General features: G+C 40.7%; 3 protein-coding genes and 1 long non-coding RNA gene across 5 annotated transcripts; 2 read left to right on the plus strand and 2 right to left on the minus strand.

The window, feature by feature from the left end:
* Nucleotides 1-4,932: 4,932 nt before the first annotated feature.
* On the plus strand, nucleotides 4,933-8,968 carry LOC108896462 (early growth response protein 1-B). Its single transcript, XM_018695609.2, has 2 exons — nucleotides 4,933-5,388; nucleotides 5,642-8,968. The coding sequence occupies exons 1-2, from the start codon at nucleotides 5,232-5,234 to the stop codon at nucleotides 6,976-6,978; spliced, it is 1,494 nt and encodes a 497-aa protein (XP_018551125.1). The 5' UTR covers nucleotides 4,933-5,231; the 3' UTR covers nucleotides 6,979-8,968.
* A 14,931-nt stretch (nucleotides 8,969-23,899) lies between these two features.
* fbxo41 (F-box protein 41) lies at nucleotides 23,900-69,622 on the plus strand. Of its 2 annotated transcripts, XM_018695828.1 has the most exons (15): nucleotides 23,900-23,937; nucleotides 24,106-24,206; nucleotides 35,077-35,872; nucleotides 36,843-37,072; nucleotides 49,408-49,615; nucleotides 53,800-53,873; nucleotides 58,014-58,405; nucleotides 61,439-61,677; nucleotides 61,788-61,903; nucleotides 62,367-62,519; nucleotides 62,658-62,753; nucleotides 62,865-62,983; nucleotides 63,500-63,658; nucleotides 63,840-63,955; nucleotides 65,441-69,622. In XM_018695828.1, the coding sequence occupies exons 3-15, from the start codon at nucleotides 35,324-35,326 to the stop codon at nucleotides 65,501-65,503; spliced, it is 2,514 nt and encodes an 837-aa protein (XP_018551344.1). In that variant the 5' UTR covers nucleotides 23,900-23,937; nucleotides 24,106-24,206; nucleotides 35,077-35,323; the 3' UTR covers nucleotides 65,504-69,622. The 2 variants fall into 2 exon arrangements, with proteins under 2 accessions (XP_018551344.1, XP_050926549.1); XM_051070592.1 differs by lacking the exon at nucleotides 23,900-23,937 and having other exon boundaries at nucleotides 23,968-24,206.
* Nucleotides 35,880-39,859, minus strand: LOC108896606 (uncharacterized). Its single transcript, XR_001963139.1, has 3 exons — nucleotides 39,126-39,859; nucleotides 37,638-37,852; nucleotides 35,880-36,392 (listed from the first exon to the last, which is right to left on the minus strand). It is a non-coding gene; the product is annotated as an uncharacterized LOC108896606 (long non-coding RNA).
* Nucleotides 69,623-75,690: 6,068 nt separating the features above from the next.
* smox (spermine oxidase) lies at nucleotides 75,691-90,464 on the minus strand. The gene is made up of 7 exons (XM_018695854.2): nucleotides 90,341-90,464; nucleotides 84,072-84,306; nucleotides 82,423-82,649; nucleotides 79,906-80,079; nucleotides 78,498-79,242; nucleotides 77,093-77,253; nucleotides 75,691-76,251 (listed from the first exon to the last, which is right to left on the minus strand). The coding sequence occupies exons 2-7, from the start codon at nucleotides 84,277-84,279 to the stop codon at nucleotides 76,099-76,101; spliced, it is 1,668 nt and encodes a 555-aa protein (XP_018551370.1). The 5' UTR covers nucleotides 84,280-84,306; nucleotides 90,341-90,464; the 3' UTR covers nucleotides 75,691-76,098.
* Between the last annotated feature and the right edge of the window lie 11,005 nt (nucleotides 90,465-101,469).

Here is a 101,469-nt window from a genome sequence, read left to right on the forward strand (position 1 = left end):
AGAAAATATAGAACAGACATTACTGTCCAAGCTGTGCTTCATCCTGCAGGTGGTGATCTCAGAGGGCAGTCACTCCTCACTGCCTCTTCAACTCTATCAGGCAGCCACCTGCAAGCACAACTCCCACACCCTGTCCAGGAGTGAACCTGAAAATAACATGGCCAGGGGTTTACAGATACAGTATATATATAAAAAAATATTTACCTCTCCCTTGGGCCTCAAAGCTTTCACTTCAGTTCTGAAAGTAATATAAGGTATCGCACATACAGTCAATAAAGCAGGAGTAATGTAATCAAAACATAATCAACAGAGATTGGACAGTTTGCTGTTTGACAGTTTAGGAATGGCTTTGTTGGTCTGTTGATTGGACCATTGCAGTCTAAAACATTACAACAGCTATTAGATTACAGTCAAATTTCCTACAGACATTCACGGTCTCTGGGCCATGAATCCTAATGACTTTGCTGATACATTGACTTTTACTATAGCACCACCATTAGGTTAAGATTTGTGGTGATGAGTCAAAAACTGTTGGGTTGCCATGAAATTTGCTATCAGTTCTGGTGGCTAAGTAATTCACAATAGCTAAGTTATTAACTTAGATAGATGGATATTGTTACCTTTTCTAAACACAGAGATTACACTGGCTAATTTCAACATTTATTTTAGGTCAGGGCTATATTTCACAGCTATATTAAAGCATGTTACCACTTGTGCTTTTCTGAAACTATCCATTCACTAGAAGTGCCAAGATATCCTTTCATTAAAGCAACGTTTCATCTTCTTTCCATAGCTAGCACTTTGAACCTCTTTTGAAGTCAATATCCTTGTTAACGTATGGAAGCGACTTTGTATTGCTCCACGTTCTTTCTCTACCTACCAGGCTGTTCAGGAAGAAACAGATGCATTTTGTCTCACAGTGCTCAGATGTGAGGGAATAAAACAAAGGCTTTCATTTAACTTTTTCGCCGGTATGGAGTTACCCCAGCGCTATAATGTCAGTAAGTGCTAACATTACATAAATCCATTACTTAGTCCCTGTGCTGTGGCATTTTATGGAGGAGAGAGGTTAGCCACACTGCAGTTATCATAACAGCATCCCGTGATCTGAACTCTGTGTGATCAGATTGGTTTTAATAGACTCTGGATTACTTGGAGGCAGTCCCTCAAAGCTAAACATCTCTGGGCCTAGAATTAGAGTGCACATCTGAGGTGAAAACGATTTGTTCCGGAGAATGTCACTGCTGCAATGAAAGAGCTTATACGCTATTATCATACACTACCTTAAAAGATGACAGGGAAGGGACTCAAAGATCCTTTGATACATTTTCCACCGCTCAGTATTGAAGGAGATAACATAGAATTTGAGTAGTCTAGTGTAAGCAGGCTGTTTATTATGTCTAATAGTCTCTTTGCATTTGTGCTGCAGTAGATACAATACATTTTATTCCATATAGCCCACAAGCTTTCTTATCTTCAGTTAATCTCGTCCATAACGAAACACACTTCAAATGGCTTGAGATCTGAGCTCACAGGAGCCCTTTCATTACATCTCAATATAAGAAAAAAAATCCTGTGATTTTTGGTAAAATGCTGTCTGTAGTAGAGTTAGGGTAGGGTTTCTGGTTTGCTCCACTTACCTTATAACATGTTTGCTTGTGTACAGCCACGGGCACTTGAGACCCCTTGTCACAGCTTTCATAGCTATGGTGAGAAGTCCGACTGAGGAGTGATTTCCCCTTCTCTGATTGTTTCATTTAGCCTAGGTAGCATGGTAGCAAAGTGATTAAGATGCATATGATGGCAGTGTTCAGGGTTTGGTTCTGGCTATAGACATTTGTTCAGTGTCACCTCTTCCCTCCTTCCCCATGTTCTCCATCTATCTTGGCTGTCTGCTGTTTAGTAAAGGCTAAAATGCCAATGTCCACTTAGTGCTGACTTTATTAATACAATCTAATGCAGCCTGGTACAACTATTCTACCATAAAATCTACTTTTATAATGCCTGTAATGACCCTGTCTTAGAGGTCATAGTTAATGGTAGCATTGTACTGGACTGCATTTCTTATATTCTCACCCAATTATGTATGTAAATAGGAAGAACAAAAAATTACTAAAACATCTTAATATAATGTAGTCCAGTGCAACATCTTAATAGTAAACATATAACTGAATTTACACATTTACAACAATGTCACCAAAACCTGAATGTTATGAGCTTTGTAAAGATAGATGTTACGGCAGGACCGTTTTGTATTGGATTGCACAGGTGTACCTAATAAAGTGGCCACTCAATGTGCAAGGATAATAAACATACAATTGCATTTTAATTTTGTGACTAACACCAGTGGTGGAAGAAGAATTCATATTATTTGCTTAAGTAGCAACATGACACTATAAAATAAATCCTTTACAAGTAATGGCTTTATTTTATTCATTCAGAATGTAACTTAAATAAAAGCACATTGACTTATTAGCTACAAAATAGACACAAAAGTATCAAACGTTTAAAGCTCATGTCAGTTTGTCAAAACAATATTTTCATAAAGCTAAATGAATGGCTTAATATGGTTTTCTGGGTATTTTAATCTATAAAAAAGGCTGCATATTTTGTAGGTTGATTAGTTATGTTTTTTGTGTTGATGGAGTTTTTTCACTCAGATATGTAGTGGAATAAAACTATAAAGTAGCAAAAAAAAAAAGATTTTTGGCTGTCAGTTAGTGGCATCTTGCATCATCTTGCATTCTTAAAACGATGTGGGAAAAAAAAAACCCATCTTAGTACAGCCAAAAGATTCCGATCATCCCATAATGCAGTCTAATATTATACTGCTTAAACTGCAGGGCCTCTGCTCATGTTGTATCAACAGGGTCATTGTGACTGTGTTGACCACTGCTGCTGTAGAAAGAAATACACCACAGGATTAAGGCAAAAATCATTGTGGTATTGGTGGCTAGAATTTCCCATAATTCTCTGGGGTGTGATTGGATTGATGTCATGCAAAAGAATGCCATCCACATGAATACAGAACCACAGGAGCCATTCAGTGCAAAGCAACAAATGAAGGTGGTTTTGTATGCTGCCGTCTCTCGTGTGATTACACGGCTGAATGCTGCACTGTCGCTGTCCATGGTCCTGAACCTCCAGCCGGTGCCAGAGGTCTGCTGCAGTCTGCAACGTCCCCTGAAAGAGTATCGACTTTTTGTAATAGGAAGTGTGACCACGGAGTGCACCCGGCAACAGATGCGAAACTGAAAAAAAAAAAATGCTTTGGGGGTTGAAATGTCATGTGAACAGTTGGGTTCAACCACTGAACACCTCAGGGGTGTTATCGACTCCCTTCAATGCTTTTAAAGGCCAAGGGTTCGTTTAGACTGGGCTTTGCAGTCGTTCACCCTGATGGTGTAAGTGACCACAATTTCCAGCGGCCACACGAGAGGAAGGGATTTTTTTTTAAAGTAAACCTAAGCAGTGGACTGTCTGGAAGAGGTGTTCAGTTTAGCTGCTGAAAACACTCAGGCTGTGCAGTCTGGCCCAGAAATGAGGCAAACAGAGAGGGAGGTGTCAAGAGAGACATTAGTTGAACTGGACTGCAGGTTGTTCTTGTATTTGTCTTAAAGTAATTAGTGAACCAGTGTTAACCTCTATTCAAAGACAATCTTGTCGACTCTGGAGAATAGCCCATTATCTGTTCAGGTTCCTGCCTGATATTGTTCAATTAATCGTCCTTCACTGTGTAGCCTTTTAATCTTCACTCCAAGCTCTTACACACACACAGATCAACAGTGCCGGGTGTCAGGTCTACACAGAACAGAGCAGTCCCGCTTCTCGGGCAAAACATGAAACTCTTTGAAATCTCCTCTGCTCTTATGGTTTTTTTAAATTATCTATCATGTGTTGCTTCAGTTTGTTGATTTTGAACTTGAACTGGAGTCTAGACACACCAGAAAAAGAGGACTTAATCCTTCTACAGTGACATTTTGGTATCAGTGATGTCTTTGTTGAATATCTAAAGCATGGTAAATATCCCCTCTTGGTCTATGATCTTATCTCATTATCCTATGTTTTCTGCTATTTTATCTCTGCCCTATTAGTGTTTATTCTGTTGTCACATCCGCATTGTTTTCACATCTTATAGAAAACATACATTTCCATAGTCTACACTTTATTTATAGTGTGCATAAATAGCGTCTCTGACCTCTCATGTATAGACTATAACCTGAGTAAGTCTATGCCATTCATGGAATATTGACTGTATATGGTGAATTATATTATAAATCAAGAAATCAAATTTTCTTTTAGTTGCCACCTTACTGAAAAATATTGAATTTCTTGTTTCTCAACTCAAAACTAGTGCTTAACACTCCCTGAGAGTGTAGCCTGTGTGTCACGTTACTCGTTACTTTACCTTCAGTACACCCCCTCAATAGGCGGCTAAACGCCCTCTCTATCTCTAACAGCTGGAATACCCCTCCTGTAAATGATCAGGTCAGGCAAACAGCGTTGGTGTCCACTGTTTTTCAGTGTCTTGTCTCTCATATCATGAGAGGACCGTCAAAACTAACCGGCGGTTTGAGGAGCCTACTACACCGTTTGGGATAATTTACCCTCAGAGTGATATTTTTAGAGGTGCAGCTCTGGGTGATGCCGGGAATAACGGCCTCACGTCTTCATCGTCGCCTCACTTTAATGTTGTTTTAATTGAAGATGATAAATCGTTAATGTGTAAAGAGACACCATCATTACAACGTTTCACCACCTAACGCTAATCGCCACTTGTTGCAACGTCAGACTCCATCGCTCCGGTACGGGGAGGAGGGAGGAGGCTTCGGAGGGGAGGAGGAAGGGAGGAGGGAGGAGGAGGGGGGGGTACTCCGTCACATCCTCTGTCCATATATGGGCATGAAGTTTACACGCAGCGGGGAATCCTCTCACTGGAGCTGATGAATGGGGAGGAGGGCCGAGGGAGCTGCCAAAGTGTATATAAGGAGAGAGAGGGGAAGTCGCTGATGTGAAATCCACAGCAAGCAAATACCTACCGAGGAGAAGAGACGAAAAGGAATACCTTTAATTGCTTTTTACACCTTTTGACACAGACCTCTTTGGATCATTTGTTGAAAACCATCAAAAGGGGGGTTGAAAGACAACAGTCATCTGCATAATTTGTTTTACATTTTCCCCCCCTTTTACCTTTTTCCCTGGAAGAGAGACGGACTTCTAAGAGCATCATTATGTTGAACAATATGGATTTGAATGCGAAAGATTCTTTTTACCCTCAGTTTGAGAATTGCAACAGTTCTTCCCTGGGGATGGAAAACAGCGCGCGGAAAGATAACCAGGAGGTGTATGTCGATGCAGAGCGGGGGGTACCTGCCCAGTTTGGCCACGGTGAGTTCGCATCTTTGCACAGTCGATTAAATTATGTGCATGCATAAGAATTTAGACGTGTTAGATATGAGCGCCACGGGAGATAGACGACTCTCACTCGTGTTATATGGAGGGCATCTTATCCAGGCATCCCTGTGCCAAAATACGCATGAATGTTTATGTAACGCAGATTTTCTCCATCGCTGAATTTGCACTGATTCTCCGATATAAGACACCCGCGATGACAAAGTTTTGTCTGTTTCTAATTCAACAGAAGGAACCCCTGCAACCCTCAAAACCGAAGCTTCCAACTCGGAATTTGCTTTTAATCCCTGCGAGTGCCCAAAAGACACCTACACCCCCTCCTCGCTCGCCTACTCTGGCAGTTTCTATGTTGAGGCATCTCAGGGAGCGCCGTGCAGCACCGAAACACTCCTCAATATGATCACCGAGATCGTGGGCATATCTACGCTGCCACTTTCAGAAGTGCAACAGAGCGGCAACAGTCGGGGAACTTATCCATCGCCTGCGCCGATGGACACCAGCAATGGCAATTTCGGAGACCCCGGCGTCAAGAGGCAATCCTACACCTGCTCCGGACCTACCCCTCCCGTGTACTCTCCGGACCAGTCGTGCCCGAGGTACGCTGACGATCAGGCCGGCAGCCAGGCCCAAGACCCGTCCACTTCCCAGCTCAGCTTCGGCTCCTCCCGAGCTCCAAACCAGAAGAATGCTGAACCAAAGTCAGAGGCCGCTTCTTTCCCAGTTGTGGTCAAGAACGAGTTCGAAAGCAGCTGCTACGAGTGGGGGACATTTAACAATAAGTCTGACTGTTTGGAGACGACTTTCCAGACAGAAACCTTCCCGATGTCGAGCGATTTCCCCCCCGACCAGCAAATGGATGTAAAGGAACTTTTAGACACGTTCCCCCCAATTTGTCCCAACCCAGAGATGGAGTTTAAAGTGGAGGGAGGAATCAAGCAGGAGCCGTGTTTCTCTGACACCTGTTCTCAGAGCTACTCCAGCCCTCTGTACAATAATTACCTCCCACCACCGCCGCCGATGGGGCTCTCCTCTAACCTGAAACCCTTCCCCGAACCACCACAGGCGTCTAACCAGTGCGAGTCCATATACACATCACCAGCTTTACCGAGCACCATAGACTCAATCCTGTACTCTTCCTTGTTGCCAGATTCTTTTGCCCAAAGTTACACCACCCGTGCGACGAAGCCCCCCAGGGCCAGAAAGAGCCCCGCCGCCTCTCACGGTCCAGCCAAAGAGAAACCCTTCACCTGCCCCATGGAGAGCTGCGACCGGCGCTTCTCTCGCTCGGACGAGCTCAACCGGCACATCCGCATCCACACGGGCCACAAACCTTTCCAGTGCCGCATCTGTTTGCGCAGTTTCAGTCGTAGCGATCACCTTACCACCCACACCAGGACTCACACCGGGGAGAAGCCGTTCTCCTGCGACGTGTGTGGCAAACGGTTCGCCCGGAGCGACGAGAGGAAACGGCACGGGCGCGTACACCTGAAACAGAAGGAGAAAATGGAAATAAAGCCACAGGTGACCGCCGGTGCGTGGCCATTCACTCTTCCCGAGGGAATTTGAAGACAAGGCTATGTGTCCACACATACAATATATTAGGATCTTTCCGTCTTGGAAGATAAAGCCAGCCGACTACAACTTGATGTCTGAGTTGGTCTGACTGGCGAGCCAATGCCTGACACATAAGAGGTTTCGCGAATATTGCAGTTTTTGAGGAGCAGAGAGGGGGAGAGAGGTCTGCTTCGGCCTTATTGTCTGCTGCTGATGCTGCTGACTTTATGCAACGATGCATAAGTTGTAAAAGTCGGTAAACAGATCAACAGTGACTTGTTGCTGTTACTGTCAGCAGAGCCAAACCTCTCTGCTGCGGCATTGCATGACTGCTGTTCAGCACCTCTTCATCTGGACAGCTCCAACCTCCATCCGCCTCCGAGCCTGGATGGATTGCACTTAACAGATTATTAATATCTCCATTTAAGATTCTTATTTTCTGCTTTTAGCATTCTTAGAGCAATGGTTTGGACTATGTTTCTTAAAAATGCATGTTTATGTCAGTGTTTTCTTTTCCTTTAACCGGAATATCAACCACTGTCAAGGTACTCCTTCACTCCACAGTGAGGGTTATTGACATGAATGTAGGCTAACATATTTATGGCTTTGACCATAAAGCTGTCCATCTTTGATCAAATTTAGTGTTTGTTTAACTTCTTATCATTTGGCTGTCAGTGTTTTTTGTCATTGGTCTTTGTGTTGTGTTACAATTGTTTGGATTATTACAATTGTGAAAGATATATCATAAATGGGAAATAAATATATTTGTATTACTGTACTTCTTTGTATTTTTATAGCTGACTGTATATTTTACATTTATCACATTTGAGTGTCATTTCTAAGGTGAAATGTATTCTAAATCATGAATAATGTCTTGGTTTTTTGAGGGCTATTGTTTAGTAACACAATATTTTAAATGTTACAATTTGATATCAGAAACATTTTTCGCACTTCATCCCATTGTTGGTATGATAAAGAGTTATTTCATTGAACTGGCTGATCTAGATTTAAAAAAGGGACCAGAATGTACACTAGTTGTGGTACGGCTTTTCAACAAAAATGATTTTACAGTATGTACAGAGGTATGATTAATCAAGCTAGAAATGACTAGCAAACCATATAAACATTGCTTTTGAGTAATCAGGTAGCACACATTGCTGCGAGTTTCTGTGGACTTTACCTTAATGATGAATGGGGTTTTGACACCTGGTATCTTTTACTGGAGATACTGAATGCTGAAATGTTCACTTTAGGAAAAAAAAACAAAAAAAACATTTCAAAATATAAAAAAAATAAAACAATGTTAAGAGTTTGGTGAAATTGTCACCAACAGGGTACTGCAAAAAGTAATTTAACTCGCCTTAAGTTATATTAACTGTTCCAGTAAAGATTTTGTACATACACAGTTTCTACAATACTTTAAATTAATATTGATGTTGTTATTTTTATGAAAAGTTTATGAACAAAATAAACATTTTCTGGAAGCAGCAAGTTTCTTGTGCATGGTTCAGAGTGATCAAAATCGACCATTTTTTCCCCCTCCCACTTCACCCAGTCTGTTTCATACAGCACTGAGACCCCCCATCGGAGTGTTCAGATGAGTGTATCTCTTCCCAAAATATACATTATAACAGGCCACCTGTGGCACCACACTGTAGCCCTAACATTAGACAACACAGCTCTGCCCTGTGACTCACAAGGCTTTTGACTCAAACACATTAAAGCGAATACCCTATTACTCAGTGCTGTGATTCTGCATCCCCTCGACTTCAAAGATCACTTTTCTCATGATGTAAATGTAGAGATGAACACCAAGAACGCCGATGATAATCTCTACAGGAAACCTGTTAAACAGGACATTTTCTTGCCATGTCAAAGAGATGATCTGATGCTCTCATTTCATTCATCCCTTTGTTCATTCACTCATCCATTTTTTGCAATAAAAAGATATTAATTTCTACTCAACTGCTGAATGCAATTATGGTCTATTATCATGTATTTTTTTCTCTCTCAGAGAATGGTGGTACTGAAGTCTCCTCTTGTCAAAACTGCCTGTGCATTCTTGTAAATGAAGTTAATGGTTTCCGTGCCTTGAAATCTCTTTACTAGAATTTTTTTTTTTTTTAAAAGAGAGAGAGGGAAAGAAAAAGCAGTGGTGCAAGCCATTGCTGCTTTTTTGTGATGGCAAGGGCTTTTTTTCAAAGCAACAAAATTTGCATGTCACTATAATGAAGAACAGACACATACTTTGAGCAAATGTGACTGCTTTATAGTGCAAAGTGGACACGCAAGAGATTTGGGGAAGAAGACTGTTGTTTCTATATATAAAGTGGGTTTCCAAGATGCTTTGTGCACCGTGCGTCTTTTCACGATGCCAAGATCTCAGTCTGTCACTGCAAACCATGCAGGCATGTATTACCAGGGACTCCGCGGTGGTACGTAGGACATGCATGTGGCCATGACGCAGTCGGCTGGCAGAACACTGCTCTGCTTGCCCACGGCAGTGCGTAAGTGCCTGCGTTGTCTGTAGCTGACAAACATACTGTACCAGTGTGAAAATGCAAGCTGCCACATGGAACACTGTGAATAGTATGTACCCATCCTCTCCTGTCCATCACTCATCATCACTTTACAACAGCACAGGGCCCCAACCGGCATCAACATGCTCTCCCTTATCCATGTTGTTTTAGTGGCAAACATTGTCCAGTGATGGATAGTTGAGGTTTTGAATTGCAGTGCTGTGCAGTCACAGTGACCATTATCCAGACACTTGAAGACTGAAGAGTCATTGAACTCTGGCCAGTGATGGAATTTCTGCATTTGTGCGTTTGGAAGCTCAAATTCACATTTGCATACTGTAAATGGTCCTTGATATATCTACAGCATGTGAGCATGGTTTCAGCTGTGTCGTCTTTATCAAATACGTTAACGTGTCATAAACCCTCACTAACTCAGGCTTTGATGCAGACAAAAGACATAAATCAGTTCTTTTCCACTGACATTTCTGTTTGTTGTTCACCTGTAGATGTGCGTCACTGCTGAAGCCATTAAGTAATTGTGACCCACTGAGAACCATGTCTTCTTAGAGGGAGGACCTCTGCTGTGAATGGTGGCACATTAAGTACATTAAATCACTGCCAAGGTATTACTAATGCAGACATGTTAACATTAGGACTGTTGAATTGGGGGGGGGGGGGGGGGGGGTAATCCAAGGTAGTGTTTCTGTGTGACTAACGTATTCCATATGTAACCAAGAGAGAGAACCGTGAACAGATGTGATTTCACTTCTTCATTGTCTCATCCAATTAATCGCTTGATGTAGGATTGCTTCTGGATAAGTCAATGGGGCTATTTATCTGCTTTACCAAATGAGTACTTTGGCTCATGATTAAATAAAAAAAATCCTTCCAAATGACAGTGAGGGATTGGATGAGCCCAAATTCTGAGGATAAGTGTCATTGCAGAATGATATGTACTCACATGTTCAATTACTTCTAAGCACAAGCTTTTTCTTTCTTCTGATTGGCACACAAAAGTTTGGGTTTTTTTTTGCATAATCTATTTTTTTATTTTATCTTGCATCATACACAAGCAAACAGTGACCTCCAGTAGGTCTGTAATGTATAGGCTCGTAACTGGAGCATGCCGCCCTCCTCAGTGTCAAGCCCATCCATGTCTGTGGTGCCATTAAATGTCTGAAGTCTATCTGAAGAGGGACAAGTACAGCCCCAGTTGTCTCTGAAGAGCCCAGCATCCCTTTTATCCATGCTTGAACTCCAAACAATTCTACCTCTACAACAATAATCCAATAATGACTTTCAAAATGTATGAAAATGAATTTATTTGCTTATATGAGGGATCAGAGGCAGTTTTAGTGGTTCAAGCTTCAGGTATCAGGTCACCTCAAGTACCTATTAATAATCACAGTTCTACTTGAGACGGTCTATATGGCCACACGGTCTCATTCGCTCGTGGATTGATCTATTGTGGGGTAATCACCACATAATTTTATGCGCACCTTTAAAATGTGCACAGGGGCACGTCATGGTCCTTGGGGTGGGCTCAGTAATCAAGGTGCATAATCGCATGGCGGTAATGGCAATCAGGCTTAGCAGATTAATTCCTCGGATCATACATCAACCCGTCGGTCCTGTATCTGATCATGAAGAAGGGTGTAGGTGGTCTGGAGAGTGCAGGTGATTAAAAAGAAGAGAACCATTGCGCCAAGAAGGAGCTCGTTATGCAAACATTTTAAAGTGCCTAATTCTTTCCATTGTTCTGGCTCCCAAATTCTTCATTTGTATTACTGATCAGGCGAAGCACAGGACTTAGAGAAAGAACTTTTGCCTTGCTCCTTCATAAATTACAAGTCAACTCTGGGGTCAAGGAGTCCAGTCTTCCACTTTTATCCTGTGCACAACATCTCTATGGTAACTACGTCAAAGGACTTACAGAGTATGCTGCACCTAAAGTGAATGGAAAGCGGTGTACATACCCTAGCTAGCTTAATGACTTCATAGCAATTCAATTACTCAGGAAAATTTACAGCTGCCCTTGGAACATTCCAGGTTTGAGTCCTTACAATACCACTGCAGCAGTGTGCAGCAGTATACATACCATGGCAACCTCTAGGAGTCTGGAGAGTGCATGGAAATAATCATTTCAGTCCATAGAGCCATTTGTTTCTTCTTAACCTGCTGGTCTGAAATCCCAGTGTGTTGGACGCTTGTTGCTTCAGGTTTGTGCAGGCTCCTTGGTAATTCACAACATAACATAAATTATTTAAAGCTGCTATAATCAATACTTTTATAGCAACAATAAATCAAGTGATTGTGTATTGTGGAATGGGTCACTCATAGTGACAAACCTGAGAATTATCAACTGAGCCTGTCGTTCCTCTGAGGAGTGTTTTAGCATCTTTCAGCTCATTGTTTTGGTTGCAGATCGAAGCACAGACCTGATGAGCTTGTCTTCGCCACCCTCCACAACATTTCCACTCTGACTGTGGTCCAGCCCAGTTCGGACGGCTGTGACGGCGGCTTGTAGTGACAGCAGGAAGTAGTGTTAACCATTAACCCGATCAGCTGGTGGCAGAGCACTGCAGCTTCCCCTGACAGTGAATGATCATTTAAATCAGTCATGATATATGTCCTCAGCTATGTGCACAAAAAGAAAACCCCCCACCTATGCTCTCATCTCTTTGTTGTTCAAACAAACGGCTGTTGAAAAGTCAACTGTCCAGCACAAATAATTTGACATGTGTTGAGGAAGGGAAATAAGCCTCAGGTGCATATATAGCATATCATGTATTTGAGAGCCTCCTGGATTGACAGTAATGACTCTGAAGGAAGTTTGTGCTTGTGTGAAAAAAAAATGTCTATCATGCTCTTACTTGTTGCAAATATCTAGAAAACCTGCTGTCACATTAGCATGCAGCCATCTAGCAAAGCATCTCACACAAAAGAAATGTGTAAAATCCACCCATCTGCATAACATCACCATATACACACAACTGTTAACCCCTCTTCCCATAAAATAAATTACCACATGACCATGTGTCCAGTAGAGCTGTGAGTGATTACTTTAGTGCTTTGACATTTGCAACAGCAGTAATGAGGCATGTCTGTGACAGCTGTGTCACTACCAGCAGCCTATGTCTCGACTGTTCAGTTCAACGCTGGGAAGGAGGCATACTGTGGCCAAACACTGGCACTCTCTCTAGATAATGATGGCTCACCCATAGAGAAGCGGAGAGAATGTGTCGAAGTCTGAGGAAACTGTGCGCATGTGTGTTTCAGTGGGAGAAAGAAGTGAGTGAGGGAGGCCGATTGAGCGTGTATGTGAAGTGTATTAGGATGTGTGTTTGTGTGTATGTGTCTGTGTGTGTGTGTGTGTGTGTGTGCATGTCTGTCATTGCCAAGATGGAATCAGAGACTGGGAGAGGAGGCTGGGCTAGGACATAAAGACTAGTAGTATAAAAATGAGTGGGCTGAACACGCTCCGCTCATACAGTGCACCCTCCCGTCAAGCAGGGCGACGATTTGCATGTGCACACCAGCCTCAACGCCAACTACAGTATGTATTCTGCATCTAAATTAACCATCAAAATCAAGCGTCTGCTCTTTGGAGCTCCATGAAATGTATGCAAAATGTAGCTACTTCAGCATTAGCAGTTTGCTTTCTCTGCTGCAACAGTTGCTTTAATGCCCGCTGAATTCTGGTAGTTGTGAATTGGAGCCATTAGTTTAAAAAAACAAACAAACAAACAAAAAAACAGAGAGCCTCATTATATTCTGGACATGAGTGATGTAAATCATACAGAGGGAATCATAGAGTGGTTGTTTAGAAACTTAATTCATGTATAAATTTAAAATATAAATGTCTTCTCTTCACAATCACATTCTACTCTGTTCTGTTGTATTGTGTTCTGCTCTGTTCTCTCCTGATCTGTTTTTTTTTTTTTTTTTTTTTCAGAAAAGACAGAAATCGTGTTAAATTTGTATGATAAATAAATCAGTAACTTTTCAACTACATTTTTCTGAGGAGGGATGAATCCCACTAAAATTTTTATATAGTCTTTTACATATATTTTATTCAGTAGCCTTTTAGATGTGGTAATATTTATACCACCGTGTCCAAAAGAGTGATATTTTCTGCTGTTGTAAGTTACAACAGCTGCAGACTCCGTTATTGCATTTGTAATGTTACTGCTGTGTTAATGTGCTTGAGCTTTAAAAGTCAGACTATATGACTGTAAATGCTGATGACAATAAGCAACAATCCCACTTCAAGAGAGAAAAACAGTCGCTAGTCCTGTGTGAAAATCATCATCACGGTGGACACAGTCACTTACAACGAGAAGCCAATTGATAAAACAGGTTTTCATGGCTTTTAAATGACATGACTGGATGATTATTACTGGGTTCATTAACATGCGAGCACGTTTTCAGTGTTGGAACTGGGTGGTGAGGTGGTGCTAATTGTAGGTACTTTGTATGTTGGTTGGTATTTTAATTTCATAGTCCTGCATCATAATTTATAAGCTGTGTTTTACATGTGAAATCTGCTCCATTACTTCTATATTTATACTCACTGAGCACTTTATTAGGAACACCATAATAATACTGGGTAGCTTCTCCCTTAGTTCTCAAAACAGCCTTAATTCCCTTGTGACATGGATTCTACCAGATGTTGGAAACTTTCCTCTGAGACTCTGCTTCACTGAACTCACTGTCATGTTCATGAAACCAGTTTGAGACGACTCTGTGCTTTGTGACATGGAGCATTATCCTGCTGGAAGTAGTTGTTAGAAGATGGGTGGCCATAAAGGGATGAACATAATGAACAACTATACTCAGATAGGCTGCATTCATTCAAATGACAATTTATTGGTACTAAAGGGCCCAAAGTGGGTCAAGAAAACATTCCCCACACCATTACACCACCAGCAGCAGCAGCATGGACTGTTGACACAAGGCAGATTGGGTCTGTGGATTCATGTTACTGAAGCCAAACTCTGACCCTACCATCTGTGAGTCTCAGCAGAATTCAGGTTTTATCAGACCAGGCTACATTTTTTTCCAGGCTTCACATGACCTGTTTTCATCAACAAGGTGTTTCTATTCACCCTGCTCACTGGATGTTTTCTGTTTTTCTTCCACTGTTCTGAGTAAACTCCAGAGACTACTAATACAGTAGCTCAAGTAAAGTACAAATACTGCAGATTTGCAGTTAAGTACTTGAGTAAATGTACTTAGTTGCTCTCTGCCATTGGTTTCCATGTGGGTCAGTAGATGTCCTATGATGCTGCTGAGACCAATTAAAAGTGCTCTACACAACTTTCAGTCAGCCATGCTCACGGCTGCTTCACCCTCCTCTGGTTAGCAGCATAGCAAAGCTGTAGCATCGTGCACTCCCCTCCCCTCCCATCCTCACTCCTCACTGTTCCCCCTCAGCAGTGCACAATAGCCAGCGCTGCCCCCCCCCCCACCCCCGCTTTTAGCCAGTGATGGACCGTCACTTTCATGGGGGTGGGTGCGCAGAGAGTGACGTCTCCCCCTGTCTGAGTGTATAGGAGCCATGCTGGGGTCACACAGGGGCGTATATAGTACAGTATGCTTCCCAAGCCTAAAAGCCCCGACCATAAATCAGAAGCTGTCTCTGATCTCAAACCTGTAGAGTGTTGGAAACCTAAAGAGACGTGTTTTGTCCCCCTCCTGTGATTCTTGGTGCTTTAAATGGGGGCTTTCATATGTATGAGTCAGATCAGTGGTGCACATTTAAAAACCAAAACACTTTCTCTCACTGCAGGTCCCCAAATCCCTTTGTCTTGTGTTGTAACCAATCACCATGTGAATTAACGATGTGATTTAGGTTGTAGTTTTTGTCACTGCTTTTGTAGCTTTATGGGAGTGTAATATGGACACGTAAGCCTGGAAATTAGCAGTGTTTGAATTAATTCTTCATACCAAAGCATTTAAAATACATGTTTAAAAAAACTTCTGTATATACTTTAGTCAGTATAGCATTTCCCTTTTTATCACTTGTGCAAATAATTTCTGTTCCTCTCCATTTAAGACTTTTCTTGAATCAAGTTTGCCGTAAAGCAATTTTAAATCATGTAATGCTAATTTCAGCTTTGAAGAAGTAGCAGCACAAATGCTTAGTGAGAAAAAAGAGAGGGGAAAAAAAGAGTCTGTGCTGTTGTTAGTCATCTGTGATCCTGTCACTCAATGCTGTGGCGGCATAGGGTCTGCTTCCTGTTAACAAGATATGTTTACAGCATCAGCATTGGGCTCCCACCGTCTGTGTATTTGTGCATTTATCCTCCTTGTCACTCCTCAGGATTGATGCATCCACATGTCCGTTAACTATTAACTGATCAGGAACTGCCATCTTTGGGGAGACAGATAGTGACAGAGTCCCCGTTCCTCTACAGTATACTCAGTGGCTGAGGCAGGCCTTCCTTTGTTATGGAGCCAAAATGGTGCCCAGTGGCAGGATGCTGTGTCTAAACATTAACTAGCCTCTTGGCACTGGGGTTTTACCACTGAGGTGACACATCACAATGTTCCCTGGAACTCAGCCTGGAGAAATATTAACCCCATCTCAGCTGGGGCTCTTCCTCTATCGTCCTGCAGATAAATGAATAGATGCTGATACTTCCATCACCATCAGCTTCTCCTTCCTCCTACTCATCCACTCTCTGTGTTTGTGTCTCCTCTGGCACCACTGACAGTGGCGTCTTGTGAAAGAGGAAGAGATTGATATGATGAGAGGTAGATGTGCTGCTTCCTGCCTCTGGACGATAGAAAGATAATTTATGGATTCATCACTTTGCAGGTCGTGAAAACAGAATTTTTTTCCCAACAAAGAATAACCCTCAAAGAAATTATCATTATGAACGAATAGAGAAGTATGATTGAAGTTGAACAATCACTTAAACAGTCGCAGTGCTGGTACAATCAAGGACTTTAATTTATGTAGCAGTTTCTCTTCATCTGTGATCCCCTGCAGTACCTGTGCTGTGGAAAGTCATTTTTAATGTGACCGTGTTTCTGCTCATATGGCTCATTCAGCGTGCCCTCAGATGTTGTAGGTCTCCCTGTGTTTGACACATCTGAAATATTTTCTCCCTCCTTCCACGAGAAGTTAAAAGGGTGACAGATTTAGCTGTTGCCTCCATCATTAAATCCTGTGCCCCTTCATAAAGTTAGCAGACCTCCATGGCGTCTCGGTCCCGCAACGTAATGGTCCAAATGGACTGAAGAGCTTTCATGTGTCCTGAACAGTCTACTCCTCTCATTACGGCCCATAGTGGTCGCACATCAAACAGCCTCATTATTTTCAATGAGGGAGGAAGCGCAAGTATGTGACGAGTTGGAGCTACAAAGTGACTACCAAGTTCAAATAAAATCTACACTTTGCAGTGATGCTATGCAAGCAAAATGCGGTAGAGATTAGAGTACGGTGTGTCTTCAGACAGGTGACTTACTTCAAGTCACCAGTCTCACTCATATTTACACAAAATTTGGTGAAAATGATGTGAAATCAGGACCTTTAATGTTTTAACAGGATGTCCTCTTCAGTGACAAAACTGCAGAAATCTGCTTTGTGCATGCTGCTCCATAATAGTATTAAATCCAAAATATGCTGTGATTATGTTGAATAAGATTCAACATCAGCACCTCTGAATATCCTGTATCATTAATGGCTTTTCACAAATCTGATCATTAAAGTGCAGCAAAAATGTTTTGATATCAGGCAGACCATCATATTAGCTCTCAGCTGAATTATGCCTATTTATAGGTTTAAAGCATTTTACATCATTTACATAAAAAGCCTCTATTACTAGCCTAATTTAATATTAGCTGACAACAATTTGACAAGGCAAGATCAAAGGTTAAGCTAACACACAATGGCTGTTAACTCTATTAACATGGAAATGAATGCAACAACTCAATAGCCTGTTGTCATACCTACAGTGAACAGCCTAAATAAGTTGCAGTGAAAAATCACAAGGGCTGTACTTGATAAGACATACTCGTGTTACTATGGCAACATCCATGGCTCAAGCTAAGAATGCAGAGATCTGGATAATCGTTGTCATTGTGATACATGGGGTTTTTGCTATAAGAGCCATGTATTACTATATTGGGACATTAATGCGTTCGCAGTCAGTAACTGAGTATCCATTCAGAAATCATCAACAATGGCTATACATGCACTCAACTGTCTGCAACACAAAAGCCTTTGTCCATCATTATCTCAATTTTCAAGATGAATATATCCTCCGTATGCCCTGCTGTACAAATATGTACAGATAAGTTCTAAATTGCACAAATTAAAATGACAATATTATGGCAGTTTGCAGAAATGATTCTGCTTTCCAGTGTTTCTGACAAAGGACATGTGTTTATTGGATTTCCTGCAGAAATGCTATCAGTCAGACGTACAGTGCACACTGTACAGGATTCACTTAAACAAGCAGATTTACTGTGTTCAGTGTCAAAGTGAAAACAGATCTATACAAATGAATTGCAATGATAAAATACTCATACTATTAATGCATGTATTTTTGGAATATTTGTATGTTGATGAATACAGTATGGCAGGTGTCAGTGTACATTTTTCTGTGGTGCATAATTGGTTCAACAGTGTAAAACCAGTCACAGAACTCCACCTTTTAAACTCACTGTTTGGTTGCAAAAATGCATTTTAATTTCAGAAATAAATTCAGCTAATACAATACATGAAAATGACAGCTGGCGCTATCAGCAACACTTAGGAACTATTTAATGGCCCTTGGACCAAACCACTGAGAAAAATTCAAAACATATATTTGTATCAGCGGAGAAATGAGATTCTAATTCCTCAGTAGCTGCCTTTGTTGTCATGGTATTTATGCAGAATAGCAATAAATTATTGTAAGTAATAGCAGCACTGTTTAATAATTCCTGAATAATTCTACAGGTGATTTCCAAATGTTTTGCATTTGCCCATTGTTTGGCTCCTTGCCCGAGAGTGTCTGTGCACACACTCATTTTCATAGCTGGACTGCTCGATGATAAACTGTACACTTACAGTTGAGTTGCATTGTTGTGAAGTGAATGTGATAATGATTTTCAAGCTGTTAGCCTGCAGTTTCATCACATTTTATCCTTTTAATGAGTATAATTGGCACTTGAGGTGATATATTGTTACTGGCTGAACTCCCACAGGCTTGTATGTTGTTCTATTGTGTTACCCTGAGTGTTAACAGACAGCAAAATTCCATTTGACTTTCTGATGTAAGAAGATTTCCTCGTGCTTTGAGGAAGCCGGGCTGACAGTCATTTTGCGCTGTGTGTGGTCTCTGATCAGTGAGTATGATGATTCGTGAAAGATGTCTCCTCGGCATTTAGAGTGGATTAATATGGCAGCAAATATATACACATGCAAGTATTCATTTAATCATGTTTAAGCATTATGTTGCTTTGATTTTAGAAATAAGAATAATGCAGAAAACAGGCTGACAACACAGAAACAACCAGCCATCAAAACACAATGTCTGCACAAACAGTTACAGACATTTGAAATACTTGATTTGATTTTTATCTGATAACTACAAACTAATATTTCTCTGATTAACTGCTATAAAGTTCATCACTTAATCCGTGTATATTACTGGTGCCCCCTGCTGTTCAAAGCTTCAACTGCTCTCTATCTCTTTTTAGTCAAGATAATGTTGCTGCTACACCATGCAGCCATGACCTATTGATGTGTTTAAGTGTGGCTTATTGAGTCCTACATGACCTATTGAATTAAATTGATCTTGAGGTCAGATAGACAGACTCACTTCATTTGAGAATGTAGTAATAAGCACCTCGGGATGGAAGAAAGTAGCGTCCCAAAAATAAAACTATAGGTTTTCCTTTTTGATGAATTAAACATGTGATTACCACAGCTGCCGTTACATGTTTATCTGCATTGATTTCACATTTGACATGACATCACTCAAAAATATAAGTGTTAGATAACATACTTAATGTTTAGTGTCATTCGCAGTAATAAGAATGAGAGATTTTGTCTCCATCCTCTCTGTCTTCTCCTCCTTTATCACCTTTTTGCATCCTCTCAGCCAAAATAAAATAAACTCCGGGCGAAACGTTTTCATTGTACAAAAATGTCAGACATGTGTTGTGGTTGCTAAGCAAACAGTGACTAATAATATCTACATGGAAGAGGTTTGCATTAGTGCAGCAAGCCAAAGCACAGCATGTCTCAGTCTCTACCAATCTAAAGACAATGAAGGTTCACCACACTGTAATTACCCGACAATGAGTTTGTCAGTCACTTCTCATAAATATGAATAAGGAGGGATGGATAAAGGTGTTCGGTCTAAATTTGCCACGGTTTTTGACGTGAGAACGAGAAAACGGCCCAGCATCATATTCATCCTATCAAAATCTCCTGAGGGAGAGAGTTTTTAAGCTTTTGTGTGTCAGTCTTTCCCTGTCATGACTGGATGAGTGCAGCATGTAGAGGGCGTAGAGGGGTAGAGATTGATGTAACAGGTTTAGGGTTTTTACTTTTTTTGAATTATGAAAGGGGGTTATATTTGTTAGAAACAGCCTGAAGGTGTCAGCTGTTACTGTGACATGCAGGAAAATCTCAAGGACACAGTGGACAGTTTATCTATATGAAACAGAAAGATACATGTGAGGCTGCTTTATTCATCAGCTTATTCAAATGTTAATGGGATATATGAAAACCTCTCATACTGCCGCACATGTTTCACTAAGCATCCCTGGAGAGTACTCTCAGTGTCACCAAAGTAGGCTTGATCATAACCTGTGTTGTACAATTACATTTCAAATTAGTAATATAAAAGGTTATTTTGGCATCAGAAACCATAATAATCAATTAATCTTCATGTTAGTCAAGGAGACTGTCTCTACCTCATCAGACCACCTCCTTGTTTTAAAGCAGTCCTAGATACATTGTTTTACATGCAGTGATTATAGAGCAGCTTAGAGACAGTGTCAGGCCTCAAGAACAATATTTCATTATTTTACATTTAGTATTTGTGCATTTCGAGGCTTTTCTCAACAACAGAACATCAGCTATAGTTTGTGTGTTTACTGTGATTTACTGTAACATCACTGTATCACAGGCTTTTAACTAAATACTCATTGGCCATGGAGAACACAGTGTATCTTTGGTCTCCTGCAAGTTTTACAGAGAAAATTAGTTGAGGAAAATGTTGACATTTGGCATGAATAATTTGACAGTTGCCAAAGTGTGATGAATTATGGCCCATTTGACACTTTAATGTTCTGCGTACTTGCTGAGAATAAAGTGGAGTGGACTAAATGAATTCATCAGAAACATCAGAAGACAAAAAGAGCGAGGCACCTTAATTGCAATTTAAATATTAAGTCAGGCTTTATACATTTTGTACGTCACTGTGCAGAGAGTACTTAGGAATACATCCTGAAATATATGACTTTATTTAATGCGTTTTAATCGGTCAGTTTGCCATCCTGCAGCAGGATACCACAGTAAAAACAGATGATTGTTGTTACAGGTGACAGCTTATATTTACGCTGTATTTGCATCATGGTTTGCTGCATAAATGCAAATGATGCAATGGTAATGAGCTTCTTACTTGTTCTAGTTTATGACATGATTGATGAAAGCTTGCAGTTTGTTCTGTGTGATGATTTTTGTCTCAAAAAGTAAAATTAATGACAGTTTACACACTGAATCTAAATAAATGTTGTTGTTGTTGTTGTTTTAAACAAACAGTTTAAAAGGCAGTAATCTCCCAGGAGTGGAGAGATTTGAATGTTGCACATTAAAACTGATGATGTATACAAAATTTAAATTCTTGACATGTACCAAGAACAGTAGGGAGCACTGTAACTGTTGATCAGTGGTAAATCTAGTCACATGTTGGGTGTTAACTATAATTCACATGGTATGTTATGATATGTACAAGAAGTAAATCATATACAGAAAGACAGTATTTTCAAATGGCAGTCTGTATGTAGTGCACTTCCCTTCTCTGACCAGTAAGTGGTGCTTGAGCTCCTAAATGGGATTTATGGGGATCCTGTGACACACAATCCCCCCAACACACACACTCACACACTTTCTGGCTGTGGCTCTATTTATTTTTAAGCTACACCAAAGTATATTCACTGCAGCTTCTTCTTGTTAAAGCTGAGAATTTTACCACATAAAGAGACATTTAATGTGTTTCACCTCAGTGTATGTTACCTCAGACACTGATACATCATAAGAACATGCAGCAGCTGAGGTTTAATGATTTTCTTTATTTAAACTCACCTTTTTAGTAAAAACATCACATTTTCATCCAATAATGAAGTATGTCATCAGAGTGAGCCAGTTTAGATCCTTGTGTGATGATGTGTTTAATAACAGGATCACAGTCTGATAACAGAGACTCAGATTTGTTTAAAGTTAGGATTTCACGACCTTTAAAGTCATAGCTTTTGTTGTTGTAGAATTGATTGTATGAGGGCACTCCATGTCAAAGCTTCGTAGAGCCATCCAGTCAGGATCGATCAAGACCTGAAGATGTTGGATCTGAAAAATGTTATAAAGTGGATGAGAAAATCAAATACTACTTGCTGTAAATACACAGCTGGTACAGAAAACATCCCCGGGCCGTGACGCATGGGACCAAAACATCAGCTGCAGCGTGAAGCGCTGAGAGCTGATTTCTAGTTGTGTGGTCTTGTTTCTATTTTCTTCTCCTTTCTGTCACCACATAGCAGCTTAATAATGATGATTACTTTTAAGAGTTATGACCCAGACTGTAGCGCACATGAACACTGTGATCCAGAGTGTTCTCAAACTTTGTAATGTCAAGGACCCACAAAGAAACAAACAGTTTGCTGCTGATACCATATCTGACATGTCTTCTGTAATTCAAATGACTTCAACATGTTTAAACACTTGGAGAAATAAGTGTGAAGGAAGAAATGAACACCCGTAAAATCTAAAGCCTAGCCGTGGACATTTTTACTTTTTTTCAGCTAGGCGTATTAATCTGTATGGTTCCTGTTAAACAAACACATAACTTGACTGAATCCTTTTAAATGTATGTTGATTTACTCCATCGTAATTTTTAGCACATATTGTGAACACCAATTAATCCAGTGAAACACCACTGCTAACTACAACAACACTAGAGCCGTATGCAGGATTTTAGAAATACTGAGGTCAAAGGTTTAAAGTTACCCACCCACCCTCTACCCACCCAAAATAACCTGTACAATTTTCTTTTTCCATGTTTTTTATTTTAATTCAGTTGTTGAAAATATATTTTCCTGTGCTGTCTAAATTCTCTCTCCAAATTTCTTGTAGAGGAATATGAAATCCCTTAATTTTCATTTATGTTTCTGCCTAAAACAATCAAATGTAACAGTCTCTACACTCTAAAAAGACTCTAAAACTATTCCTCCTTCTACTCTACAAATGTCAGAATCAGCCTTGTGTCTATAATTGATGGATTGATGCCCTCCATCAGTCGTTAAATACACATTTCTTGAAACAGTCTTGAGGACATGTGTTGTCTGACCAATGGTCCAAAACCCAAAGATATTTATTTTTAAAATACAGCATGTGAGCACAGTATAAACTAACACAATAAAGGTGTTAGAATTAGAGTCTGACTACAAGACAGCACAACTGGATCAGTGCAGGACCCAGGTGATACTTGTGTTTAAATGGTGCAAAGAATTTACTGATTATCAGAGTCGTCACTGATTAAATTTCTGTTGACTGATAATTTACTGAATATTTCACCACAAAAAACTAACAAACAGAACATTATGAGCTTCATTCTGAGGGACTGATCTTTACCTGGCTGTTATATTTATCCAGGTGTTCAGGCTAAAGTGAGACTATGTTACACCTGAATGGCATCTTTTTGACTTTTCTTCTTCTGTTATGAACTCTATGAAATGGGAGCAGTAGCTGGTATACTGTGCATGTAACTTACTATCTCAAAAAAGTGCATTTAGAGTCAAGTTTCTCCTTTAAGGGCCCAACTCCTGCTCAGTCTTCCTTCACACTTTACATTTAACAACATTTAATAATCCTGAGATTATGAAGAGTAAAACCAGCTGGGGTCTGTGAATTGCACGACTCCTTGTGTCCCCCTTTTGTGTTAAGACTGACTGAGGAACAAAGTGGTTGGATGATTGACAGGACGCTAAATAGTAAAAGCTGTGACACACATGGATGATGTTTTCACAACCACCCCCCTTCCCTTGATGTCTATTGATTCACGGAGCCAAATTGTCTTTAACAGCTTGCAGTGCTGAGCTGGATTGAATGGGTTGTGTTGTGCGTCTGTGTATTTGTGTGTGTGTGTGTGTGTGTGTGTGTGTGTGTGTCCCTCCTGCGTGTAACAGTCTGTCATCTTTTCACCACACCCACAGCCCTCAGCAGACACAGGTACAGTAATCTCTCCTCAATCAGAAGAAGGGAGGGATGTATTTATTTCTGATTCATGTATTTGCATCTGCTCAGGCATTCTCTCTCTCTCTCTCCCCTCTCTCTCTCTCTCCTCTGCCTCTCTCCTCCCTCCTCTCTCCCTCTCTCCTCCCTGGTCGTCCTCTGCAGGCCTGCTGCTCTCTGCTGCAGAGACGGGGCTGCGTGACGTCAGTGAAGGCTGGAGCGGTTCCTTGGTTGGAGCGGAAAAAAAATGGGGAGAAGATTGCGAGGTGAGTGAGACGCACATTTCTTTCTTTTTTTAACCCCCCTCTTCCGATCACATTCGTGTCGCTGTGTATGCGCGCGTGCGCGCCTGTGTGCCTGTGTGTGCTTATGCCTCCGCGTGTGCGCGCGCCAGCGTGTGCTGTGTATGTTTTCCCATTATCGCCTCATTGAAGCCGCTGCTCCTGTGCAACGATTTTATGCAACGTCGAGGAGTAGGTACAGTCCAGCGACGAGCCGGTGAAAACGGGAGAAAATTCGGGCACATGCCAGGCTGTCGCCCCTCTCCTCCGAGAGGGCACAGCTGCTGCTGCCAGCATCGGCGCGAATTAACCTGACTCCAGGCCGCGTTTGCGTTTAGAAGGTGGCGTTCATTGCTGTAAGATGACATTTGGTGATGCCGCTCGTCCACACCCACATGATACGCTGCTTGTGATTGATCCATGTGCAGTGCAGATATGAGGATCAGTGTGTTCAGAGTGTTTCCTAGCGCTGATTGTGCCAGTGTGTACTGTCACGTCATTAACCGCTTGTCAGTCGACAGCTTTTCAGACCGACAGGAGACTTTGATGGGCCTGTTTGGCCTGGATGTTTGGAGACTGAACCTGCTATTCCTCTATATAGGAATGTTAATTTGTGGTGCACTATCGCAAGTTAAATAAGTCTGTTTATTGTGTGCACAAAGAGCTGTAACCTGGTCGTTTTAGTGAAGGCATGGGGCATGATTTCATATCCATCAGCTACATTCATTTTGTTATCTTCTTGCAGTCAAGTTCACAAACTGAAGTCTTGATACAGAACATGTCTGTAATGTTCCTCTGAGCACACTTTAATTCAAGAGTTTAGTATCAAAGGAAATCATGACTTTGGTAATAGTCACACTCTAATAATAATATTCCCACAGGACTGCTCAAACTCTCCTGGCGTGCTCCAGCTCTGGAGGCAGCACACTGCTGAAGTGACAAACAGCCAGGGCTTACTGGAGTTTGGGAAAGTGTCATGTGACTACAGTACATGAGAAATCCGACTCAGAGTCAGTGGGCCTCAGTGGGCCTATATGCTGCTGTGTTTGTAGAATCGGATGTGGCAAAAAAAGTTGGAGCAGTAATGCTGGAAAAAAGGGAGAGAGATAAGCGAAAGATAAAAAGCTGGAAACAGATGTGTTTTTTTTTGGTTTTCTTGCAGAATGAGAATGAGATGACTGAGTTTTTAAGTCCCTGCTCTTCTTCGAGACAGAGTTGTGTTTTCTGTATCTGCACTGCAGCAGTATACAACATGCATATACATGCTATTTGCCTTTGTGCAGTGCCCCTGACAGGTTGCTTCACCTGCTCGTCCAGGGCTGATATTTTGATAGCATACCTGCAGTTGTCAGCGGTCATGTAAATGTTACTGCACACAGATGGTGATCGCATGTCAGACAGAACCATGAGTGTGTATGGTCACATTATACGTGCACGATGATGTGTGTTTTCATTTGGCGAGCATGTGTGTGTGCTTCGTAGAGCTGCAGTAGTGAATCCCATACTCATTACCTATGATCCCAGAGCAGATAGAAACCCTCTGCTGTTGGAAAACATATTCGATGTGTTTACAATATTTGTATCTGTGCCGTTTTGGGAAGATGGTGTTGTTTACATTTGTATTGATCTTGAAGAGTGCTTCTGTTGCCACGTGGTATGCAGCATCTCTCTCTTTTCTGTGTTCTGACTGACTGATTTAAAGAGTCTGTATGTGGGGTTCACAGATCAGACAGGGACACAGATACAGGGTAGGACCTGTCAGGTCACTGTCAATCAGTGTATGCATACAACCTAGAAACACACACACTGAAATTCACATATATATATTTAGGATAAGGCTGGAGATAGTCCCATGAAAAGACCAAAACCAACAATGCATCTCTCAAAACTTTCAAACCCAGCAGCCTGTTTATGACTCTTAACCTTAATCTCCTCTGCTGCTGCTGAAGACAAGTCTTCAGAAACAGGTCACCAGTGTTAAAAAGACATAGTTTCCCACACAGGGGTAAAATGTGCATTTGTTGGAGACCAAGACCGTGTATGTGGGATTAAAGCCAAATAAACTACAGGGCTCGTATTCATCACAATGAAAGAACACGTCTGCCAGTTTGGCTGGCTGATTTGTTTTTAATAGTTTCTGGACAACAGCGAAGCTCTATGGCACAGAGATTTATACTAAATCTGGCTTTCACTACACAGATACACTTGTTAGTCGGATCAGTTCATTGACTGATTAATTGCATTATAAATAAATGACTCTATAATATTCACGCTTTCAGTTTCCCAGTCCAGAATCCAAAGACATATCGACATAAAACAGAAAAATAACAAATCCTCACATCGGAGGAGGAGAAAGTTTTAGGTCAAAAAGTTACTCAACCATTTAATTGATTATACAAAATACTTGAGGATTCATTTTCTGTCAGTCGACCAGTTGTTTTAGCAAATATAGACTATCACCAGACTTATCCTTAAAAATGTAAAATCTCTGCTTTCAGTTTCGTATCCAACGTGAAACTTGTTATTTCATCGTTATCTAGTTTCATGCTGCCAGTAGCTATTCTCTTGTGGTCAGACTGTTTTTCCCTTCAGCTAATCATTAATTTACAACTTATTTTCTGTTTTAAATTCAGGTTACAATGGCGCACCCATGCACAGCTGCCTCAGACATCTCTCGGGCTTTCTGTTATTGTTGCGCCTGCCTCTCAAAATGGTGTTCATCCAACCATCACTTAGAGATCAAGGATCAGGCACATGATTCTGGCCTCAGGGCATTTAAACTTTTCTGACAGCTCGTGTCTGTCAGAGTGCATGTGGAAAAATACTGATACTAATGTGTAAATTGCTCTCATGAAATATTTACTTATTCAACTTAATTGATAATCACATGTGGCCTCTGATCGATGTTATCAAATGTTGTGAAGTGCTTTCTTATTTCAATTCTTCCATCCTTGTCAAAACAGTATGCCATGTATCTGTCCTCTTGAAATCTGAAATACTTAATCTACTGGCAACTTGAATATCATGCCACCACAAGCTCAGGATTAATGAGTATAAGAGGACCTCAGAGACAGTCGAAATGCGGCCACAAATCGTAAAGGCCATTTTCTGCATCATTTCCCGCAGACGTCCTCTATGGAAGCTTCGTCCCCAGTCTTGTTTAGGCTAGCACAGAGGGCTTAATGTACGCACAGAAGAAGCTTTCTTATGTTCTTTTAAGAGGATATGAAATCCTGTATCTTATCCAGCCCTGGATGGATGAGATACTGTAACTCTCCTGGACGACAGTGACTGATGTGTCAGTATATCTCTCTGCATAGCCAGCACTGGCTCAGATTAATGCTACATAATGCTAGGTAAACACTCAGTATGACTTATTAATGGATCTTATTGCTTGTTGAGGAAACTGCAAGATCCATTTGATTTTTAATATTCCTCCACTAGCAAGCTGGCGTTAGTCTAATTTTCCTTCCTTATCTGTGGAATTGAACAAACTGGACATAACATACAGGCTCACCCTCATACATACAGACCACAGCAGGGAACAGAGCAGTTAGTGTGTTTAACAACGTCTTCCTGGCATGCACTGATGATCCACTTATACTGGAGGACAACTGTTTGGCTCAACAGCCGTCTGGATCAATAGTAGACAGCGGTGAGCCGGGGAATGAGTCTGTCCATCAGCTCACATTTGTGAAAGTCATTCCTTCTGAGCTCCCATAATGACGCTCACTCAGATGTCACTGCAGTGAGAGCTGCACGGCTTTAGCTTTCTTGTTGTATTCAGTCTCCCTGTGGTCATTGAATGTTAATACTGTTTCAGCGGGTGCTGGCTGGGCCTGTGTCATAGAATATGAAAGAGCATTTACATGGGTGTCTTCCTTTGTCCTTGTACTAATGAAGTAATGGCTAAGTGACAGATAGAAACCATACAGTCAACAAGCGCTTTTAACAGCTACAAGATAGCTTCATTACCAGTTTCTTTTTCTTCTTCTTCTGGGGAACAAACTGAAAAAGAGCAGGGTATATCATACTGTGGGATTAGACAATTATGCAATCGCAAGTTTTACTCTTTGAATGGACTGCTGGCTGTTCAGTTACAGAGGCCTTTTAGTTTAAATGCGCATAAATAGATTTTTTTTGGCCATGTGGGAGCAGTGGAATTGTGATCATAACATTTTCATATCATCACCTTTTAAGTTGACAGGAGGAACTTGTTGTTTATGTACATATCGAACAGTTGCAGAGCAACATTATCATTCATTTGGAGTTGTGTTTGTGTCCATCTCGTGAATGTATGTCCAATATTCACTTTGTTTTACCTCTGTTGTTGCTCTCCAACAAATCTTAACAGTGTTAGGCTCTTGCCAGAGCCCAAAGCTTTTTAATTGACCACACAGCTGAGTCAACTATGCTGAGTCTTAGATGGTACCATGGTAAATATGAGGTTATTTATGGTTGTTATTTTGTTTCCATTGATTTTGATTCTGCCCCTCTTCCAGGTGTTTTTTTTTTCTTTAAACATACAAAAGCAGATGTTGTAAAAGATTGGGGGTGGTCTGGGAAATACTGTCACATGAGGTGAAATGTTTTGGTCTGATCTTCCTCAGATGGGCGGCTCTCTGTATAATGACCAAAGTGTGCTGAATCTTTTTCAACATAAGTGGTTAGGTTTGCCCTTTGCTGTCAGGTGAAGAGCCCCGGGCTATGAGATTGTCCTGTCGTGGGAGTCCTGTGGCTTACTCAGGGCTAACACACTTTGACATGCTCATGTAGGTGCCCAGGAGGCTTCAGGAGCTTTCACTAACCCTTTCGTCATTCAGTTTATAAAGGAGGCTATATGCTGGGGTATAGCCTGTCTGCCCATGTCAGAGCTATGAGGTGTTCAACGTCACAGCCTTAAACACATTATAGACTGATGCTATTATAATGCATTCAGTGCATGTGACTATTTTGTCGCAATGTTATCTCTTTCTTTAGCTGGATATCAAGTTTTATTCTGGCATTGGCTGTGAAAGTGGTAATGTGGGAGTGGGAGGAGCACTTTCTCCACATGAAGAAAATATCAGCAGTGATAACAGCGCCATTGTTGAAGTGTAGGACGATGCTCGTGTCACACCTCTCATGCAGTCCTGGCACCTCCGGTATTCTGTACAGTAGTGTACTGCTGACTGCCAGTTTGAGTTCAGTGCCGCAGCATCTCTGGGTGAAGCTTTGCAGAGGACCGGCATGATGGCTGTGATACACCTCGAGTCACTCTCCTCCTCACACCTCCGAGCAAAAAAAATCTTTATCAGAGAGCTACAGGCACACAGGAATAAATCTCACCTGACTGTGAGATAAAACCCTGGAACCGGTCTGGTGAACCAAGATTGTGTGAAGCTGAGTGGCATTTTACTTGTAACCGGTGACTTTTATTATTTATGGATGAATTCAGACCAATTTGATCATTTGGTGTTCATCCTTTAGAGCTGAACCTTTAACGGGCACATCATTAGTGTAGCCTGAGGGCCAGCTGATGTTTTATGCACATGGTGCAGAGTTTAAGAATTCTGTTGCAATGACTGCAGCACAGGCCACAGTGTTTAAGGAGTTTGAATTAAATAATTTATCACTGTAACTCCAGTTATTGTGACTCCTTATAATGTTGTTAAAGCCTTGTTTTACAAATGCGAGCACAGTTCAGTCAGACTCTTACAGCTGATCATTTACAGAAAATGGCTACATACAGTCAGGTTTGGTGGAATAGGCTCAGCTCTGTGAAGGAGCTCTCGAGGAATCAGAGCAGCAACAAGGATTGTGCTGCATGGGAGAACTAATCCTCCCATAATGAACACATAAATGGACATTTAAGTCTTAGTTAAGTCAACAATACCAAAAATATATCACATACAGAGGAGGTTGGGGTTGTGGAGGAGGGGTGCTGCAGCAACCAGTGTTTGTATGAGCAGAGTGGGAAGTGAGAAGTGTCAGGTAGTAATGGCTGTGCTGCACAGGCGCATGAATGTGACTGGATGTTTACTTGGTTCCTTGGATCTCTTACATTGGTGACAGTGATGTGCTAGTGCAAATAATGCTAAACTACTCTGGAATATTTTCAGCAATTCCTCCTCCATTTGATAATTAGCAGTCTGTGAAAACTAGTGATTAAAACTAATGATTTGAGAAACCATTAGATGCACAACACAAATCAAAGAGAAACATATAAATGAAAATCTCAATCTTTAAATTAATTTTCCATCTTGTTCATAGTGCTAACAGCTGAGCAGGACATTAGCATCCAAGTTAATTCACTTATCCTTTTAGACAAGTATGGTTTTAGGGATAACAGTGAATGAAAGACATGCTTAGAATCACAAAATCCTCAATGCTTAAATACAGTATTCAAGAACATGGAGCAAGAGGAGAAACCCTGCAGATTACCTGCAACCCCCCCCCCCCCCCTTTTTTTTTTTTTTTCCCATGGGGTGGTGTAAGAAAAAACTTTTAAGGCTGCAGAAGTAGAAAGACAGTTAAAGTGAGTGACCTTGGGAAGTGCTGAGTCAATGAGGGATCACCCACTGAGATGGTTGAGCTCACAGTGAGTGCTGGAGTTAAATATTAATATATCTAGTAGCATGGATCTGCAGAGCTTGTGGTTTGAAACAGATGTTGCCAGTGTTAGCCTCTGTCTGCTGCTCTTTAGTACATAAAATGCTGCTGTGCTTGACGCAGCAGCACAGCGGGTGCAATCAGGGTGTTTATATTCTGAGCTGCAATAGACTGTCCTATTCCTCCTAATTAAAACTGCTTAAATACTGCTGTGTACACAAACTGTTCGCCAGTGACCACATACCTGTTGTGCTTAAATTTAAAAGGTGCAGTAATCTAGGGAGAGGGTGAGAATGAGTAGGTGTGCATCTGTAATCATTTCCATCTGATTCAGCCAAAGATTTAATACCTGCCCATCAAGGAGCAACACTTCTCTGACTCTGAAGCTATTTAAACATAAATATGAAGGTGAAAACTATGATTTAGTGCTTATTCATTCTTGATTAGGACTGCACAGTGGATGCAATCAAATGGTAAATGGGCTGCATTTGTTGATGGTTGAAATTTGAGTCTGTTTGGTGACTTCCTCTCACCTGACTGAGCCTTTGCCTCTACTTTTCCCATGTGTAAAAAGCCAGAGGGTTTTCTTGTTTCCAAATGTGAGCCAGACAGATCTTGAGGCGCTCTGTCTCAGAGCAGTTTAGTTACTGGATGATTGTCTAAAGAGTCGACCTTTACATTTCTGACGTGCATGTAACTGTTTCTTTTCACCTGATTTTATCGGGACAATTCCCTCCAAGTCTGCGAATTAGAAGATGTATTTTGCATTTTCCTTATGTTTTGCAATCCAATCATCATCTAAAATTTTTTATCTTCAATACATTTAGCTGTGCTTAATATAACTTCAAGATATTCATGCTTACTTCTACAACCTACAAGCTATATCCTCTTCCCCACCAATGTGAACTACTTTAACTGTCTCCATTAGTCGCCTTCTTGTAGCTTCCTCACTCTCCCACCCCTTTTCAGTCCTGGTTATTATCACCTTTCTATATCTTTATTCTCTCTGTCTATTTGAGGCCAGTCACCTGTGACTCCCTCCTGACTTCATGCTCAGTAACCTTTTTCTTTTTGCAATAGATATTGTCTGTAGGAGTTGGCAGCCTCTGTAAACAAGCCTCAATTTTTAAAAAGCCTTCAACTTCAGGATACAGCTCTGATGTAAACAGCTATAGACATAGAGTCTTTTTGTCCTGAAGCCATTTAAACACTCATGACTCCTGACCTTGTTGTAAATAAGCATGAAAGCAGAAATTGAAGCCTTTTCTTTGTTCATGTTCTATATAGCTTTAATGCTTGTTTGACCATCTGAAAGCTTGTATGGGATTAACAAACAATGAAAACGAGATTGTTACAGTTTCCCAGCAAATAGCCTTTAAGTAGCTTTCCATTAAAAGTCTGCAGAACGGGGTTGCTCAAGAAACAAAAATAAAACAACCAATTAGAGTGATATTTTCGATGGCCTGTCATGTCAGTAAAGAATGTGTCCTTCAGCTGTAATAGGACAGAGATCTCTGTATTCTCATCAGCCCTGGACTAACATGAGTCAAGGACAAGTGAACATGGTAGATGTACAGTCCATACAGGATATACTGCACTTCTTAACGCTACATACTATGCCACTCACTGTGATATTTTGCCATAGCATCAGCTGGTTTGGTAAGGCTTGTTGCTTTTGGCTGTTATTTATTTTCATAGATAGAGAATAGACAGGTTTATAATAAGTTTCAGCTGCATACACATCAATGCCAACTTAACATCATAAAAAAATAACTTATTTTACCCATCTTTAAAAACTCCTCTATACTCAAAATAGTATTGTTTCTCATTATGAATGTTTATTTGTTGATTGACTGATTTTATTGATTGCCTGTGGCTTCAGTATTAAGTTGTTGATGGTTCAAAGCAGAGCTGAAATGATAAGCTACATATTCTCAGGTTCATGGCACATTTAACAGTAAAATGAATCTCTATTTTTTGACATTTCAGAGACAAAACAAACAAATGATTAACCATAAAAATAATCACCACATTAAGTGGTAATGAAACTAATGGTTAGTTGCAGCCCTAGTTCACAGATTAGGTGCCAATTCCAAGACTGAATCTCTGCATTTCTAATAAAATCACTGCTGACAGTGTGCAGGAATTCAACAACTTTTCTCTTTTGCATGTGTCCATGCATCAAAGAATTGTAGCCTCCTGCTGCTAGAGATTCACTGTGTCTGACAGGATCCTCTCAAGGCGAGGCCCTTCAGAATACGTTTCCTACAGTAGAAAGTAAACAGACAATACCGTACAAATCTTCTGATGTGTCCATCAATGTGAAACCACAGTAACCACTGCTTTCACTGCAAATATAATGTGATTTTCACCTGGATTCTTCTAAATATTCAAAATAAACACTGATCATTGGGAAAGGGAAAACCTAAATATTGTAGATGCTGTGCTTTTTGCTGTGTGTTTGTGCATGACTAACATGAAATCTCCTGGTACTATTTAAAGACCGAAAGCCATGCGTGTATGTGTGTGTTATGCATGACACCCACACCCACTGTTCACTAGTAAACATTAAATACAGTCCTCTGCGATGTCTCAGCTGGGCTGCACTGACAGGATGTGACATGTGGCTACCAAGCATCCTCACTTCCTTCCATTTCCTGCCCATTTAAATACCTCACTTAGTAATTTTAAGCAGATGGGAATGCCTGCTGTCTGCAGCGTAGTGACTGTGTCTGTGAAATCCTCCTTCTTTAATAAGTGGGCACTACTTGCCAGTATACTCCCCGATCCAGCCTCACCAGACTTCTAATAACAGTCTCAGTGACTTCTGGGGATTTCCAGTGTATGAGCCCTCTGTGAAGAGTGGCCTTCATCTGTGATTTGTGATTACACCGCCAATGTCTGTGCCTACTGCTTCGCTCATTAATAGTTGCTGTAGAAAGTTGTGTGAGAGAGAAAAATTCAAAAAGTCTGTTCTGGTTGAGGCTCCAGTCTTGGATTAGCATACACCATGGCTGCCCAGCTGTAAGAGTCCAAATGGTCCATGTTGATATACAGATTGTGCACACACTACTACAGGACTGCAGTTGATATTCAGACCATGTGGACTCAGACTGTTTGGCAGAAACTTAAAGGCATTGTACAGCAATCCAAGTTATGGGCTTTAGTATTCTTGGTTTTTGAACCAGTACCCACTGGGTTGCTGATTGTTTTGAAAAAGGCAAATTACAGTGATGAGGATGAGGTAATACGATCAGCATGAATCAATACTTGACAGTCAGGATCCTCCTTTTACTGGAGTAACAGCGCTAAACATGGTGTGACTCTTTAATGGCATCTAACTGGGTGTTTTATATTCTCATAGTAAAGAAAAAATGAAAATTAGAACAAAGAGCAGAGGGCCATATGAAATGGTTCTTACCTAAATAATAAACAGATATGTTGAACTTTTGCTGGCAGTAGTTTATCACAAAAAATAATCTTGCCCGTGTCAGAAGCTCATTGTCAGTATGTTAGTGTCTGACACCTACCTGAAGATGTGGCAAAAATATTTTTTTGTACAGTTTGATTAGAAAATTAACCTGATGAAGGGGAACCACTGGAGGCTGAAGTTTTATTTCATTTTATTTCATTCATCAAATAATAAATTTATAAAACATTTTTTGCCCGACTTCAGTTTTCTTGATGCAAGGTTCATTGTTACTCAGAAATTGTTTGTGTTTGTTTAATATATGTTGTACATTTCATCTTTTCTTTACCTTCTACTGGGGTATGGTTAAAAATAGAAGGTCAGCATTTAAGGCTTACAAGGAGCAACAGAGGCAAAGGGTGGATTAGGATCCAACTCAGATAAGAGATAGTGGAGGTTCTTTCCTACTGTGGGTTACCAGATCCCTTTGTAAAGGACTGTTGGACTAAGGAGATTTGTCCAGTGACCTTGTAGACTTCAGACTGGAGAGTGAAGTTGGTGCTAACAAGCACTCTTACTAATGGATCCTCCAGGATCCTCCTTCCTCTTTTATATGAGGGTACAAGTGCTTAAGAGGAAGAAAAACAACAGTTATAGGAGTCTGGAAGCAGAGTTTACTCAGCCTTGTTGCAGGAAAATTCTGGATATGTTTGTAGAAAAAGGCTGCGGAGCACTGGATCCCAGTATATTGTTTTGCAGTTGCACCAGGATGACTCATTGTTAACTTGGTTAAGTTCTGATGTTATACTGATATTCACAGTATAAACTCACTTGTGTTTTCTCCCTCTGTTTTAGGAGCTCAGGCAGCAGGAGCCATGACAGATGAGGTGAAAAGACCAGTTGAATGTTGCCACTATGTGTGGTCATGTGACTGAGCTGGGCTCTTCCATCGCACATGGGATCTCTCTTCCTACTGACTGTCTGTAGCTGTCCTGTTTTCACCATGAGAGGATCTGTCAGGTGCTTGACCTCTGTGCCCTCATACTGGCGCTGCCGTTGTGCTGCGTGAGCGCCCCCCCTCCTCCGGCAGTTACTGCACGGAATGGCCTCTCTGGACCTGCCATACCGCTGTCCTCGCTGCGGGGAGCACAAGCGCTTCCGAAGCCTGTCGTCCTTACGCGCCCACCTGGAGTACAACCACACGTACGAGACCCTCTACGTCCTCTCCAAGTCCAACAGTGTATGTGACGCCGCTGCTCTGCTGCCCCTAGTGGCCGAGGGAGCTCTCCTCACGCCTGCCAATAACAACGACCCCTTTGAGCCGCTGCGGCCTTCAGCTTTAAAGGAGCGGCGCTTCCCCTGCCGTGAACTTCCTTGCGCGGACGACCTGAGCTTGACCCCGGCTAACTCCAACACTGCAGCCCGGTACATTCCCAATGTGGAGTTTCCCCTGGGGGAGATTTTCATGAAGAAAGCAATGACATCCACAGACCCGGGTCCCCATGGAAACCCCAGCACAGCTGTAGCAGTGGCTGCTAATGTAGCGGCCAGTGCGGTGGAAGCGGCCTATGAGGAAGGCCTGGCCAGGCTGAAGGCGCGGGCGTTTGAACGGCTGGAGCTGGATGAGAGGCTGGAGAAGCTGTCTGAAGAGGTAACTATGATCATTTACCTTGTGAAAAGCTCTAGATGATGAACGTTTCTGACTTTGGCGCTCATCAGTGTTTGTGTCAAACATTGCATGGTGATATATGACCCACTCCCAACCCAGTGATCCAACCTTGGGAACCTGAAAATGAATAGAATAAAAGTGAGTGATTTGTAAGATATTATAATCACCTTAAAAATGTACACATAGGGGCTTTAACAGAAGAGTATTTAAAATATGTACTCACCAGAGGGAAGGAAGCAAGTACATGACTGACACCAATGAAGGGCAGGTGATTCATTAAGGAACTTAATCCCTGAAATAGGTGAGCTGCTCAGATAGCACCCCAAATCCATAAAACAGTGTATTTTGCTCCTGGTTTCCTGATTGATCTGCTCAGGCAGGTCACTGCAATGTCCAGAGGCACTGAAAGGAAACAGTCATCAACATTTGTTCTTACCCGAGGCTCTGAAACCACCAGCAGCAGCACTTCCTGCCGTCCTCAGTCTCCTTTGCAAACTTTGAGCTGTGCAGCAGAGGGAAAATTAATGAACTTGTCACAGGCATGCACTGAATCTGATCAGTTACACTTAAAATCAGTCTTACGACTTGTCAGTAACCAATGAGGAATAACTCAGATGGGAATAATGTGTCACCTATAGGAGTCCAGCAGCCCTTAAAATCAGGAAGTTCTTTGCTGACCAAAATTAGTTTATAGTGAATAACATTAATCATAAAAAGTGAAGACATCAGTAAGTTTTTAGCAGACAGAAAAGCTTTACTCTGCACTTTTTCCAAGTTTGGAGAAAGAAGCATGACAAAATATGGAGGCAAGTTATGGACGTGTAAGGTCACTGTTTGACTGAAACCTTTGTTAATGAATGTGTCAGTAACTGAAACATAGCACATCTAGTTGTGTTTCATATAACATGGTGATTATGGGCATTAAGAAGCTCAAGTGCCTCTTGTGTTGTAGGTGGAGCAGAAAATAGCGGCCCGTGTAGGCCGTCTTCAGGCAGAGCTGGAGAGGAAGAGCTCTGAGCTGGAGCGGGCCAAGCAAGAGAGTGAGCGGCTGAGCCAGGAGAAACAAGACCTGGAGGACAAGGCCTCCGAGCTCTCTCGGCAGGTGGACGTCTCTGTGGAAATGCTGGCAAACCTGAAACAAGATCTGGTGAACAAGGAGGCAGAACTCAACCACAAACAGCAGTAAGTGATGAAACACCTCCACGGATTTCTGGGAAAAACATTAAATTTTTTTGTGATGTGATTAATTGGCTTTAGAGTTGCAGTTTGATTGATGTCCATCAGCTCTGATGAGAATGATATAAATTAATTTCTTTTATACTAATTGCAAATATGGTATATTATGACAATTAGTGTGGTATACACTGGGACAGAACCACTGCTCCACACCTGCGAGTATGTGAGGTTCCATGAGGGTCCATGTGACGTAAATTTCATCAATGGAAGTTGTATGCAAACGTCCGCACACCCATCAATTTGTTGTGTGCACGAGGATTTATCTGTGTAGGTCTGCACACCAACTGCACATGCATCCTCCAAGCAGACTTGAAAGAGTTTAATATGAACAACTACACATCCTTGGTGTCCACAGCTGTCCATGAGCACATCCACAAAGGAATATATAAGGGAAAATATTTTAGGCTTAACTGTGGCTCTTTTATAAATCACATTATCATGCACACTCCCACTCCTCTCCTTCACCTCTACCTCTCTGTTGATAGTGTAATTCTCATTCATATCCACCCACCAGATGTGGTGTGCATCTGTCTCGCTGCTGTCTCCATGTGCCGCTGCCCTCCAGGGCTGGTTAGCTGCTCATGCTGAATGGAGGGTTGGACAGGAGCAGCTGGGTCGGCAACAGAGTTGTCTAGTTTCTCTCACGGTCTGACTCTCCGTCTCTCTCAGGCCGGTCCCTCCGTGAAACTGCCGCGCTGCTTCATGAAGTAGTTAAAAGTACGGCTGCTGTAAATAGAAGGAGGACTTGGATATAAATCACAGCGTGGTGATGCGAATTAGTGGTGGCTCTGAATCTGTCGAACATGATTTGGAGCTCTCCCACAGCATGGCACAAAGAGTGAGTAAGGCCAGGCTTTATTTCACTGATTTCCAGAGCTTTTATTGAAATTAATCCCGGGATGATTTATTGTGTGCTCCAAACATTGATACTATTTTTGGTTTGAGAAGCAATACGTAAAATATGTTATGTTATATTGAAGATAAGTCTATGTTGAAGTGAAAAATTATTTTTAAAAAATAACATCCTCTACCATTATATTTTATAAAGTGGTTTGCCCTTTTCCTCACTAATTAGGTTTTTAAAGATGTATGGCATTGAATTCCCATAAAAAATATTCCACGGATGTCAAACAGTCATCCAGTTTCTTATACATTATTAATGAGTGTTTGCAAAAGGGAATCATGAGGCGCGATAACAATCTAATGAGAAAAGAAAGGACTCTGAAGAATTCAATAGACTGGTTTTATCGTGTTAATTAGAAGAGCATAGTTAGTTGGAACATTTAGAGTATGTTTCTGTCAACTTGTATAGATTAATTTGTCGTGGCTTCTTTAAACACAAACACACACACTTTTCTTTGTGATGCCCGTTTTCTGAGTTAAGACAGGTCAGATCAGCAAGTGTTGACAAATGTCATGCGAGTCTCATATTATAGAACACCTCATATCTGCGCTGCGTCTTTATCTGTCAGGACAGCCAGCACTGTCCTTCTACCTTCTTCCTGGTTTTTATCACTTCTCCTCGGTCTCCTTATCAGGCCTGAGCGTCAACAGTCGGTCAGAGACAGAGAGGCACTTCCCAAGGCCTCTAATCTCGTCACAGGCACACCACTGCACACATCCCTGCACTATACATATGTGTGCGAGCGCTGTTCACTGATTTCTAAAGGCATTAGTGATAGCACACATGTAGTTTACGTATCCATTTAATGCGTATGTGTGCAGTAATTGTTGGTCACATAGGGCTGCGTTTTAGGTATTGATTCATCTTTTCATGATTTTTTATAAACAGAGAAAAGCAGCGACTCCTCATGTTTTGTTTGATAAGTAACTTAAACGACTAATTGATGATCACAGTATGAATTTATCAGTGCCACTTTAAATTGCAGTAGATAGGTTACATATACAGTAGTTTATCAGGTCGAAGCTACCTCACAAAAGTGTCATAAATCTCTTTGTATTTGATAGCATTATAAAAGAATCTGTATTTGTTTCTTACTCCACAGTCTTATGACAGACAGCTGAACTTGTAATCCAAGCTGACATGGTTGATCTTGTGACAGGATAACACAAAACAGCGTCTCATTGGTTTGAATGAGCAGAAGACAAATGTGCTTTTCTTCCATTCAGTCCCTCCTTTTTCTTGTAAAGGTTGCGGAGGCTGTGGTCATGTCCCCGAAACCTGGCAGCATCAAACCGGGAAGGTCATATCCTTAAAATCCTTGCCTGGGCTGTGTGACTGCCTCCGAGCCACGCCAGCAGACCCAATCTCCCCTTTTCTCTCTCTTTCTTTCTCTCTCTCTCTCTCTCTCTCTCTCTCTCTCTCACACACACACACACACACACACACACACACACACTTTTTCTGTGTCTGTCTCTCTGAGGAGAAGCTGGCAGTCAAACAGTAAGCTCATTCAAGGCTCTGAAATACAGAGCAGGTCTGAGATGGAAAAAGAGCATCACAGTCGGTGAATGTTCAGCAGGGTTGATGACTAAGCAGTAGTTAACAGACACAGAGCAGCCTATTGGCTTAAACGTGTCTGCCTAACAACCATATACACTCAGCTGATTTATTCTTTTTTAATCTTTGATTTTCGCCAGTGACTTTGGGGAGTCTGTGAAACTCGGCGCCCTTTCAAGGAGATATGCATCATTTTGTGCATCAGTGGTGTCAAATGCTAAAAATGTGAGTCACCTGCGAGTTGCTATGCGACCAGAGGAAACTCCTACAAACTGGGTTTTGTTGCTAGCAGAGCCGTGAATTAAAAGACGACAGTGACCTGATCATTTACGTGTTCTGAGCTCAGAAACTCAAGTGCAGTTGTTCATTTCAGTCCAGTCTCCATGATAATCTCAGCATCCACATAAACACACTACATTCTCATACTGTAACAGTCAGTGAGAATACATAATGATAAACATCACACCACAATGAAGCAGCTAAAACTGAATGACTAATAATGGAGTCTCTGAAGCATGGCTGTTAAGTGCTTTAATAGCAGCAGGAATAAACGAGAGCAGCTGTAATCAGCAGAAACTGGAGCCTGAGGAGAAATGAAAAATGGTGGGACGGTTATCTTCATCATTTCAGCTTGTTACAGATTCACTCAAATTAGAAAACAGACTCATTTTGCGTCTGTCACAGAAGTATGCCGACTATTGTTGTAATCTTTCCAACGATCAGCGATTGCTTGATGGCGTTCAGCGAGGTTTATTTGGATGTTGTAAAATGACTACAACTGCTAATAGGCTAATTGTCTTATTATTGTTCCAGTGGATCATCTTGAAGAGCTATTTCCAATTAACTTTGATCTCGTCTGTAGCATTTAATATGGCAGTTCAATTTGAGATCTGTTTCACACGTAGCACAAGGAGTTGATGGCTATCCTCACTGAGTGCTCCTGCAGGAGGGCATAATACTCCTAGAGGCTGCCAGATCATCAGCTGCCGCTCTTTTAATTCTTAATTATTCCTCTTCTCTGGGGAAAAGTTTGTATGAGATGTACAGCGGGTTGATACAGTATCATTTAGACCTGTGCAATATTTGCAATCCAGTGCATCAGCCTTGAAAAAAGTTGGACCTAAAATGATTGGACGGTTATATTTTGAGAATTATTAATTGTTTGAGACATTTTTCAAGCAAAAAAGCCAAACGTTGCCTCGTCCCAGCCTCTCAGTTTTCAGTACGACAGTAAAAATGAATATGTTTGGACTTTTCAACACATCTGCTTGAACTTTAGGAAATTGCGATGGGTATTTTTTCACTATCCTCTAAGACCAAACAAGCAGCAGATTCATATATAATAAACATAGCTGTCAGTTGCAGCCATACAACAAAAAACTTTCTCTGTGAAGCTCATAGTGTTGTATTTCTGCTGAGTTTGTGTCAAAATTGTGGTGATTTTTCTGGCTATACTTTATAGCAGTTTCATGTCAGACTGTATAATAATGTAATGTGTGTTGTGCCTAGTGAAGCACTAATCCAGCTGCTATTCCCCCCGGTAGCTATTCTGATACCTCAGCTCAGGGTACGGATCTGAAATCAATGCTCTCTTTCTCCAGGATTTTAAAACTGTGCACCCCACTGTGTGGAACTCATTGGGATCATTGTTATGTAAAGTAACTGATAGTGGAAACAGTGATTCCTGTAATGACTTTAAAAAATGGCCAATAGCCAGTCCACTTAACAAGATAGTTATCAATGCTGATATTGATCAAGCATATTAGGTGGGTGCACCTCTTAATTGTCCACTTCTCATAGAGGATAATGTGCAAACGGGGCAGACTCAGTGTTGCAGGATTGTGCAGGTGTTCGTGATATTGTGTCCAACCTCTGCATAGAGAAGAGGAGGGAGCAGTACAGAGAAAAATCCTGTCAGATTTTCATATCATATTCACACACACACTCACACACAGTGCTGCAGTAGGCCTCAACCCTGAGGCTTGATTTATTCCTACAGCCAGCTATGATAAAGTAAGAGTTCCCTGTGTAGCAATATGAAAGCTGGAGGCTGTAAAGGCACCACAGAACACGGAGGAGTCTTGCTATTTGCTGTCACTGTCGCTCCTTCAAGAAAAAAAAAAAACACATTCGTTCTTTAACTGAGCAGCAATCTTGAATGAAAAGTGAAGCTGTCAGGGCTGAGAGAGAACTTGCCTCATTAATGGCAGAGTCTGAGAGAGGGGAGCATGCAGCGTTAGCATGGCAAGACTTCTGAGGGCTTTCTGCTGAAATGAAATCAGAGTGCGAACGTGCTCTGCAGTATATCTACCGATGTGGACAGTGTGGGCCTGCCATAAAGATGGATGTAATCAAGGGTCTCTGTTTTTAATATAGATGTTAAAGTGTAGTGTATCTCAAATGAATGTCAAAGAATAAGACAATGGAGTGATAGTTATCCACACCCTGAGGAGCAGACGTCCTGTAAGCCAGTAAATAGTGTGGATGACGGTAAAATATTGCAGCGCTGATTCCAAACACACTGCACACTTCAAATGCATGAACAGAATGCATATACAGACCTTTTTTTAACCAAGCACAGTACCAAGTAACGAAGTTCAGCACAATTATCAATTGACAGGGATGTTATGCTTAAATGTGCATATATAGACACTGCATTCAGATTTCCAGAGGCGATATGAAGTGGCTTATAACAAGAAAGCGTTCTGCGCGTTCTTACATAACCCAGATTGTAGTGTATGTATGATACAGTGGATGTTTGCCCTCAGTTAGAGCAGGATTTATGGGCAGAGGGCTGTTCATGTTCATCATTAGATGGAAGAAACTGACATATGTGTCCTTGAGGCTGGATGAAATGATTTGAACAGGGAGGAAAAGGTAAACAGGAAGACTGATGCAGACACTCTTTCACTGGACGCATCTCTCTCCTTCTTTATTTTGTCAAGACAAGACATGAAAGGTTGAAGTAACCACTGCATGTTGCACTGTTCACTGTTGCATGGACTGGATGCTTGAAGAATCTACTGAGTGTTAGTACGTGTGTGGTGCTGTTCTTCACTTGAAACCTGATACTGAGACACTGCAGTCATGATTTTCTTCTTTTTCCTGAGCTGTCAAGCTGTCACAGAGCTGACTGAGTTCTGCTGGTGTGTTGAAATTCATGTATGGGTTAAAATAGTCCGCGCTAGAGCTGAAACGTTTAGCTGATTCAACTATTAGTCAATGATCAGAACATTAACCAGCAGCAGTTATTAGTTTTGTTTGAGCATTTAAGTTATTTTTCAAGCAAAAATGCCAAAAAAAATTCTGGGGCTCAGGTTCTCAAATGTGAAGATTTACTACTTTTCTCTGTTTTATGTCATTGTAGACTGAATATCTCTGAGTTTTGGTCTATTGTTTGGACAAAATAAGCAATTTTGGGAACTTGTGATTTTCACAATATTCTGACATGTATAGACTAAATAACTTGGAGATTAATTGATATTGCTGCAGTCCCACTGTGCACATTTCCCCCTACATTTCCTTGAATCTGTTGTCATTTTTCCCAATTTTGTTCCACTTGCATTTCCATTTTTCAGATAATGATTGCATCCACAACATCGCCGTCATTAAACATCCGAGGACAGATTCATTCTCTGTTTTTGAAATTCCGACAGCTGAATTTCAGGTGACACTCTCTCGCATAATGAGTCCATTTCTTTCTTCCATGCGTGTGGATATGCGCTCCATCATCACCTCGCAGTCCTATCCCTGGTTGACTCAGCCATTTTGTTTTAAATTTTGGGAGGACTGGCCGAGCCATAATAAAATATTTACTTTCCCCTGATTGATCTCAGCCAAGACCTGGATTAGTGGGTTCTTGGGAAACCAGTCATGCATTTCTATTCCTGAGGGGCTTTGAAAACACTACATTTCAGCCCGTGTCTCTTTCATCATCCCTCTTCTCTCACCCTTTCATCCCTGTCTGTCTCACATCTCCTCTCATGTCGCCATACTCTCTAGACAGCTCCTCATGCTGCCTCGCTTTGTGTCGTGATGCATTTTGTTGTGTGTGTGTGTGTGTGCGTGTGCGTGTGTGTGTGTGTGTAAATGCATACAAATATGTGACATTATGACATGAAAACACAATGTAGCATACTGAATCTGTCTTATCAAAAAAATCACTATATGATCCAGGTGTCAAAACAGAGCGACACATGAGCAGCTGTCCTTTGTTAAAGCAGAAAAAGCTTGTATTCACACGACATCCTCGTCTTCCTCATGAAGGCCTTTCAGTCAATCACTGCTGCTCTTAAATATTAATGAGGCATAATTTTGAATTAATGGCCAGAGATGATGACAACTGTGAAAGGAGGCTGACCAGTGATTGTAATTAACATTTAAACAGAATCTTTCAGAAGATCATGCCTTATTAATCATGCCTGTTACAGCTGGATGTCTTTGCTATACTGCACTATTTGTTATGGCTGTTAAGTAGAGGGGAAATGAAACATGGCTGGCTTAGCTATTCATTATTTCTCTGTGAACATGTAGCACTGTAGCTGCATCAGACATTCATTAAGGTTTCAAAGCCCGTTTTCATTGGTTTAATGAAAGAAATAACTGTAGCTTAGATTGTTGGTTTCAGACTCTCAGGGCCTAAATTTAGCGAGACTGGAGTGAAAGAATAAATTTTTCTTTTTTTCTTTTTTTTTCTGTTTCTTCTCCTGTTTTTTCTCCCAAGAGCTTCAAGAGGACAAGAGGACGTCAGATTTTAAATGCATACCCGACAAATATGCACCTTATTCCAGTCTATGTATACAGTAAGCTAAAATGTGCCTGGGTGATTTATCAGTCTGGCTCTGGTGAAGACTCAGACTTGAGCTATTAAGATCTAAAATAAGCATTTCATATCTGCCAGGAATTAATGGCTAAACACTGCACCTGCTGCAGTTTATCCTGCCCACCACATAACCCCATCTTAAATGTTGAATTGTCATTTTTACTTCAGTGTGAAAAAGCAAAACACAACATGTTAATAAGTGAGCTTTAGATGTTGTGGTAGGTGGATTTTGTTACCTTTGAACAGAGCCAGACTCACTGTTTCCCCTATTCTAATCTTTATGCTAAGCTAAGCTAACCAGCTGCATGTTTACCTGACAAATATGAGAGTGGTTTCAATCTGCTCATCCTCTCCCAAAATGTCACACTCTTCATTTAAGCTTGATGCTGTTACAAGATCCAGATCTTTATTTTAAGGCTGACTGTAATTTGTATGTTAAACAACAACAGCAAAGTGTGTGTGTGTATTCTAAAGTCTGTGTCTGGATGTTCAGTGTGTGTCTGTGTGTGGGTGTGTGTGAGATAGAAACAAAGATATTGAAAGCAGTCAAAACTCCAGGACACCTTCAGCGAACTGTGAACATGAGGGTCACAAATATGTGGTTCCCCCACCGCCCACCCATGACTGTGAGTAGAAGTGACGAGGGCGACGTCGCTGAGTCATTTTCTCAGGAATCACGCCCCAGACTAACAACCTGCATGTTCATCAACCAGAAAAGAAAAAAAAAAAAGATGGCGGTTTGCCTTTCCAGCTGCCCCCAGCATCCGGGTAAACACGCTGGCATGTTTGTCACCTTGAGGCTGTATTTCTGAGGTGTTGGAGTGAGTCATGCTGCAAGAGCAAAGTGTGTGTGTGTCTGTGTGTGTGTGTGTGTGTGTTGAAATTAGGATTGACAACAGGAAGCAGCCACATCCCATCTCTCTCCCCTCCTCTGTCAAACCTCCTGTGCTTTCGGCTTCCACATGACTGCAGATTTCTGTTTGCTGTCTGTTGCTTTAGCCTCTGCAGTGTGTTTTTTCTCACAGTCTTTGTGCCCATTCCCTCCTCCTCATGTGTTTTTATCAGCTTCAACTCCTGTTTCTTCTCTCCTCTTTATTTCTGGTTTTACCCCTTTCTCCTTGCGTGTCTCTCGGGATCTGGTGATTTTTTTTTTCTCTTCCTTTTCCTCCCCGCTGCCCACCCTCCACCATCTATCCGGTTCTCTCTGTCTCTTGCCTGATTCCCTTTCTTCCCCATTAGGATTTCCACGCTGAGCGAGGTTCGTTCAGTTGAGTGGTTAGACAGCCAGGCGGTCTGCTTCATCCGTGCATTTCTTCCTTACACAGGGAAAGAGAGGGAAAGGCTTTTCTGTGTTGCTTCCAACATGTTCCTCCCATAGGATGGGTGTGGCTGTCTCTGGTAACAACAAAAGCCTGATACAGTTTAATAATTGATTTCAACAAATTACATGAAAATTCAGATTGCCAGCACACAAAGGGTTTCATTTAGATTACATTCGGTACAAACCTGGCTCAACAGCTAGTCCATGTAGTCCTGAGAAAGATATATGTTACTCTACTGGAGTCTGAGCAGTCACGTTGTTCTCTATTTATTTATGTGAATAATGAGAGCAAAACTTTTGCCTTAGGCTGCTTAATCATACATCACATTAGGTACAGCTCTAATTATTTAATCAGAATAAATGATACTTGGAGTCGTTTATTGTGCACCGTAATGAGATGCATCATATACAGTAGGATGAATCAATGATATAATCTGTGGAGGCAGTTCACTAATTCATGCAATTTTGACATGAGCACTCCTACACCCAGCATCTGTCTTCCTGCATATTGATTATGTGTTTTTATCACCGCAGCAATTCACCAAAAACTGCCTAAAAAATTGGTGCATGATTAGACTGAGGAGTGTTCATATTTTGAATCTGTGAAATCCTGCAACTATTTCCAATATTGACTTTGAGTTTTGAGCAAATTCTCCATGTAATTTGATTATTTATGAAAGCCACTCTTGTGTTTAAATTGCACAAAGCAGATCGTATTCTTATCATTGCCTGGTTCTGCCATCCTTCAATCTCTCTCTCCCTTTAGGCAAGGCAAGTTTATTTGATACACAGAGGCAAGTCAAAACTCTTTACGTATTGCATTATAAATAAGCAGGAAATATTACCCAACACATTGCACCACAAATAGAGAGGATAGAAAGTGTTTTAAAGGCAATTAAAAAGGTAAAAGCAAAGAGATAAGTACTAGATAGTAAAAGACGTTAGTGCCCTGTGGATTACAAAGACTCCTTAAAGCTGCACTAGTATTTTCTTTTATATTAGAGATATAATGTGTAACATTTTTCTAATATTTTTAGTTGAAATATGCTCTAAAACATAATCTTAATATGGAGAGGTGCTGTGACCCAGACAGCCTGGCAGCAGTGCAGACATATTCTCATATTCTCATAGTTTTTGAGCAGAATCACAAAGAAAAGTCACTTGTCTCTGCAAATAAGCTCAGTTCTACAGAGCATTTTAGTATCTTAAAGCTCAGTGTTTTAGTTTTACAGCAGCTTTACAGTTTTGTTTCACTCTCATTGCCCTCATCAGAGTAGTTCCCAGCCATAGCAGGCAGCTGTTACGAGAGGAAAATCTCTGATGAACTGACTTTATGCTACTTATCCAGCACCAAACAGCAGAGAGATAAAGTTTCCAACTCGCTGGTGAACACAGTGCAGCATTAGGCTGCTGCTGAGGAGCCAGAGATTTCCCTCACGCTTTGGTGGAGACCAAAACAGAGCCACAGACGTCAGTGAATATTGGACTTAGAAATGAACACCAAACGAACTAATGTTGCTCTGTGTCTGCTGGATGTGTAAATAAGCAACTTTATATGGTAATACTGTTTCAGTGTTGTGTTCACAGTTTGTTTCACTGTCCCCAAGTGGCCAAACAATCAGTTAATGCTGCTTTAAGGTTCAGTCGAAGGCAGTAGAGAATGTTTTAACCTGGATTTAAAGAGGTTAAAGTTGGGGTAAGACTTAGAAGTGTCTTGGATGTTTGTTCTAGCCTTAGTGTCATTGATAATGCCCATTTTGTGCCCTCATGCAGTTGAAACTAGATCTTTTCTATCTTCAGTTTGTCCCTGCCGATCTATCTGATGTTGAAGTTTCTTTTTCATTTTCCAGAAGCAGTATGCAGTTTGCAGTTTGATGAAGATGAGATGGATGGAGTTTGGATCTGACACAGTTTATGTCCCAAACATACGCATTCTTCATGTTTTCACTGTGTATTTCCACAGTGAGCACTGTTATGGAAGTAAAGACAGTACAGTAATGGGCCTGTTTCAGTCACTTTCCAAAGTCATTTTATACGACGTAATAAGCCCAATGTAGATAAAAAAATCATGTTATATCACATTATGGGCAATTACCAAGAGAGAGCTCTAAACAAGATTGATTACAGACAGGAAGAGGAGAAGTTATGGCCACTTAATTGTCATATGATTTACTGATTAATTGATTATTTACTGACAGATGTGATAGCACTTCTGCTTCCATTTCTCCCCTACAGTCAAACACCTAGACTCATTTTGGAGTCTTTTTTTTTTTTGTAATCTTTGCCGGAAGATAAGAAAAGTTAACTATGCCAGACGCCAAACTATTTTTATCCCAGAATGTCCCCGTTTCAAGAACACTGGCTTTGAGTGTTGGTGCTGTTTTGAAATGATTGTGGATTGTGTAACAGCTGTAAGTGGTGAACATTTTACAGTAGTCGTTTCATAAAAGCGCCCTCCAATCAACCTCCTTCATACACCGTGTATCAAAACAAGTGCTTGTATGAGAAGAGTTCACACTAGAGATGAGCAGCTTGGTTTATTTCACGACATGCTAAAGATGTTTGAAGGGAGAAAACAGACGAAACCCGACCAATTTAAACTGGAGGAGCACAGATTTTATGTCCCTGTTCCCTGTCTCCAGTGACAGTCTGAACCTTCCTTTGGGTTTGTCAAGGTCAGACGACTGATTTGCCTTGTTAAGCTCTCCTGACTGCATTGTTTAGACAGCAGAGGCTCAGGCTGTTTATAAGGACACAAACAGAGATACATAAGGGAAAAAAAAGAGAAAAAAAGACGCCTGCAGCTTATGGGAATTGTGGAAGTCCCACATGGAGGCAGTTCCGCATTAACAGGCATGAAGAAAAAGGAAAACTCTGCCGAAGAGGGGATGTGAGATTTTGAGTCGGGTGTTGGCAAGATATTCTGATACAACAAAGTGTGTGTGGATGTGAAAAGTATTATTAGTAGTGTTATTTTGGAACTTATACCAAGTCAAGGCCAGTTTCCATCACTGCAGAGGCTGCTCATTGGTACTGGACATGAGGGACAGTTTATATAATTCATAATCCAAGCTTAAACTTATTGAGTTAATGTGATCTGACTGATTACATCTGAACATTCAGGAATTTTTATCACCGGACCGATTGCCGTCATCCATAGTTTTTTCAGATGATACGAATAGAACCACTGCAGGGAGAGCTAGAAATACATGCCGAGCAGGCTGCAGACGACTACTAACGTTCTCTGAATTCCTGGTTTGTTTGCCTCTGTATCTGGGTAACACACTGTCCCTTAAAGTGACGGGAACTTGGCCCTCCTGTGCCTGCGGTATAAATATCCAGCTGCTCTCTCGCCCTCCATTTCTCTACTCTCTACTCTCTCCCTCTCTCTCTCTCTCTCCCCCTCTCCCCCTTTGTGTTTGAATTGTGTATTTATCTCTGTCACCAACCCTCAGCGTGCGTAGTCTCCATGCAGAAAGGGCAGCGCAGCAGCTGGTGTGTGTACGTGAGAGAGGTTTTGACAAACTATGGGGGGGGGGGGGGGTTGCCCCCTGTTGTTTGCCCCCTGATGACACAGACTTACAAATCAACTATACGAGAGTATAACCCCCCCCAGGTTAAAGAATGTGTCAATAATACTGTCCCCCCCATCCCACCCCGCCTCCCTTTGCCCACAGGGAGGTCGCCCAGATCGACCAGTTCCTTCAGGAGACGGCGGCGCGGGAAGCCAACGCCAAAGTGCGTCTGCAGCAGTTCATTGAGGAGCTGCTGGACCGAGCCGACCGCGCAGAGAAGCAGCTGCAGATCATCAGCAGCTGTGGCACCACGCCGAACGGCAGCCTGGGACGCTGCAGCCTCCAGGCCTCAAAGGGCAACGGACGCCAGGTGAGCATCTTTGAAGTTGCACTCCGAATTTGACTTCATTTTTATTGATGATATCAAAGACAACAAAACACAATGTAGATGTGTGTCAGCCGCACATAACGGCATCAGCTACAAATATTTTTAAAATGCTGAATTGATCCTGATCACATTTGATTCCATGATAATATAGAAAGAGACAGAAAAATATTCCTTTCAAATCACAAGCTGTTTTAGCTGACACATTTTAATCGTCATAATAAATCAGACAACTGACTTGTAGGTCAGAATAACTGACTAACTTCTGAATACTTCTTTTATATTTAAAGTTTTTAGTTAAAGTTTTTCCTCAGAGTGCTACTCCCAGCTTTCCGACAGAGAGAGCTTTTCCTTGACGGAGCTTTTGAATAGTGTATAAGCATTGATTATACTGAGTAATGTCCCTGTAATGCACCACAGGTCGAACCCATAATAGACTTTAAGATACCTGAGACAAGAAGTCCACTCGCCTTTGAAAAGCTAAAGGGCAGTAACCACTCGTTTTGTTCATCAATAAACTCGTACTAGATCAGAATCTCACTGCAAACACGAGACAAGAATGTGTGATTGGAGATAGAAAATGGAAGTACAATAGAGTACTTACTCGCACAATGAATGTGTGTTTAATGTCACCTGCAAGCTGAGGGTTTGTGAGTAGAGCAGGGGATCATGAGAGTGTTTATGTTGAGTGTGTTGTGAACGTGTGAATGAGGTGTTTAACTCAATTACCTCATTTGTTGCACTTTGTTTTCCAGGAATCAGACACCTTTTACCTGTTATTAGTTTGACTTTAATTAAACCTTGCAGAAAGGTTTTGTTTTTTTTAAATAATGCAAAATAATATGGAAACAACATGCCTGCGTAATGGATTTAGGCTTTGTTTATATTCATACACTGTTACATCCTTGACACTGTTTTTTGACTTTCACTTGTGTGTTTGTAAGTTTCTCTCATTCAGTTTGTCTAAATGAGATTTTTAATGCATAGCACTTTTGAGTCAAAAGAAATGTGATAAACAGCTTTTCCTCCCAAGTTTGGAGATAAGAGTGAAGTATTTTTTTCTTTAATCTTTCCCTTAAGTTCAAAATTTTGCTTTTAGCTGTTTGATAAATAAATACAGGCCCAGAGCTTTTAGCCATTCAAGTCTTTCCACACGAAACTCAGAAATCCATTTCCATTTCTTTCTTTGTTGCCTCAAAACACACTCTTGTCTGAAATAGTGGGTGCTGTAGTGTTACATGTAAGAGTTCTCATAATTGGACCTAAACCAAACCCTGAAAAACAGCCTCAGACCAAAAGTACGCTAAGGAATATCAGCAGGGATGTCTACATATATTTGACCATAAAGTGTATCTACGGTGTTTTGTTTTGTAATCAGGTTTTTACAAGGTGAACTGGAGACTTGATTCCCGTCTGTTTAGTATTCAGCATCAAAAACAGTGGAAATAGTGTGGCTCTGTAGCAGACTACATCCTGACCAGAGAGTGCACTCACATAAAAAGCTGCCTCATGCTCCGGAAAGCGGAGATCAGCTCTTTGTCTCCAGGCTCTAACACAGCTTCCACCGTGGCACTTTTCTCCCCTGCTTTGCATTATTACACAATGATTTAAAAAAAAAAAAAAAAGTAAAAGTGGACATTTTCTGTTCTTAAAAATGTCACTTATTCAAATTATTATCCAACACCTCTTGAAAAAAAAAAAAAAAAGAGGCGACCTGTTTCACATTGCACAAATGTGTGTGCTGCCATGGAAACCGGTTCTTGCTCTCACTCAAGGTTTCAACATGATTTTGAATCAGATGTAATGTGGCACAGATCTGCCCGAGAGAAATTTGCTGTTTCATTTTCGCTTATTATTTGAGTGATCCTCGGTGAAAAATCTTCTCCTCAGATCACAATCACTCAGTGCAAAGATAACAAGATGCCTCTTGTTGTACAGAGATGCCTTAAATAGTTTTAATGGCATTTTACTTGCAAACAAAAATTCGATCTTTGCATCCCTCTGTCTCAATCTACATCTGTCCTGTGACTGATGTGAACTGCTGCCTAAATTCAGACGTGATCTCTTTGGATTTAAACATCAGTCAATTTCTGATGTCTCTGTGCTCGTGTGAGGTTCAAGGACTGTGAATAATCAACATGACAAGTACAAGTGTGGAGACACACACTGGTTTGCACTTTGTTAAACTATCCAGGGGAAACCCAGAGATGTCACCCAGCTAACCACACCACCTTCACAACCTGACTCTCCATCCTTCTGTCAAGGCATCAGCAAAGGTCGCCCTCACCCCCGAGGAGACGGGCTGTAGAGCCACAGAGGTATTTTTAGGACTGACAGTTAGAGAGGGTATGGGCGACTTGTTTCCTGCTCACTCTTTAGTTCAGTCCAAGGTGGATCTAATGCATTTCATCAAAGGAAGTGAGGTTCTGTAGTGTGTTATAAACCTTTGGCTCTGTAACAAGGAGAGAACAAGAAGCAGAAATAGAGAAAGAATTGAGTTTAGACTGAGCTGAATTCACCAGATTGGAGACTGGAGTCGTTTTATTCTGTGCATTTCTGGGAGATTTGTCCCTGCTCTGCCTTTACTGCAGACTGGCCAGGAACGAGAGCCATGGATGGTGTGTTTGCCTGTTTCCTCCTTGGTCCATTTCCACTGGCGCTAAGCCAGAAACAAGCTGTGTGAGTAAAGCAGAGAAAAAGAGAGAGAGAGAAAGAAAGAGAGAGAGGGAGTGACAGTGTCTGTGTTCGTGCACATTTTCCCTCTGTGGCGCGTTGCCAGTCTGGTACACAGAGTTCCACCTGGCACTACTTCACACACACATAGATATATGCACACGTACAAACACTACACACAGCATACTTCAATGCACAGGCTGCTCTGAGTGCTGTGTGTGAAGGAGCGACTAGGAGGATTTTGCTCTCAGGCAAATAGAATGAGTGAGAGTCAGATGGCACACCCACTACCAGATACACTTAAAAATTTGCACCTGCTTTCAAAGCTTCAGCCAAAAAAATTTTTTTTAGGTTGTAGGAAAGATACTGAGAGTTTTTCTGTAGCTAGAGTCAGGGGTGAAGGATGTTTGACGGTCAGCCACTCTGCCCATCCAAAACTTGATATTTGTCATTGATACTAATGACCCCCCCCCCCCCCTGCTTTTGGTGACCCCCTGACCTCCTGTAGCATCACTATTAGGCCAAAAGTTTCACATCATGGCTCCTCCTTCCTGTACGGTCACCTTCAGGTCAAATCGTCACATTTGGACATAAGATATTGCCGTGTAGTTGAAGGATTTGTTGTAGCTGTTCATGATCCTAAACAATGATTTCAAATGACAACACCAGGTCAAAATGATAAGGTATTCACTGCATTTCCATGAAATTATCTGGAGTCCCCAGAAAACGTATCTTGAAGTTTTTTAGCTCTCCTCCAATGTCAACATGGGTCCAGACTTTTACAAGACAAGAAATACCAGAGAATTACTCCTTCCCATTTGGAACATTTCATTAGATTCTGTCTTGTGCCCAATGACAAAGTGACCATGGTAGTCTCAAGAATCTTCCTCTTCTCTGAATGATCATCATTTACTCAGATGCTTTAATCAGCTGTACTGCATATATTCAAATCTGTAAACTGAAGTGAGATGAAAGCACAACAACAACAACACAAAACTACACAGAAATGCCTTTAATTAGAAGACAAATTGTGTTGCTCGTTTCAGTCTTGATCATATTCTTTATATTCTTCATTTTACCAACATCTGAGGTGTCAGAGATCGTTTGAAATATGCTCAGAAAACTGCCCCATGATAACTGTAAAATAGGCTACTGTTTTGTTTGGTTTTTTGATTTTATTCCCTTTCCTGTAGGAAGCAGTCTTCATTTTTATATGTTTGATAATGACATTAACAGTATTTTGTGGTTTAGCTTTAGTTTACTGTCTTTATTATATTTTTGGAATATTTTAACGAGCATTGCACTTGGAATGAATGATACAGGCAGAGCATCAGTCGTCACCTATTCTTCAGGCGGTTATACAACAATACAACAACCCTATGTCTGTGTAAATGATATTAGAACCAAGGGCACATCTAAGGAAGCTATGAATACTGAGTCATTTTAATAATAACACTTTCCTTTGTTTCCTTCCGAACTCTTCTTTCTCTCTCCAGAGAAACTCCAGCCTCTCTGGGAGCACAAGAGGCATGTACCAGGTGTCAGACCGACGTTCCTCACCCAGCACAGGGTAAGTCAGCACCCTGCTTCTGCTCCACATTTATAGACGATTTCACACCTTGTCAGACCTCAAGTACCTTGAGTCTAAAATGTAAACCATTCAAAAGACCTTTGTGCCATAAGGAGCTTTATGATACAAGTGAGAACCCTCGCTCACTGATACTCTTAACCACCAGGTAGATGGATTACCCAAGCTCTTAGTTGCTATGTTACATGTGACGTAATTAGGAGTCATTTGTTGTGTATATGCAGTATTCTTTAGTTAATAATAATATTGCTATATTACTTGATGGTCAGCTGTTTGGGGAGCTGTCTGTATGTTCTGTGGTTCAGCTGGAGATTTTGTGGCTCTTGGCTGTCAGATGAATTTGGTGCACCTCATCTCTCTTACCTTGTGAGAGCCACTGTGGTGAAACACAATCTGTCAGTTATGTATAAATATAACAGAACCCCTGGAGCTGCAAAGCTTTTAACCACCATCTACTGTGCAAGCTGCCCCTAACCTTTGGGGTACAGCTTGTCAGTCCAGTGTATAAATGTTTGTCAGAGCAGCGGTAGCAGTTACACTACCTCAGAAAAACAATGAAAACATTGGAAGTGTTGTGGTTACAACTTGTTTGACTTGTACCTGAACTTCAAAATCAAGACAGTATATTGTATTTATGTCTACAAACAGTGCAGTGCATCTCAGCAGATACAGAACATTATGTTTATACAACACTTAAGTACTAAGTCAATAGATTAATTGTTGAATAGATTAGTTGTTCAACAGCAATCAGCAATTTTTACATTCAGTGAATCGTGAATCATTTATAAATTAAAGTTGCTGATCAATTCGCTGGTTCCATCCTCTCAAATGTGAGGATTTGCTGCATTTCCCTGTTTTAAAGCAGCTACTTGTAAGTTTTTGCAGTCACTACATGTTAAACTTTAGCATTAGCAGCTGTTTACTGACCAGTCTAGAAGAAATGTTGTTGAGTTTAGCAGACTTAATTCCTTTACTCACCAAGAGCTGCCTCCAGTGGTGGAAAGCAGTGGAAGTATTTTGCTTCACATTTTATCACTTGCTTTTTTCCTACTGAATTTAGCATGCTAACCAGCTAGCCCTGGGCCTGGCCGGCTGTGTCATCACTTTCTGATAGCGACTCATTGTATCCTATCATTGTAACTCATTGTATTGTAAGTACAACGATGGTTGAAGCTCTTGGAAAGTGATTGTGACCACTGCCCCCTTCTGGCAAGAAACCATGTTTGGTGGCAGAGAAAAGTTACAAATAGCTCCTTTAATGTAAATTGTATATGTTTTGAGGTATAAATTTACCTCAGACTCCTGAGGACTTTTTTCTTTTCATTATTTTGTGATATTTAGAGTAAAGGATTTATTAATAATGAAAATGACTGTTAGCTGCAGACCCTCACACATATTTTGATTAATATTGAGAATAGTGTGACTCCATGCTTTTTCACACACTGACATCCACATTACGATATTTATTATGTAGAATAGTATCGGACATGTGATACGTGATGGAATAGATCTTTAGTCAGAGACCATCACTCAGTAGCAGCGTTGAGATGCAGGTTGGACGTCTCTCTGTGTGAGGTGTGACTTCAGTATTTCTGGGTCTCTGCTGGAGCTTTCACACACATGGTCGTGCCATAATACCCTGACTAACACAGCTGTCATCCCCAGTTGGTATGAGAATGTGTTTCCTAATGTGACGTCACACAGAACCCCATCAGGCCTTCCCCATTGAATCACTGATGGTGTGACACCCACAACAACCGTCTCAGCCTTCTGCCTCAGGTTATTAATAGCTCTTCATGCAGATATCAAGATATTGTTGCCACTAATTGTAGTAGAGGTCATAATCTGAAATGTGACACAGTTTTAGTGATTTATTGATATTGATCACAGCAGATATTTACGCAACAACCATGAGTCCACATGCGTCAGTTTTGCACCAAAATGCCTCACACAGTTTGCCTTTTTTGCTTTTTAAATCTCTTTAATGATGTTTTTTTATACATAATACTAATTGTAACAATTTCTATACATATTAGTTTAATCCAAAATATATTAGAAGTATCCTCTTAAAATTTCTACATCTGTTTTGTTTACGCTCCTGTGCTCCCATTCCTCTCCAAACAACATAGAAAATCAGTGTAAGGGCTTCTGTTGTGAATGTGATCTGTGTGAGAACAATCAGGACATAGAATCTTACTTATTATTGATAAGTCTGTTCATATTGATCTGCACCTTAGGAAACAACTCAGGTAGTGAGATAAGAGGAGGAGTTGATGTGTTTCTTCCACTGATCATTGAGTTGTTTTATATTTACTCTCTGATGCTACTTTGCATTCTGGATGCACACACTGAAATCATTAATTAGAAGTCACTACAGTAATCACAAGCTTCTCATGATTGGTATCAGTTCATATGCTATGTCTTGCTATTGATTTAATGCTGACAAAACACTATTATCAGGTTACTGCTTTACAGCCGGCTCATTAGCCTGAAATGTGCGCCGCCTCTGTCCCTGTCCCACTTTAGATTGTTAAAACCATAAACAAAGAGCACTGTTGTGGTTTCTACACAATCTGAATTCAAATTTGTGTGTTTCGTACACATGTATTTCATCTTCTGCGCATCCTTTTCACCTGCGAGTACTGATAAGAGCTACCTGCAGGATCACCTTTGATTCGCTTTTATTCCTACAATGATTCATGCAGATGCTTTGACTCTCCTTATTATGCTGAGAGAAAAGAGGATGGAGTACTGAGAAGGAAGAAAGAGAAAGAAAGAAAGAAAAATGTCCTACTTTTTGAGAGCCTGATATTTGTAACTGCTCATTACTTGTGTTGGCAGGGAGGTTATTTTAGGTACTGTCGCAGTACGTATGTACAAAAGCTGCCCTCATTCTACAATAAATCCTCTGAAATGCAGCTGCTCTTTGTCAGTCATACACTACTGTACCTATTTGTGGTTCATTTTAGTTTCAGAAGAGGTTCAGTGCAACCACTTATCTCAAATTAAATACCAACACTGCTGTTTTCCTCAGTGTGCTGGGTCGAGAGGACTGAACCAAATAATCAGAAGAATCAAATGAACAGGTCACCTAAGGAGCAGGTGGAACAGTGCTGCTTTTTCATGAGTGTGTCGTTAGATATCGTATATAAGTTCAGTATCTGCTCTAGGTTATAAGTTTTATCTTCCTCAAGTGTAAATTAGAAGCATCTCTGCATAAATAATTAACTCTCTGAAAACATGACGAGATCATCAACATCAAAATGAGATAAAACACAAATATCTGATTCTGCTGTCATTGTATTAGAAGTAGTAAAAAAGTGAGAGTGTTTGCAACAGTTATTAGCATCCAACGATCTTGGATCACGTTTGGCGTGATTGTGATATTCTGTGATATCAAGAGTAGATCTGTTCCTGTGTCTGTACAGCCAGTATGAAGCTGCCTGTTAGCTTAGCATAAAGACTGAAATATGGGGGAACAGCTAGTCTGGCCCTGTCGAAACATAACAAACTCTTTGTACCAGCAGCACTCAGTTTTTATGCATCACATACCTGCAACAAAAAGAAAACTTAACGTCTGCTCCAGCTCATAGCCCTTTAAATCAAGGCTTCTGCCTCTCATTAAATTGAATTACTGACTGTTTATTCATATGGTGCACTGTACTGTAATATTAATCTGTCCTTTTCTATTCTGGCTATTTTTTAAATTCTTTTTTAATCACTTTTTTATATGTTTCCTTTTATATTGTCTTGCTCTTTTTTTATATCTTGTCTGGAAGCCTTTTATGTCTCTTATAAAGCACTTTGAGTTGCTTTGCTGTTGCAGAGGTGCCATATAAATAAACCTGCCTCTAAAGGTCACTAATTAACATGTCGTCTTGTTTGTTTAGTCTGTAGAAAAGAAAGGAAAGAAGAATTAAAGTGTAAAATGATAGGTTGTGGTTTTACCAATGTTTAAGTGAAAGACTATTTCTTGGCAGAGTGCAGTGAGTTCCTGAAGCTTCCGCTGGTTGCCACCAACAGTCCTTTATCCTGTCAAAAAACAAACAAACAACAACAACAACAAAAATTAATTCAGTCATCATTTGATATATGTCACTTCCCCCTCTCTTTTGCCTGCAGAGCGTCAGGGCGCATCAAGTCCGTCTCACAGGGATCTGGAGGTTATGACAGTGACAGCGTGGAGATGCATCCCATGGAGGACTGTCCCGAAGCTCAGTACTATCACATGCAGTGCCGGCTGGGTGAGGGGGCTTACGAGCGCTCCCCCGGATGTGGCGGCGGCGGCGGCTCCAGAAACTGGGGTCTCCGTAAACAGGCCATCCAAAACTGGCAGCGACGGCCTTACAGGAACAGCACCGAAGGCGAGGAGGGGGACGTGTCGGACGTGGGCTCCCGGACCACCGAGTCCGAAGTGGAGATGTGGGAACAAGAGAGGAGAGCTGTGGCTGAAGTCCAGCAGTCTGCCGCGCCCTATCCTCACCACGGCAGGGCGGGATACCGGCCCAGCGCAGGTAAGAGCTGTCTCTGTGAAGTTATTCAGAGCAGTAGAGCTGGTTATTCTTAGAAGTACACACACCGTATCTCACACACTCTCACCAGTCTAACATCCAGGCAGTGGCTCAGACACACGGGAGCCAGGATTCACAGAATAAAGGTTCTGTAATGACTCCCATAAGAGCAGTGACTGATGTGTATCTAGGTCAGGTTGAGTTGCAGGCGCTCTGTTCTTGCAGGAGCTGTGTCACTGACCAGAGATCAGTCTACGAAACTACGTGTGGATCAGACATGAGCATATATGGTAAACTTGGAGGGATGAGACCCCATATCTGCTGCGAGTGTGTAGACACAACAATGTAAACACTTCAAGAAAAACGACTACACAAACACTCTTTTCCTTATACAATTCCTAACCAGTTATAAATCAACAATAAAGCAACAGTAGAAACCTTCCAAAGTTAGACAGTTTTTGTGGAGATGGTGTTAGTTATTATCGTGTGAAGGCCACAAAACGTGGCTAAAAGGCTGGGAAACAGATGTGTTGCCGTGGTCAAGAATGAATGTGCAGTTTTGGTTTGTAGGGTTGAAGTGATAGCTGCAGACTACAAGGTTAATGAGATTTAATCAAACTCCAAAAGCCCATGTGGAAATATAGTTTGAATTTGGTAAATTTGACACTGAACAAAAGAAATGTTATTTCTCTGTTCTTAATAGATGTTGTTTATGTATTTGTGTCATGTGCTCTTGATTTTATATTAAATGTTTTATTAAAAACAATCAAACAAACACACACGGTTTAAGACTGATAAGTTCTACTAATTGGCATGCAGCCTATTATGAGCCACCTTGGCTGCAGTGATCACAGTTGTGATTTAACCAGCTGAAGTCACAAGGTGTTGTATTTTGGTTTTGTGTCAATTGTAGATGATACAGTCATACAGCACATAGCAGTAAGTCCTATACTCTCTCTGATCTGTGTCTTTGCTAGACGTTGAACATATTTGAACACTATTTGTCTGTTGTATCATCTCAGTTTCTCCTCTCATACTAAGCTTTGCAATCTACGACTGAGCCAAGTTAGACAGCCAACCGTGCCCGCACATTTCTCCAGATCCACCACAGATTGTACATCTCTCTGTTAACTTCCTGCCCTGCCAAGATCCTTAAACTCACTGCTGCTGCTGCTCTCTGTTTTTTCTCCACCTGCTGTTGGGTTTCTTCTAAATACTAGGTGGGCCCCGGTGGTCAGGGAGGGAGCGAAACTGGGCCAGAGCCCTATGACAGATTCATATAAAGTGTTTTGACCGCACCATTAACTCAAAGATATTTCTAACGTAACAGTCAACATGTTACTGGCATTCCTCGGCTCTTACGTCGTTCTCCTTATTGGGAGAGTCTCTGCCAGGTTTTATCAGATGGTATGCATCTACAAGCACGCAGTTTTTTTTCTCAGCATGTATCACACGGCTCGGCTTTTTTAGTTCGCTTTGCAGTCTTGAGCGTAGGTGGTGTGTGTGTGAGAGAAAGAGAGAGAAAAAAGGGAGAAGGAGAAAAAGAGGAAGAAAGAGTGAGAGTGTAAGCAATGGTTCATAGCCCTGATGGTTTTGAGCAGACGCCTTCCAAGGCCAAAGATGAAATGAGTCATCTAGGAGCAATCTTGCTGCGAGGAATAAGCCGGGCTCGGACTGGACACATGGTATCAGCCAATAGATAGCAATAGATGGAATAAAAAGATGAAAAGAGGGGAAAAAAATTATGTAATCTCATGTAGTGTCTTGTTGAAGGTTGGCGCCACCATGTGACAGAATCTTTTAACATTGTTTAAATGCCATTTACGTCTGTTCTTTAGAAAATGGGCTCGTCTGTAGTAAAATAAATCTCTGCAGGCATGGAGTTACTGAGTTAAATTCATTTAGCCTTTTTTTGAAAGTTAATAATAATCACAGTAAAGCTTATTTATGAAGCTTTATTATGAAGTGATTTACAATAAGCAAACAATAATAATGAAGGGAACAGTAAAACATTTATAGCAAGAAAAAAATCAGGAAAAAGGACCAGACAAACACCAAATATGCACATATAAATATACACAAATATACATGTATAATGTGTGTGTCTGTGTGTATATCTAGATCACACAGTGTACACGTAGGTAAAACTAATGCAGTCTAATGCAACAGTCAGCAGGCAGGTGTTTTAATCGTTTTGTCCGCCTCATTTATATCAGCAAGGGTAGGATAAACAACAGAAACTCCTCTCTCTATGATGCGGTACAGTTAAACAGCACCACCACAAACTACAACCTCTGAAATGATCATAAAGTTGAATCTAAGAGGTGTAATATAATCTGGGGCCAGTCCACAAAGTGCCTTAAAAGTAATGAGTGGGAGCTTAAAATCAATTCTAAAATTCACCAGTCGCTGGAGTTAGGACATTAAAAAGGGTGTAAAATCTTCTCAAAGCTGAGTATCTGCTACATTCTGCACAATTTGGAGTCCAAATGCTGTAGTCAAAATAAGAGGAAATGAAATCATCTGTGATGGTTTTAGAACCTTTAAAACTTTAAAAATTGAACAAAATGTACTGGTATTCCTGAGATGATAGAGGCCAGATCATTCATCATCATCATCAGTTCATAATTGAGGCAGGAATCAAAAATCAGATTTAGGACTCTGACAGAACAGAAAGTCAGGAACAATAAGGATTTCAGCTTAATACTGTAATGTTCTCATTCCTCACAGCCTTTGACTGTGCTTTATTTTAACCTTTTACCACCCACTGTTCCACCTGCAGGACACATGCATGATGCTGAGCTTATTGCTGAGGTTATTAAATTACATTAAGGTAGATTATGTATTATTATATTAACTTAAGCAGAATATACAACTAAAATCTTCTAACAAACTAAAACTCTCCCTGCCTTTAAAGTAGTCCAGTCATCCAACAGTGTAATAAATCTTTAAAAATATGACATCCAAGAAAATGTAGACACTCATCCTTCCCAACAGTGTTGGAAACGTTAAAAGACCGTGGAGTTTTTCCCACAGGACGGTCGGAGGGGATCTACAGCAAGCCGTGCCGTCACGAAAAGAGCCCGTCCAAATCCAACGAGGTGATCAGTCCCGAGATCCTGAAGATGCGAGCGGCTCTCTTCTGTATCTTCACCTACCTGGACACTAAAACCCTGCTGAGAGCCGCCGAGGTCTGCCGTGACTGGAAGTTTGTGGCCCGTCACCCAGCTGTGTGGACCAGAGTGCTCCTGGAGAACGCTCGCATTTCTTCCAAGGTGATCGTTTAGATACTGTCTCTGCAGTCAATATCAAAGCAGCGGGATGTGGTGCATTTAAGTGTACTGTATGATGAGGATGCTCACTTATCTCCATGATTCCCTCTCAGTTCCTGAGCACATTGTCTCAGTGGTGCACTCAGACGCACTCCCTCATCCTGCAAAACCTCAAACCACGACAGCGGGGCAAGAAAGAAACCAAGGAAGACTACCTTAAAAGCACACGGTGAGAAGCACACGCATCGCAAACAGAGTCACAGATACAGCTGCTGGGATTTTACAGCTGCATGTGGTTTTCAGAATATTACTTGGGGGGGGGGGGTAGTTGGACTGAGTGCCATACTGAGTTACTCCTGAGGCAGTGGTGATGAGAGGAAGCCAACAGGAAAAGTTTTTATCATGTTATTTAGCATGTAAAATATAAGTTTTCACAAATCGAGGTTTGACGTTATTGGGAAAAGGGAAAAAAAAAATGTAAGACAGGATATGTTATAGCTCGAACCTGCTCTTAAATTGTTCAGACAATGCACAGCCACGCTGCTCCTTACATATATCAACACAGACATTTCAGGGAACATTTTGTTCTGTGCTAGAAATGGCAGAAGTGCTGTTCTGAAGGACAGGAGAATTACTTCCTCTGCTCCGTCTCTGTCTTTTCCTGTCAACCTTCACTTACATCTCCATCTAAGTGGCTGTCTGGAGGAGGGTCTGGAGGCGTTGTTGAAGGCCACAGGAAGCAACCTGCTGATACTGAAAATTTCACACTGCCCCAACCTGCTGACTGATCGCTCCCTCTGGTTGGCCAGCTGCTACTGCCGAGCTCTGCAGGCTGTCACCTACAGGTACACCACTACACCTACACAGCTCTTATCTCTGCTAGAAAAAATATTGCTCTAATAATTTTTGCACCAAACTGGATTTTATGCATTAGAAATACAGTATCACATGTATGTATTAATAATCATAGTGTTGTGTTCCAGGAGCGCCACAGACCCAGTTGGCCAGGAGGTGATCTGGGCCCTTGGAGCAGGTTGTAGAGACATCATCTCCCTACAGGTGGCGCCACTACACCCATGGTAATATACAGCGTCTCTGCAGCTTTGATCATAACTAAACGCTCTACGTGTTGTGACAGCTGTACTGTAGTTAAATCAACGGACATGGATTTTATTTCTCGTCTCTTTCAGCCAACAACCTGCTCGTTTCAGTAACCGATGTCTGCAGACTATTGGACGATGCTGGCCACACCTCCGGGCTCTTGGTGTGGGAGGGGCTGGATGTGGCATTCAGGGTTTGGCCTCATTGGGTAAATGCTCCTTACATTTATCATGTAGTTATTTCTGTGCGAGTGACTTCAGCAACAGACATGTTACTATTACTATTACTTACTATTCATTTATAATTAAATGGAACTCAAATCTTTCATGAATGCACAGGTTTGCATTTGTAGAAATAGTAAAGAGATGATACAACATGAAACAGATGACAGATGTTCAGTTTGATCTTTACCAGCCGCTGAAATCTTTCCCATCTGACAAAATGTCTGTCTGAGTCACATTCAGCAGAACAAAGCCTCAAATATTTACTTACATGTAAACTCAGTTGTATTAATGCTGCACGTTGTGGAACTTTCTCTTTCTGTAATATCTTGATCCAAAACTATTTATATACAATTTAAACACTGTACATTTCAGGCATGATGGGTCCTTAAATATAAGCAAGCCTTATATTTGTGACCTTTGCTGTGTAGTATTTTGACATTATTTCCCCGTCCTCTCCGTCTCTTCATCTGTTTTCCTCCTTTTAACTCCACCACCACCAGCGAGGAACTGCATGCGTCTGCAGGTGCTGGAGTTGGACCATGTGAGTGAAATCAACCAGGAGGTGGCAGCAGAGGTTTGCAGAGAGGGCCTGAAGGGTCTGGAGATGCTGGTGCTCACTTCCACACCAGTCACCCCAAAAGCCCTGCTCCACTTCAACAGTGAGTGTAAACACTGCTGTACTGACTACACTGAAATCTCCTGTGTACGCCTTGATATATGATACAGTTTCCTTTGTTATGGTTCAGGTTAAGACCATTAAAACAGGACTCATTTCTTGACACCATTTTGCTGTCAAACTACCTCTGGTTGTGATGATAAATCCTCCTTCCACTCATGTAGGTGTTTGCCGCAACCTGAAGTCCATCGTGGTTCAGATTGGTATAGAGGACTACTTTGAGGACCCCAACAGTCCTGAAGCCAGAAAACTGTTTGATGAGATGGTGAACAAGCTGCAGGTAACAGCGCCTGTGTGTCACAGTTCAAACCCAGCACTTTCAGTTGATGGGCCATATAGTACAATTCACTGAGGAAAAACCAAGGCAACAAGCACATACGGTAAATACTTTCATCCACTACTGATGCAGGTGGAAAGAAACCTGTTAGAACTGATGACCTGTGCTTCAGTGCCACGATCAGGCTGAACTCTCAGTTTTCAGATGAGCAGATATCCTGATCTGATGTAAGACATGAACAAATTACATTTTGTTGCAAATTCAGGCTCCAAACAGGAAGAAAATATATTGTTGGGCCCCAGTTAACCCCAACTTATACATGGTAGTTCCATTATTTCTCCAGGCACCCAGAAACTGACCAGTGCTTTAGAGCTGAAATGATTAGCTGATTAGTTATTTGAGAGAAGTGTCAAAAATGCCTGAATTTCACTGGTGCCAGCTTGACATATGTAAATATTTGGTAGTTTCCTGGTCTTCCATGATAGTAAACATGATATTTTGGGATTTTTGACTTGGTTTTCTGGGAATAATCATGGGAATTTTCCTCTGCCCTCTGACTCTTTATCCTCTGAACATGCAAATTTCTAACAAATGTGTGATTAATCAAATTATACAGGATCTGGGGCCCCTGTGCAGTTTGCCTTGTTGCTAATCCAGCTTTTCCAAACACTCATTCTTTTACTGTGAATCTACTCTCCCATCCATCCACTGCAGTGTTGACTATGTGAAGCTAACTTCTTGTGAATTTTGTTTCTTTTATTAGACACATCCTTTGAGTTTTGCACCACTATATTCACATGACTAACAGTTAAGCTGATAGTTGTTCAGAGGATGAGCTGCCTCTATTTTTATTGCAACTACACACCATTTAAACCATGAGTCAATCCTTGAAGTCCCGGTGATGGCTGGTTGTGGATGTGCGGCTGCTAACTCACTTGAGCAGAGGCTTATCGTGAGAGGCTCAGGTCATTCTTATAGCTGACCACACACAAACAGAGATTTAGAAAAAAGCAGTGAAATCCCAGGTTTTATTTATGTTTTGTTTTTATGAGTCAGTTTACAGTGTGTTCTTCTTGGATCATACACTCAAGATGGTGGGTTTGCTCACAGCAGTTAGGTAACCTTTCCAAAAGCTGCAAACAGCTATAATTTATTTTTATCTCTCCCTCTTCAAGTTTGCTGTGAAAAGGAAGCCAAAGCTCTCCTCTCATGTTTAATCATCTCTTTTTTTTGAAGCAAGTTCTGTAGAGATGAGGCAAGACAGTCATCCTTAACCTGCTGCACCTCAGTGCATTACTGTTTTCATAGCTTCCTATCACACATCAGTTACTGTACACTCTCACTGCTAATGGAAGAAAACATAAAATGTATGAAGACGCAGGGGAATAGAAGAAGAATGTCTGGTGTTCAGGAGTTCAGAAAAAAATGGCAGGTTACTTTTAATGAACTGAGATTCAGCTGTTCCTTCATTCCCTCCTTTTCTTTCAGGCTCTGAAGAAGAGACCTGGCTTCTCCAAAATCCTCCACGTCAAAGCAGATAGTCTCTGCTAACATCTTTTGTGTCGGATTCTTCGAGTCTTGGAGGCGCCATCTTGGCTCCAGTCAATCATAAAGGACCCAGCTGTTTTGAGCCCACTCTCTGGGGTTGAATGTGTCTGCAGCACAGACAGAAACAAACAGAAGTTCGCCATGATGAACCAGGACAGAGGCTCGATGTGCATACTCCACAAGTACAAACTTGAAACAGAAAAACTCATTTACTATTCCAGTAGGGGAAATCAATATCTCCTTAATGTTGGTTACGGCAGGCAGCCAATCAAGGAGGCTTATTTGGACTAACAGTGGCATATATATGAGATTAGGAGCCTGTTGTAAACTCAACCGACTCAAGTAACCCAACAAAATGTAAGATCCCTCTTTCTCAGCCGTGTTTTGCTTCTTTCACCATAAAAACGGATTGAGCCGTCGCACAGAGCCAGACCCCTTTCTCTCTTGAAAACACCTGGAGCCAGGTGACAGCGCTGTATTTAACTGTCTGCATCTACATAATGCTTGATGTAAAAACCTGAGACTACCCTCAGCTTGTGGGCAGGAGCACATTATACAGCATACAAACTCCCCACAGAGACGAATGGTAAATGGTGGCAGGTGGGAGAAAATGTAGAAGAACTTATTTCCTCAAGAGATCTTGACTTCTTCCAGGGTCAGAGTCTTGAAACAGGAGCTTTATGGTCCGCGCGTGTGCAGATGAGTGAATGCATAAATAAACTAGGCGAGAAATGAATACATGGTTTTCATCCAGCCTCCCCTGCACTACTGTGTGGTGAACCTGGACAATGGACAGCGTTCAACTCTTTTACTGCTTCCACCCCCAGAACAGAAACATGCTGCACAAGCTCTGGGCATGGCAGAGGACTAACCTCCCTGTAACACACAGACCTTGACAGTCTTCTAGCCGCCGCAGGGCAACGATGCATTTCTCCTCTTCTGCCATCTCCTCTGCTTCCTTGTGTGAACGGGATCGTGTCACAAACCTTGACTCAGTGTTTTGTTTTTTTCTTTCTGTTGTTGTAGAATCTATAGATCTGTTGTCTTGTGAGAACAGGATGCAGTATCTGATGTTGCTCATAAAATAAGCCTGGAAGATGATCCATAATGCATTTCACTCAAAAACCGGTGCCATTTGGAAACGGTGTCTGTCCTCATTCCAGTGAGCGTTTTCTCCGATGTGCCATTAATGAAGGAAGAGGGACCAGCAGATGAGTACAAGCAGCTCTTAGTAAAGATGAGGGTGTTGTGTTTCATATGGAACATGATCTCCAGGTGTAAACAGGTGTTGTAGTGTTTATATATCATGACAGTTTCATACTTTACCATCCTAAACAGTGCCATTTCTCCTCACAGGGCTTGTCATGGCTGAGCCTTGAACAATCCTTATTTATATTCATCAGCTGATATCCTCTGGCTCCCTCTGCTGGTGTTTTCAGGCAGTTACACTACTGACAGCCAGCTGGTGTGATGTGACACTTCTACCCTTTGCAGCATGGAACAAGTGTCTTCTTTGCTATTTTGGAGAAGTCAAAACCAAGAGATCGAGTCTCCAGTGTCACCTTCAAATTGGCACAATTCCCAGTTACAGTTTAGTTCAGTCAACGATGCAGAAATTCTCAAGAAGTATGAGTAGCAATACTAAACAGTGGTGACACCGAGTGTACACTCCTCTCAAGATCATTTAAAGGGGAGCTCCACCCATTTTACACACCAGAATCGTTTAATAATAAAGTCATTTGTGGCGCTGGGAGATTGTTTACAAGGCATTGAGGGTCAAATAAAAAATCCAAAAAGGATAAAATCCAGTGTTTTCAGAGCTTGTGACCCCATATTATGGACCAAAAGTCAGGCATTTCTCCTCTCCTGCTGCAGAGTTTAAAATCTCAAGCAAGTCCCCCAACTTTATGAAAGTGCAATACTAAATCACTGGAGTTCTCCTTTAAACAGAGTTTCTTTTAGACACTTAGAATCACTTTGATTTGAAAAAATCATGCACACAGTTTTGAAAGAGGTTTTGAAAATGAAATCACACATCAGGGACTACATCACGTTCCTTAACCTTGCGACACATTAACGCAGGTTGTTCGGTTTACCTTGCACACCTCACCACACACTGAGCAGGAGGTCGTCATGTGGGCTATTTTAATATTCAAAACCTCACTGATGAGGAGAGCTGTTAGCTGGTGTTTTTGGTCTCTGCTTCATAGTCAATAATGTTTATGAGGACTTGTGTAGCTGAATATTGTGGTAACAGCGTTCCAGGTTAATATGTGAGAACAATTGTGGATGTCCATTTCTTCATGTTCTTCCAGTACTGCATATTATTATCCTAATACACCGGCTCTGATTATCTGCTTGGTTTTAATTGAGGGGGAAAAAGGTTTTTGGTGGGAAAGGTGTAAAAACTTTGCTGACACAACAGAGAAAACACAAAAAGCACTTGTTGATTTTGAGTTTTAGACAATCCTGCCTTCGCTATCAACTACTCTGTACATAAGGTTTGTAAAAAAAAAAACAAGAAAATCTTCAAAAACAAGAAAAAAAAGGACCAACATTTGATGTTATATAATATTAAGGTCATACATATGAGTGGAAACAGTTGAAGTTTACAGGTCTTCATTCTGTAAGCATTTTCTCTCCAAAGTTGAATGAAAGGTAAACATAGAGAATTATATTATGTATAACAGTAGTGTTGAAATTGCAGTTGTGTATTAGATACTTTATATTAAATGTGCATCAGAGTCATATAGAGATGGAAATTATTTAAGAAGAGGATAAAGATGATAATTCAGCTATTTATTTCTATAAAAAAGAGCGATGTGTATAATGTTGGCATGTTTGTGTTCAAGCATCAATCATTAAGTTGCCTTCCTAACTGTTCTGCTATACTGTGGCGAGAAAATTATTAGATGTTTAAAGAGCTTTGATTGCCTGCAGGTTAATAATGTTTCTCTTTATTTGATCCAGTCTGTTGTTGCACTAGTGAGAAAAAAAACAAAGATATTTCAGATGTTTATTATAAGAGTGTTGTTTTTAATGTTCAGCTATTTCTCAGTATTTGACAAAATATGATGCACTTTTTTTCCTGAACACTTTTATTGGCCCGTTGGTCGTTGGTTTAGTCAGAGACAAAACTGGTTTCTGTCGGCAGGATGGCCGGCAGCATCTTCTGGTGTGGTACGAAAACAGGAACTGTTCACTTAACATGTTCAGGTTTCATGAGATGGAGGTTTTAGAAATATAACATATGAACTTGTATAAGTGAACAGACGTACAGTTCAGCCTCTTTTCTCTTACGCCATCTCTCATGTCTCGTGGGTTGGGAAGTTACAAAGATTGAACCTGATTCAACTACATGCAAGTGCTTTTTAGGTTCATAGCCAATATGACCTTATTCTCACCTTTGTGTTTGTTCCTGTGTTTGTTTTGTTTTTTCATTATGCTATAGATTTCACCGTAAGTACATTTCCTCTCTTGTGAAAATGGACCTGCTGAAGATGTTTCAGAGCCTGTACGCTCTGAAACTGCAGATTAGAGGTGCCAAGTACACCAGAATATTATTTTTTTATTTTTATTTTTGGCTTTCATCTCCATCCTCTGCCTCTCCAAATGCCAACCTGACTTCTAATTTATTTTACTACTTTAGAGTCTGAAGCATCACCTATGAACCAAGGTGTTTCCTAATTCACGTTTATGCCATTATTTAATTTTTTAAATCAAGATTCAGTCCTCCTTTGTTGCAGCAACACCAATTCATCATACTGTGCAACTGAAAGGCAGTGTTTGAGTGTTCATGTACCTCTCTGTACATATTTTATGTATGAATGATTGTACTCTGCCCATTCATCTGAATAGTATTTTACACATTACCTCAACACTTATCTGGGCAATTAAGTGTGCAGTTTGTCTTTGTAATTTTTCATTTTTGACTACCATCGACAGGTATGCCAACTGATCCATGAACTTCATCTTGACAAAAATGGATTTTGTTGCTAAAAAAAAAAAAAAAAAACTTTCCCAAAAGATGATCAGCCTTCTATGATGACCGCAATAGATGGAAATGTTTTACTACTCATTTTCACTCATTTGTTGTCATCAATAAAATTGCTTTAAATTGTATTTGCTCATGTTTACACGTTTGTTTTTAAATCTGCTATAACAAGAACCTATCTTAGAATTACATCGTCAGATTTACTTTTGAATTAACTTCCTCTTAGGTTCCCTTACACACTTGGAAAGGGACGGGATTCATGTAGTTGCAATCTGCAACCTCACCACTAGATGCCACTATATCCTGCACACTGGTCCTTTAAGATCACTGTCTCACAACATAATGCTGACGTGCAAGAAGCCAAAAAACATCTAACACTGAGACAGAAAGCTTTACACATTTAAAGGGGCTATCAGTACGTTTTCTCTGCTGCTGAATATAATTTCTTGCCTGGAGTGGGTGGTAGTGACAGTCTCTTGCCAAGAGCTTTAGCCACTATTGCATTTACAATACAAAAGGTTAGAATATGACTTCTGAGCAGTGCTACGTCTTCAGGCCAGTCTGGACCCTAACCCTAAATAGAAATGGAGTGGACATATATGCCAAAATTCTTTAAATCATAACTTCTTGGTAGTCAGTTCAAACAGTCTACATTACTTATTTCTCAATATTCCGTTTGCTCATATTTGTTTTAGGACAGTGCTCCTTGGAAAGGGAGGAACAATAATGACAGATACAGCACTGAAAAAATACAAGTAGAGTGTTGTGAAACACCAAACACGCAAGGTGACATACTGTTGACTTGTTTTATGTGGGACATTTCAATGCCTGTGGTTTGTTTTGGCAACCGGGGTACATGGCTTCACGCTCCATTGGTACGAGGAAATTGTATGTATTTACAAGCCACCAGCATTAATGCTGGTGGTTGTTGCTGTCAGTGTATGAATTAACCACCCTGCAGTTGTATGCATCTGCCAACTGGCAAGATGAGGCTAGCATTTCACCCGTGAGTCCAAGTGGACATTTGTGCCAAATTTGAAGAAATATCCTCAAAGCATTCCTGAGGTATTGCATTCACAAAAATGGACCAATGGACCAGCTTGAATGCTGCATTTCCAAACTGTTTTGTGCATATAATTTCGTACAGTATTCGGAGAATGCCCCCTAGTGTTCAATGCAAGGAAATGCATTTCTATACAGGTCGATACAAACACCAAATGTTGTCTCTTTTTTGCTGTCCAGTCCCATGAAATGTGCAATGAGGATTATCAAGACAAATACAGGGCCAATAATGTTTGGTGACGAATACATGAGGAGGATGGTCTGCCAGGTAAAGAAAGACAAACACATAGCACTATGCATGTTAACCAGCAAGCATGTTACCAATGTTAGCTAAGGATGCTGTGGAATTTTTCATTTTTATGCTAACTTCCTGTGGTCTGTTCAAAATCTACCATGAAAGTAAAACAAAACAAAACAAACAAAAAAAAAAAACATAATGTCTTTTACTGCTGCTATCACTGCTGCACAGGCAAAACAGTCCCAATGAAAAGAGACAATGTTAGAGGTGAGTGAGATTCTTTATTATGGTTTTTCTTGTTGTTGTTGTTGTCTCTAAATTATTTTGAAATGTGTATCAGTTATATAAATTTACCTCTGGTTATTAATGTCTTTGTGAGTCATTTGAGTTTAACTGTCCTTCCACCTGAAAGCAACATCAAACATCAAGTCCTGATTTTAAAATCAAAAAAATCCTTAAAAACACTGTTTTTCAATGTAATGTGCAGTGAAACAAATGACTTCACCTTGTGGTGATAGCTGTAGCTGAATGGTTAAGTCCTCTGCCTCTGCAGCCTCACGTGTTCTCCTGCTGGACCGGGACTCCTGCCAGAACTTTGTCCCCGTGTTTCCCTCTCTGCTTTCCAACTGTCTGAATAAAGGAGGAGGGTGAGTACACTGCCCACAGAAAACAAGGTCTCAGCTTTAAAACCTCATACACAGACTCACAAAACACAACAATCCCCCTGGCCCAGTTCATTTCATAACTTTATCAATGGACCAACTGAATGTGTTAAAGCGCCATTAATCAATGTTTTGACATGAACAAGGAGTCAGATGTCAAGGTGTAATTTGAAGAGACTTGTTCAGAGTGATAAGAAGCAGCTTTGCTCTGCATTTTTTCATGCATTTTTTTATGGCTCTCAAATTTACTGTACAACCACGTTGCAGTAGTTTCAGGCAAATGATAGTAAAGCAAAAAACATACAAACCAAAAATCCTGGATAATTGCCAAATGCTAGACAAAGATAGGAAACTATCAGATAAAGAAAGACAAACACGTAGCAGTGTAAGGCTCAGACATTTCTGGTGGAGACAAACACGTTAGTAGAATAACACGACTGAATACTACCATTGCTGTGTCTGCTAGATTTTAATTATTTAATATGTTGCACCTAACAACGTCATGAAGCAGTAATATATCAGCACTGTGTGTTTCTCAAGTGTCAAGTGTCCAAAAAATATTTACCAAAGTTCAGATGGTGGGAAATCCAGTCAATGACTGTTAACTTAGTCCTGGCCTTTACAGCCACAACGAGGCCCAGCTGTGTTCATGTCTTTAATCAGAGCTCAGAGGGAAACTCTGTTTAACCATGTTGTGGCAAATGTTTGCTAATCTGCCATGAAATACAACATGAGCTGTGATTGGATGTAGCTAATGGCGGGCTTGTCTGTTTGTGTGCTCGTGACATGTTGAGGCGTCAGAAGGAGACGAGTGGTTACAAAGACTTGTTACAAGAAGTCTCCGGAGAGCACCTCGATCATACTAGGCTTGGTCAACGGAAGAAAAGGGTAAAGCCTTCAATATTTTTATTTCTTAATTAACTGTATTGATAAGTATGTTTTTCGTTGTTACATGAATCTAGAAGTACAAATCAATGGCAACTGGATTAGCTTGTCCAGTGAGTCCTGTTCCCCTTAACATAACATATAAACATGTATTTTGGTATAAATACATATATTTTAAAGTAATATATTTATGTATGCATAAATCCCTGCCTAAGATTTCCAACTTGTAAAGTTGTCCAACATCTTTTTGCAGCTTTTTCACCGCAACCTACAATTTATTAGTGTTTTTTTCCAGCTTTGTGCTTATACTGTTTGGTTTAAGTAGGAGTCATTTTGTGAACCTGCTCAGAAATCAGTGTGTAGTTTGGATTTGAGATGTGGCATCTGATTCTTTTTCTCAGTCCTGAGCGCAGGTCTCTTTTTGTTTGACTGGTAGCTGGTGTGTACCTGAAGTTGCTCTGTCTTAACAGGTACAATTAAATGAACAGGAGATTGACTTTGATTTTGGTTAGACTCAGCCTGCTCACCCCCCACACAGTCCTGAGTGCAGGTTTAATCAGAAAGTGAAGTCACCTGTGTGAGTGTGTGTGTAGACTGTGTGTGCAGGGACATTTTATTTTAACACAAACTTGCAGCACTTAGGTTGTCTATCTATCTGTAGATTTTTTTAAAATAAGATGAGAAAAATAAACTTTGCTGGCACACTCTCTAAATATTGGTACATTACATTTTTGGATGTATGTCTCTCTCACTCTCAGTCCCGGGTCTTTCTGTTCCTTCTCATCCACTAAGTTTCCATCTGATGCTCCCTGATCTTTATATCTGGCAACAAGTTGACGTCTACAAACTGTATCAGTTCTGTGTCCTTGGCACCAGTTTGGTTTGGAATCATTTGGTCATTAGACTTCACGTCAGCTGTTTCTCATAAGGCCACATATTTCGTGGTGTACATTCTTAATCGTCACATTAACTCCTCTTTCAATAATTTTATGTTCTCTGTGTGAGTGGTAGTCAGTAGGGAGTGTGAATGATCATTCTGACTGTCGTCAAATAAAACCGTAGCAAAGGTTTTTGGGTTATTTTTGGACTCAATAAGGTGGAAAGTAAGTTGCGTACGTTTACTCATACATGAGCATTTCAATTTTCTGCTACATTCTACCTCTATTCAGCTACTTTTTGAGGAAGAAGTATTGGACTTCTTAACCCGCTGCATTTATCTGACTCCTTGAGTTGTTTTGTTTATGAACATTTTTCGGAGGGTAAACACTATAAATCATCTTACATAACTTGTGTTTATTTTTGAGTCCTTAAAGTTTTGTTCTCTTAAATCAAAATGACAAAAAATCTGCCATTTTAATGGATATAAACTATTTTTATACATTTTCTAGTATAAGGGGACATTTCTGTCGATCCAAAACAACATCTCCTTCTTCTGTCTTTTCATCTCGTTTCTAAAAAGGTCAAGTTGATTTCTGTCAGAAATGTGTTTAAAAGTTTAAAATACAATTTTTTTCACTTATTTTAAGAAAACACAATGTACCTTTCTTATGAAATAGTTAAAACCAACATGTTGATGTTTCAGGCGATAATAGGTGATAAAAGTTAAATAAATGGTTGTCATGCATAATGAGTACTTCTCCTTCTGATACTTTTCATTTTGCTGGTAACTCATATGTACTGTCACTCACGTAAAACTTTGAATGCAAGACTTTTACTTGTGAAGTGATACTTTTACTTACATCAGTCAGTTGGACCAGTCCCAGCCTGGTCAGCTGCGAACACGAACTGATGAAGCCTCTTGGATGAGAGGTGAAACGTCTTCTAGACTACAACTAAGTCTAGATGCTTTCAATTAAAACTTTCCTTGAGATAACTATGAGCTGGATGAATGAGAATATTCACAGGCTTACATAGAGGAATACTTCTGCCACTACTGATACTTCCAAGAACTGACTCGAAATGAAAATGAATACTCTACTCTCAGTTTTATTCAACATAATGACTGTGTTCTACAGGGCTCCTTTACTGGACCTTTGTTATTTCTGGTCTTCTATGATGTAGTAGTTTATTAGGAAAATATAGGACTGTATATATAAACCTAATGCTTTTTAATATATTTTTTAATCAATTAAATGTATACTCAAAAGTTTGACAGAGTTGTTCTGTCTGACTTTCCACTGTGCTGTTTTGAAACCTCCCTGTTTTCCCAGTTGCCTCAGGACCCCTCGGCCCCTCACAGACCTCAGTGCAGACACAGCCAGGCAGTGAAAAACAAAGATTTGTGCTGCAGCTGAAACAGATGAGCGGTGCTGTCTGCGGTGGGAGAGGAGAGTTTTGGACATGTGTCAGATTATCTCATGTTACTGTAGATACTAGTGAGGTTGTTGCTGTCAGTGTATGTAGGAAGAGTTTGATGTTGGAAGCCAGGACTCAGGAAAGATCTGGGCAACTGTACAGTGCTCTATACACTTAATAACGTTTGGCACTACATGAGGCCGAGTTTATGTTGATACACTCAAATTTCATTCATTCAAATTTGAAAGACATCGTAATTTAGCAGAGGAGTGTCTAAAAAAAATAACAATCCCATGGCATTATGGGAAATATAGGACCCAGTGGTTTTGGACCTTAACCCTTTCTGCACTGATTTTGACATTCTTCTTTGAAAATGATCTGTGTTAAGTCCTTTGACTTAATGGTCATTCAGTTATGAAACATTTGAGTACCCATTTAGTCTGTTTGATGAGGTTTTTTCATGTAAGGGGAGAAAATGATTTGTTTCCTCTTGAAGTGCAGAGAGGCTGAAACATGCTCTTTTTGTGAAGTAAATACAGGAAAATGTAGGACATTTGGAGAAAATGTTTTCACATGTCAATCAGACTGCAAAAGAAACCAGAATGCAAGAATATGAGGAAGCTATTCTTATTATTGCTAATAAGGAGGACGCACAGCATTTTACACTGATTTCCCTGTTTATCTGTTACTAATTAAAACTTTCCCAGCTCTTTTCAGTGTCTGATTGTGTTTGCCACTGATTAAGAGGATTAACACTGTTGTCCAACAGAAGTGAGGACTGGGTTGAGGTCTGTTCTAACACCATCTGTCACTTTGGCACGGCATTACAGCTCTGGAGCCTTTTCTTTTCTTTCCATGTGCGCTCACTTTCTGTCGTTCTCTCACAGATTTAAAAGGATACCAAAATGGTGATGGTATGGAAACAGCTCTAGCCTGTGGTTGTACATCTCTGGAAAATATTCATGAGGACAGAAGTGGGTGAAGAGGAGATATCAGATGGCCATCACTACTGTGTTTAATAATTTACCAAATTAACAACACGGAGCTAGTCCTGTTTGATGATGATAGAGCTTTTATTTTGTTAAAACTTCATCAATTTTTATTTAGTATTTTCATTATTTTTGAAATAACATAATGTTACATACAGAAGGCACTTACAAAAACAAGTTAAATTACAGATGCTGTTATTATAAACATTAAATTACTGATTTAAAAAAACAACATAATGACTGAATGATAAAGACGAGAAATGAAAGCACCATTGGCAACTTTTAAACAGTACATCTCAAATAAAATTTAGCATGATTTGAATCTACAGTACAATAGAAACAATACTTATTTGTTAATCAATGTAATAATGCCCGAGCTATGCTTTTAAGTATAACTTAATCATCAAGATAAAAAGATTAAAATTCAACAGTTTTATATTTGTTTTTTTCACTAGTCAGAGGTTTGTTTTATTTTACATATTAGGCTTTGTGGTTTGAGCTCTGTGCAAGTCCTGGTACATCTCCGTCAGGCGAGTGGCTTCTCTCTGTCCTGACAGCAAAGCACCATGGGTAGTGGAATAGTATTTTCTGTGGGTGGCCTCTCCGGCAAACAGGACCTGCAGAGGCTGAGGAGGGAGGGGGGAGGAGGGAGGATGGAAAGACAAGGGAAATGAGCAGAGAAAGAGAGGAGAGAAGCTTTCAGAGGAGAAAATCAGGTTCAAAACAAGATCCGTCAATGTCAGCTTGACATATTTTTGGCCTCTCGACTCGCACAGCACTATTTTCTATTTCCATCACTGATTCCCTTGTTAGTGCTCTACATGTAGGAGGCTACAGTAACTTTCCTGAGGGCTTAAGATTTCAGTTTGGCAGGGTTGAAGGATGTCAGCGGAGAGGGGTCATGCCGTTCCTTCAGCAGTGTCAAGTGAGCATAGAGAAACCCGCACCTCCGCCCCCACCCACAACCCCCCACCCACCGACCCACCTAACCCCTCCTTCAACTCAGAACGCGTCAGGTTTCATGGTCTAGACTGCTGGCCAGGAGTCAGCATTCATAACCCCCCTGACACCAGCTGTATTTGCTCTGCATGCGCTGGGATGTGACACGGTGGTGATGACACCGCCGCGTTAGCCAGATGCTCTCAGAGTGAGTGCACAGATTATAAACAACCAAATGTACAGTTGGTGAAAATATTCTCATACAAGAAGTTACGTCCCAAATCTTCTACATCATTAGCATTATATAATTGTTATTATAAAATAATTGTAAAACAAAGTGTGCAATATTTGGTACAACATATAATTTCCTGAAAAGGAACTAATATGCTATTTGCTCTTTCCAGAAAACTTCCTAGAAAATGATTAGGGAATGACAGACCTGTAAAATATTACGTCACACAATATTTTCAGTGACTTTGTAAATGACAAACGACAACAAAATAATGCGTAGCGTAGCGGTTGTCTCACCGGAGCCTTGGTGCTGTTGGCGTAAGGCAGCGGCATGGCCAGCCTCTCACAGTCCCCACCACTGGAGCCCACCCTGGTGAAGGAGTAGGAGCCTCGGATGTAGGCGTTACTGCCCCATGAGGAGCGCAGGACACGCCGGGGCTTTGGAATGTCGGGGTTCCCTGTGGACGGAGGAGAGAGAGCGAGAGAGAGACGGGGAGGGTGGGGGGTCAGTATGGACAATCACGGAACAGCCTGGTGTCTAAAAAAATCCAGTTCATCAAACCAGTTCGAACTAAGAATGCGGCGGCTGTGAGTTGTGGCCTTATACTGGGACGTCCCATCTGCCAACACTAATCAACTCGTGACCCTCTGCGAGCACAGAGGCACCAGCGAGTCTATATGTAATTAAGCAACAGCTGAGAGGATTAAACCACATTGACCTAAATGGGAAGAGAGCTTGTGTGTGTGTGTGTGAGAGAGAGAGAGCGAGCGAGTGTGTGTACCTCTCTGTGTAATTTACATTTTACATCTATAGGAAGGCCACTGACCTCATCATGAAGTGACAGTCACTGTTCCTCCACTCACACTGTGACCTACTTCTGAGTCAGTCATGTTACTGAGCAATAATCTCTGACTATTTTCTCCCTGCACATTCCTAATCTGCTGCCAAATGACCACAGTGAGTCAATCTCTGTTCACGTGATCAAACCTGTTACATTTTATGTAGAAATCACCTTGAAGCAGCTACAGTTTCTTTTTTTTCCTTAAGGAAAATTCCGCTGTTGCATAAGAGGTGATGTTTTTGAGGAAGAAAATGGTGGAGGACTGATTAAATGAAAAGGCCTCTTCGCCTTATCTAAGGCCTGATCGCTCCTGCTGCTCAGTGTTGCTCGTTGTGGTGTTGAAACCAGAGCAGTTAGCTGCTGCTCACTGGACATGAAAACAGACACCTGACTCATCCAGCTGTATTATCTGTCAACCCATTTTTTTTTTTCATGAAAAAAAAAATTACCTACTTACGTCACAGCTGAAGCTTATGTCATTTCCTTTATATGAAACACAATGACCCATCCCAAGTCACAGTCCGTATGAGTCACTGAGCTGACAGGTTCAGTCTACCAAGGCTATTGTGTTTGCTCTGGATTACTCATTCTTACTGAAAGCTTAACTAGAATGGACCTGGAGGATGGAAGTTGATCTTGTCGGTTTTCTGTCATAAAAATCTACACAATATGGATAAGAATGACAGAGAAAGTCTTTTTTGTGAAGAACAGTTTGTCCTTCTTTAATTAGATAATGAATACATGAGAAAATGTGGCGATATCAATCCAGGAAACCCACAAAAGCTCTTATGGTGTAAACAGGATGTAGTATAGGGAACCACAGTATACAGCTCTGCTTCCCTATGTGTGCAAGTCCTGACCTGTAAAGCGCCTCAGCAGCTCAGTGCAGGTCTCAGCCACTGTTTCGTCATCGCAGCGTTCCATGTACAGCGCCTCCTGCCCACAGATCCAGCCGCTCAGCATGTAACCGTAGCGCTCAGGCGGGTAGAGGACGTCGAAGCTGCAGATCTTCTTGTACCACAGCTCCTCGGGGTAGACCAGCTGCTCGAGCTGAGCCTCGTCCTCCCACACAAACTGGATGCTGTTGCACTCGGGGCTCCAGAAGGGCTCTTCGAACTCCAAGAATATCTTATCGGTGGTGCTGATGCCCAGCTTCTCGATGGCGAGCACCTTGTCCTCGGGTAGAGATGGCGAGAACATGGCTTCGTGGTTCTGCTTCAGGACGCCCAAAGAGGCCGTCACGATCACGTGGTCGGCTGTAATCCACTCCTCGTCCTCGCACTCCACGCAGATGGGGTGACCCATGATCAGAGGGTCCTGGTGAGGTTGGCAGCTGTGGTTGTTCTCGTTGTGGTTGTTGTCCTGGTGGGTGTCGGCGCTCTTGGCGATCACCTCCTGATGCTGGGCTGAGTAGTTCCAGTGGATGCAGCGGACCGGTTTGCTAAGGCAGATGGTGCGGGAGGGGATGTCCTGGGCCAGGAGCTCCACGATCTTCATGAAGCCTTCGGGAATGACGTAATGTGCGCCAGGGATCTCTGTCCACTCACCGAACTCACTCAGAGACACCTCGTCCATACTGGGAGAGCTGCTTTCACAGCTCTCCACCTGAAATAGGGAAATGTATCAGATCAGTTACATTTCTTGTTTGTACATGCAGCAAAACAGTTAGCGGTTACACCCAAAGACAGCATTTTAAATCAGCTCTCTACAGCCTCGATGTAGGTACTGTAGTCATCTCTACAGATACCCAGTGGCTCATGTGCCTCAAATAACATGAATATATTAAACCCCTATAGTTTCAGTTATTGTTTTTACAGCCTACAATAATCGTAAGAAGTGGCAGTTTCAGCTCTGAAATGTTTTTATGACATCCTCCACAAAAACAGGAAATAAAACACATGAAAACAGCTGTGCTTAAAATAACAAAAAGCCCAAGTCTGGATATTTGTCAGTAGGTATCTACGAAAGTAAATAAAGGTCATAATTGCTATCTAATTAACAAACCAATCTTTTTGTAATTGATAGCTAATTGTTGTTTAATTAACCCTCGCTCTTAGCGCCAGCAGGCAAACAGATGCTTACTACATGTTTACATCATTTCCCACATTCATGGCCTGATGATTCATGATTACCTCAGAAGAAAAAACACCATTAAATCAGTGCTTATAGAGAAAAAACACAAACAAACAAAATGGAAAAGAGAAAAAATATAGTGTTAAACACAGACAGATACAGATATTGGGAATACACACACACACACACACACACCTTGAGGTACTGTTGAAGCATGGACAGTTTGAGCTTTTTGGTGCTCTCAGAATCATCAGGATCCAACATGATCTTCTTGCGCACCACATCTCGTGTAAAGACGCCAACGCTGTTCTGGCTCTCAGCGCAAACTGGCTTCCCATTCTGGAAGAACTCCTGAGTCAGCTCGTACACCTAGAGCAGGGTGAAAGGTGAGAGACGAGGGGTTAATCGGGTGCAAGAAGAATGAGGAAGGATGGAAAGAAAGTAGGTGAAGGCAAGAAAAGAGGAAACAAAGAAACCAGTTCAGTTCAGTTCAGAGCATGTTGTGTCAGCACTTGATTGTGTCAAATGGGAAATTCTGCTTGTAGCATATATATAATAGAGAAACACCTTGGGCTGTACAGCACATTGAAAATAAACACAAGCCACTACAAGAGCAGCACCATACTAAAGAGAAGAAAACAGAAATAAGTGGTAGGAGTAGAAGAAATGTTGCTGCGCTGCCAAAATGCCACACCAACACTGGGTTGTGTTGACGTAAACATGTCTTTCCTGAAATCAGAGGTGATAGTATACCAGAAAATACCAGGTCAAACTGACACCACTGATGAATCAAGTCAAAACATTACCACTTAAAATAAGAAGTTCCGTTTATTTGTGAAAAATAATCATCTTGCAAGAGACTGGTTGTTTCTTGCTGATACAGAACTGAAATAATTAGTTGATTGTCAGGAAATAATCACAGATTAAACACATTTTTTAAAAGTAAAAATGCCACAGTTTCACTGGCTTCATATTCTCAGGTGGGAGTATTTTCTGGTTTTCTTCTGTGATGGTAAACGCAGGCTTTGCGAGATTCTGAATTATAAACCAAAAGAAGAAAATAATCAGCGGATGAATTGAAAATGAAAAGAATTAACATATATATATGTAACATATACGACCCTCCCACTGCCACAACAAGAAGATGAAAGCAATAAAGAGCCTGGAGCCTAATGAGTCATCTTCATATGATGCTGACCATGAAGACCATTGCGGTGAAAGGGAAACAAGACAGAAACATGTTCCTCATCACTGTACAGTCAGTCAGGGCTGGATGAAGACAGATTTATTTATATACCCTGCTAAGAGAGTGTGTACAGTCTGTACAGAATCAAAAAAAGCCTGAAGGAGGCCAGAGGAAAGTGGATAAAATGACTGGCGTAAACGTAACAGAGGCAGGAATATCTCTCGTCTTTAGGATGCTGAAACTGCCACTCCGCTTCTGAAGGGTGTGAAATACCATTAAGAAGATTTATCACAAGGACACAGCGTAGGTGGGTCGTTTTGGACCTGGGGGTCACATGGTGTGCACAGAAAACCTCAGTTGTACAAGGGTTAACAAAAACAAATTGCCTTCTGTGTGTTCTATACCTTCACCCTGTAAGTGCTTTTCCAGACGTGACCTACTTTAACAATCACAGGAGCTGCTACAGAGCAGAGAGCGGAAAGCTGGAGCTGCTAAAAAAAGGCCATTCCTTGTTAAAATCAGTATGCTTTGGTGGACGTTTCACTGGAGCATCTCACGGCTGAAGATATGTTTAAGAGCTCTGTCACAGGTAGAGACAGAGGTCTGGTGCACAGACTGAGGAAACATCAAACCCTTAACCTACTGTTTTCCCATTTTGTTTTAAGGTTTTGGAAAAGTCATCTCACTCCACCCTGTCTGACAGTGTCATATATATTCTGTATCAGCTTGTTCCAGGCCCTGTTTAAGCTGTGGTCACACCCCGGCAAATTCCCCAGTGTTACCTTGTGTTCCCCCCCCTCCCTGTGTTCCCAGTGCTCCCCTGTTTGTCTCTCTGTCTGTATGTGTGTATTGGTGTGGGTGTGGTTTGCCTTTCCTCACTCTCCTAGCTCCCAGCTCCCTGATCACCTGCGCACCTGCCTCCCATCAGCTCATCTACCTGCAGTATATCAACCCCCTACTCTTCACCCATTTCTTCCCCAGGTCAGTGCAGTTGCTCAACGTTGCTGTTCCTCATGTTCAGTTATCCCTGTGCCAACCTGTCTTTCACATGTCTCAGGATCATCTCCTGCCTGCCTGCCAGCTGCCTCCTAGCTTCCAAGCTAACCCCTGCCAGACACCCCCCCCCCCAAAACTCTAAGCTCGTGCTCCTCCATTGTGCTTTCTCTCCTCTGGTGCCACCAGATCCCAAAACCAGTAAACTCCTCTACAATTAACCATCTTCTCTTACCAACACCACACTGTTGGGGTCCTACGTTTGAGTTGGGTCCCTCTTGAGTTCTTAAACTATTTATTGAAGCTATGTGTGATATTGACACTGAGAAGGACTCCATGTTTTCATGGTTGCAGATATCCTGTCAGCCTTGAGTTGAGTTACCTCTGACTTTATATAATGTGGTTACAGTATGTGACATCAGTTATCTGAACACAGAGTATCTGTGTGTTCCTGTCTGTGCACAAATCCATTTGTGCGCTTAAGCATGAATTCACATGTGCACCTACGTCCGTTTCCATGTGTGTCCCCTCACCTCGTTGTACAGGTCACTGAACTCCTCCACCAGGTCCTTGGGGATCCTCTTTCCGACATTGGTCTGGTAGTGAGCCACACCATTTTTGGTGTACAGGCTGATGCGTCCCACGCTCCTCTCCCCGTCTGTGGTGTGCTCCAGCAGCCCGTTGTCCTCTGCCAGGTGGTACACTGGGTTCCCGTTGGCGCCATGGATCCAGGTGGCTCCGAGCTCCAAAGTTGCTTTTCCTATATAAAAAAAAAGGAAATGAAGAACAGACATCAGTGATCGCTTTGAACTCAACTTTTCCTCTGTGGTTTTGAATGAAACAGTGTATGAAATCTGCTTTGCTGAGGTACAAACACAGTTGAGTTTTAGATAATTAGGCAGTTCAAGAAGAAGGTCAACTCAATTAACATACTGTCATTACTGAAGCCCACTGGAATACCATTAATTATACAATTTTACTGGATGGTGGCATCACACAATGTATGTATATTTATTTTACATTCCTTTATATAATAAAAACAGGCCAATGCAAAGACAGAAATGGTTGAATGCCTCTGTGGTTACGCAACATCTAAGCACATAAACAAGCATTTACATAACCACGTCATTATCCATGTGCCTGACACGCAGGTTTACATCTAACAGTGCTGTATGAGTATATAAGCATGCTTGCACATGCCTTTTTTTATATGCCTACAGTATCAGTGCCATGAGCAGATCCTGTTTCCTTCTTGTTTGTTTTTAACCAGTTGGAGCAGTTTTTTCATTATGGAAATCAAAGACCTGCACTTCAGTCAACTTTACTGGCAAAATGTACCAGCGTCACTCAAGCAGATTAAGTAAAAAGAGTTATTATTTCTCTTGGAGCTGGTCATGCATCTGATAAGTGCAGTAATTTGAGTTATTTAGGGAAACAAAGCTGATTGTGCGTATGAATGGTTGCCTGATTAGACACTTTTCCAAATAAATATGAAGTACAATCAAAGTTAATGTGACTTCAGGGAAAAAGCAGTTGTACTTTGATACTACAGATGAGATAATACTATTTCTGCAACACGGCATTTAAATTTAACTCCAAGTTATATCACAAGATTCTTTGTTCATAAATCAGCAGTCAAATACTGCTTTGTATGGATTTAGCTAAACAAAAAATGTTGAAAATATATCTTAATGCCTACAGCAAAATGTAAAAGCAGCCATTTATTCTGTTGAAGAAACAGCTATTGAACTTAAATTTTGAGAAATTCTTAGCCAAGAGTCAGATGAGAAGATTGATACCATTCATTAAAAAAAAAAAAAAAGACTACAGTCAACTGATGGTTAGCTGAGCTTAGCATAACAATGGGAAACAGGGGAAACACTGATTAACTGGTTATTTTAGACATTTTGATATGGGTTGGAAAAAGAAGAAAATCTATAATACCCCATGAGATGAAAAGATAAAAAGGCAGAGGCAACTGGAGAATGTACTATAGCACTTCATAATTTACTCTGAATGGACAACGAGAAATACATGCAGAGAGCTGTACCAAATAAATGTGTGACACAGTTACAGTGTGTGATTACATGTTATTATCTGATCTGGAGCTGCAGCCCTACTTTAGTTTTAGTCATTCTGTTAAAAGGGGTAACGTCAGATAAACTGGAACGTGTCCTCTCACCGTGCTGAACGCTATGAACTCGCCCGCCGATGTGGTCTGATGCCTCTAGAACAGTGACATCCGTGAAGCCGTTTTTCAGTAGGACCCTAGTCGCAGCAAGGCCGGCCAAGCCAGCACCAATCACTACTATTCGAGGCTGCCGATGAGTACGTAGGCCGCTACTAAGAGGATCATCAGTGCTGTCTGACGAAATTTCACAACTTTGCATGCCGTCCGAGCTGCTCTTCGATGGAGTCTGAGGACAAATGAGAGACAAGAACCTGAGTTAAAAACAGCACATTCACAACACTGAGTCAGCAGGAGACAGACACTCACACAACAGAGGATAATATTCAGTGCAAGAAAGAAAACACATTCCTACGAGTGACATGAAATATATCTTGAAAAACTGTATATATTAGAGAAAGTACCTCATGTCAAATGCTACTGGTTGTGTGGGTCATATTAGGCTGCATGTCTGTTACCTCCTATGCACTCCTATACCATTCCCCTGTGGGTATTTTCAGCTGCTGATCATTGCTTCTCACTTCTTTGGCATGTGTTGCCAAGATTTCATGAAGCATTGACCTCAATATGAAAGATTATTTTTAATAGCACTAAAACAAATCATTAACACTTTGCTCAGAAACTAAGGAGTCTCCAAAATGATCATATGTGTTTATCTTGTGCATACAAAAATAGAACTTGGGCAAACAAGATTCAAATCTTGTGCATACAAATTAGTTGGTGTGCACAGGAAACTAAATGTTACAATATCTCATTAAGAAACAGTGTCCCTGTTACTGTAGATAATCCATAGAACATGCTATAAACGCACTGTCTTTGGTGAAAAATAGTTCTTATGAAAACTGTTGCAGTGAAGTTTCTCTGGCTGTTCTTGTCATGTTATTAACTTTCCTATCATTTCAGACCCTGCAGCTCCCTCCTGTCCTGCAGTAACCTACAGCCCTTCCCACCTGACTCTTCCCCACCCACCTGTACTCACCTGTTACTCATTCTCTAATCAGCTACTTGTGTATATATATCAGCCCATCTCTGCTCATTTCTCTGCCAGTTTGTCTAGTGTGCTTTCCATGCTGTGGCTTCCTGGTCTTGCTTAGCTGGTCTTGCCTGCTTCTGACCACCTGCTCATTTTTGGATTTTGCCTTTTGCCTGTTTTGTGACAGGATAAGCCACAGTAACAGGAGAAAGAGATGTTGCTTTTGAACTTTTTTAAATGTATTTTTAAAATCTGTGAGCACCACAAATGGAACTTTACTCACTTTTGTTGTACTGGGGAGCAGATGCTTACTTCAAAACGTGGACTGATTAAACCAAAACTGTTGATAATTTAGGTGAACTGACAATTCAAAGCTTGCCCATTGCACCTACAGATTAGAGGCACCCACAATAAAAAGTTCTGTTGCCTCATATTGCTCATTAAGTGCTGACTGTACAGACCTCTTTTACAGCTGATAATGCTGCCTCCCCCTAATATGACCCACGTTTACAGCCGGGTTTATAGCTGTGATTAACTTAATTTTCCCGTGACACGTTTACATTGTTCCATCTACTGTCGCACGACACCGTTTATTGAGCATGAGGCCAAATTAGAAGTCCTGACACAACCCTGTTATTTCTGTCAGCGAACAGACTAAACACACACACAAAAAAAGATTTCTTATTGCAGTCTCTCTAATTATGGCGAAATTGCTCAGGGACAGTAACATTAAGAGAGAGGAATACACAAGCGACCTTGTTGCTCCCAGTACATAAGGCCGCTCACTCTGAATGTATGGACAGCTGTGTGTACGGATAACACAGTGGGAGTCTATTCAGAGGACGCCTGTTAACTCAATAGAGAAATGTATGAAGAAGCAACATTGTGGCAGTTTTCCATGAAAGACGCACACTGTTATCTGATGACTTTTAATATAAAAGAGTCTTGTTTTCTCTGTCTTGACATGCATGAGCAACAATATAAACGCATCTGAGGTAGACCGTAATATCCTGCTGTTACACACATATGCACACATACATAAATGCACATACTCCCTGCTTTGTTGCTACGGCAACGCAGGACACAGAGCAGTACATATGGTGCAGTGCAGAAAACACACACTGACTTTCCTTCAAATTGAGATCACACAATAGGAAGAATTCAAACTCATACGTGGTCATTCATCTTCCTCTGACTGGCCAGAACTTGAAGCACAGTATGTACACCACAAATACAGATTACTGTGACACAGGAGAGCAGTCACATTCACTTGTTTTTAACCTTGAACTTCAATTCAACGTCTGAGAAATTGTGCTGTAAGCAAACTGACAACCTTGACAACTCAGTGGGATGAGTCACCTGATCAACTGGAGCTGACAAAGGCAGCCAAAGAGGAAACCACCAGCCAGCACTGCTGTGAAAAGATATGCATCTAAGTTGCAGTAACAAGACTGTGATGTCAAACATGTAAAGAGGACATGTTGTGTTCAGACTTTTCAGTAAATCCCTCTTTCTGTTTCAAGTTCTACCAGAGACATGGTTTGACCATTGACCTCCAAACCTAGATAGGGTTAGAGCTTCTAATCTGGACGGGTGATCTGACCTGACTTCATGACCTCTGTGCTGAATGTGGGTCAGATACTGCATGGATTTAGTGAACAGCTGTTTCTATCAGAAGCGGCAATATGACAATGTATAACAGGAAACAATATTTAACCTGCCTCTTGTCTGAGATTTTACTGTTTATATTGGAGATTTACGGTTCATCCATTGCATTTCATTCAATGTGTGCTTGTTTTATTTCTTTTATCACTTGTGTTTGTTGTTAATTTGCAAACCAGACCACTGAAAAAACACAACTTCATTCATCTGTATGCTGAATATTGTACATGGAGATAATGACAATAAATTCTACCTTGAATCTTGTACCTTAAATGATGCAGTTTCTTGACGTGTCCGCTTTCAAACCACCAAATTTGACTAAAACAAACATTATTTTCATCTGATTATTTTATGCATAAACAACTTAATATGTTATCTCACTATATATAGTATCTATGGTATAAAATCACATGTAACAGTGGAGTAATCTATCCATATTGCACTATCCTAGTAGACGTATTTTTGAATCGCTCTGATCAGACCACAATCTGCAGTTGTAGTTCCCACACACTGCTGCTTTAAACCACAGACTTACATTGAATTACTTTTTTTGCACACGCCAAATGAAGCCAAGTCTCAGTTCCAGTTCCACTTCTGTCTCTTTCTGTGAAACTAATTCTTTGCATTAAATCTGCTGCACACACAAAACACAGCTTAACGACTCATCAGTTGGATTCCCAGAATCTGAGGCTGAAATATTGATACAACAACATCGTCATGGATAGACTCATCCTTGGGCTTCATAGAAAAATAGAGGCTGAAGTTGCCATTATTTTTGGAATGATAAATACTGATAGCAGAGTCACCTAAGATAATGTTTGTAAAATTGGACTCATTCATTAAGTCACACAAACAAACCTCAGACAAAGAGGCCACTCTGTGTGAATCTCTGCTACATGTACAGTTGGTTAAAGAATAGATAGCACAAACTTTTCACTGAGTGTTTTCAGTATTTTCAGTACTATGACTGCTGCTCTTTTATATTCCGCTGCTGTTGGAGATGAGGGTCACGAGAGGACACTGCTTTGTGGTAAACAACAAATGTAGACAACATATCTGACAAAAGGTGGATGCAGCAGTAGGTGGTATTGTTGTGTTTGCTGTAAAATATTGTATTGTTGTATTTTGTTGTTGCTGCATTCGTTGCCGTGTTTTCCCAGTCGCTGTTGGCCTGTACTGTGAGCACATGATTTGAGGTGTACTGTGTGTGTTTGTTTATGTCAATATGCATGTATCTAATAAAACATATGTTCTAATATGAACATATTTGTATTGGCAGCAAGTTGTACATATATTAGTGAATAGATAACATAAGTTTCCTGGACAGTTTAAGACGGGGAACCTGCATGTCCATAAAAGCTTGGGTTTCTTGCCCATAATCTGACTCTTCTCATGCACTGAAAACACACCCCATCTCAATGTTTATATACTGATAATGTGATGGTACTTGGGTGTTGTAAGGAGAACCACAAGAGGTCAAAACTCCAGCAACAAATGTAGAAAGAGCAACTTTATTGTGAACCCAGTGCATCTCAGCTCGTGGCCTTCGTCATGAAAAACAAGTGGCACAAATGCAATTCAGTCTCCACTTAAAGTGGATTCACCTGATTCTACAAAAACATGAGCCACATGGGTTTTAAATGAATGACAGATCTAATTCATGGACAGCGTTTGATCACTTCACGCTCCAGCCTCTCTGACAGATTGTGCATCCCTCCCTGGTTGCTTGTAATTCCGCGGCTGGTTAATACACTCGCCACATGCCACCACTCCACGCTCCACACCACCACCACCACCACCACCACAGATTAATGTGTGGGCTGGGCCTGGGTAGATAGGCAGCTCATGGTAGGGTGGAGTGAGGAGGAGGAGGAGGGAGGGAAGGAGGGAGGGAGGGAGGGAGGGAAGGGAGGTGGCTACCACTGACCTAGAAATGGCAATCTACAGCACAGTACGTCTGCCGGTGGCCTTTTCCAGAGCAGGGCCGGCCTTGAACGCAGGAAAATCTTTAATGACTGTGCACGTCTCTCCTGTAATTCAGCTCCTTCCAGCTGTGTCCACACTCACATCTGCATTTCCGTTATCAGTCCCATGTAAGTATTTGCATGAAAACAAACATCTCTGTACATTGAAAAAAAATCACAGTGTGGTCTTTTTTTTGGGGGGGGGGTGTTTCATGCCAAAGACCAGACATTCCACACTTCTCTTCCAGCTCCAGCTTTCCTGAGCTAGGATGATGGAGAGGAGGCAACACACAAACACACACACACACTCCTCCGCTGTGCTACTGCTCGCCACACTGGATGTTCTCCTGGTGGATTTAAAGAGGAGAGCAGTGCCCCGAGAGACTATTGTAGTATTGCCAAATATACACACAAGTTACAGGAGTGCAGACTGAACAGGCTCAGTCAGAGGCACAGAGCAATGGCAAGCAAATCATCACCACTAAAAAAGATAATATACCAAATTAACAAAGGAAATGAAATGAAAAAATCTAAGCTAAAGGAAGAAAATACATTTAAAGTTTTTTAGGTGTATTAGATTTTAGGTGTATTTCTGTAACAAAGAATCATATGCCTTCTCACATAGGCCTTGAAATATGAAGATACAGGTACCACTTTCTGATGCGTCTGCATTTGTAAAGAGGTTTATAAGTTGAAACTAATGGCTTTGTCAACAGCTTTGGGGTTTTCAGTTGTCAGGTTGTGAAATATATTTTTGACTGTTTGACTCAAACCAGAATCCATCTATTAACTAATTGTTAACATTTACACAGATGTGACTGAATTAAGCATGAATTATTTTTTGTGACCTAACCTGACCTTTCTAGAGTTTTTATCATTCATACTTATCCGTAAGGCATTAGTAAATGTTTATCTTACCACTTATCAAGACATGAGTTGCAGCTTATATCTGGTAAAGCGTGGCTTACAAAGATGTACCAAAATATCAATAATAAAATGAGGATGAAAAACTTTTAATAGTGATCCTTCCAGTAAAATCAGACCGAAGACAGAGCAGGTAAAAAATAAAGACACTGAGAGTCAGAGTGTTTGATGTGCTCTGTGTCAGTCTATAAGCTGAACAGTAAAAGCCTTTACTGCCACGTATAAGCTGTGATGCCAAAGCGGCAGCAGTTTAACACAAAGCAAACTTCACTGAGTTTCTCTGACTGATTGTCTGTCCGCTGATAACAAGTGGTGAGAATACAACTAAACCTAAACATTTAAAACGGAGGAATGAAGCGGGAAATGAATTTAGAAATAATAAATAAATCCACCTTGTTCCAGTCAGAGTAGCGATCTGTCCCGTTAAACACATCCAGAGACCTACATCAGTGTAACTAACATTTGATCTCATCTGCCGGCGGTTTGGTTACACAGGTTGTTTTTCTACAGCGTTTTCCTGCTTTCATCAACATAAACAACTGGCTGACATTTAGAGTAATGTGTATACGGCCGCTGATAACTCCAGTACATTTAAGCTGCTCTCTCAGTATTTCCACCGATAAACACTGATAGAGCCTGATCTTTTACTAAACATTTAAATCTCTGCACGCGCCACCACCGTCCTCCCCGTTACAAATAATGAGTGTGTTAAATGTGTTTTCAGTAGAGCAGCCGGTTACCTGACTCTCTTGGTCTTCAGCTTTAAAACCTCAGAGTGCTCCGCTTTCCTTTGTGCCGTTTTTCCCTCAGACCGGCTCCGCTTTGTATTTATGCCTGGAAACCAGAAGCAGCCAGTTTTCCCGTGGCCGCTGCCTCCTCATTAATTATATATGAGCAACGATGACGACAAAGACCAGCCCTCCACTGAGTAAGGGTGGCCACACATACGCACACACACACACACACACACACAGAGCACGCTGACTAATGAAATGTTTCTTTGGAATAAGGCTGGCCTTAAATTATTACACATCAGTCTAAAATCTACTTTTAAACAATGTTCGTGCTGTTAATATCTTGAAATATATACATGTAAAAAAAACGACAAAATAATGTAATGAAAATAAAGTTAACAGGAGGGGATTTCAGGTTGGATGGGACAATATTTTTAAAGTGACAATAAACACTTCTTTTTTTTTGTTTTGCCCATATATGGTTTTACCGCTTGTTACGTCTGACGTCACGGCCGACGAAAATACTATTTCCGGATACAACTTCGCCACGCTCTCGTGTTTTCATTTTGCTGCAGTGCTGTTGTTCGAATGGATCTGAGTCCAAAAACTATTCAGTGGTTTCTCTACTGCTTTCATTGTGACGAGAAAGAGAAGAGAAAATGGCTGCAGTTTTTAAGGTAAGTTACAATTCTTAAACAAATGTGGAAAAACAAAGTTTGATGCCAGTGGCTGCTAACGTTAGCTAGCTAACCTAGCTAATGTAAAAGCAGATATAAGCTATGGGTTTTATATGCTGTTTGTTGCTATGAGGCCACATCTTCGTGTTTCAGCTGTCTTTTTTTTCTGTGCCACCAAGCAACTTTTACTTGGTGTCATAGATTTAAATTTTAATCAAACAAAAATGTACTCAAAACATGAAAAGTAAAAGTTCTCATTAGGCAGCAAAGTTGCCACATTACGTGTTAATGTGTAAGTAGCATTTCAGTGTGGCAACTGGTCAAGGCTAACCTGATTTTAACTTTTTTATAGGATGTCGGGTCGTTTAATCTCTAACAAGATATCGCATTTTATCAGCTGGTAATATGTTCTGGATGTAGAAACGTCAAAGCAACTTGTAACTGTAGCCATAAAATAAATGCAGTGTCTTAACAAGTTCAGTCTTTCCCTCTGAACTGTTGTGGAGTCAAAGTGTAAGTAGCATACTCAAGTAAATACAAGTACTTGTACCAAACTTCACGAGTGAATATACTTAGTTTCTTTCCATCACTGGTGATGGATCATTACAAAATTTGTGATTTTGATTATCCTTTATGCTGTAATAGTCCAAAAAGAAATATTATAATAAAGAAAGAAAGACATAATAAAACTGGTGAAAACAGGAAGACACCACAAGCAAAAACGGTAAATTTGTAACAAAAAAAAAGCATCAAGTGACAAGGGCAAGTACACGAGAATGACTTTAAATGAAGAGGCTGAAAACACACAGAACAGATGTTTACAGGACAAATAAGGGGGGCATTTTTTCCAGCTATCACTCAAACCAAATTAATTCAAGAAGTAAATGAATGGTCTCTAATAGTGCTGTCAGTTGTAATTCAGAAGGCAGATGCACAACATGTACACCCTAAAATGCTTCATTAATTAAATCAACAAACATAACAATCAGAATTGTTTAGATGGTGATGGTTTATGGTGACTTTTCAATGACAAGACACAGTATTTTAAATTGATGATGCTTCCTGTGGTGGCTTTGTTTCATGTTGTTGAGCAGGAAATCCCTCGGGAAGCAGGCGCTGTTTGTTTTGGTGGGTTGACCCTTTAACTTGTCCAAAAGGCCACCCCTAGCTGTTTTGTCTACAGATCCTAACTCATAAATCAACAGGAAGTTGTGGATGATTCAGTGGTGCGGTGCACCTCTCGGATGTCATCAGCGTTTGTCTGTGTTCAGGCCAATAATCGCTGAAGTTCATCTTGCAGGTTGCCTCCCTTCCTGTTCTGCGCTTTGTCTGTGCTTTGTTGAGAAGGAAGTTTGTTGGGCGATCATTTGAATAATCAGCAGAAAAGTGACACAATCTACTCAAAAAAAAACGAAGGATCTTCACACAAACTGTTAAACAAAAGTGAGACACAGCAACAGGAGTTACAGTATAAAATTAAATAACTGTTATACAAACTTTAATGACCAACTTCCCATTTGTTTGTATGAAGAAATCCTATTGTCAAACAAAATTAAGGAATGAGCGCTGGTGACTATATATTCATCATTAATTAAATTTCACTGTTTTCAACAAAAAATTAAGTCAGCCCTGACATATGTTAACTGTATGTTAACTTAGTTTTTTCAGTTTTCATGTGGATTATGTAATCTATTCATACAGTTTCAAAGCAGTACAAAGTCCTGCACATTGTATCAGACCTGAAGTCTGAATTACACCTACTAACTGACTTACAAGATACAATAGCAAATGACTTAGCTTAACTTGAATACCTAAGCTATTTAACATTGTTGTCCTGCTGTAAATAAATGGATTTTGTGCCTCAGGGCAGTAATTCTCTTTGATCAGTGGATCATTGATCCAAGTCACCAACCTTGAAATAGATTAAAAACATGTCCATACATGTGACTTTTCCACCACTTAAGGTTTGATGGTGTTTGATTAACTTCTCAAGTCAGTGTCTTCACATATACAAACTCAAACTCCAGATGTGGAATTTAACTTTTGATGAATCCATAAGCAACATTTTTTTTTCCATTTCTCAACAGTGAAATTCTGATATTGTTTTGCCTGTATTAGAGTTTAGATTTGGAAGCTGCAGCTCTCCGAGTGAGGCCACAGTTGTCATCTTTGAGTCCTTCAATTAGCTTTGCATTTTAAATTGTATGTTTACTATTCTGGTCTCTAAATGGTGGGGTTACTTTAGGTCAGCTTGATCTTCATGCTTTATATGAAATGACTTGCTTCCCTAAAATCTTCCCTCTATGGACTCTTCTGCTTCCCTTCAAACTTTCATTTAGTCATTGACTGGAATAAAGATAAAATGATCAGGTACAATGTGTGCTAACATGGACGTCAAGGCTAAGCTGAGGTTTGTGCCCATTTAGAAAAGAATGCAGTTATCACGTTTTCCTTATGAATGGCTTTCTTTGACGTCACAGTAGGTGCTCAGTTATGACAGGACATGTCCTGACAGATGCCGTCCCGGTCTCCTGTTTGATGGGGGGGTTAAAAAAAATACAAAGACTACAAATCCATCAGTGTGCTTCAACCTTGTTTCTCTCCATAGTTTGCTGTTCTTGATCTGAGAAGCTCCTAATTCAACTGCACTGAACAGGAAGAGGCACAAAGAACTGCTTTTCAGGACTGTAATCCAAGATATAGTCGTCTTAAAATCCATACCACATTGAAATTTGCATGTGCCAACGGTACTTAGTCAGTCGTAATTATGCAACCTGTACAATCCTACAAATATCCCCCACAAAATGCCCCATTCAAAGCACTACATCCACTTATTGATGGATGAAGTGAATGTACTAATCTTTTCTAATGGCATTTCTGTGAGCTCGATACAAATAGAGTAGGTTCTGTCTCCAGTAAATAGTCATATCCTTGTTCTTTTAAGTCTGGCCAAAGCCCTTGCCTTCTACGGCCTGTTTGGTTTTTATATGTTACCACTTCCAACTGCCAGCCAACCTTAAATACGATTACGCATCTCACTTGAGAACTGCATGACAAAGTTTAGCTTTAAGCTGTGGTGACTAGCTGACACAAGTTTTCCCCTCAGGCCTTAATGTATCTTCTACTATCAAGATACAACATGCGTATGAGTTGGTAGATTTTAATTTACTATAAGCCCACACAGGCTTGTACATTTTGCCAGGATAATGAAGCATATTGTTTTACTTCCACTCAGTATCATGACAGTGTGCCCGTGTGGTGCGCAACACCCAGTGCTTGAAAATTGGAATTACTCAAAACATTTAGAGGTCCTCACCCGATATATACCTAGGGAAAATAACATCAGGGCACTAAAACCACTGAGTCTTCAGAGACTTGTGAAACAGAAGGGTTAAAGAGCTGCCTGTGTTCAAGGAACCAAAGCTGCAATTTGCTACTGGAATTCTATTTCAGGGGCTTTGCCCATAAAAAGAGACTGTTAGCTCCAGGGGCAAAGTATTAATGTTTCACCGCCTGCTGTAAGATTGACAAACCATCATGCAACATGTCAGACAGATAAAACATGCTTTTTCTAAACATGTCCAGCAGATAACATCTAATAAAAGACTAGGCATTGACTTCATCTACGTTAGCTGCTGAGGTACATCCAACACACAACTCCTTAGAAGGGGGATTGTCAGCCACTCAAACTCACATTTAAGATAATTGACACACAGGAGGCAGAAAAAAATCTCCTTCATGTAAAGAGAATTGAAACATCCAGCTGAATTGTCTTTGAAATGAATAATACAAATGGCTCTGGGTGGACAGATTTGATCAGAACAGTCCTGTGCTTATAGATATAAATGAAAGTGTCCTGTGCAAAGAGCTCAGTCCTGTGCAATAAATGCACAAATCTGTGGAAACATACTTTGTGTACATCAAATATAAGACTTACATAGCTATATTAATATATCATAGTAAAGTAAGTATCCTTTTTTGCACCATGCCTGAAACCCTTAGTTATAAACTGGCATTTCATTTGAGCTTTTTAAGGCAAAGCAACACAAAACATGGCAACTTTCTCTGTATATTATAAACATAATGAGGCAATTAAATGTGCTTTACTCAGGATATGAATACACATTAAGACAAAATGAAAAAGCTACACGGCAAAATGAAAATACTTATGAGTGGAAATTTTATTGCACCCTGAATAAATAAGCTAAAACTGATGATAGAATTAAGCTAAAAAAATAAAATAGTGTAAACAGAGGAATATAAACATGCAGTGCTTGCAAAGTTTATGAAATATAAAAGACGCAATGTAAATAAAATGTACACTAGTGTTTTCGACTCTCACCATTTAAAAATAGAGTATTTATATTAGGAGGATGATTATTGTTTTGACATGGGATGGAGCCATACTGTGCTCACTGAAGCTAAAATTGTAAGGGCACAGCAGGACATCCTGCGGGTCCCTACAAGATACATCGATGCAGATTAAACAATCAGCCAGTCTTTTATTGACAGGATTATGCAATCACAAGACAGTCATCTCCTCCCTTTTGTATTGGTCCCGTAGGATCACATGATTCCTTTGTTATCTTAATTACTTTACAGGGCGTCCTCGCCGAGGTGACGCGATTAGCACGTGAATATGCATGTGTCTGCTGCATAATTAAAGTTTAGAGGAATGCTGGCGTGGGATTGGTTGAAGCAGTTGGATCATGAGAAAGACCTCTCTGTCTGTTGGTCTACCGGGGCACAGAGACCTCACATTGTGAGTCTGGCCAGCGTTGGGTTACTGTATTGTCCCTCGTTTTCCCACCTCCCTTTCACTCTCCTGCACGGCCACGCACCAGAGAGGGGAAAGAAAGTGGCTTTTCATTGATGGGTCAGTCGGAGCATGCACAGGAACTCAGTGAAGAGGGGAGTCAGTCAGCTGGCTACAACTGCCTTTCATGATCCTGAACCATTCCCCAGCAACGAGCAGCCTCCATGAATGCTACAGAGTGACTCATTACCTCCAACACCACTGTGAAGCAGTGAGGAGAGTGCAAAGGACCAATCAGAGTGCACTCATTAATGATGGGTTTATTGTTATAGTGTAACTTGCTGTGGTCAGACTTCAAGGTCCTGAATGAGCAAAAGTAAATCTGCTACCAAGTTTCAGGGATTCAGATGCAGAGTTCAGCACAGGACATTTTGGACAATAAATATTCTTTCATACTGTCTAGAGCAAATAAAAGTTTTGCAAGTTGAAATTCATGCCGTCAAAACAAAACCATATATCTGTTAAGTAGATCAACGGATTTTAGAAATATTCAGGTCATGAGTCCAAATGCCTGTTCACCAAGGCCACCCTCTTTAGCTACTTTTGCTTAAATGAGCTTTAGATAGCCAAGTAAGAAAGCTACCATTAGCTCCATGAGTTAGTTGAAGATGCTGTTTCCAGCTGACTTTTTAATGTCTACAGCTATGCATGATATTGTGCTAAAAGACTGTGGCTAAAGCTACATGTACCAGGGGGAAAAAAGTCAAAAAAAAAACAAAACAAAAAAAAAACAACCTGTAAACAAAGAACCATATTGCACTTATATCACAGTGTAAAATGCAGAATGTAACCTGTTTGCAAAAAACACTGTTTCCAGAAAAATGCTGAGCCCTTGAACTCTGGTGTCCTCAGTAGTATATGGCCCTGGCTAACAGGTATTTAAAACCACAATTATTCTAAATTATGACCAATTTAGAGTCTCCAATCTGTTGGACCTGCATGTGTTTTGGAATGTGAAGAGAAACCGCACAAACTTTCTTTTTTACAACTAAGTTGTTAAAATGTTAAATTGGAATAATAAGACTTTTTAAAATATATTTAGTCACGTCACATTCATGAACTCTGTGACAGAGGTAGATCTTTTACTCGATGGCAACTGTATCTGAGTGAGTCATTTGTAAAGGAATTTAATCACAAACAGGGACGTGAGGTATCCAAGAGGATTTAAATGTCTAAGTGTTAATCAGAACAAACAAACAACACACTATAATGTTCGAGGCATTTTACTATCATATCCAGATAACACTTCCCCCTCTTATCCTTCGTCTCTGTTACCCCTTTACTCTATTTCACTCCCTTTTGTGTACACTATCACACCACCGGTTGCGCAACAGGTCTTGGCCAGAGGTCTGAGTTTTCTGTTGTTATAGTGTAACAAGGAGCCCTGTTACAAAGTGTTTTGGCCAAAACCTCCCCTCCTCTGCTGAAACTGATGCCCCCCTCCCTTCCTCCGCCTCCTCCTCCTCCTCCCTCCACCTCCCTCCCTCCTTTCAAGTCTTTCTCGAACACACATGTTAACTAGTAAGCTGCCTCCCTCACTGAAAGCACAAAGCAGCTTATCTTAGTTAAGGCTGAGTGGTAACAATGTGCATACACAGAAGTGTAAAACATAAAGTAAACCCTCGCCTCCCTCTTTTGTATTCTGTTATTCCTCAACGAAAAAACTCAATGTATGTTATTGTTAATATGAAAATCATATGACCAGGACACAATTGTGTTGTTACAATTGTGTTGCTACTGTGCAAACATTTAGCTTAAAAAAGAAAAGGCTAAATAGAAACCTTCTAGTTGGAACTGATGAATTAAAATAAATATAGACTATTAATAAGTGTATGCTTTTGATTAATAAGCTAAGTTATTGAAGTAGTTGGGGAAAGAAAAAGGGCACAAAGGCAGGAAATGATTATTGTTTAATTATTCAATACCATTTAGTTACTTTTAGCATGTACAGCAGTGCTAATTCAAACACTGACGGTGCCAAGATTATCTGTATGAGTAAATATTTTGGCCACACCACCTTGATATACTGACTAAATTTAGCTTCACAGGCCACTGTGTTCCCACCAAAAATCAATGTAATGCAAAACAAGAAAAAGCATGACTCCTCGTAGATTGAATGATATTTTTTCAAACGTAGAGACAAGTCAGTATTTTATTTTTTGTCACTGTTCCTCCTTAAAGAATCCAACACACCTTACAAGCTGGAGGAATGTAAGAGTGTAATAAACCCACATGAATCGCCTCTGATTTCAGAGAAAGAATAAAACAAAAGGAGTTACAGTGAAAAACAAAGAGTTACTTATAGAGGTGTGGCTGAGCAGTGGAAGACAAATGAGTCATTGCAATTTCATATTTTCTGCTGTAACAGACCAGTCAGCATTTTGTACTTCCAGACAATAAAGACAACACCTGAGATACATCAATGTTGGTTTATTTCTGTTTCAAGAAATTGTAACAGCCTAAACTCTTAATTATAAACTGAATTAGAAAATTTTAAAGAAAACTTAGATGTGTTAAGTTAATATCCTATCCTATTTAATGATCTACAGTTAATAGAAAGTCTATTTCAACTACAAAAAATCAGTATGGCTCTGTTTCGTTTTTACATAGAGATAAATTTTTAAATGATCCGTATGAAAGCTACTGTGTAATATTGATCCTTCCCCTTCCAGACTGCCTCAGTGCTCCTCTTTCTTTAATCAGACAGTAAAAGATGGATCAAACAAACCACATTTTTGAACCTCCTTTTTGTCATTTCCAAGGAAATGTTTGTTGCCAAAGATCTTTAAAAGCTGCTATTATGCCGTAAATCTCTCCTCCTGCTCAACAACTATAATTTCTGTGGTTATAGACTGAAATGGTAGTTGCTAATTGCTGTTATGTGATACCCATGCAGTCTGTTTTTGTACATTTTGAACTTCATATTTAATTTACTGATGATTCTAACATCACCAGAGACTAATGAGGAAATAGTGACAGTCGCTAAGAGTTTTTCAAGCTTTTATTCAATTTAAAAACAAATCAAAATTGATTACATCTACGGGACAAATATGTAAGGATTAAGGACTGTGTTATTGCGAATAAAAGGAACCTAAATTGATCAGGTTCTTTGTATGTTGTTCATGAAAAACAAAACTTAAAAAATGTATGGATGTGTTGATGACAAAATCCTGAAATCATCATCAGTAAACTACATTTTTCTCAGTGACCCTTGTTTAACTCTGCATAATTTATCCTCATTTGATTTTCACTGGACTAACACATATTAATTTGTTCATTTCGTTATTAATTTCTCTCTTTATACACAGTATTTTTTCCTTATTTCTGTTGTTTTTTTTAAGCTCTGAAGACTGATGACTTTTTGATCTCTCTTATTTTTTGCATTTCTTTTTGTGCAGTTTTGTTTTTCCATAAATAAATCTGATCAATAAATCACTGTTCCAGCTCAAACTCTCTCACTTTGTTCAGTGGAAATCTGGCATCTGTTTGTCTGGATGCTTCTTTTACTCAGCATATTCAATTCCTCGGTCCATTTCCACTTCTCTATCTGAATCAGCAGAACAAGAAGCTGTAATCCTCCTCGTGCTGTTTTTTTTTTTTTTTTTTTGAACTAATGCTGTCTGGTTTGATGGAGGAAACAAACAGGACAGAAGAAAATGCTTATGAAAGAAGGAACATTTCAAGTCCAGCCCTTCTGGTTTTATCCCCGATCAACAAAATGTTATTTTTAGTTTGAGGTTAGAAGTATCGTGTTTCTTGCTTTTTCTCTCAATATGCACTCATCCTATTTCCACCACTGTCATGGAATTTATTGAAACTTTCCTCTTTAAGATATTAAGAAACAAAATACAGTTTAAAAAAAAAGTTGCACAAAAAGAGCAGAGATAGTCACACTGTCTTCTAGTCAAACTTACTTTCTCTAAATAAATCTTATATACACAGATTAACTTGTACATAAATCCACCATAATACATAGAACTCTTATGACTAAAGTGCTTGTTCTGCAATTCCACAAAGTTATGATTCAAACAAATAAACTAAGAACCTGAGAAGAGCTACCACAGTCTGGATGAAAACAAATCTATAAAGTAGAAAGAATTAAGTCAAGCTTTAAAGGAAGATGCTTGTTCACTTGTATTGACAGATATCACTTTGATGTCTGTACAGTAAAAAGAGCAGTCAGTTAGCTTAGCTTAACACAAACACTGGAAACAATGGGAAACAGCTAGCCTCGCCTTCCAAAGGAAACAAAATCCCAACGTGTCTAAAGCTCATTAATCAACATGTTATATCCTGGGTATCCAAACAGAAATTAAAGGGTAAAAATGACATGGGCTTATGTGCTGGACTATTTTTTTGGCCAGGAGCACTGACTTCCTGGCCAAGAACAAGACAAGACTGCAAAAAGAGAGCAAAGTCTCAATCAATTTACAGTAAAAAAGTAGTAGAGTAGTACAAAATCTTTCTACAAGTATGTGAATAATATCCAGAATCTTGGATATCAGACACTTTAACCTTTAAAGACTCCAAAAAAAAAAAAAAAAAAGAAAAGAAAAGAAAAAAGAAATTATTTAAGTTTGTCCAGTGAGCACGTGGCCTCAAACACCCCTTGTACTAGTGCTTTGAGATGACTTTTGTTGTGATATGGCGCTATATAATATATATATTGTACTCTATTTCAATTCCATCCACTTATTCTCCTTTCCTCAACTGAGACAGGAAAACATGATGAGTTAGGACCACAAATAGAGACAACAAAGTAAAAGCAGGACAGTGAGATGGATGTTGAACTTGTAGGGGGTAGGAAGCAGACGAAGATAGACATGAAGCGGGAGGGGCGTGATAATAAATATAACTTCCTGCCTTATCTTTGACCTGAAGAACAACAAAAAAAAATGACGTAAGATCCTTACATTAGTGTTCAGGCCCTGAGCTGTGTCTCATCCGGTGGTCCTACAGTGAGGATGACCCTATGACCTAACCTGTGCACATGCAGAGGTTATTTTAGAAGTCCAGGAAAGGGATGAGAGACCGACGCCCTGATGCAGTCACCCTGTGACCTGCAGCTATGAATGCTTTCCTCAATCACCAGTTCCTGGGGCAAGACAACGTCGCTGGTCTTTTAGTATGACCACTTCCCTGAACAACAACGGTAAAATGTTTGAATGATTTTACCTGAAGCGACATCAGCTGAGTGAGGGAACAAGCTGTGAACATAATACTGACATATCACCTGAGATGTTGAACATGTTCATTTGGAGTTGTGGTTCTTCTTGTGCAACTGCATCAGTTTCATTTCATGATGTCCCCATTATTAATCCTGCTTACTAAGCTCTGACTGGAACAGTGGGTTTATCGCAGCTTTCCACTAAAAGCAGCTGCCTGCTGCTGCTGGGAACAGGCTTGATTAGAGCTGTGAAATGGAACTAAAACAGTAAAACCAAAACTATGAGCTCTGAGAGGGACTGCTAAGTTGGATCATAATTCTCTATTGATTATGAGTCACTACTTTTATTACACAGTTCACCCAATGTTAGTATAAAAATACTGATTAGTGCAGCTTTTAGTCTGAGGTGTATAATATTTTACTGACTGGAAAACAAAGGAATTATGAATTTTAATACACTTTTCTCTTTCATGAA

This window comes from Lates calcarifer, linkage group LG5 (assembly GCF_001640805.2).
Source record: "Lates calcarifer isolate ASB-BC8 linkage group LG5, TLL_Latcal_v3, whole genome shotgun sequence".
Taxonomy (NCBI): Eukaryota; Metazoa; Chordata; class Actinopteri; family Centropomidae; genus Lates; species Lates calcarifer.

Excerpts from the sequence above, each read along its gene's own strand:
- fbxo41 (XM_018695828.1), top strand. The coding sequence starts at position 35,324 with ATGGCCTCTCTGGACCTGCCATACCGCTGTCCTCGCTGCGGGGAGCAC. Across the intron at positions 61,904-62,366 it reads GACTACCTTAAAAGCACACG|TGGCTGTCTGGAGGAGGGTC; the intron begins GTGAGAAGCACA and ends TCTCCATCTAAG. Across the intron at positions 63,659-63,839 it reads AGCCCTGCTCCACTTCAACA|GTGTTTGCCGCAACCTGAAG; the intron begins GTGAGTGTAAAC and ends CCACTCATGTAG.
- smox (XM_018695854.2), bottom strand. The coding sequence starts at position 84,279 with ATGCAAAGTTGTGAAATTTCGTCAGACAGCACTGATGATCCTCTTAGT. Across the intron at positions 79,243-79,905 it reads TGCTTCAACAGTACCTCAAG|GTGGAGAGCTGTGAAAGCAG; the intron begins GTGTGTGTGTGT and ends TCCCTATTTCAG. Across the intron at positions 77,254-78,497 it reads GCTGCTGAGGCGCTTTACAG|GGAACCCCGACATTCCAAAG; the intron begins GTCAGGACTTGC and ends CTCCGTCCACAG.
- LOC108896462 (XM_018695609.2), top strand. The coding sequence starts at position 5,232 with ATGTTGAACAATATGGATTTGAATGCGAAAGATTCTTTTTACCCTCAG. Across the intron at positions 5,389-5,641 it reads ACCTGCCCAGTTTGGCCACG|AAGGAACCCCTGCAACCCTC; the intron begins GTGAGTTCGCAT and ends CTAATTCAACAG.